General features: G+C 40.5%; 2 protein-coding genes and 2 pseudogenes across 4 annotated transcripts; 2 read left to right on the top strand and 2 right to left on the bottom strand.

Annotated features, from left to right (window-relative positions):
* Positions 1 to 42,690: 42,690 nt before the first annotated feature.
* On the bottom strand, positions 42,691 to 44,447 carry LOC134372542 (tigger transposable element-derived protein 1-like; annotated as a pseudogene).
* A 23,870-nt stretch (positions 44,448 to 68,317) lies between these two features.
* Positions 68,318 to 78,194, top strand: ARPIN (actin related protein 2/3 complex inhibitor). Of its 2 annotated transcripts, XM_063089216.1 has the most exons (7): positions 68,318 to 68,530; positions 70,230 to 70,305; positions 72,412 to 72,544; positions 72,961 to 73,011; positions 75,714 to 75,920; positions 76,337 to 76,500; positions 77,442 to 78,194. In XM_063089216.1, exons 1-7 carry the CDS (start codon positions 68,439 to 68,441, stop codon positions 77,448 to 77,450), a joined length of 732 nt encoding a protein of 243 aa, XP_062945286.1. In that variant the 5' UTR covers positions 68,318 to 68,438; the 3' UTR covers positions 77,451 to 78,194. The 2 variants fall into 2 exon arrangements, with proteins under 2 accessions (XP_062945286.1, XP_062945287.1); XM_063089217.1 differs by lacking the exon at positions 72,961 to 73,011.
* A 5,568-nt stretch (positions 78,195 to 83,762) lies between these two features.
* AP3S2 (adaptor related protein complex 3 subunit sigma 2) lies at positions 83,763 to 138,904 on the top strand. Of its 2 annotated transcripts, XM_063089218.1 has the most exons (6): positions 83,763 to 83,883; positions 87,070 to 87,161; positions 87,579 to 87,690; positions 100,224 to 100,295; positions 132,989 to 133,096; positions 134,778 to 138,904. In XM_063089218.1, exons 1-6 carry the CDS (start codon positions 83,815 to 83,817, stop codon positions 134,904 to 134,906), a joined length of 582 nt encoding a protein of 193 aa, XP_062945288.1. In that variant the 5' UTR covers positions 83,763 to 83,814; the 3' UTR covers positions 134,907 to 138,904. The 2 variants fall into 2 exon arrangements, with proteins under 2 accessions (XP_062945288.1, XP_062945289.1); XM_063089219.1 differs by lacking the exon at positions 100,224 to 100,295.
* On the bottom strand, positions 97,403 to 99,860 carry LOC134371704 (arginine/serine-rich coiled-coil protein 2-like; annotated as a pseudogene).
* Positions 138,905 to 144,179: the final 5,275 nt, after the last annotated feature.

The raw sequence follows: 144,179 nt of genomic DNA, 5'->3' as shown, positions 1-144,179 counted from the left end.
AATCATGGTGGGGTTGCAAAGACTCACGTCTTCTTTGTATACCTGTAAAAAGAAGATATAAGAGGAGTCTTCTCCTGGATACTCCTATATCAAGAAAAAGGAAAACCATAACACATGAAGGAAAACTAAGCATGACAGAGAGTACTGCCGTCAACCTGCTGAGCCCTTGGAAATACTCAGAAGCCCCCTTCAAATCCCCACTGGAGTCTTTATCTGCAGCTCATTCTCATTAATTGAACCTGCTTTTTGTTTAGCATCAGCACTCATACCAAATAAAGACAAGGTTTCAATCCAACATGTCTCCTATTCATCATCCATGGTTGCAAGTTTTGCTTCCTGTTTTTCATTGCAAATATCGAGCATTTCTACTGTATTACGGATTAAATTAAAAAGTTTTAGCCTAACCTGGGAACTTTGCAATTAAAAATTCCCCCTCAGAGCACGATGTTGTAACACTGAGGTCAAGGGTTTGGATACACTTACCAGCCAGCTGCAAAAAAAAAAAATTCTCCCTCAGTAGCGGATTGAATTATGTCCCCCGCAAACTCACTGAAGCTTAATTGTGTCCCCCAAGTTTTATGTATTAGAAACTTGGTCCCCACTGTGAATGTTAAGAGGGTGGGAAATCCTATTATGGTAATTGAAAGGTGGAGTCTTGAAGAGGTGATTAAATTGTAGGACCATGCAGTAGTGAATGGATTAAAAATGGTGGTCAGGGCGTGGTTCTGAGGGCTTTAAAAGAAAAGGAGAGTCTGTTTTCTCTCTCTGCTCTCTCTGCTTCCACCATCTTGTAATGTGAGACCCCTGGGTCACTGTCACCACCACCAGATGGACTTTGGACTCTCCAGCTTCAGAAACTGTAAGCAATAAATTTTGTTTTCTTTATAAATCACCCAGTTGCAGGTATTTTGTAATAAGCAACATAAATGGACTAATACACACTCTCCTCTTCCCGCATGGGTGAAAATGTGCCCTGGGTTCTAAACTCATCTACAAATGAACTTTTGGAGCATAACCTGTGTATAAGTTATTCGGCATATCTCTGTGTAACCATGTAATTTTGTATCTGTATGTGAATTTGTTTATCCCAAGTGGGCTTTTTGACTGTCTTCCTTCCTTCCTCCTTTTTTCCCCTTTCTTTCACATCCAACATCCACTCATCCTGCTTCTTACAATGCATCCCAATATTGGTTTGTGGGCACTACCCATCCCTCACTCTAAGTCTATGCAGTTGGGTGGTGTTGACCCACCCACAAGGGTGGCAAGTGCCCAGGTTCAGCTGATCAAGGCATCACATTTTCCTGTGTCAGTTTTGAGCCGAGTCAGGCCAGCTAGAACCAGGGAGACTCAATTCATTGTTTGACTTACTGGACTTCCCTTTTCCCTTTCCTGAGAGGTATAAGGTTTGGAGCTATGGCACCATTTTTCCATAACCAGAAAGTGAGCCAACATGGAGGAGAACAGAGCTGAGAAGCTGGGGCTTGACTCCCTGATCAAGGTGCAGGTGAAGATTGACCTACCCTTGGGCTTTTCTGCTCAATAAGCCAACAAATCCACTTTTTGCTTTAACTGGTTTGGGTTGGGTTTTCTGTTGCTTGCAAACCAAAAGAGCTCTCACTGGTTCTCCATCTCTCTATCTAACATCCATCTACTTCTGCATTAGTGAGTCCCATGGCTGACTCATGGATACCCTGCTGCTGATCTGACGCCCTGTTCTTCTCCTCCCCTTTGGAGAATGAGCACTGCACACACATCTCTCTGAAAGAAAAGGAACAGTTTTTAAACAGTTTGAGCTCCGGTTCCCTCTGTACCTCCAAATAGGCAAGTCACATATGTTCTCAGTGTTCCAGCAGACACTCTAGCTGTTATCTGGCTTCTGTCCTGAAAACCAGAGCAGTTCTCCTGCAGGGAAAGGCAGCCAGCCTAAGGCAGAACCAAAGTGACAGGGAATTCAGGGCATTCTGAGTCTCCTGATGGCGAGACTGACCAGATGTGCCTCTCCTGGCCCATCTCCAGAGGCAGAGAGAATTCATGTCATGTATAAAAGAACAGTACACCTGGCAGGCAAGGTGGGGAGAGAAGTGGTTAAAGGCGAGGTATCAGGCGTCAGCCAGATCTAGTTCCAAATCCTCATCTCACCACTCATAAGCTGTGCAGGTGGCAAGTTATAAGCCTCAGTTATTTCATCTGTAAAATGGGAATAGCAGTATCCCCTCACAGAGCACTTGTGGGGACTGAATAACATATTGGAGTAAAGCACAATGCCTGGAGTAATCACTCTATGTGGCAAAAATAATAATAGTAATAATAATAATTGCTATTATTAGTAGTAGATATCTCCAAACCTGGCCTCATTTATAAGCATGATAAAGTGTCTTGGTAACTGGAAGTGTTCTAAAACAGAGAGGGCAAAAGCTAGCTATGATTTGGCTGCCCCTCAATAGGAACCACGGGGTGAAGAATGTGGGCTTTAGCTTTAGGTCAAGTCTGACTCTGTTACTTTTGAGCTGTGTGACTTGAACAAGCCATGGATGAACTTCTGAGCCTTTATCATCTCATCGGTAAAATGGGCAAATGGAAGCCTACCTCAGTGACTTGGGGCGAGGAAGCAAAGAACTAGTGCATGCACCTGCTTGGTACATTGCTGGAAGCTCAGTAAGTGATGGGTACGCCTCGGGTGTGTCCATGGGCTGGCTATGCAAGTGACAGTCCATATTGGATGAGCATGGGAATGAGGCTGCTATTATTTTCATTTAAGCATAGTTAATGTATTTCTTAGACAAGGGATGTAATTTATGGTGAGAGAAGAGGAAGAGGAAGAAAAAAAGAGGAAGAATAGCGAGAAAACAGCATGTGCTATGGGGGAAGAGCAATGTGGAGTGATGTTGTCTTGAGATCTTTATGCCCAGGCTGTCTGCCACTCTCTGGGAGCTGTGGGATACGAAGGCAGAGCACTGGCGCTGGTGTCAGAAGAGCTGGGTTCCAGCCAGTACCTCTGAGCCACCCAGAGCTCCTGTCTCTTTAGTTCTGGCTGAGGCACTTTCTTTACCTGTGTGACCTTGGGCTGGTCACAGCTTTTCTGAGCATCCTATCTTATTTGTAAAATGGAGCTATTAACACTGTCTCTTTCGCAGGATGGACGTGAGGATTAAATGAAATGTGGAATGTGGTAACTGTCTAGACTCCTCTTATGACCCCAGATGGCCTTAATATTCTATGGTTTGTATCCTGCCATTTTTCTTTTTTCTTTTTCTTTTTTTTTTTTTGATGACTGGTCAGAGGATCTTAACCTTGACTTGGTGTTATCAGCACCACACTTTCCCTAGTGATCCACAGGCTGGCCCTCTGCCATTTTTCAATGTACATTAAACATTTCAGCATACTTGTTCTGTATCTGTTTCATGCCCTGGAGGATGGATAGGGTGGGGACAGGGTGGGGAGATCAGCAACACAGAATTGGCTGTGGGCTGGGTTCCCTAACCGAGGAGGTAGTTGGGGTGGGGCTGATAAATGGGGCAGAGCTGGGGTGGTGGTAAGGCAGGCAGGCTAGCCAACTTGGGTGTCAGACAGACCTGGACCTGAATCCAGGCCTCTAGTGGGAGGCCTTGGGCAGGTCACTTATGAACGCTCCAGCCTCCCTTTATTCCTGGAGTGTTATTGTGAAGACTAAAAGAGAAATGCGTTTAAAGCACTTAGAGCATGGTTTCTGGTGGGTTTTTGGTCTCCTTGAGTTTTATTTCATTACCAAAAGAGGAGAAACAAGTAAGAAACTCAGGAATCCCTGAATCCAGCCTGGGTCAATTCAGAAGTGAACATTTGACCCACCAAGGGAATGTCTGATTTTCACATGTACTATCTCACTTCATTTAAAAATATTTAATTGGCCTAGAATGGCAGTGTATGGACTCTTCATGGTTGGGAGGGACATTGGCCAAGGCTTGTAGCTGTGGCCCCAGAAATCCTGGGCTTGGCAGAGCTGCCTCAGTGCCACGAAGACCCAGTGGGCAGGGTTCCAGAGATTTGCTGCTAAAAGAAGTTTGAAAACCCCACAGCTCAATGCATGAATCCATTATGGTGCTCCTGGTATGAGGCTGAGGCCCTTCTTTGCACAATCCTGTAACAGTAGACGTTGCTACCTTTTTTTTATTGGAACAGGAATCAACTGCCCTGTCATGGCCATCTGTTTCCAGTGTCGAGATCTAATTTCTAGAATTCTTCATTCTTAAGAAGCAGCCTTCAGCATGGTCCACCGGGAGCTCTTGGGTTCTGCCTGCTTGGCCTTCCTGAGGGGTGAGCTGCGGGGCTGAAGGCTCATGCAGAGCCTCGGAAGGAGGAGGGATTCCCGAATCCTTGAGGACTCAATTTTTGGGGGGCATCTCAGCGGCCAGAAGCCTTTGGGACAGTGATCATGGTCCTCTATGAAAGTGTAGGTTGTTACACAACAGGATGTAATTAATATCACCGAGGATTGGAACAACACCGCATCATTCTAATAAAAAATGAAAGCCAGCTGGGCCCAGTGCCCAGAGCCCAGAGCCTGCAGACACATGCCAGGCCAGGAGCTTCCAGCAGAGGGCACTCACAGGGACTGGAGGTGCCCCCACACCAACCAAGACCCATAGTGCCAGCCACCAAATTGCAGGGAAACACAGCCCTGCCTGATCTGGACTTGCTCAGCCAGAGCAGGGCAGGTACCAGGAGACCTGCTGCCCCAGAGTGTGAGTCAGAGTGTGAGTTCAGAGGAGAGGCCTGGGAGTGCTAGGGGTGGGGGAGATGAAGAGTGAGGCACCTGCTTTAGGAGCTGATTTCATTTGATCCCCAACTTGCACATCTCTTTGTAACCCAATTTGTACTGATTTGGCTTCCACCTTGGTGCAGGGCACACTGGTTCAGCCAGGAATTTCCCACACACTGCTCCAGATTCACCCACTGAAAACACCTCTCAAATCACATCATGCATCTGTTCAAGAACCCATCTTGACTCCCCACGTCCATGGCATTGTGTGGATGTTTCTGCATGGTGTCAAGTCCTTTGAGGATTTGCCCCCTCTGTTCCAGTCTGCCTCATCTCTGCATACAGTTTGTTTCAGGCAGACTGGTCCCCTCTCTGGCTGCTCATTCTCTCATGTAAAACGGCACTAGTAGTGCCCACCTCATAGAGTTGCTGTTGTGTTGAGAGAACACATGTAAACCACATGCCTGGCACATAATAGGCACTTATAACAAATGCCTGCGATGCTGCTGCCACCGCTGCTGAACTAATTCCTTCCTTTGTGACTTCTCCCTTCTCCTCCCCTAACCAAAACGTTTCTGCCCTTTACAGCCCAGCTCAGAGCTACTCTTCCTCCTGGAAGCCATCCAGAATCACTTGGGCCGGTAGTTTCCTAACTAGGGCACTTCAGAATCACCTGAGAAGGTTTTGGATTTCTTTCCTTCTTCTTTCTTATTTATTTATTTGTATGTTTTTGTGTACGTTACAAAGCACATAACATAAAATTTACCATTTTACCATTTTTAAGTGTACAGTTCAGTAATGTTATGTATATTGACATTTTTGTGCAACCAATCTCCAGAAGCTTATCTTGCAAATTAGAAACTCTTATCTATTACACAGTAACTCCCATTTCTCCTCCCATCCCCGAACCCCTGGCAACCACCATCCCACTTTCTGTCTCTATGAATTTGACCACTCTATGTACCTCATATAAGTGGACTCCTACAGTATTTGTCTTTTTGTGACGGTTTATCTCACTTAGCATAGTGTTCTCAAGGTTCATCCATGTTGTCACAACTGACAGAATTTCCTTCTTTTTTAATTTTAATTTACTTTTATTTTTATTTTTTATTTATTTTTATTTTTTTTAAAGATGACCGGTAAGGGGATCTTAACCCTTGACTTGGTGTTGTCAGCACCACACTCAGCCAGTGAGCTAACCGGCCATCCCTATATGGGATCCGAACCCGTGGCCTTGGTGTTATCAGCACCGCACTCTCCCGAGTGAGCCACAGGCCGGCCCTTTAATTTACTTTTAATTAAACACATTATAGTGTGTTGTTTCAATACATGCACATATTGTACAATGATTCACTTGGGTAGATAGAATATCTATCACCTAAACATTAACATTTATCTTTCCATTGTGGTGATTATGGTCAAGATCCTCTTTTCTAGCTATTTAGAAATATACAATATAATATTATTAGCTCTAGTTAGCCTAGAAAAGAAGAAATTGTTCTTCCTGTCTATCCCTAACTTTGTACCCATTAATCCACCTCTTCCCCTCCCACTTCTCCTTCCAGCCTCTGGTAACCATTATTCTACTCTCTACTTCTATAAGAACCACACTTTAAAAAATTTGTTTATTTTTTAATTTATTTCTACCACGTTGTATTTTTTTTATTCCATAGATGAGTGACATCATGCAGTATTTGTCTTTCTGTGCTTGGATTACTTCACTTAACGTGATGGCCTCCAGTTCTATGCATAGATATCTCCAGTTCTATCCATATTGCTGCCAATGACAGGATTTCATTCTTTTTTATATAGGCGAATAGTATTCCATCGTGTATATCTACCACAGATTTTTTATCCATTCATTTGTTGATGGGCATTTAGGTTGATTCCATCTCGTGGCTGTTGTGAATAGTGCTGCAGTAAACATGGGAGTGCAGGTGTCTCTTTGATGTATTGATTTCATTTCCTTTGGGTATATACCCAGTAATGAGATTGCTGGGTCATAAGGTAGTACTATTTTTAGTTTTTTGAGGAACCTCCATATTGTTTTCCGTAATGGCGTTTTTTTTTTTTTTTTTTTTTTTTTTTTTAAAAGATGACCGGTAAGGGGATCTTAACCCTTGACTTGGTGTTGTGAGCACCACGCTCAGCCAGTGAGCGAACCGGCCATCCGTATATGGGACCCGAACCCGGGGCCTTGGCGCTATCAGCACCGCACTCTACCGAGTGAGCCACGGGCCGGCCCGTAATGGCTTTTTTAATATACATCCCCACCAACAGTGTACGAGAGTTCCCTTTTCTCTGCATCCTCGCCAGCGTTTGTTATTTTCTGTCTTTTTGATAATAGCCATTCTAACTGGAGTGAGAAGATATCTCATTGTGATTTTAATTTGCATTTCCCTGATTATTAGCAATATCGAACATTTTTTCACATGCCTGAATAATTTCATTGTGTGTATACTACACACTAGTCCCTCCCTTGTCCACGGAGGGATATGTTCTAAGGCCTCCAGCGGATGTCTGAAACTGTGAATAGTACTGAACCCTATATACTCCATGGTTTTTCCTATACACACATAACTATAATAAAGTTTAATTTATAAATTAGGCACAGTAAGAGATTAACAACAACTAATAATAAAAGAGAACAATTATAATAATATATTATAACAAAAGTTATGTGAATGCAGTCTCTCTCTCTCAAAATATCTTAACATTTTTGAAACTTGGTTGACCACGGGTAACCAAAACTGTGCAAAGTGAGATCGTGGATGAGGGGGGACAACTGTATCACACGTTGTTATTCCATTCATCCGTCAGCGGGCATTTGTGTTGCTTCCACCTCTTGGCTATTGTGAATAATGTTGCTATAAACATGACTGTGCAAATATCTACTCAAGTTCCTGCTTTCAATTCTTTTGGGTATTTACCCAGAAGTGGGATTGCTGTATCACATGGTAGTGCTATGTTTAATTTTTTGAGGAACCTTTATACTGTTTTCCATAGCAGTTGCACCATTTTACAATCTCATCAACAGTGCACAAGGGTTCCAATTTCTCTACATCCTTGGCAGTATTTGTTATTTTCTGGGGTTTTTTTTTTTTGTAGAAGCCATTTTAATGGGTGTGAGGTAATATCTCACTGTGATTTTGATTCACATTTCTCTAATGATTAGTAATGCTGAGCATCTTTTCATGTGCTTATTGGCCATTTTTATATCATCTTTGGAAAAACGTCTATTCAGGTCCTTTGCCCATTTAAATAAATTTTTATTTACTTATATTATCATTATTATTATTATTATTTTACATTCTAAGACGTTGTTGCAAAGCAGTTGCAGGGGAGGGAGAAAGGGGAATGGAGAAGGAAATAGGATGGGAGGAGTAGGAGGGAGGGGGGGCTTGGTTGAGGCCTGTGGCACCCCCTCATTCCAGCAGGGGAGACCAGGTCTTCCCAGCAGTGGCTTGGTGGTTGTCTCTGGGCTGGTTGCAGATGTTGGGGGTGTGTAGCTGAGGCCATCAGTGTCCCACTGCCCAGCTCAGGAGCCTGGGGTCCTTCCTGCGGTGGCTTGGTGGTCATGGCTGGGCTGTTTGCAGATGTCAGGGGGGTGCTTCCTGTGGCCCTTTGCCCATTTTTTAACTGGATTATTTCTGTTGTTGTTGAGATGTAGGAGTTCTTTATGTATTCTGGATGTTAACTCCTTATTAAATATATCATTTGCAAATACTGTATTTTCTCCCAAAAGGTTGCCTTTTGGGGCTGTTGACTGTGTCCTTTGATGCATACACATTTTTAAGTTTGATGTAGTCCCATTTTTCTATTTTTGCTTTTGCTGCCTGTGCTGTTGGTGTCATATCCAAGAATACATTGTCAAATCCAACGTCATGAAGCTTTCCCCTTATTTTCTTCTGAGAGTTTTGTAGTTTGTGGTCTTACATTTATGTCTTTAATCCATTTTGAATCAATTTTTGTATATGGTGTGTGGATATCCAGTTTTCCTCTCACCATTTTCAAAGACATTGTCCTTTCCTCTTTGAGTGGTCTTGGCACCCTTGTTGAAGATCATTTGACCATGTGTGGAAGGGTTTATTTCTGATGTCTCTATTCTATTTCATTGGCCTATGTCTGTCTTTCTGCCAGTACCACACTGTTTTGATTACTGTATCTTTGTAGTAAGTTTTGAAATCAGGCAGTGTGAGACCTCCAACTTTGTTCTTCTTTTTCAAGTTCACTTTGGCTATTTGGGGTCCCTTGATATTCCACGTGAATTTTAGGATAGATTTTTTTCTGCAAAAAATGCCACTGGAATTTTGATAGGGATTGCATTGAATATGTAGGTCACTTTGGGTAGTATTGACTTCTTGACAATATTAGGTACATGAACACAGGATGTCTTTCCATTTCTTTAGGTCATCTTTAATTTCCTTTAGCAATGTTTTATAGTTTTCAGTGTACATGAAAACTACATAGTTTTCAGTCTTTCATCTCCTTAGTTATTTTCCTAAGTACAGTTGACCCTTGAACATGCAGGGTTTTGGGGAGCCAACCCCCAAGCAGTTGAAAATTTGCTAAAACTTTTCTCCCAGATTGTGGTCATGCTGCTTGTGTTCCCTGAGCCCTGTGGAGAGCAGTGGTGGGAGTGGGGGTGGGGGGATGGAGCCTTAACTACTTTACTAATAGCTTACTTTTAGGTATGCTACTTAACTGTTTGGTTAGGTATGAATGCATGATATACCTAACCAAAATTTTTCCAATATATTTATTTATTTATTTATTTATTTATTTATTATTTTTTTTTTTGTCGTTTTTCCGTGACCGGCACTCAGCCAGTGAGTGCACTGGTCAGTCCTATATAGGATCCGAACCCGCGGCGGGAGCGTTGCCGCGCTCCCAGCGCAGCACTCTACCAAGTGCGCCACGGGCTCGGCCCCAATATATTTATTGAATAAAATGCTCAGTTCTAACCTCGGTTGTTCAAGGGTTTGATGTATTTTACTCTTTTTGATGCTATAATAAGTGGAATTTTTTTTTTAACTTCCTTTTTGGATTATTCTCTGTTAGTGCATAGAAACACAAGTGATTTTTTTTTTTTTAAAGATGACCGGTAAGGGGATCTTAACCCTTGACTTGGTGTTGTCAGCACCACGCTCACCCAGTGAGCTAACCGGCTGTCCCTATGTGGGATCTGAACCCATGGCCTTGGTGTTATCAGCACCACACTCTCCCGAGTGAGCCACGGGCTGGCCCCAAAACACAAGTGATTTTCATGTGTTGATTTTATATCTTGCAAGTTTGCTGAATTGGTTTACTAGTTCTTAAGGTTTTTTGTGCATAGAATCTTTTTTTTTTTTGGCAGCTGGCCAGTATGGAGATCTGAACCCTTGACCTTGCTGTTATAACACCACACTCTAACCAACTGAACTAACCTGCCAGCACTTTGTGTGGAATATTTAGGGCTTTCTGCATAGAAGATCATGTCATCTGTGAACACAGAAATTTTACTTCTTCCTTTCCAATCTGGATGCCTTTTCTTTCTTTCTCTTTTTTTCCCCCTAATTGCTCTAGTTAGGACTTCCATTACTATGATGAATAGAAGTGGTGAGAATGGGCATCCTTGTCTTGTTCCTGATCTTAGAAGATAAGCTTTCAGTTTTACACAAATGGAGTATGATGTTATCTATAGGCTTTTCTTGCATGACCTGGATTCTGTTGAGGTAACTTATAGTCCCTGTTTATTTAGTGTTTCTATTATGAAAGAGTATTGATTTTTGTCAAATGCTTTTCCTGCATCAATTGAGGTTTTTATGTGCTTTTGTCCTTCATGCTGTTAATGTGGTGCATTACACTGATTGATGTTTGTATGTTGAACCATCCTTGCATTCCAGGAATAAATCCTGTTTGGTTATGATGTATAATCTTTTAGTGTGCTGTTGAATTCAGCTTGCAAATTTTGTTGAGAATATTTCCAGCAGTATTCATCAGGATATTGGTTTGTGGTTTTCTTATAGTGTCTTTGTCTGGTTTTGTTACTAGGGTAATGCTGGCCTCATAAAATGAGTTCATGAGTGCTCTCTCCTCTTAAACTTTTTGGAAGAGTTGGAGGAGGATTGGTGTTAATTCTTCTTTAAATGTTTAGTAGAATTCTCCATTGAAGCCATCTTCTCCTGGACTTTTCTTTGTTGGGAGGTTTTTGGTTACTGATTTACTCTTCTTACTACTTATTGGTCTATTCATATTTTCTGTTTCTTCATGATCCAGTCTTGGTAGTTTGTGTGTTTCTAGGTGTTCAATTCATTTCTTCTAGGTTATCCAATTTGTTGGCATACGTTTGTTCATAGTATTCTCTTATAATTCTTTATATTTTTGTAAAATTTGCTGTAATGTCTCTTCTTTCATTTCTTTTTTATTTTTTAAATAACTTTTGTTTCATATATTTGAGGTTTACAACATGATGTTATAGGATACATGTAGATAGTGAAATGGTTACAATAGTGGAGCAGATTAACATATTTTCATCTCACATAGTTACTTTTTTGTGTAACAAGGGCAGCTAAAGTCTACTTCTGAACTAAAATTCCTAATATGATACAATTTTATTAATTTTAGTTTTCATGTTGTATATTATATCTCTAAACTTGTTCATTCTACATATATGCTATTTTGTATCCTTTGACCTAAGTCTCCCATTTCCTTTCATCTTCCCCCTACCCATGGTAAACACTGTTTTATTCTCTGCGTATTTGAGCACTCTCTCTCTCTCTCTTTTTTAATATTCCACATATCAGTGAGATCATGAAATATTTTTATTTTTGTGTCTGGCTTATTTCACATAGCATAATGTCCTTCAGGTCCATCCATGTTGTGGCAAAATGGTGGGATCTCCTTTTTTAAGGCTCAATAATATTCCATTGTGTATATACATGTATCACATTTTCTTTATCCATTCATCCTTTGACAGACATTTAAGTTTCTTCCAGATCTTGGCTATTGTGAACAATGCTGCAATGAACATGGGAGCGCAGATATCTCTTATGAGGTAGTGATTTCATTGGGGGGGACCACACTGCTGACTTCAAATGTGGAAAGAGAGTTTGATGAAGATGGTAAGGGCCATTCAAGATCTTTGAGGGCCAGATACACACTTGCTTTTGGAGGTACCACCCTGGGTCTCATGAAGTGTACTAAAATGCACCTGTATTCACAACTAAATACAATTTATATCTAACTAGGTAAGAGTCCCATTGCCTTTGCCTCTTTGACACATGTTACATTTTGCAGACAGTTAGACATTTATTAATTGTGATTGTCTATTTTTATTTTTTGGAGTCAATCTTTTTGTTTTCTTGTTGTTTGTGCTTTAGGTTGCAAACATTTTGCTAGGCCTTGGCACAGTGCCATAGTGCCTGATGGGTGAAGCCGCACAGGGATGCCAAAGCCAGTGGGTGGCAGTTTCAGGGAGCCTGTGCTGGCTCAACAGAAGGCGCTTTCTAACCATGAGAGAGCTGCCTCCACCAGAAGAGCTTCCTCTTCCCGGAAATAATTGTATTTCAGGCCAACTAACATCTATTTAGCACCTGGTACATGCCAGGCACTGTCCTGCCATCAGAAATGCTACAAGAAGAATTACTGTCCTCAGTGGGAAGCAGGAAAACATGGTCTCTGGAGCTGCTTCCAGTCTAATGATTTCATGGACATGAGGACACTGTCTACCAGCCTGCCACTCATAGTGTGATTCCTGGAAGCAGCAGCAGCAACTGGGAGCTTGTCAGAAATGCGAATCTTGGGCCCCACCCAGAACTACAGAATCACAGTCTGAATTTTCACAAGGTCCCCCACAATCGTGGGCACTCTACAGTTTGAGAAACACTCCTCTCATTCCCAGACAAATTCCATTGATCTCACCAGCATCGCCAGTCCTGGGCTGAACACTGCTATGTGTTTAAGGGCTTTTTTGTAATTTAGGGAGGAGCATCACCCTAATATTAACTGATAACCACAAATACGTCCATCGTGGGCAGCTCAGGGTCCCAGTGGAGCCAGCTGAAGGCTCTGGGCTGTACAGAGGCTTACGGGATACTGTTCAGGCTGCGGGACCGCAGTCTGGGATCTGGGGTCTGGGTGGGGAGGGGACCTGCTGAGGATTCACTGCTGGTCTTCGGGTGCACTTTGTGCCCACAGAACTCCATTCTCTCCTGCACAAGACTTCCTGTCTAGCCTGGGGTTAGCATGGGGCAGCTTGGGCTTCTTTGTTCTGCTGGCCAAGGGAAGCTGCTGCTATGAGGGGTCTGTCGTGGGAGGGCAGAGCGGTGGCCATGTGGAGCCTGGGCCAGCTGGAATTCTGAATTTCTGTGCTACAACCTGTGGAATGGGATGCCACTGCAGTCACTTCCTCCCTAGACATTTGTTAACTGCCCTACTGTGTGCTGGGCTCTTTGCCAACATCATCTGACTGATCTGTGCAACGATATCTCCCTAAAGTGGGGTGCGAGCTGAGGCTCTGACTGGTGAGGTGACTTACCCAGCTTGTCCAGTAGCCTGGACTGCAGGCCTGATGTGAGAATGCTCAGGTGTGGAGCCTGGAAGGCCTCAGGATCGTCCAGAGGCAGGCAACAGGGAAGGTATGGATGTAGCAGGGACTTAAGCATGTGGCAGCCCAGCACAGGCCCTCAGGGAATTTGCAGGCCTAGGAGGGTTAGACAAATGCCCCTGTGACTCTGAAATGAGATGGAGGAACCCAGAAGGTGAAGCCTTGGCTGCTGGGTGGCCACAGAGTTGCCATAGGGCCTGTGGTCTCCCCCTTGGGGAGCTCCATGAAGAGCCCTGCCCTTGCAAGGGTGCTCCTGGGTGCTCCTGGATCTCAGCTTCAGTCTCCCACCTGCAAGACCTGGGTAAGGACTCACCACTGTCTGCTTTTTAGTGGTTTCTTTTAAATTTTTCTGGATATTGACTTTTTAATATCTTAAATTGTTCTTTTATATCATTATAGCATATATTGTCGCTCTAATTTGAACTGTTCCCAATTGTTTTTCATTTCTAAATCGTTTCATTTTTGCATGTATCCTTCCAAACCTATTAAGCTTTCTGCTTTCCTTTTACTTCTTCTCTTTAATTATGCTTTTATTGTTATATTTCCCTTTAATTTAAAAAAAAGTCATATTTTTCTGGCTAGAAAAGTATAATGCATTATAATTGCTAAATGTTTGGAAAGGGTAAAGAAGAAAATTAAAATATGCCATTAAGCTCTCCTCTGGGGATAACCACGGTTGCTGTTTTATTTCATTCTCTTCAAATATTTTTTTTTTTGTACTCATAAACTGGGTGCGAGAGGAAGGGGCAGAGAGGCCCTCCCTGCAGGTGGAAGTATATACACAGCTAATGCATTCTTTTAAACCTTTTTTTAACTCAGAAGGATTAATCTACCCATGAACATTTAGGTTCTCTTTCTCTCTTTCTTTTTTGTTTTTTTAATTTTATTTTTTAAATATAAGCAAAGTTGCAGCGAGCAAATCCCACTACCCTCTACCAATCCCTCCATTTTTCCAGGTCTTTTATGTCTTCCAGTATATATATATATATTTTTCATCATATAGGCATTCTACAGTTCCTGTTAAATTTATTCCTGAGTATTTTATAGCAGTTATTATTGTAAACTTGTTGCATGTAAATATCTTTACATTTTTATATTATCATATCTGCCAGCCTTTTCCTTGTGCTTGCCAGCTTTGTTACTGGGCTTAGAAAGGCCTTTTCCACTCCAAGATTTTTGGAACTATTTGCTTGCATTTTCTTCTAAAACTTTCATGTTTTTACTTTAAAAACATAAAAGCTACGAGTTTTTTGTTTGCTTTAAAATAATGTAGGGGTTTGTTCAGCATCTGGTATGAGGTAGAGCTCGACTTTATCTCCAAACTGTTAGCAGTTGAGCCAACGGAATGTATTGAACAACCCATCTTTCCCCCATTGATTCGAAATCCTACCTTTATCACATATCAAATTCTTTTATCTATTGAATCTCTTTCTTAGTTTTCTATTCTGTTCTATCGATCTGTTGGCTTATTCCCTGGTCAATACTACAAAATGACTTTATGTCTTATTAGAAAAGCAATAAAGGCTTATTACAGAAAGATCAGAAAATACACAGACACAAAAAACAAACAAAAGACACTAGTGATTGCACCCAGGGATAACTACCATTTTACCTTGGTGTATATATCACTCCAGATCATTCCTTTATATAAACATGTGTTAATATATACTCATAAAGTACAATTAAGACCGTGCCATCTAAACAGTTTTGTAAACTTTTTTTCACTTTGTGATACTTCAGGAGTATATTTTCCTGCCAGTAAATAGTTTTCTTTTTAAAACTTTGTAATTGTAAAATACAACACGCATGCAGAAAAGTACACAAAATAAACACCTTCAGCTCAGTGATTTATCACAAAGTAAACACCACGTAGCCATGATTCAAGTCAGAAAGTGCAGCACTGTCAGCACCCTATGCCCATCTTGTGAGCTCTGTTAATCACCGCTTCCTCCCCGCAGAGATAACTTCCTTGCTTTTCTTTAAGGATTTTACCATCTAAGCTTTTATCCCTAAATGATTTAGTTTAGTCATGCCTAATTTTTTTTTTTTTTTTTTTTTTTTTTTAGATGACCGGTAAGGGGATCTTAACCCTTGGCCTGGTGTTGTCAGCACCACGCTCATGCAGTGAGCTAACCGGCCATCCATATAAAGGGATCCGGACCTGTGGCCTTGGTGTTATCAGCACCACACTCTCCCGAGTGAGCCACAGGCTGGCCCCGTAATTTTTTAACATTCTATAAATGGAATTATACAATTTATAAATTCTTCTGTGACTGGCTTCTTTCACTCAACATTATATTTATGGCAGTCCTCCATGTTATTGTGAGTAGCAGTAGTTCATTCATTTTTATGATTGTATTGTATTCTGCTATGGGACTACACACAATTTATTTATAAATTCTATTTTCTATAAACATTTGAATTGTTTCCAGTTTTGAACTTTTAGGAATAGTGCTGCTAGAAATTTTCCTGTAGATAGCCTTCGGTGTGCATGTATACATATTTCTACTGGTTGTGTACCTGGGAGTGGAAGAGCTGGGGTTTGCATGTGGTCAGCTTTCACGGATACCAAAACTGTTTTCCAAAATGATTGGACCCTCCCGCCAGCTGAATATAACAATTCCAGTTGCTTCATGACCTTGTTAATTCTTGATATTACCAATAATATTTTACTTTAGCCATTCTGATGGATAATGTAGTGATATTTCGTTGTGGTTTTAGTACACATTTCCATCACGACTATCGAAGGTGAGTGCTTTTCATATGCTTAATGACCATTTCTTTCTTTCTTTCTTTCTTTATTATTATTTTTTTTTAAAGATGACCGGTAAGGGGATCTTAACCCTTGACTTGGTGTGGTCAGCACCACGCTCACCCAGTGAGCTAACCGGCCATCCGTATATGGGATCCGAACCCGGGGCCTTGGTGTTATTAGCACCGCACTCTCCCGAGTGAGCCACGGGCCGGCCCTTAATGACCATTTAGATATTCTCTTTTATGAAGTACTCGTTCAAATCTTTTGTGTTTTTTTCTAGTGGGTCCTCTTTATTTATCTTTTATTGACTTCTGAAGTTCCTTATGTTTTCTGAATATGAGTTCTATGTCAATTACAGGTATTGCAGATACCTTCTCCTACTCTATGTTTTGTCTTCATACTTTTTTTTTAAAAAAAACAGCTTTATTAAGCTATAATTCAGATGCCATACAACTCACCCATTTAGAGTGTACAGTCCAATGGCTTTTAGTATGTTCACGTTTATGCTACTGTCTTGCTCAGTTTTCTGTTGCTTTTAACAGAATACCTGAAATTGGGTAATTTATAAAGAAAAGAAATTTATTTCTTACAGTTTTGAAGGCTGGGAAGGCCAAGGTTGAGGAGGCATATCTGGTGAGGGCCTTCTTCAGGACTGTCTGCACAGTCCGGAGGCAATGCAGGGCACTACATGGGAGAGGGCAAGAGTGGGCTAACATGCTGCCTTCCTCGTCGTATAAAAGCCACAGGCTGCTGGTTAGCCCACTTTGTTAGAGCACGGCCTTATAACACCAATGTCGCGGGTTCGGATCCTCATCAGCCAGCCACCAAAAAAAAATAAAAAAGGAAGAAGCCACCAGTCTACTCCTATGACAACCCATTTAATCCATCAATGGATTAATCTATTCATGAGGACATAGCTCTCATAATCCAGTGACTTCTTAAAGGCCCCGACCTGTATGCCACAGACAGATTTCCCACCCTCTTAATACTGTTAAAATGAGGACTAAGTTTCAAAATGAAATTTGGAGGGGACATTCAAACCACAGCAGCAACCATTACCATGATCAATTTTAGAACATTTTCATCACCCCAAAAAGAAGCCTTGCACCCCTTAGCTGTTACCTCCCAATCCACTCATTACCCCCAGTCCAAGGCAATCACTAATTTACTTTGTATCTCTACAGATTTGTTTATTCTTTTTTTTTTTTTTAAAGATGACTGGTAAGGGGATCTTAACCCTTGACTTGGTGGTGTCAGCACCACACTCTCCCAAGTGAGCCACGGGCCAGCCCTCAGATTTGCTTATTCTTGACATTTCATATACATGGAATCATACAACATGTGGTTCTCTTTTGTCTGGCTTCTTTCACTCAGCAGGTTTTCAAGGTTCATCCATGTTGTAGCATGAATCAGTATATTCATTTATTTTTATTACCAAGTAATATTCCATTGCCTGGATACACCATATTTTATTTGTTCATTCATCAACCGATGGACATTTGGGTTGTTCTACTTTTGGGCTCCTGTGAATAATGCTGCAGTAAACATTCCTATGCAGGGCTGGCCAGTTGGCTTACTTAGGTAGAGCATGGTACTGGTAGCACCAAGGTCAAGTGTTCTGATCCCCAGACTGGCCATCAACCAAACCAAACCAAACCAAACCAAAACAAACAAACAAAAAAACCCCCAATTCCTGTACAAGTTTTTGTGTGGATATATGTTTTCATTTCTCTTGAGTATATATACAGGAGGAGAATTTCTGGGCCATATGGTAACACTATGTTTAAGCTTTTGAGGAATTGCCAGACTTTTCCAAAGTGGCTGCACCATTTTACATTCCCAGCAGCAGTGTATGAGGGTTCCAATGCCCACAGATTCTCACCAACACTTTTTATTATCCGTCTTTCTGATGATAGTCACCCTAGTGGTGTGAAGTGGTATCTCATTGTGGTTTTGATTTGCATTTCCCTGATGGCTAGCGATGTTGAGCTTCTTTTTAAGAGCTTATTGGACATTTGTATAGCTTGTTTGGATAAATGCCTATTCAGATCCTTTGCCCATTTTTATATTGAATTATTTGTCTTTCTATTGTTGAATTGTAAGAATTCTTCATACTCATGTATTCTGGATACTAGCCCTTATCAGATTTGCAAATTGGCAAAAATTTTCTCCCATTATGTGGGCTGTCTTTTCTCTTTCCTGATGGTGTCCTTAAAAGCACGAAAGTTTTTAGTTTTGATGCTTCTCAATCTCTTAATGGCATCTTTTGATAAACTTCATATTCATGAAGCCCATCTTACTAATTGCTTCATTTATAGTTAGTGCTTTTTGTGTCCTCTAAGAAATCTTTACTTATCCTGAGGTTATAAATATGTTTTCCTAGGTTATCTTCTAGTACATAATTGTCGAATAATAGAAATTTAATGTGAGCCACAAATGCAAGTCATGTACGTAATTTGAAATTTTCTAGTAGTCACATTTTGAAAAACAGAAACAAGTGAAATTAGAATAATATAGTTTATTTAACCCAATTATAAAACATATTATTTCAATGTATAATCAATATAAAATTATTGAGATATTTTATATTTTTGTTATTAAGTCTTTGAAATATTGTGTGTATTTTACTTATAGAGTACATCTGAAATCAGACAAGCCACTTTTCTAGTGCTCAATTAACTGCTGGCTAAAAGCTTTTTTGCCTTGCCTTCCACATTTAGATCTATAATCCATTTGAAATAATTTGTATGTATTTTATGAGGTAGGAGTCAAGTTTTCTTTTATTTTCCACTTAGGTATCTAATTTGTTCAGTGCCTTTTATTGAGAAGACCATATTTTCCCCACTGATCTGCAGTGTCATATTCATCATATATTTATTTGTCTATTTCTGGATTTCTTTTTTTTTTAATTGAATCATATTTGATTATACATATTTTAGAGGTTCAATGTTGACATATGTTGATCAAGTCAATGTTACTAGCATATATTTTGTTACAAATTGTACTTATTCTTTATGCCCCTTGTCCAATCTCTCCCCATCACCACCCCCCACCACTGATAACCCTAGATTTCTCTCCTTCTGAAAGAGTAATGGTTACTTTGTTGATTTGTTGCCTAGATGATCTGCCCAATGCTGAGAGGTGTGTTCAGGTCCCCCAGTATTACGTAGAGCAGATGCATCTTCTGTCACTCTGGAATGGGCTTTGTGGAGAGAGACATCCTCTTCTTTTCTTTGGTCTCTGGTTACTCTCCTTGTGTGAATGTACTCCAGTGGCTGGCAGGCCATCTGTGTGGTGGCTGTGGCATCTAGCTGCTTTTGTTGCAGCTGTGGTTATTGTGGTGGCTGTGGTGGGGCCACCCACATGGAGGTGATGTTTTTGGCATGCTCCTTGGTGCTGGTGGTGTGCTTGGTTGTGGGAGGGGTTCTGGTCCCAGGCTTCATGCCTCAGGTCCCCGGGTGGGCCCCAAGGTGCTGGTGGTGTGCCTGGTTGTGGGGGGGGGGGGTCCAGTCCCCTGCTGCATGCCTCAGGACCTCAGGCAGGCTAGAACTAATTTTTTGTCCTTTGCTTACTTCTAAAATGGGGGATCTTCCTGTGGGGACCAGTACTTGAGCTATGTGGTTTAGCTAAATTGCTGCTTTGCTGCTGACTCCCTAGGGAAAGTTTTTTGTGCAGCTCAGGTTTTAATGGTTGACTTTATAGGTACTTCTAGCTCTCCAGAGACCCAGTGCACCTGGATTGTGTAGAAACTCTGATCTGGGCCTGAGTCTTTTCATCAACCTACACCCCATGCAATTCTATATTCCTGACCAGTCTCCTCTGAGTGGTCCTTTGCTGATTGGGGTGCCAGTCAGTTGACCTTGCTGTGCCCCAGTGTTCTTTTGGTGGGCCCATCCCCCCACTGCCCATGCTGCAAACACTTCCCATGGGATGGGCTGTGCACCAGTCCCTCGTGATAACTCACCGGCCTCTGAGTGGCTCCTTTTTTTCAGTTGTTGTGCCTCCTTGCTCCTATGTGGGTCCATGGGAACCCTATTAGTGGTCTTGCTGGTCTGGAGGTCACCAAGGCCTTCTCCTCCCCTGCTGCCTCCAAGCAACTTCATCCAAAGGGCACGACTGCATCTTTTGCCAGCTCTTGCTCCATGTGCTCAGCAACTCCATCCTTAAAGCAGCCATGGCACAAAATGATCAGAGTGGGTTTTTCTTTCTGTCATTGTGGCTTCTCCCACCTTCATGCACTCTGTAGGTCTCTCCTTTCTTCCCCTGAGCTCTAGTGGCCCCAGCTTGGCTGTTGTTGCTTTTTTATAGTTGTAAATTGGTTGATATGTGGGAGAGAGTGTTGCTGGGGACTGTCTATTCCACCATCTTGACTGGAAGCCTGGATTTCTTATTCTGTTACATTAGCCTGTTTTTTATTTCTAGTGTCAATACCACCTGTCTTGTTACTATAGCTCTATCATAAGTCTTGATACCTGGGATTATTGCTCCAACTTTGTTTTTCTTCATGTTTGCCTTGACTATACATTGTACTTTGACATTTTCCATATAAAATTTAGGATCAGTTTGTCACATTTTGTAAAAAAAAAAAAAAAAAAATCTTGTCAAGAGTTTGACTGGCATCACATTGAACCTTTAGATCAATTTGGGGAGAACTGACGTTTTGTAATTCTTTGCTACTAGTACAGAAAGCATAATTGATTTTGCATTTTGACCTTATATCCAGTAAAATTGCTAAACTTACTTGTTATTTCTAAAACTTTATCAGTAGCTTTTCCTGGATTTTCTACATACTCATTTTGTCTGTGAATAATGACAATTTTATTATTTTTTCCCAATTCTTATAACTTTCTTTTTCTTGCTTTATTTCTTTGGTTGGACCACTGGTACAAACTGAATAGGAGTGGTAATCATAGTCGATTTTTCCTGGTCTCAGGAAGAGAGCTTTCAATATTTTACTACTTAAAAGTTGCCAGAGCTTTATCCAATTAAAGAAATTACCTTATATTCCTAGTTTGCTAAGAGTTTTAAATCATGAATCTGTTGAATTTTATCAAATGCTTTTTCTTTATCTATTGAGATAATCATATAATTTTCTCCTTTATTCTGTTAATGTGAGTTATACTGATTGATTTTCAAATATTAAATCAACATTGTATTTCTGAAATTGGGGATATATTATCCTTTTTGCATATTGCTAATTAGATCCAATAATATTTTATTTTAGATTTTATTTAGAATTTTGCATCTACAGTCATGAGAGAGATTTACCTGTAATTTTTCTTTCAGGTAATTCCTCTTGGTGTTAAGTCTATAAAGACCTCATAAAATGAGCTATAAAAATATTCTTTCTTTTTCTATTCTCTGGAAGAGTTTGTGTAATATTGGAATGATTTCTTTCATAAATATTTGGTGGTATTTAACATAAGATTCAATTCCTACATTAGTCATAAGACTATCTGGATTTTCTATTTCTTCTTTGAAGCTGCCTAAGATGGCTTCATTCTCATGCCAAGAGCCTGAAGGACATGATCCCCTCAATGAAGCATGTCTCCTGTTATTCCTGCCGTTTTATATTCCTCTCCCTGTAAGTCTGAGCTGTGACTATGACTTACTTGTAACCAATAGATTGTGGCAACAGCGAAATTGTAGGACTTCCAAGGTTAGTTCAGAAGAAGTCTTGCAGTTTCGGTTTTGCTCTTAAAACACTCTCTGGGAGCCCAGAACTGCCATATGAGAAATCTGGCTACCCTGCTGGGAAGATTATGTGGAGGGGCCCTGAGACTACATTAGGGGGAGAAAGGTCAATCTGAGCCCAGTCTTTTAGCTGTTCTCCTTAAGGCTGTAGGCATGAGATAGAAGCCCTCTTAGACCTTCCAGTCCAACCCGGCTGCCAGCTGAATACCACCCAGTGACCCTTGTCAGTGTCATGTGGAAGCAGAAGAATCAGCCTTGCTCAAATTCCTGACCCACAAAGTGGTGAAATGACAATAAAAGAGTTGGGGTTTTTTTAAGCCATTAAGTTTTCGAGTAGTTTGTTATGCAGTAATAGCTGGCTGGAATAGTATCAGCATATGCTGGACACCCTCATTCTGCTTGTTTTGTTTGTTTTATTTTAGGTGCACGAAATTGAGATCTTTCTCCTCAGTTGGTCTGTGCAAAGTTTCTTTTACTTTAATTTATTTAATATATTTATTCTTCTAGTCCTCTGTCTTTCTAGGTATCACTCCAGTATACTTAATATATATGCTTTCAATCTACCATCTATAATTATTTTTAAGTCAATTCTTGAAAATATATGATGTTCTATTTTTGGTCCATACTTTAAATAATTGGTATTGTATTTAAATTTACATAATTGGAATTGTAATATAAATCACATTCTTGTTTTTTACTTTTTTTCACTCAACTTGTAAGTTTCTGAGATCTCACCATGTTGATTCATGAAATGTGGGTGGTTTTTCCTGAGTGCGCATAACATTCCTTTGAATATATACTTCACATTTTACTCATTCATTCCACTGGTGACGAATTTAGCTGGCTTCCAGCTCCTTGTTGTGACACACATGGTGGATGTAAACGTTCTGAACCTTACAAGACAGTTTTTTGGGAGATGGGGAGAGAGGGTGTATCCTCAAGAGAGGGATTGGTATTCTGTACTTTATTAATTTCATCAATTACTGACAGAGACTGCTTACCAGACAGCTGCACCACTTAAAGGACACCAGCAGGGCCTGAGGGCTCCTTCCTCCTCTACTCCCCCACATTTGCCAGAGCTTGATAACATCTGACTTCCTGATTTTAGTAAAGTGGTACCAGTTGTTTTAATTTGCATTTTCCTCATTATTAGTGAGATCAAACATCCCTTCATACCAGCCGGTGTGTTTCCCCTTCAGTGAGTTATCTATGAAATCCTTTGCCCATTTAAAAGTGGGTCTTCCTTCCGGCCGGCCTGTGGCTCACTTGGGAGAGGGCAGTGCTGACGACACCAAGTCAAGGGTTAAGATCCCCTTACCAGTTATCTTTAAAAAAAAAAAAAAAAAAAAAAAAAAGTGGGTCTTCCTGTCTTTTTCTTGCTGATTTGCAGGAGTTCTTGAATGTTCTAGCTATGATTCTTTTCAGCTTTGCACTAATTTCTCCCAGACTGTGACTATCTGCTCACCTTGTCTGTGGGACTCTCTATTGAACCAAAGTCTTTAAATGTCAAATCCATTGATATATATATATATATATATATATATTCTTATATATATATTATAATATATATATATTAGCTCTTATGCATTTTAGAAAATCTTGTTTAAGAGATCCTGTCTGCCCCGAGGTTATAATGCTAAACTTCTACATTTTCTTCTGATAGCTTTTACTCCTGAGTTTGCCAGCGTGCTTTCTGGAACACAAGGTCTCTCATCAGCAGACTCCCCTGCATCATCAACCCTTTCTCTGAATGATCTCTTCACGTTCACCTTCTCGCTCTACAAGAATCCTGGCTGTCCCTGGGAATGCTGCTCCGGTGGCAGTTCTCTCAAGTGCTCACTGCCTTTTCTGTCACCCCTTGAACCCAGGGCTACTGACTAGACTCTAGAGCACCTTGGGGTAAATTAGAGAAGGCATCTCCTCTGGGGAACAGACCCCCAGACACAAGGGTGGCACAGGCACGTGGGCTCGATCTCTCTCTCTGGGCACCCCAGTGCAAGGCACGTCCCTGCCCACAGCCCCACCCACGCCTCTGATCTGACGGCCTGGAGGACACCCTGCTCCTCTTTGCTGCCTCCAGACACAGTTCCTTCCACTCCCCCCACACCCAATGCACAAACTACTCATGGCTCCTCCTTGTTATCATCATCTACCATCCTCAGAGTCACTTGTGCTTATTCATTAAAAGTTTCAGTGCCTGGTGCTTCATCTCTCTTTTTCCATCACTTCTCATGTGCTAGTTCTTGGTAATTTCACCACCCACGTAGATAAAACATGCAACATGCTGGCCTCTTGGTTCTTTGTCTTCCTCACTTCCAGTGATTCCTTCCTCCACTTGGGCTTTAGACATTTTTCTCTGCGATTTTATCCTGCCCTTGTCATCTTTTGCCTTAAAAAGCTCTATTCTTAAGCACTCTCTGGTCACCTCGTTCCATAATTTCAGCTCACTATTTACACTCCATCAATGCCTCAACGTGAAGGACCCTCCAGTCCATTGATGGCCACTTTCTCAGTGTCCATCCACCTTTCCTTCTCCGGCCCCTTCTTACCTAACTATGCTCTTGCACAGTTTCGCTTCCACTGTCACATCATTCATTATAACTGCTCCCCTGCACCCTCAGCTCGCCAGGTTAAACTCCAACCCAGGTTAACTCCAGCTTTCCACTAACTCTGTAACTGCACATGAACAAGCAGCTGAAAATTCATGTTTATGCTAAATTGTCTCACTTTTAATTCATGACCAAACACCCTAACATATATGTCACCTCCTAACATAACACTTGTTGATGCGCTTGTTTTCTGTCTTCCCCTTTCCTCACTTGAATGGAAGCTCAGTAAAAACTGTTTGCCTATTCTGTTCCATGCTACTTAGTCCAGCAACTAAAACAGTCTTGTCACATAGGAGACACTCAGTAAAGCAGTCGAAATGATTGAATGATAATGGGCTCCAGAATGGCTGTTGCCAAAGTATTAACATTTTTTTGAATATATTACCTGACATGTTTGATAGTATTGAGAGGAGTTTTGGAATTCTGGGAGAGAATTTGGGTATGCCTTAGTGATAGGTATATAGAAAACCAAGCAAATTTAAAAAATAAAGGAACTATTAATTCCAGAAAAACAAAAAGTTATTTCCAGAAAGGAAATGAAATTATAGAACACTACCTGAATCAACTATGAATGCTTATTCAGTCACAATAATGTAAGCATTTAATAAGAATTTAACCAAAAATTGTTACCTAACTATATTGGCTCAGTGGTGGGTAGGGAGAGAAGAGGAGGGAAGGGTGTTTGCACGTGGTGATGGTGGGGGCAGGTGCGTGGGGTTTGTGTGTGTGCATGACAGCTAATCCCAGTCTTCTGTAGTGAGAAGTCAGATGATAATGCCTGAAATGGAAAAATCAAGAAATCGTTGTTTATGTGTACTATTAGAAACGGAGGAAATACCAGGCAGAAAAATGAAAGAAGTTAAAAATAGGTGCAGTTCAGCAGTAAGACTGGTAGGATGGAAGTGGAGAGACAGGGGACTGCTGTTCTCTATTATAAGCTTTTTAGTACTATTTGCCTTCAAAAAGAGCTACTTAATTGGATTACTGTAATAAAAGATGAAAAATTCAAAACATGAAAAAAATTAACTTCTATGCTGCTAAGAACTGAGACCATTTTGAAAAATAATAAGAGATAATAAGATGCTAGGATAAAAATACAGCAACATGTTTCTCCACAGAAGATATATAAATGGCCAATAAGCACATGAAAAGATGCCGAACATCACTAATCATTAGGGAAATGCAAATCAAAAGTACAATGAGATACCATCTCATACGATTAGGATGGCTACAATAAAAAGCTCAGAAACTAGCAAGTGCTAGCCAGGAGGTGGAGAAATTGAAAATCTTGTATACTGTTGGTGGGAATGTAAAATGATACAGTCACTGTGGAAAACAGTATAGTGGTTCCTTAAAAAATTAGAAATAGAATTACCATATGATCCAGCAATTCCACTTCTGGGTATATACCCAAAAGAATTGAAAGAAGGGTCTTGAAGAGATATTTGTACACCCATGTTCATAGCAGCGTTTAATAACTAAAACTTGGAAGTAACCCAAGTGTCCATCATCAAATGAATGGAGAAGTAAAATGTGGCAAATAAATACAACAGGGTATTTACTCAGCCTTAAAAAGAAAGGAAATTCTGACACATGCTACAATGTGGACGAACCTTTAGGACATTATGCTAAGTGAAATAAGCCAGACACAAAAAGACAAATTCTCTATGACCACATATACAAGGTATCTAAATTAGTCAAGTTCATAGAGACAGAAAGTAGAACGGTGGTAGCCCGGGGCTGGGAGGATGAGCGAATGAGAAGTTAGGGTTATAGATGTTTCATATAATGGGTATAGAGTTTCAGTTTTGCAAGATGAAACGAGTTATGGAGATGGACGGTAGTGATGGTTGCACAACAATGTGAAGGTTTTTTTTTTTTTTTTTTTTTTTTTTAAAGATGACCGGTAAGGGGATCTTAACCCTTGACTTGGTGTTGTCAGCACCACGCTCAGCCAGCGAGCTAACCGGCCATCCGTATATGGGATCCGAACCCAGGGCCTTGGTGTTATCAGCACCGCACTCACCCGAGTGAGCCACGGGCCGGCCCCAATGTGAAGGTATTTAATACCATTGAACCGTACACTTAAAAATGATTAAGATTGGGGCTGGCCTGTGGCTCACTTGGGAGAGTGTAGTGTTGATAACACCAACGCCACGGGTTCAGATCCCTATATAGGGATGGCCGATTAGCTCACTGGGTGAGCGTGGTGCTGACAACACCAAGTCAAGAGTTAAGATCCCTTTACCAGTTATCTTTAAAAAAAAAAAAAAAGTAAAGATAGTAAATTATATATGTGTATTTTACTACAGTAAAAAAATTGGGAAAAATATAGTAACATGCACAATTCCTCTACAGCTACAGTTTTGGAAGAAAAAGAAAAGTGGGGGAATGGGTCCCTTTAATGATGGTCTAAGAAATCATGGTTTCTGAACCAAGGAAAGAGGGACTGACACTTCTCTTTCTCCTTTCAGGAAAAACAGTATTGTATACGAGTTATTTTTCTAAAAGATACATTATTTCAAATTTGGGAATAAAATATATTGTGTAATAAAATGGGAAAATTTAGCAATTCTTTGGGAATTTGCTTAATACTGCCAATTGCAATTAAAGAAGAATATTCATTGATACATTCAGACTTTTGGGGGGGACTGTGAATGTTAATTCTTTTAAAGTGAGATCATTTTATTAGTGTTAAATGGTATACAGTTTCAGTTTTGCAAGATGAAACATCCTAGAGATCTATTGCATGACAATGCAAATATACTTTACTGAACTGTACACTTAGAAATGGTTAAGAGGATAAATCTAATGCAGCTTGTAATGTAGTTTTTACCACAATTTAAAAAGAGGTCATTATAAATAAATATGGACTTAAATAAGTTGTGTTTAAAACATTTTTATTTATTTATTTTTTTAAATTTTATTTTGTCGATATACAATGTGGTTGATTATTGTGGACCATTACCGATACCTCCCTCCCTCCTCTCTCTCCTCCCTCCCTCACAACAATGTCCTTTCTGTTTTCTTGTTGTATCAACTTCAAGGAATTGTAGTTGTTATATCTTCTTCCCCCCCCCCGTTTTTTTTTTTTGTGTGTGTGTGAGTGTGTATTTATTTATTTTTAGCTCCCACCAATAAGTGAGAACATGCGGTATTTCTCTTTTTGTGCCTGACTCGTTTCACTTAATATAATTCTCTCAAGGTCCATCCATGTTGTTGCAAATGGCAGTATTTCATTCGTTTTTATAGCAGACTAGTATTCCATTGTGTAGATATACCACATTTTCTGTATCCACTCATCCGATGATGGACATTTGGGCTGGTTCCAACTCTTGGCTATTGTAAAGAGTGCTGCGATGAACATTGGGGAACAGGTATACCTTCAACTTGATGATTTCCATTCCTCTGGGTATATTCCCAGCAGTGGGATAGCTGGGTCATATGGTAGATCTATCTGCAATTGTTTGAGGAACCTCCATACCATTTTCCATAGAGGTTGCACCATTTTGCAGTCCCACCAACAATGTATGAAAGTTCCTTTTTCTCCGCAACCTCGCCAGCATTTATCGTTCAGAGTCTTTTGGATTTTAGCCATCCTAACTGGGATGAGATGGTATCTCAGTGCAGTTTTGATTTGCATTTGCCGGATGCTGAGTGATGTTGAGCATTTTTTTCATGTCTGTTGGCCATTTGTATATCTTCCTTAGAGAAATGCCTACTTAGCTCTTTTGCCCATTTTTTAATTGGGTTGCTTGTTTTTTCTTGTAAAGTTGTTTGAGTTCCTAGTATATTCTGGATATTAATCCTTTGTCAGATGTATATTTTGCAAATATTTTCTCCCACTCTGTTGGTTGTCTTTTAACTCTGTTAATTGTTTCTTTTGCTGTGCAGAAGCTTTTGAGTTTGATATAATCCCATTTGTTTATTTTTCCTTTGGTTGCCTGCGCTTTCGGGGTTGTATTCATGAAGTCTGTGTCCAGTCCTATTTCCTGAAGTGTTTCTCCTATGTTTTCTTTAAGAAGTTTTATTGTTTCAGGGTGTATATTTAAATCCTTAATCCATTTTGAATTGATTTTAGTATATGGTGAGAGGTATGGGTCTAGTTTCATTCTTCTGCATATGGATATCCAGTTATCCCAGCACCATTTGCTGAAGAGGCAGTCCCTTCCCCAGTGAATAAGCCTTTATCAAAGATCAGATGGCAGTAAGTGTGTGGGTTGATTTCTGGATTCTCTATTCTATTCTTGATCAATGTGTCTGTTTTTATGCCAGTACCATACTGTTTTGGTTATTATAGCTTTGTAGTATAGTTTAAAGTCAGGTAGTGGACCAGATGGATTCACAGCAGAATGTTACCAAACATTCAAAGAGGAATTGACACCGATTCTTTACAAACTATTCCAAAAGATGGAAACAGACACAAATCTCCCAAACTTATTCTATGAAAGAAACATCATCCTGATACCAAAACCAGGTAAAGATATAACCAAAAAAGAAAACTACAGGCCGATATCCTTGATGAATATAGATGCAAAAATCCTCACTAAAATACTAGCAAGCAGAATACAGCAACACATACGTAAAATTATTCACCACGATCAAGTGGGATTCATCCCAGGGATGCAAGGTTGGTTCAACATATGCAAATCAATAAATGTGATACACCATATTAATAAAGTCAAACATAAGGACCATATTATCCTCTCTATAGATGCTGAAAAAGCATTTGATAAAGTTCAGCACTCATTCATGACAAAGACCCTCTATAAGTTAGGTATAGAGGGAAAGTATCTCAACATAATTAAAGCCATATATGATAAACCCACTGCCAATATCATCCTGAATGGGGAAAAGCTGAAAGCTTTTCCTTTAAGAACAGGAACTAGACAAGGATGACCACTCTCACCACTCCTATTCAACATAGTGTTGGAAGTACTAGCCAGAGCAATCAGAGAAGAGAAGGAAATAAAGGGCATCCAGATTGGAAAAGAAGAAGTCAAACTGTCCATGTTTTCAGATGACACAATCCTATATATCGAACAGCCTAAAGCCTCTACAAAAAAACTCTTGGAGGTGATAAATGATTTCAGCACAGTAGCAGGATACAAAATCAACACACAAAAATCAGTAGCATTTCTTTTCTCCAATAGTGAACATGCAGAAAGAGAAATCAAGAAAGCCTGCTCATTTACAATAGCCACCAAAAAAATAAAATACTTAGGAATTGAGTTAACCAAGGATGTGAAAAATCTCTATAATGAGAACTACAAACCACTGCTGAGAGAAATTAGAGAGGATACAAGAAGATGGAAAGATATCCTATGCTCTTGGATTGGAAGAATCAACATATTGAAAAGTCCATACTACCCAAAGTGATATACAAATTCAATGCAATCCCCATCAAAATTCCAATGACATTTTTCTCAGAAATGGAAAGAACTATCCAGACATTTATATGGAATAATAAAAGACCACGCATAGCCAAAGCAATGCTGAGCAAAAAAATAAAGCTGGAGGCATAACACTACCTGACTTTAAAACATTTTTAAATGAAATAAAAATTGTGTTGTAGTGATGTCAACAAAATGGCATAATAGATGGTTTCCAACATCACTCTCCCCCACAACCAACCAATTTTACAACTATTAAAAAGCAAAAGGGCACTCAGCTGGTTAGAGTGCAGTGTTATAACACCAAGGTCAAGGTTGAGGGTTGGGATCACTGTACCAGCCAACCGCCAAAAAAAAAAAAAAAAAAAAAAGCAAAGACTGCCAACCTGTGACTGCTAGATCTTTGGGGAAGAGGTGAGACCTGTGGAGCCCCTGAAGGCAGGAGAAGCTGTGGTGAGAATAAGAAACTGCTCTGATCTTTTCACGCCCCCGGCTGCTTCAGGCCTCCTCTGGTGAGGGGCAGAAAGAAGCTGCAGCACCGGGAGCAGGAACCAGCAAAAGCTGCAGCAGAGCCCTTTGCTCAGTGAGGTTGCTGGGAGTCTGCAGGGGAGAAGAGGAACTCAGAGCATACCATACCAGCCCCCAGGCCAGTGAGACCACTGACAGGGTTCCCGTGGAACCACACAGGGGTGAGAGGCCTCTGCCGACCTAAGAAAGGAACCATCCAGAAGCTGGTGAGTCATTGCAAGGGGCCCATGCATGACCTGTCCCATGGAAAGTGTTTGGTGTGTTGTGGGAGACTGGCTCTCCAGGAGAACATTGGGGCACAGCATGCACAGCTGATCTGCCCGCCATCAGCACAGGCCCACTCAGTGGAGACTGGTGAGGGTGACAGAACTGCAGGGGGTGCAGTTTGCTGTAAAGACTCAGTCCTGAGCCAGAATTTCCACATAATACCTGACCTCACAAGACCTGGAAGTGATTAAAAGGCCAACAATTAAAATCCAATCCACACATAAAGCCTTCCCCAGAGAATCAGCAGAAAAGCAGCGATTTAGCTCAACCACAGAGCTCAAGTATTGGTCCCCACAGGAAGTTCCACCAATTTTGGAATTAACCAAACAGCAATGAATTAGTTCCAGTGCAGAGTTTAAGTGGTGATGGGAGTTGCTAATCCAACATGAAACTTGAAACAAACAATCAAACAAACAAAACACAAAAAACCAAAAAGTCCCACAGACCAGAGACAAAGCTTTGACTTTTTTTTTTTTTCCTGTGGCTGGCCTGTACAGGGATCCAAACCCTTGACCTTGGTGTTATCAGCATCGTGCTCTAACCAACTGAGCTAACTGGCCAGCCTCTGAAGCTCTGATATTTACCAGTAAAGATCTAACACCACCAAAGAACACCTATAAAAGTTAGGAGAGGTAGCAATCTCCTCAAATGCCCAGACATCAATGTAAAGACAGAAAGGTAGAGAAAGAACAGAGAAATATGACACCATCAAAGGAAACAAATAAAGCATGAGTAATGGACCTAGAGAACAGCATAGTTATGAAATGTCTGATGGAGAATTCAGAATAACCCTCTTAAGGATGTTCAGGGAGTCACAAGAAAATACAGATAGAAAATGAAATGATATTTGGAAAACAATCCAGGAGCAGAATGAGAAACTTGACAAAGAAACTAAATCAATTTTTAAAAAACCAAACAAATTCTAGAAATAAAGAATATATTATCTGAACTGAAAAAACTCAGTAGAAAGTTCCAACAGCAGACTTAATCATAGGACAGAATCAGTGAGCTCGAGTACAGAACATATTAAATTATCAAATCAGAGGAGCGATAAGAAAAAATGAAACAGAAATACAGTAAATATGGGACTCCCTCAAGCAAAATAACCTTCATATAATTGGCACACCCAAAGGAGGGGAAAAAAAAAAGAGATGTAGAAAGTATATTCAAGAAAATAATGGCTGAAAATTTCCCAACTATGGACAAAGATGACAGCATCCAGGTACAGGAAGCTCAGAGGTTGCCAATCAAATTTAATCCAAGGAGGAACACCCCAAGACACATCATAATCAAATGATCAGAAACCAAAGACAAAGAGAGAATACCAAAAGCGGCAAGAGAAAAGGAACACCTAACATTCAATGGAGCCCCAATATGTCTCTGAGCGGATTTCTCAGTAGAAATCCTACAGACCAGAAGAGAGTGGGATGATATATTCAGAGTGCTCAAGGAAAAAGAATGTCTGCCCAAAATTCTGTATCCAGCAAAATTAACCTTCAAATATGAAGGAGAAAAAAAGTCCCAGACAAACGAAAACTAAGGGAATTCATCAACACTAGACCTGCCTTACAAGAAATGCTAAAGGGAGCTCTTCAATCTGAAAGAAGATGACACTAAGGAGCAGCAAGAAAACATTTGAAGGTACATAACTCATTAGTAAAGTAAGTTCACAGACGACCACAGAATACTCCGGTGTCATAAAGGTGGTGACATCCACGGCTTACATCCTTAGTATGAAGACTAAAGGACAAACCTAACAAGACAGTAACATACAACAACCATGTAAGAGATAGGCAATATTAAAAGACGTAACTTGAAACAACAAAATCTCAAAAAGTTGGGGAGAATGATGCCAAAGTGTAGTGTTGGTTTTGTTTTTTTCTTTTTTCTTAGATATCAAAGTTAGGTTGTCATTAGTCTAAAATAATCTGTTATAACATTTTTTTGTAAGCCTCATGGTAACCATAACATAAAAACTTATAAGAGACATACTAACAATAAATAGTGAGAAATCAAAACACACTGCTAGAGAAAACCACTTAATCACAAAGGAAGACAGTAAGGTTGGAGAAAAGGATCAACAAACCAACCAGAAAAATGTAACAAAATAGCAGTAACAAGTCCCTATATATCAATAATAACTCTAAATATAAATAGATTAAATGCCCCAATTAAAAGACACAGAGTGGCTCAATGGATTATAAAACAAGAATCAACAATGTGCTGTCTACAAGAAATTTACTTCACCTGTAAAGGTACACACTGTCTAAAAGTGAAGGGATGGAAAAAGATTCATGCAGACGGAAACCAAAAAAGAGCAAAAGTATCTATACTTATATTAGATAAAATAGACGTAAAGCCAAAGAAAATGTTTAAAAAAGATAAGGAAGGTCATTATATAATAATAAAGGGATAAATTCAACAGGAGTATATAACAATTCTAAATATATATGCACCCAACTCTGGAGCACCCACTTATATAAAACAATTTACTATTAGACATAACAGGAGAAATAGGCTCCAACACAATAATAGTTAGGGACTTTAATACCCCACTTTCAGCAAAGGACAGATCATCCAGACAGAAAATTAATCAGGAATCAGAATTAATCTCTACTCCAGGCAGTTTGGACCTAACGTACATATAAAGAACATCTCATCCAACAGCTGCAGAATACACATTCTTCTTAGCAGCACAAGGAACACTCTCTAGAATAGGCCATATGTTAGATAAAAAACCAAGTCTCAACAAATTTAAAAATATTGAAATCGTATCAGCTACCTCATTTGACCACAATGGAATATAACTAGAAATCAACAACAAAAGGGACACTGTAAACCATGCAAGTACACAGAAATTAAATAACATGCTCCTAAACAACAAATGGGCCAAAGAAGAAATCAGACAGGAAATTTAAAAATTCCTGGAGACAAATGAAAATGAAGACACAACATACCAGAACCTATGGGATACAGCAAAAGCAGTTCTAAGAGGGAAGTTTATAGCAATAAATGCCTACATCAAAAAAGAAGAAAGACTTCAAATAAACAACCTAACATGACACCTCAAGGAATTAGTGAAACAAGAGCAAACCAAACCCCAAATCAGTAGGACAGAAATAAAAAAGATCAGAGCAGAAATAAATGATTTACAGATTTTAAAAAAATATAGAAGATCGATGGAAAAAAAGTTGGTTTTTCAAAAAGGTAAACAAAATTGATAAACCTTTAGCTAGACTAATGAAGATAAAGAGTAAAGACTCAAATAAAATCAGAAATGAAAAAGAGGACATTACAACTGATACCACAGAAATACAAAGGATCATAAGAGACTACTATGAACAACTATATGTGAACAAACTGGAAAACCTAGAAGAAATGGATAATTACTGGACACATACAACTTACCACGGTTGAATCATGAAGAATTAGAAAACCTAAACAGACTGATAATGAGTAATGAAATTAAAGCAGTAATAAAAAGTCTCCCAACAAAGAAAACCCCAGGACCAGATGGCTTTACTGACAAATTCTTCCAAACATTTAAAGAACTAATTCTTCTCAAATTCTTCCAAAATTCTATGAGGCCAATATTAACCTCATACCAAAACCAGAAAAAAAAAAAAAAAAAAAAAATCCCTAAACGAGCACAGGTGCAAAGATCCTCAACAAAATATTAGCAAACAGAATCCAATAACACATTAAAAAGATCATTCATTGTATTAGTCAGTTTTTGTTGCTTATAACAAAATGCCTGAGACTGGGTGATTTATAAAGAAAAACAAAATTTATTGCTTACACTTTCTGAGGCTGGGAAGTCCAAAGTCCATCTGGTGGTGGCAACAGTGAACCAGAGGTTCACTGTTCCACCATCTTGCAAGGTCTCACATTGCAAGATGGTGGATCCAGAGAGAGCAAAGAGAGAGAGAAAGACAGAATCTCCTCTTCTTTTAAAGCCCTCAGAACCACGCTTCTGACCACCAATTTTAATCTATTCACTACAGCACGGTTTTACAATCTAATTGCCTGTTTAAGGCTCTACCTTTCAATTACCATAATAGGATTTCCCACCCTCTTAACAGTTGGGGCTAAGTTTCTAATACATAAAGCTTGGGAGATAATTCAAGCTTCAGGGAGTTTTGGAGGGACATCATTCAATCCACCACATTCACCATGATCAAGTGGGATTCATCCCAGGGATGCAAAGATGGTTCAACATGCAAATCAATAAATGGGATGAATCGCATCAACAGAATGAAGGAAAAAAAAATACTATCATTTCAATAGACGCAGGAAACCATTTGATAAAATCCAACACTGCTTCATGATAAAAACAGTCAAAGTAGTTATATAAGGAATGTACCTCAAACACAATAAAAGCCATATGTGACAAACCCACAGCTAACATCATACTGAATGGACAAAAATTGGAGGCTTTTCCTCTAAGATCTTGAACAAGACAAAGATGCCCGCTTTCCCCACTCTTATTCAACACAGTAATGGAAGTTCTAGCCAGCACAGAAAGGCAAAAGAAAGCAATAAAGAGCATCCAAATAGGAAATGAGGAAGTCAAACTATTCCTATCAGCAGATGATATGAGCCTATACATAAAAAGCCCTGAAGACTCCATTAAAAAATTACTAGAATTAATGAATGAATTCAGTATAATGGCGGGATACAAATCAACACACAAAAATCATTAGCCTTCCTATATGCCAATAAAGAAATAGCCAAAGAAGAAATCAAGAATGTGATCCCCATTCATGATAGCTACAATAAATAAATAAATAAATAAATAAATAAATAAAATACCCAGGAGTAAATTTAACCGAGGAGGTCAAAAACCTCTACAATGAAAACTATAAAACATTGGTGAAAAAAGCTGAAGAGGGCACAAATAAATGGAAAGATACCCCATGTTCATGGGTTAGAAGAATTAACATTATCAAAATGTCTATATTGCCCAAAGCAATCTACACATTCAGTGCAATCTCTATCAAAATACCAATCACATTCTTCACAGAAATAGAAAAAAAAGAAATCATAAAATTTGTATGGAACCACAAAAGACCCTGTATAGCTAAAGCAATCTTTTTTTTTTTTTTTTTAAAAGATGACTGGTAAGGGGATCTTAACCCTTGACTTGGTGTTGTTAGCACCACACTCAGCCAGTGAGCGAACCGGCCATCCATATATGGGATCCGAACCTGGGGCCTTGGTGTTATCAGCACCGCACTCTCCCGAGTGAGCCACGGGCCGGCCCTAAAGCAATCTTGAACAAAAAGAACAAAGTTGGAGGCATCACAGTTCCTGACTTCAAAATATACTATAAAGCTATTGTAACCAAAACTGCAGGATATCAGCATAAAAATAGACAAATAGACTAATGTAACAGAATAGAGAACCAGAAATAAACCCATAAACTTACAGCCAACTGATATTTGATAAAAGTGCCAAGAATATACAGTGGGGAAAGGACAGCCTCTTTAACAAATGGTGCTGGGAATACTGGCTATCCACATGCAGAAGATTGAGACTAGACCCCTATCTCTCACCATACACAATATCAACTCAAAGTGGGTTAAAGGCCTAAATTTAAGACCTGAAACTATGAAACTATTAGGAGAAAACATAGGGGAAACGCTACAGGAAATGGGAGTGAGCAGCACTTTTTTGAGCAAGACTACAAAGGCACAGGCAACTAAAGCAAAAATACACAAATGGGACTACATCAAACTCAAAAGCTTCTGGATAGCAAGGGGCATTATCAACAAAGTGAAGAGACAATCTACAGAATGGGAGAAAGTGTTTATAAGCTACACATCAGACAAGAGGCTAATATCCAGAATCTATAAGGAACTCAAACAATTAAACAACAAAAAACCAAATAACCCAATTAAAAAATGGGCAAAGAAGGCTGGCTGGTCAGCTCAGGTAGTTAAGCACTACCTTGTAACACCAAGGTCAAGGGTTCAGCTCCCCATGCCGGCTAGCCACACATACACACACTACACACACACACACCAGGGCAAAGGGCCTTTTGAGAAATCACAGAGATTTCTCAGAAGAAGACACATACAAATGGAAAACAAGCACATGAAAAAATGCTCTACATCACTATTCATCAGGGAAATGCAAATTAAAACCACAATGAGATATCATCTCACCCCAGTTAGAATGGCTATTATCAACAAGACAGAAAATAAAAAATGCTGGAGGAGGATGCGGTGAAAAGGGAACCTTCCTACGTTGTTGGTGGGAATGTAAATTGGTACACCCATTGTGGAAAACAGTATGGAGGTTCCTCAGAGAACTAAAAATAGATCTGCCTTGTGACCCAGCTATCCCACTACTGGGTATATACCCAAAGGAAATGAAATCAATACATCAAAAAGACACCTTAACTCCCATCGCAACATTACTTGCAATAGCCATAAGATGGAATCAACCTGCATGCCCATCAATGGATGAATGGATTAAATAAAAAGCTGTGGTATATATACGTAGTGGAATACTATTCAGCTGTAAAGAGAAATGATATCCTGTCATTTGCAGCAATATGGATTGAACTGAAAACCATCATGTTAAATGAAGTCAGGCACAGAAAGACAAATACTGCATGATCTCACTCATATGTGGAATCTAAATAAATAGAAAAATGGTTCTCATAGAAGTAGAGAGTAGATTAATGGTTTCCAGAGACCGGGAGGGGAGGGGTGGTGGACAAACAGGGACAAAACTACGCTACCCTAAGTGAATCATTGTGCAGTATATGCATGTATTGAAGCAACACACTGTACCTCACAAATATATACAAGTAAATATTAAAATAAAAATTTTAAAAATTGTGTTGTAATTCATTGTGCTTTTAATACATAGGTCCCTGTAAAACTCAAATAGTGCTGTAAATTTACATAAAAATTTATCGATATAGAAATTTTGTACCTAAACTTTCTAGGTAAGATTTTAAAAGTGTAACTTTTCTCTATTATTGACTAATATTAACATATTATATGCTTGGAGATTTTGGATAAAACAACACTGAATTTAAAAATACCTCTATTTATGCAAAGACTTGTGAATAATCACATTCATCAGAATATTGTCTGTGATAAAAGATAAAAATTTCATAGATCGATTAAATTTATACATTAAACTTAAAAAAAAAAAAACGAACCTGTATCTAGCTACACAACCTAAAAAGCAAAAATGGAATTTTGTCTAGACCTCAAAAGTGTGTATTTCTCTATCTTCCAATCTCTATTACTCATATAAAACTCTATCTACAGATAGGTATTCTCCCTTATGTGTCCCTAAGGGAATATTAAGATTCCGTTTCTTTTTAAAATAACCAGTATTGTGTTACATGATGCTAACAATGAAAATTACCTAGACCTATACACTGTAAATCAGTTCCAAGATATTTGAGCCCAAAAGAAAAGGAAAAAGAATTCATGGCCACAGCAAAATCCCTTCATGAACTCTAACTCTGTATATTTGTTTGATTGTAAAATACACTGATTCTTTCTCTAAAAGAATTTAAGCTCTAAATAAGGTATCAATTTAATATGGTTTGATATAACAATCTCACTCTCATACATATGTATATTCATATATATCTGAGAGTGTTTTATGTAATAGAGAGAATAAACTTACTTTACATTTATCTTTTCCAATTTCCTGAACTATTCATTTTTCAATTTGTCATAAACCACATTCATTTACAAAGTGTAATATCCCATGTTATACATGTATGATTGTACACACACACAGTATGTGGATTAGTACTAAAAACGAACAAAAACCAAACAAACAACCCTGATAGTTCAGAAAGTGGAGCAGGAGATAAATATAATGTTTACTGTAAAAGATAAATGGAGATTGTCTAACAAGAATTCTTAGGTATGAACTTTGCACCTGCATCCAGCATTGAAGCAGAGAAAGGTGATCCAAATTCTTGTCCATGACTCTTATACAGAATAGCCCATGTTTTCTACCAGTCTCATAAAGGAAAGCAAGTAAATGTGTTTACCAAGTAAGGACTAGTGGCCAAAATCCTCCACCCGCCAATTATAAATTATAAGTTATTGATGTCGAAGGATTGGGTCTGGGAGCCCTGATAGCTGGTCTCAACCCATCCCATCCTTTTACCAGGTTCTCCACTCTGCCACAGGAAAGAATTCAAGAGCAGTCATGATAGAAAGTAAGAAAAGATTTAATGTAATAAATAAGAGATACAGACTTCAAAGAGAAAGTCTGGTCTAGCTCCAGAGACTGAGCAGGACCCACTTCAAGCTTAAAACAAAAGTAAGAAATACACCCTTAAAAGTTTAACAGAGTGCAGGCTGGCTCAAGAGAGTGAGCAGCCTCTTGCTAAAAGTAAACTTAACCTAAAAGTAAAGCATACACACCTCAGCTGACAACACATGGGTTGGCCCCAGGAAAGAGAAACAACCCTGCCTTCTGCTGGGATTCAGCCTTTTTTTTTTTTTTTTTCTTACCGGTAAGGGGATTGCAACCGTTGGCATGGTGTGGCCTGCACTACACTCAGCCAGTGAGCTCACCGGCCGTCCCTATATAGGATCCGAACCCAAGGCTTTGGCGCTACCAGTGCCGCACTCTCCCAAGTGAGCCACGGGGTGGCCCATGGGATTCGGCCTTTATAGTTTTACTATCTGATACATATTCATGTTGTCTAATGAATATTCAATTAAGGGAGCGGTTCCCTGTTATGTAACATAGCCTTGCACATGGTCAGTTGGCCTCCTTTTAGGGCATGTCGACTGGTCCAATTCCATCACAGTGAAGCACATATTCAAGGATATTCTGTGCTCTTTGGCGGCTTCAGTGGAAGGTCATTCAAAGGATAAACTCCCTTCTACTGTGCATGCTTGGTCACTGGGGTCACGTAAGCCTGTATAAATTCCTTTCACCGAGCTTGCTCAGCTACTGGATTTGTGTAAGTCTGCCCCTTGTGGTCTCAGTCGCCCTGTTTTGGTGCCAAAAATAGGTCCAACAGGCGACAGTAACTCTCCTCTAGGGGAAGGCCTAGGGGAGGGGCTTGAGACCTTGGGGAGTGACTTGAAACCCAGAGGTGTGTCCTGAACCTGAACCCAGGGAAACTGAGCACTTCCTATCTCATTATCAGAACGCTATCACCTTCAAACTGAAAATGAGCCAGGTAGAGATATTCACCATGTGGCTACTGAGAATGGCTGTACTATTAAATTTCATTATGAACTCATAATGAAAATTCATAGTTATAGTATCAGTGCTAATGTTATATTTTGTGTCAGGATAAAACAAACAAGTAAATATAATTCTAATCAAGATATTTAGTTAAGGCTCATCACTTTATAAAAGTGAAAGGGGAACAAAATTAGACACCATCGACAAAAACTTTTGAAAAATTTCACCCCCCCACTCAGGATGCACTTGTCTTTTGATGGTATCAGGGCCACAAACTTTGCTGTCCAAATTATGAAGGGAATCTGCATCAGCAGGACCTTTGGAATACAGAATAGGATTTTGAAAGATAAACTGGACAAATTTTGCACAGAGAGCTAATTTAGATTGCCAGATGCTTTGTCACTCACAGTCAACAAGAAGATGGAACTCTCTTTCTGCAGAGTTAGGGTAAACCCTTTAAAATATCTGTATTCTCTGCAGATATTTATTGAATATAACCATATTCATTGAGCACACTCTTGCATGAGTTTTTGAACACACTGAAAGGTTTTTGTTTGGATAGACTTACTGTATTTGAATATGACTATATTCACAAGAATCTTAAACCACCCCATGAGAACCTCATCAGAGAGATACAACATTTCTTAAAACAACACTGCCAAAATATTACTATACATGTATTTTTTAATGCTAAAAATGAAAGGACAAACCACAAATAAGTAATAAAATGATTGCCTACAGGAGAGGAAGGAGACAGAATGGAAGGGATGGGATAGAAACTATATTTCTCTGAATATAGCTTGTTTTGCAGATTTAAAATCTAGAATTATGCGAGTAGTTTAACATAAGAGTAGAACAAACTTAAATCAACATGTACTGGCAATTTGCATCTTCCTTTCTTTTTTCCTGATCAGTGTACCTAGGGGTTTATCAATTTTATTGATCTTTTCAGAGAACCAGCTTTTGGATTCATTGACTTTTCTCTAATGCTTGTCTGTTTCCTATTTTATTGAACTCCTCTCTTATCTTGTTTCCTTCCCCCACCTAGTTTGAGTTTAATTTGCTCTTCTTTTTTAATTACTTAAGGTGGAAGATGATTTTAGAAATATCTCCTTTTCTAATACAAATATTTGCACATCTATACATTTCCCTCAAAGAATAGTGTCTATGTGTGTGTGTGTGTGCCTGCGTGTGTGTGTGTGTGTATGTGTGAAGGTTCTGTTTTTTGTTTTTAAATTACAAATTCAATTTCTTTAATAAATACAGGGATATTCAGATTGCCTATTTCTTCTTAGTCCAGTTTTGGTAATGTGTGTTTTTCAGTGACTTTTCAAATAATGCCCTGGCTGTTCAATGAGATCCCTCCACTCAGGTTACCGAGGACTCAGTCATCTCTGAGCTCTGTGGGAGCTGTGGGAATTGTTCAGCCTACAGCTTTCTGATAGCTGTTCTTTGCCTGCCCTGCCTGTCTGGACACTATGTGCGTACATAGCTTTGGGAGTGTTGCATCTCCCAGGCTCTCTCAGTGTGGACAAAGCTAGGGAATCTAAGTGTGTACCTGTACACATATTTATATCTATATGAGTATTTCTATTTGTGTCTATATGGAAAACCATGAGTTCACATGACACCTTCAATTTCAATCCAACTCCATAATGTACATGGTAGCTTTTCCCATTTCCACATTTGTAACTCCTCTCTCTGACAGTGAGAAACTTGACTCCTATTGTCTTTGATATACTAGATGATTTGATTAATGGCCTGTGTGGAACCAATCTTCTATTCTTGCTGCCACCCCCTCCCCATCCATATGTCTCCTCACCCTTGTTGGGCTCTGTATCCCCACGAAGGGTGACCACCCCCATGTAAAACCCTTCTTGCCCCTCACCTCATGCCGGGTGGTACCTCCGTGGGGCAGTCCTCTGACCCTGTTCAGACTCCGCTGCCCCACACCAGGCTGCCCCTTGGTGGGGACCCCCTCCTCACCCTGCTTGTGCTTTGATCCCTGCCCTGCCCCCCAGTGGAGACACTTCTCACCTCACTCAGACTCTGACTCTCCAAGCCAACCAGCCCCTCCATGTCCACCTAGCTCTGCCCATCCAAGCTTTAGCACTGAATTTTTTTGGAAAGGAAGGCTGTTCTATATGTTTGATATTGCTGGATATAAGATGTTTATTCTATTTTCTAGTTTGTTATTTCCAATTAGGAGTAATTTTTCTATCTTGATCTTGTATCCAGTGACATTGCCAAACTCATGCTATTAGTTCTGGTACTTTCTTTTTTTTTTTTTTTCTTTTTAGTACATTTTATCAGTGGTTGCTGGTGGTATAGAGAACACTATTCATTTTTTTAGTATATGATCCTGTATCTAGCCTAGCCACATTGCTAATTTTACTTATTACAGAGTTTTAAAGTTGTTTCTCTTGGAGTGATGCAAATGATGACGGCTGTATCTCTTCCTTTCTAATATTTATAGTTTTAAAAATTCTTGTTTTATTGAATTAACTAGAACTTCCAGTACCATGGTTGCTTTTTTTCACTGCTGTATCCTCAACATATGGAACAGTGTATGTCATATAGTAAATGCTCGGTGAATACTTACTGAATGAACAAAAAGTTAGATTTAGCTCAATCTTATTGTGCTATTCAAATCCTCATTTATATCGGATTGAGAGTTCTCCTGACTAAGTTCTTCCTCGCAGCTGGCATTCACCCTTCAGGTTATACAGGAGTACCTTGGAGATATTGCAGGTCTAATTCCAGACCACCACAATAAAGCAAATATTGCAATAAAGCAAGTCATGGGAATTTTTTGGTTTCCCAGTGCATATAAAAGTTATGTTTACATTACACGGTAGACTATTCAGTATGCAAGAGCATTATGTCTAAAAACGTACATTCCCTAATTAAAAACACTTTATTAGTAAAAAATGCTAATGACTACCTGAGCCTTCAGTGAATCATAATCTTTGAACTGGTGGAAGGTCTTGACCTTAAGTGGATGGCTGCTGACTGATCAGTGTGGTGGTGGCTGCTAAGGTTTGGGTGGCTGTGGCAATTTCTTAAAATAAGACAACAATGAAGTTTGCTGGATCAATTGACTCTTCCTTTTATGAAAGGTTTCTCTGTAGCATGTGATGCTGTTTGATAGCATTTTACCCACAGTAGAACTTCTTTCAAAATTGGAGTCAGTCCTCTCAAACCCTGATGCTGCTTTATCAATGAAGTGTATGTAGTATTACAAATGCTTTGTTGTCATTTCAACGGTGTTCACAGCATCTTCCCCAGGAGTATATTCCACCTCAAGAAACCACTTTCTTTGCTCATGCCTAAGAAGCAACTCTCATCTGTTCAAATTTTATCATGAGATTGCAGCAATTCAGTCACATCCTCAGGCTCCACTTGTGATTCTAGTTCTCTTGCTATTTACACCACATCTGCAATTACTTCCTCCACTGAAATCTTGAACCCCTCAAAGTCATCCATGAGGGTTGGAATCAACTTCTTCTAAACTCCTATTAATGTTGATATGTTTATTTCCTCCGACAAATCATAAATGTTCTTAATGGCATCTAGAATGGTGAATCCTTTTTAGAAGGTTTTTAATTTACTTTGTCTAGATCCAGAGGAATCAGAATCTATGGCAGCTATAGCTTTATGAAATGTATTTCTTAAATAATAAGACTTGAAAGTCCAAATGACTCTTTGATCCATGGGCCGCAGAATGGATGTTGTGTTAGCAGGCAGGAAAATGACATTAATCTGCTTGTACATCTCTACCAGAGCTCTTGGGCAGCCAGGTACATTGCCAATGAGCAGTCATATTTGAAAGGAATCTTTTTTTTCTGAGCAGTAGGTCTCAAAAGTGGGCTTAAAATATTCAATAAACCATGCTATAAACAGAAGTGCTGTCATGCAGGCTTTGTTTTTCCATTTATAGAGCGTAAGCAGAGTAGATTTAGCATAATTTCTCAGGGCCGTAGGATTTTCAGAACGGTAAAGCACTGGCTTCAATTTAAAGTAACCAGCTGCATTAGCCCCTGATAAGAGAATCAGCCTGTCCTTTGAAGCTTTGAAGCCAGACATTGACTTCTCCTTTTTATCTCTGAAAATCCTAGATGGCATCTTCATCCAATATAAGGCTTTTTAATCTGTATTGAAAACCTATTGTGTAGTGTAGCCACCTTCATCAGTGATCTTACCTAGGTCTTCTGGATCAGTTGCTGCAGCTTCTGCATTAGCACCTGCTGCTTCACCTTGCACTTTCCTTCAACCTCATGAACTGACCTCTGCGAGCTTCACACTTTGCTTCTGCAGCTTCTTTGCTTCTCTCAGTCTTCACAGAATTGAATAGAGCTAGAGCCTCACTCTGGATTAGGCTTTGGCTTAAAGGAATATTGTGGCTGGTTTGATCTTCTCTCCAGACCACGAAAACTTTCTTCATATCAGCAATTAGGCTGTTTCACTTTCTTATCATTTATGTGCTCACTGGAGTAGCACTTTCAGTTTCCTTCAGGAACTTTTCCTTTGCATTCACAACTTGCCTAACTGGTGCAAGAGGCCTAGTTTTCAGCTTATATTGGATTTTAACATGGCTTCTTCACTAAGTTTAGTGAGGGAATCACTTCTAGCTTTTGATTTAATGTGAGAGAGTGTGACTCTTCCTTTCACTTGAACACTTAGAGGCCATTGTAGGGTTATTGATTGGCCTAATATCAATATTTTAAAAATATACTTATTTCTTCTTATTATTATTTACATTCTAAGATGTTGCTGTGCTCGGGGACCTAGGGTACTTCCAACAGTAGTAAGCTGGTCATTGCTGAGCTGGATGCAGACATAGGGGGGCATGGCTGAGACCGTTGGCCCCCAACCACCCCAGCTTGGGGACCCGGGGCACTTCCAGTGGTGGCCTGGTGGTCATCACTGGGCTGGATGTGGATGTCAGAGGGATGTGACTGAGGCCCTCAGCCCCCTGCCACCCCGGCTTGGAAGCCCAGGGCACTTCTGGTGGCAGCCTGGTAATTTCAATATTTCTGTATCTCAGGGAATAGGGAGGCCCGAGGAGAAGGAGAGAATTGGGGGAACGATCAGTCAGTGGCACAGTGAGAACACACACAACAGTTGTTAAGTTTGCCATCTTATATGGGCATGGTTCATGGTGCCCCCAAACAATTCCAATAGTAACATCAAAGATCACTGATCACAGATCACCATAACAGCTACAATAATAATGAGAAAGTTTGAAGTATTGCAAGAATTACAAAAATGTGATACAGAGACAAAGTGTGAGCTTATGCTGCTGGATAAATGGTGTTAGTAGACTTGTTCCAGGCAGGGTTGCCACAAACCTTCAATTTGTAAAAAACACAGTATCTGTGAAGTGTGATAAAGCAAAGAGCAATAAAACAGGTATGTCTGTAGATCTAAGGGCATAAATCCCCCACTGTGGAGATGCCCTTTCCTTCACTTCCAAACTACGGTGTCTCTGCCTACAAGCTTCATGCCTTATTCAAAAGTACTGGAAAAGGGAGGATAAAGGGTGACTTTTATTGGAGACTTCCTTGTGCTCAGGGGCCTTGGGTCAGAGAATGGGCTTCAATAGAGCAGGAAGTGCTGTATGCAAATAGAAAACACTTTCACTGCATAAGGGATCAAAATATGACACTTTGGCATAAGGATTACTTTGAGCTGGAGGCAAATGAGAATCAGCAGATGCAGAAAGAAACCTTCATGGAGCTTCCCTTATCTGACTAAATCCCTTCTCCCAGGGAAGTGAAAAAGAGAGAAAGTTGGTGCCAAGATGGACCTGTACGAATAACTTAACTCCTATTTTCCCCCATATATTTACCTTCTCATAGTTTGCTGCTCTTGGAAGCCTAAAACCCTTTTCTTTTATCTTGTCACTTCTCTACAAATTTATTGTTCTTAGCTCAGATGTCATATAAGCTCAAGTTCTAACCACCCCTTTGAGTTACTCATCACTGAGGTTCTCCAGCATGATGTGCTCTGTATAAGTTAAGAAACTTCTATTTGTTTTTCTCTTGTTAATCTGTCTTTTGTCAGTCTACTTTGCAGGGCCCCAGCTGGAGGATCTAGGAGGGTAAAGGGAAAAGGCTTCACCTTCCCCTACAACTGTAACAACGCAAAGTTTTTTCTTAGGTGTTGAATTCAACAGCTTATGTACCACTGCAAGACTCTGGCTGCGTTGCTGAGGGGCAACCTTTAGCCACAGGCAGTGGGGAATCATTAAAATATATAAAAGCCCCAAGAGTGGGACATTTTCAGGGACTCCGGGTATATCAGGGGAAACATTTACCTTGAACTTGAGAAGAACTTTTAATAAAATGCTTATTTTTTGTATTTTGGTCTGATAATTTCTAAGAGTCTCCCACTATGATGACAGCTTTATGCACTGATTATTAAATTTCTCAGTTTTTCATGTTTATATATTGATTGTACCTTTTATTGATGTAAAATATCTTTTTATCCTTTAATCTTTTTTTTCACTTAAATTCTATTATTGGCTGCAGTTAAACTTGCTTCATTTTGTTTATTTTATTACCATTTGCCTGGTATAGCTTTTATATCTCTTGTCAATGGATTTTTTTAAGCCAATATGTCAGTTTCTGTTTTAAATAGGTGAATTTATTTCATTCATATTTATTGTGATTGAGACTTTGTTTGAACTCATTTCATTCATCTTATATTTTTCCCAGTGAACCTCAAGTATATGTATTTGGATTAATTTTTATCTTTGATTCATAATACACTCTCCAAATAGGGCCTGGTTACCTTTAATAATATGGTAAGTATCCATTAACCCATCACCTAAAATAAAAGCAAGAATCATGACAATAATTTAGATCTAGCTATATGTTTCCCACCTCTATATCTCTCTTTCAGATTTCTCCCTAGATAAGCATTGTCCTGAATTCTGTGTTCATAATTTCCTTCATATAATTTTACTGCAATTATATGTATACCTTAAAAGTATATGTTTTTGTTCTACTTTATAAAAAGGGTACATGCTGCATGTAATCTTTTGGACTGTACTTTTTCACTTTATATTTTACTTCTTCTTTTTTTTTTTTTTTAAAGATGACCGGTAAGGGGATCTTAACCCTTGACTTGGTGTTGTCAGCACCACACTCTCCCAAGTGAGCTAACTGGCCATCCCTATATAGGGATCCGAACCCATGGCCTTGGTGTTATCAGCACCACACTCTCCTGAGTGTGCCACAGGCCGGCCCTTATATTTTACTTCTAATTTTTCTTTTTTTCTTGGTCTTTGGAAGTTTCTTCAGGATATAACTTTTTTTTTTTTCAGAAAAATTCTCAGTACCTGGGGAATTCTTTCAAACTTAACCCTTTTAATTTTTTTTTTCAGTCTATAGGCCCCATCATGATTATTTTCAGGTTTTTGATATTTTGAATAATGCTGCTATGAACATTCTTATGTATTTCTGGGTATGCATGTGCAAGAGTTTCTCGTGTGTGTGTGTGTGTGTGTGTGTGTGTGTGTGTGTGTGTGTGTGTGTATTTATATGAGCAGACTTGCTGGGCCGCAAAGATTGTGTGTTTTCTAAAGTGGTTGCATCAATTTATATTCTCACCAATGATGTTTAAGAGATATTATGCATTCATATACTCTCTAATGCTTGATTATGTCAGCGTTTTAAATTTTTGCCCATCAAATTTATGTAAAATAATATCTTTTTGGTCTTGATTTGCATTTACCTAATCATTAATAATTTTGAATAACTCTTTATATATTTACTTATATAGGTGGCTCCCTTTTTATAAAATGCTTATTCATGTCTTTTGCCCATTTTTTAATTGGACTGTTTATCCTTTTACATTAATTATTTAAAGTTCTTTATTCATTCTTTTCTTTTTTTTTAAAGGTGACCGGTAAGGGGATCTTAATCCTTGACTTGGTGTTGTCAGCACCATGCTCTCCCAAGTGAGCCACAGGCCAGCCCTTCTTTATCCATTTTTGAGCTGAATTCTTTGTCAGTATATTTGCTTTCTTTAAATTTTCCTTTAAATTGCTTTCCTTAAGTTTTCCTTGAACTTTCTTAATTTTAATGTAGTTATATTGTCAATCTTATATTTTATTGTTAATGGGTTTTTTTGTTTGTTAGGTTGGTTTTTTGTATCTGTTTCAATGTTTTTTGTAGCTTGATTCAGAAATCTTTCCTTATTCTATGTTCTAAAGGACAGTTCTTTAAGTTTCCTGCTAAAAAATTTTCCAGTTTTGTTTTGACACCTAAGGTCTTAATTCTTCTGGAGTTAATTTTTGTATGTGATGTGAGGTAGGGATCCTGTCTTTTCCTACACAAATAGTCATTTTTTCAGCTCCTTTCCCACTGATTTGATGGAGTATCTCTGTCATTTAGAGCACTAAATGTCTACATCAAAGAAGATCTCAAATAAACAATGTCATGTTTATTTATGTTATGTTAATGTTATGTTACACTAATGTTATGCCTCCAGGAAATAGAAAAGAAAGAACAAACTAAGCCCAAAGTTAGCAGAAGGAAAGAAATAATAAAGATCAGAGCAGAAACAAATGAAATAGAGACTAGTCATTATGGAAATTTAAGATAAATAGAACAGAATCATATTAAAACAATGTGTCCATGATGACTTCTTTAATCCATGAGTTATTTAGCAGTATGTTTTAAAGTTTCCAAACATGTGGGGATTTTTAAATTATTTTTTTGTAATAATTTTTAATTTAACTATGTTTTGCTCAGAGATTATGACCTATATAATACCCATGCATTGAAAAAATGGGAAAGAGAAATTGTATTCTCTCAGTGTTGGATGCAGAACTCTCTCTATATTTATTAGGTAAAACTTGCTATTTGTGCTGTTCAAACATTCTATATCCTTGCTGAGTTTTTTTTCTGCTTGACCTATTTAAGAGAGTTGTAATGGAATCTTCCACTTTGATGGTACCTTAAGAATTTATCCCTACATTTTTATCAATTTTTGCTTAATGTACTTTATTAGGTGCATACAAGTTTAAAATTGCTATAACTTCTTGGAGAATTGTGTCATTTATCATAATACAATGATCCTCTCCTAAAAATCATTTTATCTAATATTAATATGATTACACCATCTTTCTTTTAGTTTATATTTGCCCAATATGTCTTTTTTCATCCTTTTACTTTCAACACTTGTATGTCCTTACTGTTTGGGTAGGTTTCACATAAATAGTATATAACTGAATTTTTAAAAGTCCAATATTTGCCTCATTATCTTTTATTTATTTATTAAAATTTGTTTATTATTATTATTATTATTTTACATTCTAAGATGTTGTTGAGGACCAGTTGGCTGGGGGAGTAGGAGAGGGGGATTGGGTGGGAGGAAGAGGAAAGAGGGAGGAATCTCATTATCTTTTAAAGGAGCAGTTTTTACCTTTAAAAATTATTTAAGGGGCCGGCCTGTGGCTCACTTGGGAGAGTGCGGTGCTGACAACACCAAGGCCACGGGTTCGGATCCCTATATAGGGATGGCTGGTTAACTCACTTGGGAGAGCGTGGTGCTGACAACACCAAGTCAAGGGTTAAGATCCCCTTACCAGTCATCTTTTTAAAAAATTTTTTAAAAATTATTTATGTAATTGGAAGTGTTCCTACCAACTTATTTTAATTTTTCCTTATTTTTTAAAAAACTGATATCTGTATTTCCCTTTAAGGTGACAATTGCCCCATCATATCAATATTATGAGTATGTTTGCCTTTTGCTTTCATCTTAATTTTTTTAAGACAAATTTGAGAGGAACAGGTAAAAGGGTATGAAAATCAACTACAATGTATATTGAGAAGAAAAAAAAAAACCAGATTGCACAGTAGCATGAGTTAGGTATGTCATTCCATGAATAAAACATTTTTCATGTGAAAAGGTAAAAAAAAAAGATGACCAGTAAGGGGATCTTAACCCTTGACTTGGTGTTGTCAGCACCATGCTCTCCCAAGTGAGCCACGGGCTGGCTTCAAGTTTGATCACTTTTAACTCTTTTTTTTTTGCAGCTGGCGGGTACAGGGATCAAACCCTTGACCTTGACCTTGGTGTTATCATGTTTTAACTCTTATAACTCTTATAGCACCTACTGGATTTGTCTCTCCTAATATTTAAATACTTTATTTAAAAGTATTTCCAGTGTAGATCTTTCTATGATGATCCTTCTCAGGCCTGGCACGTCTGATAATGTTTTTTATCATGCCCTCATACTTGAGTAAAAGTTTGGCTGCATGTCAAATTTTAGGTTTCTAAATTCTTTTCTTTCAGTAGTTTGAAAATAAGGCTCCATTATTGTCTTTTTGCATCCAGTACTGGTGTTGAAGAATTGATGTAAATCTGATTTTTGTTCCTCTGATGCAATCTATTCTTTCTCTCACAAACTTTAAAAAGTCTCTCTGTCATTGATGTTCTTAAATTTCACTGTTGTTTCTGTAGGTGTGGGCTTTCCTTATCTCTCTTCTTTGACCTTCATTGTCCATTTCAGTCTGAAATCATTCATCTTAGCTTAATTCCGATTAATTTATCTCCATTATTTTTTTCAATTATTACCTTCTCTGAAATTTTTTCTCTTTTTCTTCTGGATTTTTATCTATTTTTCCCGTTTAACTATGTTTTCTATTAGCAATACTTTTTTGTGGTAGGCAGAATAATGTCCTCACAAAGATGTCCACGCCCTAATCCCCAGAACCTGTGAATATGTTATTTCACATGCCAAAGGGGAATTAAGGAAGCAGATGAAATGAAGTTTGCTAACTAGCTGACTTTAAAATAAGGAGCTCACCCTGAATTATCCTGGTGGGCCAGTATAACAATGAGGGTCCTTAAATGCGGAAGAGGACAGTGGAAGTGTCATGTCAGACTGATATGGTGTGAGAAAGACGATCACAGTGGTTTAGAAGAAGAGGGAAGGCAACACAAGCCCAGGAACACGAGCAGCCTCTAGAAGCTGGAAAAGGCAAGAAAATGGATTCTCCCCTACAGTTTCCAAAAAGAATGCAGCCCTGCCCACACCTTGAGTTAGTCCAGCAAGACCTATTTTGGATGTTTAACTTCTGGAACTGTAAGATATTTTTTGTGTTGCTTTAAGCCACAAAGTATGTGGTAATTAGTGATAGCAGCAATAGGAAAACACTTTTTTTCTTAATGAATTTTCTTTTAAGAATTGTTTTTCTTGTTTCTTTCTCTATCGTTTGTTGAACTGATCACATTTTCTTCGTTCCATTTTTTTCTCACTAAGGGTTTGTAAGCTATATATCCTATTTCTCTTATTCTGGTAGTTACCCTTAATTTTTTCACCTTTTATCAATGTTATACATGCACTTAGTGTAAGAGTCAAATCACTGTATAAGTTTTGTTATGAGGAACAGCAATCTCCTTCTCCCCCTCATCATTTCCTCCTCCTCAGAGGAAACCACTTTTATTCCTTTAGCTGATTTTTTTCATATTTACTTCTTTATTTCTAAATAATATGTATGTATTGCTACTTCTTGATTTTTCAGTTTTAGTCATCATCTGTTGATTTACCACCATAGAGGATGAAGATTGAACTCTATCACTATCAGTACACACACACACACACACACACACACACACACACACACACACACACACACACACACACACACACACACACACCCCTTCCAGGTTCTTGCAAGCTGATAGGAGTAGGAATGAATAATTTTAGTACGTTCACACAGTGGAATATTATAAAGCTCTGAAAATGAATAACTACAGAGCCAGTCAACAACAGGTATGAATCTGGACAGTATGAGTATTATAATGAGTGAAAAAAGCACATCTCAGATGACCACACAGAGTGGTACCCTTTTTATAAGATTCTAAATGAAGTAAAAGAAAACAATACATTTCCCGCATATGTGGTAAAACTATTTTTAAAAAGCAAATAAGTTATCAACACAAAATTCAGGATGGTGCCTGCCTTTAGTTGGGGGAGGCTGGGGAATGGGAAAAACAAGGATTCCATAGATAGTTATTGGCTAGACGGGTGGTTGATTCACAGGTTCATTACATAAAAAAAAAAAAAAAAAAAAAAAAAAAAAAAACATAAATGCACACATGAGCAAATCAAAGTAAACAAAATGAAAGTGATAATGCATGGGTTAAACAATGATAGTGTGTTCTTAACTATATAAAAGTATGTAGTTTTAGGGCTGGCCCTGGCTCACTTGGGAGAGTGTGGTGCTGATAACACCAAGGCCACGGGTTCGGATCCCAATAGGGATGGCCGGTTAGCTCACTTGGGAGATCGTGGTGCTGACAACACCAAGTCAAGGGTTAAGACCCCCTTACCGGTCATCTTAAAAAATAATAATAATAAATAAGTAAAAGTATGTAGTTTTTTAAATCATATATAGTTTTTTTTTGTTGTTTTTTTTTTTACCATATATAGTTTTTTTTTTACCATGCATCATGGTAAAATTTTTGAAAAGTTTCATCAAATTAAATTGTTTTGTAAATAATTTCCTCTCTATTTTCTCTGTTTCCTCTTTCTGGACTAATGAAAGCTCCTGGATTGATTCTATTTTCTGTTTTCTTTTCTATTTTCCATCTCTTTGTCTCTGCTCTATTTTCTTTCTTTTTTTTTAAATTGAAACATAATTAATTGTGGGGTACAGCTTGAATATCAATACCTGTGTTCTTTGCTCTATTTACTGGGAGATTTCCTCCACTTTAAGTTTCCAACCTTTAATTTACTGTAATGTTTTTAATTTCCAAAAGCTCATTTTTTAATTCCATGAATGTTTCTTTTCTGTGGTATCTTTCTTTGCAGTATATCCATGTCCAACTTCTGCTCTAGGATTCAGATTTCTTGGGTCTGCTGCATTATCTGCCACTTGTCAATCTATTGTCTTGCTATTGTCGTCTCTACTGCTCTCCACTTCTTTGTGGGTATAAGGCTCTTAAACAATACTTTGTTATAATTTAATTGGGTTTTTTTTTCCAGGATGTTCTCTACCCTGGAAATTTTGACATAAATATTTAAAACTATATTTATATATAAATCTCTATTTTTTAATATGAATATATGTCATACCTTCAAATAAAGCAAGAAATCTTTTTCTTCCCTCCCTCATCCCTTCCTCTCTTCCCACCTCCCAAGTTGAATAATCAGAGATTCTTATTCAAGAGGTTTTTTTTTTTTAAATTAACACCTTTGACATATTAAAAAGTTTTCCTGCTTCTTTGCCCAACACTCCATCTTATATCTCACACTTCCCCTTTGGATTTTGTAATAATTATCTTTTGCTGCATAAAACATCTCCCCACATTTAGTGATTTAAAACAAAAAGCATATATTATTTCATAGTTTCTGTACATCAGGATACAGGCATGGCTTATCTGCTCCAGGGTCTCTCATGGGCTTGCAGTCAAGGACTGGGATCTCATCTGAAGGTCTGATTGGCGAAGGATCCAGAATTTAGTTCCTTTTGGGCTGTTGGACTGAGGGTCTCAGTTCCTAGCTCGATGTTGGCTGGAGGCCTCCCTCAAGTCCTTGCCATGTGGGCCTCTCCATAGAGCAGCTCACATGTTGGCTGGCTTCCTCTGAGCTAGCGAAGAGAGAATCTGCTAGCAAAACGGAAGTCAGAACCTTTACTGTGTTCTGTTGGCTAGAATCAAGGCAAATGTCCCATCCACACTCATGGGGAAGGGACTACACAAGGGAGTGAACACCAAGAAGCAGGGATCACTGGGGGCCACCTCAGTGTCTGTCTGCCACAGATTTCTGTTTTTTCTTGTTGAAGTACATCCTCTAATACTTTGTTCATATGTGGTTCTTAGGTTGAAAATGGACTTGCCTTGTTCTCCCACAGGTAGTATGGATAGGGATAGAATTCTAGACTCAGTGTTTTTGCCCTTCAGAACTTTGCTATTATCTTCTCATATCCAATGTTGACAAAAGAAAGGCTGATGTCTATCTAATTTTTTGTCCCTTTTTAGTTGATCTGTTTTCCCTCTTTAGGCTTTCTCTTTTATCTTTGGTGTTATGAAATGTCACCACACTGTCTCCAAGTGTAGATCATTTGTTTATTTTTCTCTTTTAGTTTTTGATTGACAAATAAAAATTGTATATATTTATGTGTACATGTGTTCTGAAATATATATTCATTGTGGAATAGCTAATTAACATATGCATTACCTCACATACTTATTATTCATGTGAGAACACTTAAAACTACTCTCAGCAATTTTCCAGTATATAATACATTGTTATCAACCTTAGTCACCGCGTTGTACAATAGATCTCTTGAACTTATGCCTCCCGTCTAACTGAAATTTTGTATCCTTTGACCAATATCTTCCCAGCCCCCGCACCACTCCAGCTTCTGTTAACCACCATTGTACTCTCCGCTTCTACAAGTGTGACTTTTTTAGAGTCCACACATAAGTGAGATCAGGCAGTATTTGTCTTTCTGTGCCCGGCTTATTTCACTTAACATAATGTCCTCCAGGTTCATCCATGTTGTTTCAAATGACAGGATTTCCTTCTTTTTTAAGGTTGAATAGTATTCCACTGTGTGTATATATACCATATTTCCTTTACCCATTTATCCATTGATGGACACATAGGTTGATTCCATGTCTTGGCTATTGTGAGTAATGTTGCAATGAACAGGAGAGTGCAGACATCTCTTCAACATACTGATTTCATTTCTTTGGTTATACACCCAGTAGTGGGATTGCTGAATCATGCGGTAGTTTTATTTTTAGTTTCCTGAGGAATCTCTATACTGTTTTCCATAATGGCTATGCGAATTTACATTTCCACCAACAGTGGACAAAATACTCGTCATCTTTCATCTTTTTGATAGATCTTATTTTTTCCTTTTTTTGTTGGTTGGTTTATCTTTCATCTCAATGGTTTGTATTTTAATTCTGTCCATTCTGTTTTGAGTTTTTGTTTTGGGGTTTTTTTTCAACATCTGATTGTCTATTAGCCAAAATCTCCAATTAATTATTATTTTTGAATGCAAACTTTACTTTTATCTATCTGAGGGTATTTTATGTAATTAATCTAAAGTCTTGTTGCTTCCTCTGTTAAATTTGGTATCTCTCTTTCAAGGTGGTGTTTTTCCTCAAATATTTTTTGACTTTTGGATGTGTGATTATCTTTGTATTTGAATGTTCCCGTTAGCTTTTATAGAAGACTCTGGCAATGGGCTAGAGATAGGTTATTCCTCACTTCTTGCTTCCTAAAAGAACTCTTTTTGAGTTCAGGTTGTCGTGTGCCCAGCCAGCTCAGGTGACAAATAATGATTGTACTAAGCCAATTCTTGTAATTCCAATCCCTTTCTTTCCAGCCTTCCTTGCACCTAGGGCTGGTGTGTGACCAAGTTCTGGCCAATGAGATATAAGTGGAAGCCTACTCATGAATTTCTGGGAAAGCATTTACTTTATTATAAAAGGGACACTTTCATTAGGAAAAATTCAATGATGCTGCCTCTTTCTCATCCTTTTTCCTTTGATATGATGTGATATCTGGAGTGCAGCAGCCATCATGTGACCGTGAGGCAGTTATATATGAAGGATGATGAAGTGAAAGGGAGGAAATCTGTTTTCTAGATAGCTTCATTGAGTCAAAAGCACCAAACCTGAAGCCATATATCTCTAAACATCTTGTGATGTGATTTAATTAAATGTCTTTTAAAGCTGCCATTAGTCAGATTTGTTATTATTTGTTAAGCATTCCTAACTAATGTGGCCAGTGTGTGAACATTATAACTGTTTGCTACATCCTGAATCCAATTATTATGGCGAGGGATGGGAACTCTGCTGAGTGGATTGAACTGGTAGCTTATGTTTTTAGCTCCTTCTTGCTCCTAAGTGTTGGTGGTCTTCCAGGACACCACTCTACTTTTTGAATTCAAGTGCCAAACCTACTACTCCTCACTGTGGGCAAATGCATCTGCTATCCTATTTGGTACAAGAAGGGGAAGAAAACAGGGAGTAAGTCCTTTGTTCCTACTATGATGCCTTAACTAACCACCTTCAAGATGCCCCAGAGCTTCCTTCTGTTCCCATATCTACCATCTCTGAGCCTAGAGCCCCAAGATGCTGCTGACTTTTAGAGCAGTTGTCTCTTGAATGGGGTTCATGCTGTGGTTTCCTCCTTCAGTCTAGCTGTCATTCAGGGGTTCCTGATCATTTCTGGTCTATTGAGAACATTCCTTGTTTTCCAGTGCTACCATAGTGTGTGTGTGTGTGTGTGTGTGTGTGTGTGTGTGTGTGTGTGAGTGTGTGTGTGTGCACGTGTGTGTGTGTGCACGCGTGTGTGCGCACATGCACTCTTACTTCACATCTGATCGAATAACTATGATTTATATTCATGGAAAGAATAGTCGGCATTATTTTTAAGTATCTAAACTGCCTTCTAGGACTCTATCTAAAGAAATAGCAAAATTTTAGTCAAAATTTTATATTCAAAGATTTTCTTTCCAGCAGTATTTATGTAATAGGATTAATATCTTAGTATCAAAGAGTCTTTCCAAGTACATGACCTTCTCCCTGTGTGCTTGAAGCATCCACCTGCCTAGAGGCAGAAGAGGTGCAAAAAGGAGAAATATTAAGGTTTACTAGAATTCATCATTTCTAAGGCTTACATTTTTAAAAAATTAGGATGTGTCCTCCAATCAATGTTGGCTGACCATAGCTGTTGGCCAGGCAGCAGATATGATATGATATTGTTGTCATCTACACATATGGAAACTTGGCCTAAAAATCTTCTATTAATATCTTCTATGAGATTTAAAAAAAAAAAGTGGCTGGCACCATGCAGCTGCACAGCCTTTGTCTTGGGCCACTGGGCCCATGGAGGCAGGCCACACGGGTACTGCGGAGGCAGAGAGATGGGCAGTGATGGAGATAGGAGAGGAGCCAGCTGAGCATCACCATTACTGCCATCACCGTCACCACCATCACCATCACCATCCCCGACTGTCACCCATCCTGGCTCCCCCAGTCTCACCTCCCATCTCATTACCCTGTGCAGGGACAACTTTAACAGATGATTTCCTTTTCTGAAAAAGCCACCAAGTAGGCCAAATTAGGAATAAGTACATCTGCCATGGACATTCATCTTCTGGTGGCCAGTTAGCTACCTCAGTTTTCCCATCAGAAAAAGGGACACAGTGATGCTTCATTCCTCAGTCAGGCAGAGATGGCTAGGTTGCTTCCAGTTTTTCTAATCCTGGTGCTGGAAGGGTTATATATATTATAAATACATTTTTTTCTCTCACTTGGTAATGATGATGATAATATCATCATTAAATACATAATTAGGGAGAAAAAAAGGCCAGGAGATGCTACATAAAAATTTGCAAAATGGGTGTCAAAAGCTTGGAAGAAAATCCCAGAGGCAGTGGTGGAGCATTGGGTTAACAGATCAGCAACGCTGTATCAATGCACAGGCAGCAATAGACAGGGTCATTACCACCTCTGAGTTGAAAAGGGATTCAGTAGAATCAGCTCTACATCAGTCTTTTCTGTAAAGATGTTTTAGAAATATCTTCCAATTTATTTCACTAAGATTTTCCTTTTTACATATGCACGAGATATGATATATGATTAAAAACATATGTTTAAATAAGTCCAAAAAGAACTTTTTTGATAAGTATAAACCAAAAAGAAAGCATTTCTAAATAAGAAAGCATTGTTCATAATTTAATTGGCAGCTTGTTTTTCTTTCTTTGGAGTACCTAAAATAACAGTGCATCTTACTATTCATGGCACTAGTTTCAGTGAAATGCAAAATTGTAGAAAGAATGCAGAGAGAAGGAATTGATATTCTGACATTCAAAATAGAATTATACAGCAAGCCTTGCAAAATTGGTGTTTGTTTTAAGAGAAGTTGTAAATTCTTTTGTTCTTATCCCAGGCACACATACAACCTCTCCCCTTTAACACTGCAGCCACCGAGCCCTGAGGACTCAGTCTATAAGCTTTAGAGGGCAGGCCACTGGGCTTGCTGCCTTATCTGGAGGGATATGTGAGAGAGCAAGGTGGAAGCCTGCCTGTTCCAGGACCTAAGGAAGTTGGAAGATGAAAGCCATGGGGGAGGAGAGCAAGTCAGACAGATATGCAACTGGAGTTAGGGAAGTCAGGAACTCAGTGAACACCACGACAAGGGCCTTTGCCTCTCTTCCTGCTTGGAGCTACAAGGAAAGCCTCAAAGAAAGCCCTATAATGCTCCGAGATATGGTCACATCAAATTAAAGCACAGTTTGGGCAGGTGGAGGAAGTCCCTGAGCTTCAGTCTTCCTGAATCTCAGTAGAGCCTCCATTTGGTGGATGGGATTCTGATGTAGCTGGAGTGGAAGGTGAAGTTGCCGGAGGGGATCAGCCTGGAATCAGAAGGGGTCTGAGTAAACCCACTCTCAGAGACCGGAGCCACACTCCTACCAGACATCAGCCTGGACAGCAGCGGAAGACCGACTATTTTCCTTAGGGAAATTGAACCTTGTGTATAAATAAGAATTATTAGATAGGACTAAGTTTGAAAGGTAACTATTTTTTTTCCTTTTCTCATACCAGCCAGAGAATAGGTCTTGGGAAGACCAGAAAAAATAAAAGAGCTACAATTTTTATTCACATCTCAGACATAGTTGCATTGCACTTTGAGTCCTGCTGCATTTATAAAAATGAAAGCTTAGAAACAACTTAAATGTATTGTAATATGAGTTAGCAAGTTATTACACATGCATAAAATATAATTTTATGCAGTTATTAAAATTGTTTTATTTTATTTTTTAAATTTAAAAAGTTTAAATTTTAAAACAAAAATTTTAATTTATTTTAAGAGCTGGCTAGTTAGCTCACTTAGTTAGAGTGTGGTGTTGATAACACCAAGGGCAAGGATTTGGATCACTGTACCAGCCAGCCACCAAAAAAAAAAAAAAAAAATCATTAAAAAATTTTAAATTTTATTTAGAAAATAAATTTAAGATCAAATAAATAACATGAAACAAAAATAAAATAAATTTTTAAATAAATTTATTTTTAATTTAAAATTATAGTTTAATTATACAGCAAGCTGAAGTCAGGAAATGAATGGGAGATCTCAATTATACATAAAAAATAGTGTGGAGGCAATTCACCAAAATGTCAACAGTTACTTTGAATAGAGGAGTATGGGTGATTTTAATTCTTTATATTTCTTTATATTTTCTAAATTTTCTATAATAAGCATGTAGAGCTAAAAAAATATTAAAAATTTAAAACAAAATCTCATATAGCAAATGTCACAAATGGATTTCTGAAGGACCTTGCTGTTCCCAAATCAACATAACCCAAGTACAGCAGGATGTGGATGACTTGGCTGAGGAACAGAGTGTGGGAAATGATCACTTTTCCCTGTTCCCCAATATCCAGTCCCAGTATGACAATTTGCAAGGAAATGTTGACAGGCCACCTCTCTAGGTGTTCTTAGCCTTCAAAGCAGAAATATAGCAGTAGAATTTCTCCAAGATTGTTCCCAAATGTTACCATTTGGCACCACCCATTTCCTTATGAAAACATCAGGAGGAATTTTCCATTCAGATTGACATCTGTGCTGGCAACTCCAGGAGAAACCCCTGATTCTAGCATTCTAATCCTCAGAGATAACTTACTTCTCCGTGGGGCACATAAGACAAATAAAAATTTAAATACAAGCAAAATGTGACCAGATTTCCGAGCAGACAGCCTGTCTGTCTGATCAGGCAGAATGGTATCCAGTGGTTAGAACAGGGCAGCCAGGCAGAGCCCGTGAATCGACTCACACAGAAATCACACTGCTCACCCTGGTCTTTCCTACCTCTGTTCTGTTAAAACTTTTCCCTTACAGCATTAAAACATTTACAACTTGGTATATGAGAACACTTAAGGCACCTTTGAAACCACAGCTATCCCTTGGCAGACCTATTTCTAGTGTGGAGGCTTCTAGTCTAAGAAAAAAAGTAAGTTTAATTCATTCCTAGAAACAAATTTTAGGTGCTCTGGACAAAGCAACCACATTGAAGTGACCAGCAGTGGACGATCAATTGAAAGAGGATACTCATATCCTGGGGAAAGTGAGTCTGGCAATAAATGGAAATACCCTTAGGGATTCCTTGCTTCAAATGGTTGAATGTGAATTACTGTCATTCGGGTTGTGCCTTACCATGGAGGTTCCTGCTGGGCAGAGAGAGACCTGCTTGGGATGCCCAGCCTCATTATATCCTAAGCCCTGAAGATAGATTGTCACTCCAGGGGCTCTAATTGGTCCAGAATAGATACACCTAGAAAAAGAAGTCAGAAGGAAAATTTAAGATCAAATTGACAGACTGGAGTCACAAAGGGGATCTTGACCTATTGGTTATTGGAATATCTCATAGAACTAGAAAAATTAAAACAGTATGGTACCACACAGAGAGATTACTTGATGAGAACAAAAAGCCAAGGAATATTTGCAAGTAGAGTATCTATTTATTTTTTAAGGATATGACAAAGATGGCATTTAAAATAACATTTTAGAGATGTATTTAGTTTTTTGTTTTTTTTTTTTTCAAAAGATGACCAGTAAGGAAGATCTTAACCCTTGACTTGGTGTTGTCAGCACCATACTCTCCCAAGTGAGCTAACCAGCCATCCCTATATTGGGATCCAAACCCATGGCCTTGGTGTTAACTACACCACACTCTCCCGAGTGAGCCACGGGCCAGCCACTCAGAGATGTATTTAGTTTTGAATACAACGACAAATTGGTGAGAACTATGAGGAGCTGTTATGGATTAATAAGGAAAAGATCAACACGTCAGTACAAAAAAGGTTTTGCAGTTACCCACGAGCACTTTGTGTTGTGCTGGGCCATGGTGAACAGCCACAGGCTGATGGGGGCCCTGAAGTCCTGGCCCCTCTGGCCCTGCCGCTCCATCCCTCTGCCAGCCTTCTTCCTCACATGTGACAATTTTCTTCCAGAGCTTCATTCTCTTTCCTGTTTGTGCTGCCTCCTTTGGGAAACTCCAGTCCATCAGACATATATATCAGTCTTCTTGTTTGGATGTGGAAAAATGGGAACTTTTGTGCACTGTTGGTGGGAATGTAAAATGGAGCAGCTGCTGTAGAAAACAGTATGGTGGTTCCTCAAAAAACTTAAAAAAAATTATCACATGATCCAGCAATTCCATTTCTGGTTACATACAGACAGTCCCCAACTAACGACGGTTTGACTTGTGATTTTCAACCTTACGATGGTGAGAAAGTGATATGCATTCAGTAGAAACCATACCTTGAGTACCCATACACCCATTCTGTTTCTCACTTTCAGTACAATATTCAATAAATTGCAGGAGATATTCAACACTTTCTTATAAAATAGGCCTTGTGTTAGATAATTTTGCCCAACTCTAACCTAATGTAAGTGTTCAGAGCACGTTTAAGGTAGTCTAGGCTAAGCTATGATGTTTGGTAGGTTATGTGTATTTAAATTCATTTTTGACTTATAATTCCATTTATGATGAGTGTATCAGGATGCAACCCCACTGTAAGTCAAGAAGCACCTCTACTCTTGGGCCGTCCGGTTAGCTCAGTTGGTTAGAGTGTGGAGCTGATAACACTAAGATCCAGAGTTCAATCCCTGTACCGACTAGCCTTTAAAAACAAAGAAAATAAATAAATAACAAATAAAGAAAAAAAAAAGAAGCATCTGTACTGAAAAGAATTGAATGCAGGAAATGCTGGCGAGGTTGCGGAGAAAAAGGAACTCTCATACATTGTTGGTGGGACTGCAAAATGGTGCAGACCTCTATGGAAAATGGTATGGAGGTTCCTCAAACAATTGCAGATAGATCTACCATATGACCCAGCTATCCCACTGCTGGGAATATACCCAGAGGAATGGAAATCATCAAGTCGAAGGTATACCTGTTCCCCAATGTTCATCGCAGCACTCTTTACAATAGCCAAGAGTTGGAACCAGCCCAAATGTCCATCATCAGATGAGTGGATACGGAAAATGTGGTACATCTACACAATGGAATACTACTCAGCTATAAAAACGAATGAAATACTGCCATTTGCAACAACATGGATGGACCTCGAGAGAATTATATTAAGTTAAACAAGTCAGGCACAGAAAGAGAAATACCACATGTTCTCACTTATTGGTGGGAGCTAAAAATTAATATATAAATTCACACACACACACACACAACCGGGGGGGGGGAGAAGATATAACAACCACAATTACTTGAAGTTGATACGACAAGCAAACAGAAAGGACATTGTTGGGGGGGAAGGGGGGAGGGAGAAGGGAGGGAGATTTTGGTGATGGGGAGCAATAATCAGCCACAATGTATATCGACAAAATAAAATTTAAAAAATAAAATAAAAAATAAAATTAAATTAAAAAAAAAAAGAATTGAATGAAGGGACTCGAAGAGATATTTGTGTATCCATGTTCATGGCAGCATTATTTGCAATAGCCAAAAGGTAGAAGCAACCGACATATCCATAGATGAACGAATGGATAGACAAAATGTGGTATATACATACAATGCAATATTATTCAGCCTTAACAAGGAAGGAAATTCCAGCACATGCTACAATATGGATGAATTTTGAGGACGTTATAATAAATGAAATATGCCAGTCACAAAAGGACAAATACTGTATGATTTCACTTATATGAGGTACCTAGAGAAGTCAAACTCATAGAGACAGAAAGTAGAATGTTGGTTGCCAGGGTGGGGTGGGAGAAGGGGAGGGATGGGATGTTATTGTTTAGTAAGTACAGAGTTTCACTTTTATGATATGAAAGAGTTCTGTGGATGGAGGGTGATGATGGTTGCACAATACTGTGAATGTACTTAATGTTACTGAACTGTACACTTAAAAATGGGTAGGATGGGCTGGCTGGTTAGCTCAGTTGGTTAGAGTGCAGTATTATAACATCAAGTTCAAAGGTTCAGATCCCCATATTGGCAAGCTGAAAGAAAAAGTGCAGGGGATAGGATGATAAATTTTGTTATGTGTATTTTATCACAATTGAAAAAAATTAAAATTTTAAAAAGCAAGGGAATAATAAACATAAAATTCAGGATTATGGTTATTTTTAGTTGGGGGAGAATGGGGATGGGAAAGGTGAGGAGCCATGGATATTTATTAGCAATGTTCTAGCTGGGTGGTGGAGTCGTGAGAGTTCATTATAGGAATAAATACATACTCAAATGCATACATAACCAAATCAAAGTAAATAAAATGAAAGCAACCATGCATGGGCTAAACAATGATAGTGTGCTCTTAACCAAGAATTTCTATCTGTGTAATTACATGCACTTGAGGTCCCAAAAGTAAAAATCATTTTTAAAGTGCACTATAAAGAAAGAGACTATAGGGTCAGCCTGTAGCTCACTTGGGAGAGTGTGGTGCTGATAACACCAAGGCCATGGGTTCGGATCCCCATATAGGGATGGCTGGTTAGCTCATTTGGGAGAGCGTGGTGCTGACAACACCAAGTCAAGGGTTAAGATTCCCTTACCAGTCATCTTAAAAAAAACAAAGAGAGAGAGAGACTATAAATCACCAATGATTTATTAACTATTGTTAACATTTTTGCAGATTTCATATATGTGTGTGTATGTGCTGCAGCTGGAATATGGAAACTTCTTTTTAGTGACTTTGTTTTTCAGCTAATGTTAAATTGATAACGATTTTGCATGTCGTTAAATATTCTCTAACAGCATTTAAAGTATAGTCATACAATTTTATTGTATGAATATATGTAGTTATTTTTAAAGAATGACTATTGTTAGAATTTAAATTGTTTCTATAGTTTTTCTATTATTATGTTGGGATGAATATTCTTGTAACTTAATCTTTGCACCTGTCCTTGATTCTTTCCTTTGGGGAAATTCATGAACATGGAACAGTTGAGGCAAGGATATACTAAAAAAGTGAAGGCCTTTGATACCAAAACAGTCAAATGGTCCCCAGGAAGGGTTTACCAATGCTCATTCCAACAAATAAAATATGCAAACAATACATGACTCTATTTTCTCACATCCTCATCAACTATGAGCTTTATGAGTTTTAAATCCTTCCTTTAAAAACTCTTATTTCCCTGATGTTTTAATTTGCATTTCTCTGATTAAAACTGAGATTGAATATTAAGATGTTTTCACATTTTAAAAAATTGACTAGTTTTTAATTGAAAAAGTAATTCATGTACATGGTAAAAATATCAAATAGCATAAAAAACTACACTATGAACATAAGTCTCCTTCCTACCCCAGAGGCCAGTCCCCTTGAGGCAGCCACTATGATCAATTTCTTGTTTCTCTTTCCAGAAATAATATGTAACAAACAAGCACACATGCAAGAAGAAATGCACTTATGCACAAATATATCCCTTGTGTTTTATACATCAAGAACATGTTTTTAGAATTAAATACAAATTCTGAGCCTTGCCTACCACTCAGACCGCATCCATACTGCCCTCCCCACCAGTCACTGCACTCCAACATGATGGCCACACCACAATGCCCTTCAACACTAGGCTCATTCCTGCCTGTGGACCTCTGTTCTTGCATACCCTGCTGCCTCAACTCACATGACACCTCTTAGAGAAGTCTTCCATGACCACCTGTTCATTGGGTACAGCCCAATCTGTAACATCCTTTGTAGAGTTTCCTTCAGAGCACCTACCACTCTCTGTAATTCACTCATTTCTGGGTTGTTTTATTTGCTCATTGCTTCTCTCCTCTACCGGATGTCAGTTTCATGGCAGATTGGATCTAGTGTTTCATTCACCTGTATATCTCCAGCACCTGGGACAGTTCCTGGCAGAGAGGAAGTGCTCAATTAATATTTAAGTGACTGCTGGGTACACTGTACTGTACTTACTGTTTTCACTCAACAATACTGTCTTCATTTAATAACAAGTGAAACAGTTCAGTATTGTACATACGTATGAACACATACACATATATATGTGTATGTTTTGTATATATATGTTTTATTCTTTTTTTTAAGGCTACATATCATTTTCTTGAATTGAAATTTCAAAATTTATTTAGCCAGTCCCCCATTGATGAACACTTAGGATATTTCTAGTATTCTGCTATTTCAAGCAATGCTCACATACATCATTTCACACACAAATATTTCTACTCCTAGAAGTAGAATTGCTGAGTCAAAAGCCATGCGTGTTTGTAATTTTAACAGATCTTGTCAAATGTCCTTTCAAAAAAGTTGCACCAATTCACACACACACTTTACCCAGAAATGTACATAGGTGTACGTTTATCCATGCTGTAGCCAAATATTTATTAGACAAATAGTTATTATTATGTTTTGATCCTTACCAAACTGGAGGTGAGAGGAGGGATATGGGTGAAAGGAATGATCAGCTCTCATAGAAAAAATAAATGGTTTATAGAACATGTTAAAAGATGCTCCACCTCATTCATAATTCAAGAAATGCAAATGAAAACAATGGAATGAGGTTGAGATATTTTAACATGTCTACAAGCCATTTATCAGTCTAAAATAGTGCTCCCTGTCCTTATTGATGTATCAGTGCAGAAATTCTAAAACTTATGGAGCCAAATTTGTCAGTGTTTTCTTTTACGGCTGAGACTTTAAGTTTTCTAAAGAAAAGCCATCCCATACCGAGATTATTAAACTTTTTTTAAAAAATGTTTTCTTCTTGTATTTTTACTAGGCTCTGATGTGGCATTAAGAGATGTCTGATCCAAAGGCATATCATAGATTTTCTTTCCAAAGGAGGCTCACTCTATTTGCATTTATTGACGTAGTGTGATGGATGGGTTTGGTCCTCACTCCGGCATCTTATTTTATGTTATGCTTTCTCTCTTGAGTGCTTCCTTTGTTTTGTATCTTTTGCTCTGTAGTGTGTATGTGTTTTCTTCAGGCTATCTCAACCCAATAGCAATTTGGCATGCTATTTCTTCTAGAACCACCAGACTTTGCCAGGACAAGATGTGTCAGATATGCTAAGATGTATTCACATGCATAAAACCTATGACTCCACACATTAATGCACTCCTTATGTTTTGCTGCTACACATTTGTGTCCTATGCAGTAATCCTGATAAATTCTATTTTGCTCAGTGTCCATCAAAAGAAAAGGAAAAAATTTTGGTGCATTTGTAATTATATGCACAGTTTTAGCAAGAAGATTCCTGAGAGAACTTTGGTTTTGACTAGGGTTATTGAACACCAAATCCTGCACTTATGACTTTACCTGTCTGATGACTGGAAGAATTCTCTACACACCAACTTCTGGTTCTGTATGTGATACACCTTGTTCTTTCTGCATTACCACAACTCAGCACCAGACATTGTAGGGCACGTTTCTACTGTGATGTGACTCTGGCCCTGCTCCTTCATGTTGTCAGCACAGAGGGTGGGAGGGTATTCCTACACCGGGATGGCAGGCAGTAACTTAATTATTGGTGGAAAAGACTAGAACACGTAAGTCTATTCCACTAAACCCAAACTAAATGTATACCATGCCAATTTCCCTGCACCCATATCCCACTCCACCATCACTTGACATGAGGCAAAGGAGAATTCTGGGCAAAAAGAGATAGTGGTCTTAACTGACTGAAGCAAAATTGCCTTACCTATGAAAACCTTAGAAAACCATATGCCCATGTGAACACATTGCAAGGTCCCTCTAATGCCATTCTTAAAAGAGGCCCATGGAACTGAGGGGCCCAAAGCTTAAGCTTCTATAGCTATAAATCTGCCTCTACTAACAATTAAACCCCCAAATTTAGCTGATAACACCAATGTCCAGGATTTGATCCGTGTACTGGCCAGCCATCAAGAAACAAAACAAAATAAGACAAAACAAACAAAACAACAATAATAATAACAAAATTTAAAAAGAAAGTTTGAGAATGATGAAATCAGAGCAAGGGGAGTTGGTTGCTGGATTCAAATGTTGAATGGTGTTAATCTAAGATGATGAAACTGTCTCTGTGGTGTACTTTGTGGTTTATAATTTAGTATAGAGACATTAATAAACTGCAAAATAGGTGTAAGAAAGTCCAACAAAATTCTGGTTTTCTCCCCCATGATGATTGACGCTTTTTAGGAAATAAATGTGAAAACGTTAAAAAAACCCAACACCTTTTTTCTTGTTCTTTTAGGTTCCCCTGCCTTTCTGGTGGCTGCTCTGCAGATTGTGCTGATGGGGTGAAGTTGCAGATTCTAACAGGCAGGAGATGACTGTTCCTACGAGAAGATTTAGAGCAGCCCTGTCCAATAGAACTTTCTATAATGATGAAAATGTTCTGTGTCTGCACTATCCAAAATGGTATCCATTAAGTACATTTGGCTATTGAGCACTTTAAATGTGATGGGTGAGACTGAAGAATTGAATTTTAAATGTTATTTATGTTTAATTAATTAAAATTTAAATATAAATAGCCATATATGGCTAGTGGCTACCATAGAGAGCAGTGCAAACTTGGAGCCACAGTAAGGGGGACATGCCAGCCAGGTGGCTGTGAGCAGCCTGGGAGTTTTGAGGAGAGAGCCAAAGGACAGTTCTGCCCAGAGGGGCTTCCCAGTAGGGCTTTTCTATATCCTTCCTTCTAGGACATGTACTGAGCAGCCAGGTAGGCCAGATAGGGGATGGGGTAGACTAATCCATTAGGCACAATGCCTACGGCCCATAATACTTTTAGCGGCCCTTGAAAATGTTTTAACTTCTTTTAAAATCAGAAGAAAAATTTTAGGCTGAAGAAAATGTTTTGATATATAATATTAAGTATTAATCTTTATTCCAACCCAGTGGTAAAATATAAGAAAAAAATTTTTTTGATGGAGGAAGTGCCTAGGACCCACCAAAATCATAATGTGCGTGTATGGGGGAGGGTGCTTTCTCCAACACTGACAGTTCATCCTGGACTCCCGGGTCACCTGGACTCCCTGGCCACCTCCCTTTTGAAAGTCCTCCCAAAGGGCACACCTGGCCTCCAGGAATGCATCCAACTGCCGGGCACAAAGGGCTCAGAGAGGCTGAGGAACTCACCAAGCTCACACAGCTGGGATTCAAACTTTGGTATGTTGTTGATCTGTCATCTAAGCCCAGAGTCTGTCATCACAGATCCCTGAGACACCTCCCTCAGCCACTGTGGGACCGCAGGCGGGGCATAACGGGCAGCTTCTGTGCTGACCACATCCCTAAGGACTGTTTCCTCTTCTCCATTCCTGCTCTCTGGAAACCTTTCCTTCCAGAGCTGATCCTAAGACGGATCCTCTAGGATGTCTGGGCCTCAGTTTCCTCTTTGTGCATGTGTTGGGGCAGGGCGCTCTCTCTAGTAACAAGGAAGCAGGGAGAGAGCGAGAAGAGAACAAGCCCCCTCCCTCCCCGCCCCCCGCGCCGAGCCCCCAGCGGCGGATCCTCCCGGAAGCCCACCCCGCGCCGCGCACGGTCCGGCGGGCAGGAATGAGGCTCGGCCCCTTTAAGTCCCGCCCGGGAACGCCTGGAGCCCGGCCGCGCCATTCCGGGATCTGTCTGCTGAGAGTTGCCGGTGTCGGCGCGTCCGTCAGGCGCTGCCCCGCGCGGTGGCTCCCATCCCGCCCGCCGGCTCTAGGCGCCGGGCCTCGCGGGCCCCTGGGCGGTCGGGATAATGAGCCGTATCTACCACGACAGCGCCCTCCGGAACAAGGCGGTGCAGAGCGTGCGGCTGCCCGGGTCCTGGGACCCCGCCGCCCACCAGGGGTAGGCTCCGCCGCGGCCCCCAGCGGGCCTGGGCTCGCCGGCCTCGGTCGGCCTCCCCCGCCCCAGCTCTGAACCCAGCCGCAAGATTGGGGCGGCGCGGGGGAAGGGGGACGCGGGTGGGAAGCAAAACCGGGGTTGCCAAAGCCGACTCTCCGGCCTCCAGTCCGCTCCTCCCTGCGCCCCCGGCCGCCGCGCACCCCTAAGACACAGATCTGCTTTAAAGTCCCCGTCTGCCGGCGTACCCCCGGGAGAAGATCCCGACTCCCAAATGGTTCTCTGAGGGTCGTGCCTCGGTTCACGCCACCTTCTATTCCTACCCCACCCCGGTGACTAAAAACCCCACTCATCAGGCTGTGGTGCCTCCCGGCCTTTGCACAGGCTTGTGCCCTGCCCCAGGAAGGACGGTGGCCATAACAGCGGCTGGGAGTTGGCTTGATCGGGCTGGGCGAGGGCAGGGCCTGCCTGGGGCCGGTGTGGAAGATCCAGAGGATCAGGCCCTGCTGTCACAAGATTATGAGAACGAACAGACCATCCATTTGCAATTGCAAACAGTAAAGAATTTTGTGAAGTGAAATAAGCCAGGCACAGAGAGACAAATACTGTATGATCTCACTTATATGTGGAACCTGCAAAAATCAAACTCAGAAACAGAGTAGAATGGTGCTTGCCAAGGGATGAAGGCTGTGGCGATGGGGGAAATGGGGAGATGGTCAATGGGCACAAACTTTAAGTTGTAAGAAGAACAAGTCCTGGGGATCTAATTTACCACTTGGGTGGTGTTGGATGTGTTAACCTGATTATGATAATCCTTATGCAATATATACGTATATCAACTCATCTCGTTGTATACCTAGAATATATACAATCTTCATTTGTCAGTTAAATTTTTTTAAACACAGAATTTGGGGGAGGGGGTGGATAGAAGCTCGTAAGGTCGGGGGAGGTGTCAAGTTTTTGCCCCCTGCCCCAGCAGGCCACTTCCACTGTCATCTTCAGCTGTCCCCACCTCTCTCCCATTTCTGCAGTTCCTATAAAGGAGGCCCCCAGGTTCTGCTTTTATGAAAACTTGAATCAGGTAGCTGGGGGTCCAGTTCCTCCATGATCAGACCCGGTGATCTTGGGTTAGTCACAAAACTTCTGAGTGTCAGTTTCTCTACCTCTAAACTGGCAAATAATCATTTCCTTGGGTTGATGACCACATGGTTATGAATGAGAACAGTAATATAAAAGTGTTTTGAAACAGGTGAAAGGAGAAGATAATTTATAGCAGTTTACATCCCCCACCCTGTTTGGTTAAATAGAAAAGTAAAATTTTTTAGTAAACACTTAATAATTTACAAAACTCCTTCACATACATGATCTTACATCATCATCCGAGGAACAGATAATGGCGGCTATATTTCTCTCCATTTTGTAGATAAGAAGACGTAGGCTCTAGTTACAGTAACTCCCAGTGGCTCTGCAGAAGGGGGTCATAGCTTGGTCTTAGGGCAGCCTGACAAGGTTCCTCCCACCCTCTGGGCAGTGCCCCAGCCTTGGGGGCCATTGGAGGGATGGATGTTCTGACATGGGAAGCACAGAGAAGCTGCTCAGGGCCAGGCGAATAGGAGGAACGGGTGGGACTTCCTTCTCTCTAAGTGCTGACTCTTTCCTGAGGACTGACAGATCCAGCCATCCCTTCTTTCCCTCTCATCCGCAGGGGAAATGGCATCCTGCTGGAGGGAGAACTGGTCGATGTGTCTCGGCACAGCATCCTGGACGCCCATGGCAGGAAGGTGATGATACTTTCTCAGTGGTACTCACAGGGAGGGTACTGGCTTTACAGTCCTTACCCACCAAGGCATCTCCTTGTGCTGGGCTCTGCCAGTGCCCAGACTCGGGATCCAGCTCCTTCCTTGATGGGCTCACAGACCAGGTGGGAAGTGGGCCGGGAGATGAGCAGCCACATGGGACCACTGAGTGGAAAGGGAACAGTTGGGGCTGTGCTGGGTAGCACAGGTGGGAGGGCCTGGGCTCTTGCCAGAAGAGCCTGAGTCATAGCTGAGAGATGACCAGGCCCTAAACCCAACGTAGCCTGCATGTGAAGTCTATGTTGCTGACATTGTCTGGGGCTTCATTTCCTGTGTCCAGCCTCCTGGGGTCATGCTCTTTATTACCACCCCATCTCAGGTGTTCTCAGACACACCTGGCCTTCACCATCCTATACTAGCCTGAGTCTCTTTTGAGCACTAGCGTTGAATTTCCACCCCCCTTTCAAATAGGCCCACCTAGATGTGCTGACCGCCTTATCTCTTTGGTCTCTGAAACTGAACTTATCAAAATGCCCTCTTGAGGGGGTAGCCAGAGGCCTGGTGCTACATGGAGCCTACACCCCATGGGAACAGCCTCAGTCCCCAGCTCACTATTTTCATGCCAAGAGATGCTTTGCTGCATCCTCCCCTCCTTAGTACTCAAGTCAGCGGGTGGGTACAGCAATCCTGAGCCCCGAGAAGTATCCCCATGCTGATGGGAGGCTGGCCTGCCTTGGTTGTGCTCGGACAGGCAGAGTGTTCTCCCAGCTGCTCTCCAAACTTGCCTCCTCTGAGTTCCTTATTCCTGGTTGTAGTGCAGTGTTCTTCCCAGCCACCCACTTGCAAACCCCTGCTATCTCCTCCTCCTGCCCTCCCCGCCGCAGGTAAGTAATGCCAGTCCTGCTGGACTCCTACCTCGGCTGGTCTTTCCCTTCCCTCCCTTCCTTTCCTGTTTCCATGTCCACTCACCTCAGAGGGGCCCCCAGTCTGTCCTGATAAAACCTTGCACTTACCCCCGTGCCTTCTGGCTGCCCTCAAAGCTCATCTGTGGCCTGCTGCCAACTTGTTTCTGGAAAGACATCTCTGAGGGTCTCACTGTTATTCAGAAACCTTTCCGGATTCCTTCTCATCTACCACGTAAAATCCAAACTCCAAACACCAATTTAAGGCCTGTCCCAAATTGATCCCACTTGCTTTTCCAGCCTGGGCTCCCACAAGGTCTCCATGTGCCCCGAGTTGATCAAATGTGCTCCTGGGCCTCTTGGCTTTTATTTTATGTACCTGTCCCAGGCTTTTTTTTGGCAGCTGGCAGATATGGGGATCTGAACACTTGACCTTGATGTTATAATACCACGTGCTCTAAGCAACTGATATAACCGGCCATCCTACCTGTCTCAGGATTTTAATATTCTTCCTACACCTTTATTCCCACAGTTTCAGGTTTGCCTTCCTGTTGTCTTCTCTTCTGCAATCCCTGGGAGCCATTGTCGCCTGCTTTATCAGAATAGCTGGCGAAGAGCGTTTACAGCACGCTTCGTGCTTTGTACCACGCTTGCTCCTCCAGTACCTCATTGAATCCTTATAGCATTCCTGAGAATAGTCATCATCACATTGTCCCTGTGTGACAGGGGAACAAAAGGCTCAAAAGGCTAGGAGTGATTTGCTCCAGGTCCTACATCTGATGGAAGGAGCAGATTGGCTGCCTTCACTCGGGGCTCCCTTTTGGTGCCTTTTCCATGGCACCTTGGCAGCGTCCACTCCTGCTTTATGGGATTTAGGGTCCTCAGTGCTTGGTTTACAGTTTTCTGTGCATGCTTGCTGCCTCTGGCTATGCAGAAGCCTTGGGGTTCGGCCTGTGCTTGCCCCATCATGGACTTCTAGCGCAGCTCATCACGTGTGGCAGGTGCTCTAGTGAACACATGAGAGAATGGATATTTGAGTGGGGGCATCTACTCAGCTTGAACATCTTTCAGAGCTGGGGTGGGGTTCCTGGGTAGAGGGTGAGGTTGGCGAGGACTGCAGCCAGAGCCCAGAGTGTGTGTGTTGGGGGGCAGTGAAGCAGCCTATCACTCTCTCTCTGCCTGGCCCCAGGAACGCTACTACGTGCTGTATATCCAACCCAGTCGTATCCATTGCCGCAAATTCGACCCCAAGGGAAATGAAGTTGAGCCCAACTTCAGCACCACCAGGAAAGTGAACACGGGCTTCCTCATGTCATCCTACAGTAGGTATCCTCTGACTTCCTTCCTCAGGGCCCTCTACAGTGTGGCCTGCTTTTATTTCCCACGCTTCTTGTCCCCTAGAAAGTGTCTTCTCAGCATGGTCTGCCTTGAAGGCGGCATGTGGCCTGAGAGCCTCCCAATGGGAATCCTTCCTGCCCTCATTTGCTCAGAGGATCTCCGTTGCTTCACCCCAGTCCCAGGGGCTATGCTGGCCTTACCAACCCCTGCTGTTTCCTGCATCTGGCAAATTGTTCACAGACTTGGTTTTGGGTTCTACTGCCTTTGTGCAGAGCCCAGGCCAGGCCCCCAGCCTGCCAAAATCCTCACTTGGTTCATGGGCCCTGTCTTTGTTTGTGCTGCTGTAATGTAATACCTTAGACTGGTTAATTTATAAATAACAGAAATTTATTGCTCACAGTTCCAGAGACTGAGGAGGCCAAGATCAAGGTGCTGGCAGATTCAGAGTCTGGTGAGGGATTGCTCTTTTCTTCAAAGAGGTGCCTTCTTGCTGTGTCCTCACAAGGCAGCTCCCTTCAACCTTTTATATAAGGGCACTAATCCCATTAGCCCTTATGACTTAATCCCCTCTTAAAGGCCCCACTTCTTAATACTATCACATTGGTGATTAAGTTTCAACATGTGAATTTTGGGGGGACATATTCAGACCACAGCAGGCCCTCCATGACCTCGTTCCTCTTCCTGATTTTGGCTGTAGAAGGGTCTCTTTGCTGTCTGCCCCTGTGTGAGAAGTTTGAGGTTGAGTGGGAATCTCATTTTATTCATTCATGCTTTCAGTTGCTCATTTAATTCTCTGAACATTTAGTGAGCATCTACCATGTACCGGGCCTGTGCCACATGCTGAGGGTCCAGGGACGAACAAGACTTGGCCCTGCACTTGGGAAATTCTCAGTCTGGAAGAAGAGATGACAGGCCCATGGCTGGATCCCAGGGAGGGACCCTGAGGCCAGACAGCCATGGTTGGGGCACCCTTGAGGAGGGAGCACGGGTACTGAATGCTGAAAGATAAGCCGGAATCAGCCGGTGCCTGGGCTTGGAAGGGTGTTTTGTAGAGAGGGGACAGTGTGCCAAAGGCATGGGGACTACAGGGCTCCTGATCTGGTGACAAGAAACTGTGTGGGGTGAGTGGCAGGGATGGAGCTGAACTTTAACCGAGATGCAGGGGAGGCCTTTAGCAAGTGGCTTTAAATAGATGAGTGATATGATTAGATTTGTTTTTAAAAATCCTTGGGGAAGTGAATAGACTGGAGACCAGGGAAGCCTGTTGGGAGGCTGTTCTGGTAACCTAGGATGGAGATAAGAGGCCAGGATTAAGGACCAGTCAGTGGAGATGGAGAGACTTGACCAATCCAAGGTAGAAGAGGCGGCCCCAGTGTTAGATTGGATGGCAGAGAAAGAGGAAGGAATCAGGAATGACCCCTGGGGCTGGGCATGAGCTCCAGGCTTGGGGGAATGGAGGTGCAAGAGGAGAGGTTTGAGGAGAAGAACTCTGGTTTGGGACACACTGAGTTAGAGTTGCCAGTGGCATTTCCATTGGGGACTTGGAGGTACAGTTCTAGAACGTGGGGAGATGGCTGGGCTGGCAGCACACATTTGGAAACAATCAGCCCATTGAGAGTATTGAAGCCATGCAAACAGAGGAAGTTACTACCCAGGAGGAGAAAAGAAGTGGGCCCAGGAGGTTATCTTGGGCAACAGCAATAATAAGAGGTAGGTGGGGAAGGAGTCCCAGCAGGAGCAGGAGCAGGAACCATTGGAGGTCTGAGGGAGATGGGGAGCCCAGTGAAGCCAAGGGGAACAGGAGTGAGGAACTAGCAGTGGGGCCGGGTGCTGAAGAAGAGCTTACTGGTGACTTGGGGTGTGGGGGGAGGGGATCTGGAGTAGTGGGTGTCAAAGGCAGAATGCAGGAAGGCTTTGAAGAAGACCAGGGAGTGGGGAGGGAGAGACAGGCCCTCCAGGAGGGTCTGGAGCCCAGATGGAGAAACTGGCTTGAGGCAGGAGGAGGGACATCTCATCCTTTGAGACAGAAGGGAAGGAGGAGAGGTTCTGTGTGGTTAGAGGTAAGTTGACAGGTAGGTGGTGTCAGGGAAGAGAGAGAGCCCCACCTGATGATTTCTGTTATCTTGCTAAGCAGGTAAGATGGTTTGTCTGGGGAACACTGGTCTGGGCACAGGGTTGAGGTTATGGAGCAGTCCTCTGTGTGAGCAAGGTGTCATGGGAATTCCAGAAGGTGTCCCTGACAGAGCTTGTTTGAGGTTATCCACCACTAATGGAATGTGGCCAGGTGTTTGTGGGTTGGCTGGGATGTTCTCCAGCAGAGTGCGGCCACCTGGGGGTTGGTGTGGAGAAGGCAGCCTGTCGGACAAGCTCCAGTTTGCCATGCAGGGGTGTGGCCACTCACACCTTCGTGAGGTCTTGCGGCACCCCCAACCTGTGAGGCTGGGCCTCACTTCTTAGTCTGGAACTTCCTGGCCTCTGCAGATTTAGGACTTGGGTTTCTCTCTGAGCCCATGAGCTCTGCCAGGGCCAGGATGAGCAGGCCAGGAGAGAGTATGCGGACTACCAAAGTTTGCTCCTGGTTCCAGCAGACCCCACCCCAGCCAGGAAGACCCTGAGGGCCTGGAGAGAACCCTGCCTGATAACTCGGGTCTCAGTAAGATGGCAGAATTGTGGGGAAGTGGGGCTGCCACCTCCACCGCTGTGCGTCCTTGAGCTAATTATTTAACCTCACTAAGCCTTGGTTTTCCCATCTGTAAAATGGGGATACTAAAAACACATTCACAGTCACTGAGGATTTACTATGTGCCAGGCATTGTGCTAAGTGCTTTACATACTTTATTTCATTTGCACCTCATGTCAGTCATATTGGGTAGGTCCAATTTTACCCTATTTTTCAGGTACAGAGAGGTTAAGTAACTTGCCCAAGTTACAGGAGAGCCTAGACTTGCCCCAGCAGTCTGGCTCCGGAACCCATGCCCATGACTTCTCTGCTGTGGGGTTCCTTGATGAGTACTTGCAGAATGGGTCCTGAGAGGCCTACCCTACGGGCATGGTGGGCATGTAAAACACTCAGCCCTCACCTGGCTCCTAAAGGGCCCTCCATAAGTGCTTGTTGTTATGGGGTGATAACCCTCCTGCACTGTGTGCCTGCAGAGCTGGAAGCCAAGGGGGACAGCGACACGCTCACGCCCGAGGCGCTGAAGGGGCTAGTGAATAAGCCAGAGCTGTTGGCGTTGACAGACAGCCTCACCCCCAAGCACACGGTGGCATTCTGGATGCCTGAGGCGGAAATGGAAGCAATGGAGCTCAAGCTGGGGACTGGTGTACGGCTGAAAACTCGGGGTGATGGCCCCTTCCTAGGTGAGCAGTGTGGCCCTCATGCTGGCCCGGTGTTCCTGTGTGGCCTGCGGGGGCTCCTGTCCTCCCTTTCGAGGCTTTCCACCCCTCCTGCTAAGAGCTCATGGAAGCAGGCCACTCTGGCCTCTGTGGGGACATGACCAACCCCTTGAGATTTATTCCTAAAACCCTGGACAAGTGTCCTGGGACTATTAGACTGAACATCCTGGATCCAGGGTGACACCCAAACCCATAGTTCCTATGGATGACCTCTCCTGTCTAGTGCCTTGGTAGTACCACCCAGGGCTTCAATGACCCCCCCAAACCTGGAGAGAAAAACGGCTTGACCCAGGCCTTGGGGACCCCACCAGCAGGGGCTTAGCCTCCACTATATTTCTGCCACAGGGAGAGAGGACATTCAACTTCTTCTCTTCTTTCAGATTCAATAGCCAAACTTGAGGCTGGAACAGTGACCAAGTGTAATTTTGCTGGTGATGGAAAGACAGGGGCATCCTGGACAGACAACATCATGGCCCAAAAATCTTCAGAGGGAGCCACAGTGGAGCTCCGAGAGCAGGGGGATGGGGCAGCTGATGAGGAGTGGGTAGGTCAAGGGGACAACTGTGTACCTAGCCTTGGTGTGGTTGTACATACTGGTTGTGGTTGGGGGTAGGACGAGGAGACTGCAGGATAAATCTTACCCCCAGCTTTGGTGGAATTCTGTGGAATTCTTGAGAGTATGTTAGCATGAGGAAAATTCCCTCAAGGTATGAAAGGTGACAACCTGGGGCCTTACCTGTTGATGGGTGTAAACTATGCTAACCTACATGAAGCCCAAAGATTTATAAAAACAAGTGATGGGAAGGAGGGGTGCAGAGGGATCCAGAAGTGGTCATTAAGTCTCAAAATGTTTCTATATCGAGTGTTTCTCCTTTGGTCTGGGCTCCCTGCCCAAGATGGCAGGAAAGTGGCTGACTTGGTCCTTACTAGTGGTCGTTTGCTGAGGTCGAGCCCCCAAGTTGATCCTCAACCTATTCACAGTTGTATTTCTGAAGTGTATTTCACCTGAGGATTTGCACTGATGTCAAAAGGCACCAAATCAGACATTTAAAGCAAAGAAGTCACAGAAAGATGGGCTATTTATCTAGGTGATGAAGATGATGGCTTTTGCCAGAGAAGGTAGGAACAGGTAGCATAGAATGTCTGGATTCTCTTTTGTCTTAATAATGTGAGTCTTGGACTGAACAGATGGAGCTGCCAGGCCAGTTCCCAGGGCCAGCTCTGATGAGGTGCGGTCAGGCAGGTGGCTGAGGGCCCACCAGTACCACCTGGTTGAAGCCTTGTTGGTCCAATGACTTGTTGAAGACTTTCATGTTTTCTGTTTTTGTTTGTTTCTGGCGGCTGGCTGGTACAGGGTTCGAACCCTGGACCTTGATGTTATCAGAACCATGCTCTAACCAAGTGAGTTTAATGGGCCAGCCAAGAAGACTTATATGAAATGTGCTCTATTCACATCTCTTTTCTTTACCCCTTGGATTTCTCCAGGATGACTGAGGTTAGAGGGATGAGGATGCCTCCAGGCCTGCCAGCACCTTCCGTGCACAGTTGGGAATTTCTTCCACTGACTTCCACTCTGGAGCTGGAGAGAGCAGTCCACCAAGCCTTACCTGCTTCTTCCCTACAGCTGCTATGAATACTCTTTGCACAAGATCTGCTAAAACCAGATCAAAGACCACAACGGTGGCGGTAGGGCTCCATGCTGTGGCTCATGGAGACCACTCCCTGGATGCAAATCTAGTCCTCCTAGACATTTTCATGACACCCTGTGCCCTGGATGGCAGCCTGTTTCTTGTCCCAGAGACAGGTGGTGGGCAAGTCCCTCAGGGCACTTGGTCTTGGTGCAGAATTGGGAACTATCCATTGTCTAAATGCAGAGTGGCTCAGAGGAGAAGTTAGCAGGGCTCCTTCCTCTGTTCCGTTTCCCGCTTTCCTCCCACACCCACCACCCTCCCCAGCACACTGACTTTTAGCCTCTGCTCTCCTACTTCAAGCCTCCTTGGTCCCTGTATCTCCCCTCCCCAGTTGCCAGTTCTTTATTCCTCCTCCGGCCCCGTGCTGTGTGGGGGTTTCCTGTCTTCCACCCTCCCTGGCTGCTTTCCTGGTGGATGCTGACCCCAGGGAGGCCAACCGTGTTGACAGGTGTGGCTGGCTGCTCCACATCTCTCAGACGCACTCTGCCAGGCCACATTATTGAAAACACCTTTTTCGTTGTTGTTTTGTACCTTGAGAACTTTTTATGAATGAGTAAATCATCAGAAAAGAATTCCTCCACACTGACTGGTTTCTTGTCAGGGGTAAATGATCTTTCAGCTGAGCAACATTCCTATAAGAAGGAAGCCGTTTCTCTTGGGTCATGAACATCGCCGTGTTGGGTAGTGTGCCCCCATGTAGACCTGTGATGAGATCTGAGTTGAAATCTTCATGTCCTAAAGACTTGGTGGCATATCGATCCTGCTTCACTTGGGGAAAAGAGGAAGTAGTGGTGAAGTAATTATTGAGTCCCCCTAATGTGTCAAACACAGTGCCACATGCTTTCCATAGTAGTAATTACAGCCACTGACTGCTTCCTGCTAGCACTTGTGCTAAGCACTTGCAATATGAGGGTACTTCAAAAAGTTCATGGAAAAACAGAATTAAAAGATAATGTGAATCTCTCCATGAACTTTTTGAAGTACCCTTGTATCTTCACAACATGGAAGGTACATATGGTTATTATCCCTATGTTTTCCATATGAGACTGAAGCTCATATGAGAGGCTTCACGGATAGTATATAGAGGAGAGAGGAATTTAAATCCGCGCAGTCAGATTTCAAAGCCCACATTTTTAACTACTGCGCTATTGTGTCTCTATCTGCATGTTATAAAGGAGGAAAAGGGGCTCAGAGAGGTTAAGCAACCTGCTGAGTTACGCAGCTAATAAGTGGTAGAACCAGGATTCAAAACCAGAACTGTCAAAGGCAAAGCTTATGCTCCTTCCACTATCCCCTGCTACAGAAGGGTCTTGGCCTACAGAAGGATCTTGGATACAGGGTCCAGAGGATGTAGTGGCCACCTCACTGGTGTCGTGTGTCTGAAGGGGACTGGCTCAGCAGCAGGTCATGTTGGGACCTCAACCATGGGGGTGGTAAGGGAGGTGAGCAGGAGGGGAACTGTGGTCACTGACTGGAGTTACAGGCACCCAGTGGGGGCATCCTGCTGTCCAAAGCACTATGGCCAAGGGTATGGCAAACTCATATGGGCAGACCACCATTCCAAACAAGGAGGCCTGGTGTGTCAATGTGTCAATGGGGGAAGTTCTGAGGCAACGAAAAGGGCTTGGGATCTTGGAGGGGCCTCAGAAAGGGAAAGGCCATTGTGGCTGGAGCTCAGAGAATGGGTGGGGAGGAGGCGTGTTTGAGATGAGGCTGGAGACTGGGCATGGCATCTTCAGGCACATTAAGAATTTGAAGACTTTATCCATAATATGCTGGAGCTAGTGATCCCATGGAGAGTAATGAGATCTGATCTGTATGTTTCAAAGATCACTTGACTGCCAAGAAACTGGAAGCAATGAGCTCATTTAGGAGATTGTTGCAATTGTCTGGATTAGAGGCTGGAGTGGTTTGGTCTGCAGCAGTGGCAGGGGAGATGGGAAGAAGATAGTGGTTTGAGGGGCATTCAGCAGGCAGAATCAACAGGACCTGGGAGAGGGAAGGGGTCAAGAATGTGCCCAGATTCTGGGTGAATGGAGGTGCCATGCTGTGTAAGCAGTGGTGTTATGGTTCTGGGTGACCTGCTCGCCTGTGCCTATGGAGTGTAGGGAGCTGAAACCAGACCCCTGAGGAAGGAAAAACCAAGTGGATAGAGGATAAGGACAGGGTTCCAGGCTCAGCAGGCAGGGAAACTGAGACAAAATCCTCTTATCTTGGACTAGGAAGGGAGAGACTGGAAAGCTGCTATGGCTCAGGCTGCATGGGCACACAGGGCTCATCCTGGCACCCTGGATAGAACACCCCATGATAGCAAAACTGTCACAGACTCCCCAGCAGATGATGAAGCCCAAAGCTCCTGATTTCGCTGTACCTCCTGCCCTGATCAGGACTGGCTCAGGCATTAGGACAGGCCTAGCCAACGAGTAGGAACTTTGGTAGATACATCTGTGGGGAGCTGAGGAAGGAGCAGGTCAGAGAAATGAGGCAGGGGCTGAAACCCTGCTTCCAGGGTTCCCCAGGGTCTCCCATGTGGCTGCCAAGGGCAGCTTTCTGAAACCACACTGGGGTCCATTACTCCCCAAATGAAAAGTTCAAGTTCTTTAACACAACTCAGAGCTCATCACAGTGTCACAGCCCTCCTTTCTCTGCTCCCTTCATCTTTATGAGCTCTGGGCTGTATTCCAGAGCAGCCTGAAGCATCTCCCCCAGGTTGAAATAAAAAAAAGTGGTGGTGGTGTTTCTACGGTCCAATTTGTTGGTGCAACTTTAGATGAAATAAACGCAAACATTTCTTTCCTGTAGGATTTCTCAGAGCTTTTAATATGTTAATATTTATTGTAACTCTTCAAGACAGGGTATGATTACATATTTCCCATATTTATTTGACCATAGAACACTTTCTTCTGTTTTTCATGTGAGCGTCTCATGAAATAGCTATTCTGAGAAACATAGTTTTGGAAACAGGCTGTCTTGGTCTGGTGGAGGGGCTCGCCATTCCTGGAGCAAGCCACCCTCCACCTCCATTGCTTTGCTGGGGCTCTTACTGGGAGGTCCTTTTCCTCCTCTGTCCATCTGAATTTCTGTATTTCCTCTAATGGCCAGCTTGGTTCCTGTCCCTGGGCCTAATGATGGAAAAGGACGGTTATTTTATATCCCCAGATTGACCCAAGCAGATCCTCTGAGCTTCCATTCATACGTGAAAAATTTTTGAGGGATTAAACTAATCTCCATAAATAGCAACTCATTTGGAACATATAGGAGGGTATTTCAAAAGGTTCATGGGAAAATGGAATTAAAAGATAATATGAATCTTTTCATGAATTTTTTGAAGACCCCTCATATTTAAATGGAAAAAAAGAACTATAATTTCACTAGTCATGTTTATAATTTTTAGTGTTTTGGTTTTTTAACATCCCATTTATATACATAGTTATTGTAACACTATGCCTACACATAAAATTTGCTATTACTTTTTCAATTAATGTTACATAATCACTTTCCATGTTGCTACTCAGTCTTTATAACCATCTTTTTTTAAGATTGACTATCATTGGATAGTTCTATCATGGTCCAATTTTTGAATATTTAAGTTGATCGTTATTTAGATAATATTTAGCAAATATTTAGATAATATTTAGCGAGTATAAGCAAATGTTCAGAAAATGTTGAAAATCATGATTCCCTCAACTCTCCCCCTGCCACACTATATTTTTGAGTTATTTCTTTAGGAACAGATTCCCAGGAGTCAGATTATTGGGAATCTAGGAATTTTTTGTAAAGTTCTTGTTATATTGCCAAATTGTTTCCCAAAAGGATCGTTCTACACTATAAGTTCACCAGCAATGTAGGAGACAACCATTTTCATCCTACCCTTGCCAGAATTAGGTATGAAAACATTTTTTAAAGTGATATTTGAGGGCCGGCCTGTGGCTCACTCGGTAGAGTGCGGTGCTGATAAAGTGATATTTGATAAGGTGAAAATAATACTTTAATATATTTTAATTTGCCTTTTCCCCCTTTTATAAAAGTGAGCTTAAAGGTTTTTTTCACTTTCTAGACGTATTTCCTTTTTTGTTACTCAGTTCCTTTGCCCATTTATCTATTGGGGGTCTTATCTTTTTTTATCAGAATTATTTATATTTTAAATATAACCATTTTCCATATTTTAACAACTGTTTTTCCATTTAAAAAATTATTTTTACAAGCAAATTAAAATCTTTATATAGACATATCTGTTGACTTTTTATGGTTTTTATTGCTTTTAAGCCAATACGTATTCTCTTTTCAGGTATTAGATATTTAATTTTGTTTTCCATTTTGGTTATTATCTGGTTTTATACTTAACTGCTTATTTTCAAATTGCTAACCAGTTATCCTAACAGTATGTACTGAGTTCCTTTCCACTGTCGTGTTATGATGTTTCCTACATCACATTAAAATTATTTTATGCCCAAATTATCTAATATTTCAATAAGTCTTCCTATAATTACTTTGAACCATCATAGTAGGCTTTAGTGGTTGGTAGTGCTAGTTCCTCCTTATTATTCTGTTTTAGAATTTTCCTTGATATTCTTAACATTTGAAACATTCTGTCAAGTTTCAGTGCAATTGCCTTTGGATTTTTATTTATTAAAAAATTGTCTACAAAATAAATTTCTTCCAATTTATTTGGGAAAAAAAATCTATAATCCCACCATCCAAAGATGTTCAAAATCACTTATGCAATGATTTGATTTATTTCACTCAATTATGTGCCATGCCGTGTTCCTAGCACTTACAAATATTAAATCCTTTAGTGTTTATTAGCAACTGTCTGGGGTAAGTAGAATCATTTTCCAGTTTTACAGTTAAGGAAACTGATACTATGCTTGTTCTACAGATCAGGAAACTCGCCTAAAGTGACCAAGCAGTTGACAGAGCCAGGATTTGAATTAGGGTAATGTTCCAGGGCCCTGTGCTAAACAAACACTCTGACACTGACATTCCATCAGATACAGTTATAATTCATATTTTGGTGTATTTACTTGCAATCTTGCTCAAAGAGGGTTGTCCCTGTACATACTTTGTGTAATCTTTTCATTTAACAGCTATGCCATGAACATTTCCTTGTGAGTCTTTCACAGCATGCTTTTTAATAGCTGTTTAATATTTCTCATATGCATGTAGAACGATGCATTTCACCAATTTCTCATTTTGGAATTATTAGATTGCTTCCCGTTTTTCCCTGTGATAGCACTGCTGAGATGTACTTTTTTGAGGCTAAATCTTTTTACACATCACAATCATTTTGTTACAAATTCTGGGGCTGGAAACGCTGAGGCTGTACATATGTAAAGGCTTTTAATACTATTGGCAAACAGTCCTCTGGATAGATTTGCAGCTCCATCCACAGCTCCCTCCGCAGGGTACGGACGTGCTCCACCTTACTCACACTAGGTCATTAAGAAAAAACAAAAACAAGAACGTTACCAATTTGGGATCGCCGGTAACTTTTAAATGGAATTGCATTAAAGGTCCCTTAATTCCACCATTCACCACCATCTATCATGGAGAAACAGCCCACCAGCAAGAGGAGACATCTGTATAATTCACTGCAGCATTGTCTGTAATACTGAAAAATAAAAATGAGCTAAATATTCCCTAACCGAGGAATGGCTAAATAAACTGGCGTCTCCACACCAAGAAACGTTCTGCGAGCGTTAAGGGGAAAGCAAGATTGTGTGTTTGGGTGCGAACATCGAGCGGTGAGAAAAAGACCAGCCCCCGCTGCCTCTGACTTGGCAGCGTGGCTGCTGGTGGGAGTTTCTGCTTCTGGACCTGCTTTTCCGACAAGCTCGGCTTTGCGCCAGGCCCGGGATTCTGGGGCCAGCAGTCGGTCAGGGCGAGGGACACAGCTCCGGATTTGCGTCCTGGCCAGGCTGACTGGCAACCGACGCTGGCCGAGGTGACGACGCTCTTTGGTATCTGCACCTGCCCTCCGCAGGCGATCCCGCCGCCCTCTCCAGGTCATCAGAGAGTCCGGACCCTTTGGTGCTCGGGCCCCTGGGCGCCGGGGCAAGTTTCCGAGTGCCGCTCTCAGCCGCGCACCCACCGGAAGTGCCCGTGCTGTGGCGGAAGGAGATGCTTTCTGGGAACTGCCTGTTCGGAGAGAAGCGTGGCAGGCTAAGATGATTCAGGCGATACTGGTTTTCAACAACCATGGGAAGCCGCGGCTGGTCCGCTTCTACCAGCGTTTCGTGAGTGCGGCCCGGCTTCGCCACACCCGCGCCCTCTTCCCTCCCCCGACCCCTCGGGTTCGCGGGCGCAGTTCGCTGACGACCTCGGGCTCGTGAACCGTGCATGACCCTCACACTACTTAACCTCTTTCCCTGAACGAGGGCTGGTGTTAGTCCTTCTGTCCCACGCCCCCTTTCCGCGCTCTCTCTGATCCCTTTCTGGATCCCAACATTTCTGAGACATTTTGTGACAGTTTCCTTTGGGTCTCAGGGTACCAGGTATGAGCGACGGTGGGGGAGTGTACCTCATCGAGAACTTGAATGATTGAAGTCACTTTCTCTTATCTTTTTGGTTGTTGACTGCAGTTTCGCGAGGAGGAAGAAACATCTAGCTTCTTAGAGTTTTTGTTTTACCAGTGGGTCTGGAAAGTTTTTTATTGGAATTATTTTGCTTCGGTGTTGGCTGGGACTGCCCAGAGACTAGATACCCTTCACTGTAACGTTGAAGAAAGTTTAAAAGTGGAATAATGTTGAGAAGTTATAAATGCTGCCGCGTGAGGGCTCAATAAATGACCATGTGAATTTGCATTTTCCAAAACTGTTTCTCCGGAAAAACACGAAAACATTATTTGACTCCTACCCCCCAATATTTTATTTCTTCGTGGCTAGCTTTCAGAATGTTACGTAACTGAGGGGACTGGTGAAATCGAAGAGGGGAAAGAGTCAGAAAACTTACGTTCAGGTCTCAGGTCTTCCTTTTCTAGCCTTGTGTCTATTGACAAGTTAATAAACCTTTTTCAGACTTTTATTTCCTCTTGTCAAATAGAAATGAAAAAATAATTTTACTCTTTTCATGGGGTTTTTAAAGCTAGATTACATTTTATTAAATAGATTACATCGAGGTAAAAAAAACATGAGCATTCAGTATAACTATTCTATTTGTATTTGTGTTTGTGTGTGTGTGAATTTTCTCCCCATTTTTTTCTAACAGGGTTATGGAGATATAAGTCACATACCATTTAAGTAACATAATTAAGTGGATTTTAGTGTGTTCATAGAGCTGTACATCCATCACCACAGTCAGTTTTAGAATATTTTCATCATCCCAAAAAGAAACCTTTACCCATTAGCAATCACTCCCTATTTCTCCCTCAACTACCCAGCCCTAGGTAACCAATTACCTGATTTCTTTCTCTCTGAGTTTCCCTGTTCTGGACGTTGCATATAAATGGAATTATACAATATGTGGTCTTTTGTGTTACCTTTCACTTAGTGTAATGGTTTCGAGATTCACCTATGTTGTAGCATGTATCAGTTCTTCATTCCTTTTTATTGCCCAATAATATTCCATTGTATGGACATACTATATTTTGATTGTCCACTCATAAGTTGATGTTTCTACTTTTCAGCTCTAGTGAATAATGCTGCTATGAATATTCATGTGCAAGTTTTTGTGTGGATGTATGTTTTCGTTTCTCTTGGTTGTATACCTAGGAGTAGAATTGCTGGGTCATATGGTAAATCTATGGTGAACATTTTGACGAACTGCCAAACTGTTTTCCAGGTGGCTGCACCATTTTACATTTCCATCAGTGGTGTATAAGGATTCCAATTTCTCCACATTCCCACCAACTTTGGTTATCTGTCTTTTTTTATTAAAGGCATTTTAGTGGTATCTCATTGTGGTTTTGATTTCTATTTCTATGATGACTAATGATGTTGAACATTTTTTCCATGTACTTATTGACCATTTGTATATCTTTGGAGATCATAGGATTTTTATAAGAACCTCATGAGCTTATGAGTACCTTGTAAACTGCAGAGAACCAAAAGATGTAAAGGTTATTAAGATACCAGAGGCATGTAAATAAGTTTATCTTTTGGTTAACTAGAAATTAGGTAGACTCACCATTTCATACCACTTCCCCCTAGGGTCAGATAAAAGGCTTTAGTTCAAAAGATGTTTTTGTCAGTTTAAAGAAGTGCTGATGCTTAGCATGTTTTGTATTTCAGAATACAGCACACAGAGTTAATTCTTTACAGCATTCTGGCATCTGTGAGCTTTGTGTGTTCTTTAAATGGAAACCAGAAAAATAATGATCAATTTACTCGAATTTATAGTGACCTGTTACTAGCAAGTTTTCATTCATCCATTTAGCTGAGTCAAAGTAATTTCCCCACAATGATATTTTCCCTGTTTTTTTTTTTTCTCTCTCTCTATTTCAAACCTAAATGCAGTACTGTAGAAAGAAAGGGATTAAAATTACTTGAATCTATTTTCTGACTCTAGGCAAGTCCAATCTGAGGGTTTTCTTATGCTTTGCTGCTCAAGGTGTGATCCCCAGACCAGCAGCATTGGTATCACTTGGGAACTTGTTAGAACTGCAGTCTCAGGACTTAACTCAGACCTATTAAAAGTTGCATTTTACCAAAATTCCTGCCTGACTCACTGCACATTAAGATCTGCAAAGTGCTGGTTTAGAGCTTTTAATTACATTCTGCCTTAATGACTGACTGGTTCTCCCTCCCATCATCCTTTTTTATCATACTTATTATGAAACTCATGTATAAGAAATCTAATGTGAGTTATCAAGTGATTCTGTCACAGTTGAGCGTTCTCATGTGTGTAGTAAGTGAGAAAAGAAATTTTATTTGTGGCTGTGTGATTGTTCAGATTCTAATGTGTAAAGAGAACTTTTTCAATAATACCTTGTTGGTGAGTAACACAGCATCTTATATGTAGCACCTAATTATTACCAGTGCAAAAGATGGCAAGTTCAGTTTTTTAAAACATGTACATGATTATATCTTGACCTTTTTAAAGTGGTAGACCTGTTGGGATTTGTTATTTATTTGGCATAGATGTTTTCCAGGGGAAGACATAATATTTCAGGATCAGGCCTTGTAATTATTCTTTGACTTTGAGAGTTTATCAATTCTTTTTTTGTTTAAATATCAGCTTACCTATAGGACAGTAATAGTGACATAGATATCTTGGTTAATATACCAAGATAGCAGAGACTCGTCCATTTTTCCATACATTTACTCTATTTTTTCTACTTATCATTTTTATCTTTCCTGGAAACTAGTATTAAGTGTTCAGCTCTTTCCCAGGTTGGAAGCACTTTTCTCCCTGTCCATTCCCATTGATGGGGGGTAATTTTTCAGACTTGTCCACTGAGTTGCTTTATTTTTTTTGTTCCATAGCCAGAAGAAATTCAACAGCAGATTGTTCGGGAGACTTTCCATCTAGTCCTCAAGCGGGATGACAACATCTGTAACTTCTTGGAGGGTGGAAGGTAAACTGTCAGCTTTAGTTTTCTCCCCATATATTCCCTTTTGGGTGGCCTTCATCATTATTGTTTCTTCTGGCAGTACTCAAGTGTCAGGTGGGTACCCAGTGCAACTTGAACTGGTCTTAGCATGATCTGCTCAGGGAGAGATCCAGTTCTCTTCGGGAAGCAGTTGAATTATTGTGCTTCAGATATTGCTCCTTTATGTTTGGTTCCTGGGCGGATAGGCAGGAGAAAGGGTGAGGTAAAGTGGCTTTAGATACCTGTACCAAATTGGTTGCCATTCACCTGGTAGAAATGGCCTGCTTCTAGGCATTTGGTTTCCCCGTTTCTATTGGGCCCTTTCTCATTCCTTAGCACAGGGGTTCTTTTTGATGTGTTTAATTAAGACATAGGTATTTAAATGTTTCTCATCTTTCACAGTTTGATTGGAGGCTCTGACTACAAACTGATTTATCGGCACTATGCTACCCTCTACTTTGTATTTTGTGTGGATTCATCAGAGAGTGAACTTGGGATCTTGGACCTCATCCAGGTATGTGTATCAGCTAATGATGGCAGCTACTTTAGAGAGATGGCATGGAATTTTTTTTTTTTTTTTTTTTTTTTTTAAAGATGAACCGGTAAGGGGATCTTAACCCTTGACTTGGTGTTGTCAGCACCACACTCTCCAAGTGAGCTCACTGGCCATCCGTATATAGGGATCCGAACCTGTGGCCTTGGTGTTATCAGCACCACACTGTCCTAAGTGAGCCATGGGCTGGCCCTGGCATGGAATTTTTGAGTAACTAACCTGTAGATAATTTTGTCAGTCTCTTTATTGGCATTGGTAAAAGTTGCCAGATGTCCACCAGATGGTGCTCTGGGAAAGTTCTTGAGCAACCCTCAAAGACTCAGAGCTTTTGGATTTACTGGTTTCTACCCAGACCTTGCACTATCCTTGGTTTTCACGTTTTGATTTTTTTCTTCCAACTATCAAACAAAGTGACATTTTAAAAATTTATACTTTTTATTTTCACTTATAATTCTAGCCTAAAGCAAAGAAACTTGATGCTTTAGTCAAAACAATCTTAGTGTAGGTAAACATGATTTTTGTTAGGCTTTTTAAAAATTAGAAGTTTCTTACAGATTGTTTTCATTACTGTCACGAAAACTGAAATGTGTAGGGACCCTAGCTTGGGAACCATTAATTTAGTACAGTTTCTTCATTTTATATATGAGGTTCTAGGTGGGCTTCTTTTAAGTGTCTTAAATAAGCCCCATAGGTAGAAAGCACTCAAATAGAAGCTTACATTGAAAACCTAATTAACAACAATTATGGAAAAGAAAATTCTCTAGCTATAAAATATAAACTTTAAATGCTTATAACTATATATGTTTTGTTAAGATAAAGAAGCCAAATTTAATATACCCAGGGACAAATAAATGGAAATTTTGAGTACATATTTTTGTTTCAAGTACACCAGACTCTTTTATAAAAAAGTGGTGTTCTACTTGACATATCAAGTTTAAAATTTTATTTTATGTATTTATAATCATTTACATTTGGAAAATTATTTAAGATTATTAAAAATCTCATACATCATATTGACTTATAATACATAAAAGTATAAATAAATATGTGAATAATGAAAACATCTAAAAAAAGAGTTATCTCTAAGATAATTTTTAAAATCTTTCTAAACACCTGAGTGAGATTGGATTGAGAGTCAGCATGGCATAATAGAAAGAGCTCAAGATCTCGCATCAGAAAACCTAAGTTTAAGTCATTAATTTACCATCTGAAAATAGAGGTATTAGGTTGTAGAACTGAAATGTAACAATGTACTTTATAGCATTATAAACTGTAGCAGGCTGTAGAAATGTGCATATAATAAGAATGTCTTTGAAAATAAACTAAATGTAGTGATAATACATTTTAAACATTGGGATGTAGTTAGTGGGAATGGACTTTAGATATTTATATTAACAAGACAAAAAGAAATGTAACTTTATAATTTAGTGGACATTTATTAAATATTTAGTGTGCATTGGATTTGGGAAGATCAGATAAGTAAAATGTAAAAATAATAGGAACTAAGAGATTTGATTTTTGAAAAGACAATAAAAATCAGTAAATTGTCTAATTGATATAAAGAAGATAAAAGTCAGAAATAGAAAACGTCATTTTTAGGGGATGATATACATAGTTATATTACCAATATATCTGAAATAGCTGAGTACGAAAAATAAGTGCCCAAATGAGATCAACACAAAGGCACTTAAGTAATATAATATTAGGATGAAGTAAGAAATGTTTTAAAAAAAAGAAGAAAAAGGAAAAAGAACTGACTTGCTAGTGGGCTCACAATAGAATTTTTTTAAAAATGTTGAAGTACAATAAATCTTCTGTATTACATTATTTTTTAAACTTAGAACAAAAAATTATACTATTTAAGTGTGTTTTATGGAGTTAATTGGTTATCATCCAAAAACCCTATTCTAAAAAAGAAAATGTTACTCAAATATTGCATATTAGTATTGATGCAAACTTACTAAATAAACTTTTAGCCAATGATCAGTTGAACCAGGGGGTCATGAGACATGGCCTTTTTTTTTTTTAAGCTCTCCCATTGATAGGCAGTGTGCCCTTAAACAAATCATTTAAGATTTATTGTTGGTTTTAAGGGTTTTTGTTCGTCTTTTGGCTCCTCTGTGCATTTGGGTTTTTTTTGATCTACAAAGATACTGGATATTCTTTTTTAGCTCTAAAATTCTTCCTCTATCAGGGGTATTACATACTAGACGAATTGTTTATTGTGCCTAAATAGTATTTATCTCAAGAATGCAAATCAATTTAACAAAGAAAAATTCTTAGTCTGTTACAGCAGTGAGAAAAGATTAATATGATTGCATCAGTAGATGATGAGAGAAGTGATGATCCAAATTATATTCCTGATAAAAATGCTTCTTATTTGATTAAAAGTGCTCATTTACTTATTTAGTGTAAACTGTGTATTTTTTAAAGAAATTACATTTATATAGTTCAGAATTCAAAAAGCACACTACGAGTATACAGTGAAAAATATTCTACTTCTCCCCTCCCCCAGTCACCTAGTTTACTTTCCTAGAAGCAACCAATTTTAATTTTAAAACCAAGAGCCAGAGTGAGTTCACGAAAACAAAGGTATCTCTTACTCCTTACTCTAATTTTAACAAATATTTGGAATAAATGATAAAAAAAAAAAAGTAAATGAAGTAACATAGTAGAGGAAGAGAGAGAGAAGTTATCACTGTAAGATGGCCTGATTATGTACCTAGAAAATCTTTAAAAAAATAAATAATTGTAAGTAATAAATGATAAGAACAAAATGGCAGAATACGAGATAAATCCATCAAAATTGAATTTTCTATTTATGTGAAAACAGCTAGAAAATTCGTGATTAATGAAATCTCATTTACAGTAGTGATAAAAGATAGTGTTTGGAAATTAACTTAGTATGGAATACTTGACATTGATCCCAATAAAATTGTAGAATCTTAAAGGAAAAATGTAAAGGAAGACTTGGAACAAATGGAGCTGCAAGCTCTCCCATTGTTGGGAAGAGTCAAGTAGAGATGACAGTAGTCCCAAAGGTTATAATCAATACATCAATTGGGAAACCAAGTATAATTCCATCCAGAGATCTTATAGAACTCAGTAAAGGGAAAATTTATCAGGAAAAATGAGTGGCCAAGAAATGCAAAAGTATTTTGAGAGAGAAAGGGTAGTAATGGGGGATTGGCTTTACTAGGCTTCACAATATGTAAAAGTTATAGATTAATTGATTATCTAGAAAATCCAAATCAACTGGGAACAATTGGGACTAATAATAGAGTTCAGTAAGGTAGCCGGATACAATTTAACATATACAAATTAGTAGCTTTCCCTTAGCAATAATAAATTAGAAAATGTAATATGAAGTGTGGCCCATTCACAGTAGCAAAAAGGTCCTTAAGATAAGCATGAATAAGTGTGCAAGATCTATATGAAGAAGACTTAAAATTCCGCTAAAAACATGAAAAAAGAGCAAAATGAATAGAATGCTCTTTTCCTGTTGAGAAAACATTAAAATGTCAGTACTTCTAGATTACTGTATTAGTTAGTAACAACCCAATCAGATCCTAGCAAGATTATCATTTTTTAAAATTATTTTTATTGTGAAATGTATATATAAAAAATATACATAAAGTATGCCTATACAGTTTAAAGAATGCCATTAAAATGAACACCCATGCACTGATGTATCCGTTACCCAGAACATTACTAGTATCTTAGAAGCTCCTAAGTGCCCCTCCTCAATTCCATCCCCCTCCCTCATTGTGTCCTTCCTGAAACATCTGGGTTGATCATTGCTTTGCTTTATAGCTTTACTATGTGATATATATCCCTAAATGATATTTTTGCCAGGTGTGGAAAAACTGAGTGACAAGCACAAACTTAACTGTATAAGGAAAGGGTAATTTGCCACTTTTAGACGAAGCCTCCCAAAAGAAGATATGCTGAACAGTTTCTGGGTCATGGTCTGGCTTCAGTGTCCCTGAGAGTTTACAAGAGCCCCTCTGGGGAGGTCAGAGGGCAAGGGCATGTGACTGAGTCCCTGGAAACCTAGAGCTCACCACAGTTGGACTCTGGCTGTCTAGTAGGAACATGGAATCTGCATTTTCTGCTTCTGAGCTTGCTGTGACCTACTTCTATATTTCAAGAGTAGGTCAAAGCAGAACATTTCAATGGAGGTAAAATGAGTGTTCTCATCTGATCTACGCAGCAGAGCACCTACCTGGGAGAACAGACACTAGATACTTTGATTGTTCCTGTTTTCTTTTTTTTTTAAATTAATATGAATAAAGTTACTGTAAATCTTTATGCACTTTGTGCAGATTATTGTGCCTGTTCATATCCTGCTGAAAACAATGCTTGGGTCAAAGGGAATTAATATTTCTAATTATAATGCATATTGCTAGATAGATATTCCAAAAGATGATATTAATTTATAATGCCTCCAGTACCATATATGTTTATGTTTCCTCCTAGCTCCAACACTGGAATATGTCATTTTAAATTTCTTTTCAGAAGTAGAGGTCCCTTGCAAATGGCTGAATTTTTATTAATCATGCCTACTTTTTTCGTGTGGATATACAATGTTCTCTTCCATGTCAGCCTTCTGTAATATAATAGAACCACTTGTCCAGTGAAGCCTAGTTCCTGGTTTATAATATTTTATCCGTTTCAAGATGCACATTTTATTACACTTTAATAACTCTAAAACCAGGATGTATTTTACAATAGATGACCTTTTACAGTTATAATTGACAGCATTTTTTCTTCGTTAGCACATAAAATAATGGTTTGCCTTGTAATCAATTAAAAAGTAATTCTGTGTATTTTGAGTTTGTTTTAAAACTAACTTTTTCCAAGCTAATTTTTTCTAAACTATTATATTAAATGTGAATAATACATTTTTACCTCCCCTTGTTGAGGAAACTTTAATGTATAATAAGTTTAGACTGAAATCCAAATTCCCTATCATAGCCTACAAGGCCCAACATGATCTGGCTGCTTTCTGTCTCAGTCTGACCTACACTCTCATCTTCACTGTACTCCAGCCTTCTAGCTGTTCTTCAAACACAGCTACATTTTTGCCTCAGGGCTTTTCCACTTGTTCTGTCCACTGGAATACTCTCTTCTAGGTTTTTCCACTCTTCAGCTCTTTGAATGACTGACTTCATCATTCATGTCTCAGCTCAAATGTTTGTTTTTTTCTATTTGTTTTTTTGTCAGCTGGCTGGTGAGGGGATCCCATGACCTTGGTGTTATAAGGCTGTGCTCTAATCAACTGTCAGCTCAAATGTTAATCCTTAGAGAGGCTTTCCTGGCACTCTGAAGTAAACCCCTGTTACATCCTGTTTACTTCCTTTAGAGAACTTATGACAATAGAAAAGATCATATTTATTTGCCTCCTTGTTCTTCCCACAACTGGAATATAAGCTGGATGAGAACATGACTTGTTGACTGTGGCATCCCCAGAGTAGAATGGTATGTGCCTAGCATGTAGTAATCACTCACTAAACATTGGCAGAATAAACATTCAATACATAGTTGGATTTAGTTTTTGCTCTTCATTTTGTTCTACTGAGTTACGTTCTTTCTACATTAGTTTCACACTATTTTATTTATTATTGTTTTATTTTTATTTTTATTTTTTTTTAAAAGATGACCGGTAAGGGGATCTCAACCCTTGGCTTGGTGTTGTCAGCACCACGCTCAGCCAGTGAGCAAACCGGCCATCCCTATGTAGTATCCGAACCCGTGGCCTTGGTGTTATCAGCACCGCACTCTACCGAGTGAACCACAGGCCGGCCTAGTTTATTTATTGTTTTAATATAGGCTCACGTATCTAGTAAGACCAGTTAGTCCCTTTGGGTACAGTTCTTTTTCAGTATATTCTCTGATATTTATAACCATTTTTTTATCCATACACATTCTTGAATAATTTGTAAAGGTCCCAAAAGTCTGTTTATTCATTTTTTCTTTCAAATCTTACATTAAACTTTTATTGTTTTTATTCAAAAAAGGCCTAATAACTCATGGTTATTCTGAAGTTTTAGAATAGTAAGCTTTTATTCATCATTATTTTCACAAATATTTCTTCACCATTATATAACCTTCCTTTTAAATCTTAATTTGTTAATTTATAACATTCACTATTTGCATTTCAGTATAGTTGAAACTATCTACTTTATACATAGCTCTTCTGCTTTGCTAGTCATAAGTTTATCTTCCTGTCACAATTGGGACAAAATTCTAAACCATTTGTTTGCAATTTTAAAAAATAGATATTTTAAGCTTTTTAACAAAAATCAGATTTATTTCAATATATGCTTAGACACGGAACTGAGTTACTTTTTATCCACATTATTCACTTTCTCCAATAATAGATGTAAATTATTCAATATCCTATTGTTTTGCTACTCCTACTTTACTTAGACTTCTATATAAATTTAAGCCTATTTTTGGAATTTCAAGTATATTATTTTGGTTTTGTTTTAGGTTTTTGAAATTATACAAGTAGTGCATGAATACATTCTTGAGATGTAAAAAATTCAAACTGTGAATTTATTAAGTAGGATGGAAAAGTTCTCCCCCTCAGCATTCATCCCTCTCTGTCTCATAACCTGTCTCCTACACTACACTCCTTTGTAGTGGTAACCACTTTTAAGTCTTTTAATGCAGGCAGACACACACACACACGCACACGCACACGCACATACATGTATATACACAGACATGTGTATGTGCATTTTTTAAACAAAATGTAATCATACTATATATATAGTTCTGTAGCTTGCTTTTTTTATCACTTAGTAATACGTCTTGGAGCTTTTTTCACATTCATACTTTCTTTTTAAAGGTGTGTGGTTTTCCATAATATGGATATATCATCATATTTTATTCAATATCCTACTTGTGGGCTTCTAAGTTTTCCCCAGTTTCTTACTATTGCAAATAATGCTGTAATGACATCCTTGCACATACATCTGTATGCATATATGTTAATTTCCTTAGGATGGATTTTAGGAAGATTTTTATACTTTGAAAGCTATGAGGAAAAAGATTGCAGATTTAACTACATAAAGTTAAAAGACCAGTGAACTAGGAGAAAACATTTGCAATAAATATAACAAAAAAGATTACTATCCATAAAGTTAGAAAAAAAACTCAACACTCACAAATGAACAAAACAAATGAGCCGTTAGACAAGTGGACAAATGCTGTGGTTACATATTTCCAAATACCTAAATTAGATTCCTAAAATTAGAATCCATGCTTTTAATAAGGGTGTGTGCTTTTTAAATTGATAGATATTGCCTCCAAAAAAAGACTTTATCTTTGATACTCCTACTAACAGAGTAGAAGAATGTGTTTTTTTCCCCCATAACCTCACCAACTTTTGAATATTAAGAATTGTTTTTAAATATTTGCCAATCTGATGGATGAAAAAATGGAAAGTCATTGTTTTCTCCAGAGCTTCTCTGAATACTAGCGAAGTTGCTTATCTTTTTATGTTTAGTGGCCACTGGTATTATGTATTGGCTGAAGCCCTCACCCCCCACTGCCTCAGCTCAGGGAGCCTGGGGTGTTTCTTGCAGTGGCTTGGTGGTCATCGCCGGGCGGGTTGCGGGTGTCGGGGGTTTGTGACTGAGGCCCTCAGACCCCCATTGCCCTGGCTTGAGAGCCCGGGGTGCTTCCTGCAGTAGCTCAGTGGTCATTGCTGGGCTGGGTGCGGGAGTCAGGGGGCATGGCTGAAGCCCCCAGCCCTCCCCGCTCCCTGGCTTGGTAGCCCAGGGGTCTTCTGGTCCTTCTAGGTTTTATAGGTGTTCTTTGGTGATGTGAGACCTTTACTAGTTAATAATCAGACTTTGTTTCTGGTCTGTAGGTATTTTGTTTTTTCTTTCAGTTCTGTGTTGGATTATTTGCTGTTCCTACCACTTAAACTCTGCACTGGAACTAATTTGTTGTCCTTTACTTACTTCTAAAATGGGGGAACTTCCTGTGGGGACCAGTACTTGAACTCTGTGGTTGAGCTAAATTGCTGTTTTGCTACTGATTTCCTGGGGAAGGCTTTTTGTGTAGCTCGGGTTTTAATGGTTGACTTTATAGGTACTTCCAGGTCTCATGAGATCTGGTACACCTGGTAGTGTAGTCTGACCTGAGTCTTTGCAGCAAATTGCACCCCCTGCAGTTCTGTATTCCTGACCAGTTTCCACTGAGTGGTCCTGTACTGCTTGGGGACATATCAGCTGTTCTTGCTGTGCCCCAGGGTTCTCCAGGTGGGCCTGTCTTCCCTATCGCCTGTGTTCCAAACACTTCCCATGGGATGGGCTGTGCACCAGTCCCTTGTGATGACTCACCAGCCTCTGAGTGGCTCCCTTTTTCCAATTGTTGTGTCTCCTTGCTTCTATGTGGGTCCATGGGAACCCTATTAGTGGTCTTGCTGGCCTGGGGGCCACCAAGGCCCTCTTCTCCTCCAAGCAGCTTCATCCAAAGGGCACAGCTGTGGCCTTTGCCAGCTCCTGCTCCATGTGCTCACCAGTTCCATCCTTGAAGCTGCCAGGGCTCCAAACAGTTGGAGCAGTTCTTTCTTTCTGTCATTGTGGCTTCTCTCATCTCCATGCACTCTGTAGGTCTCTCCTCCTATTCCCGTGATCTCTAGCAGCCCCAACTTGGCTGTCATTGCTTTTTAATAGTTGTAAATTGGTTAATTTGTGAGAGAGTGACGCTGGGAACTGTCTATTCTCCCATCTTGACTGGAAGCCCTTAATCCTTTTTTTTTGTTATATTTATTGCAAGTGTCTTCTCCTGGTTCATTGGTCTTTTAATTTTATGTAGTCAAATCTGCTGATCATTTTCCTCATAGCTCCCAAGGCATAAAAATCTTCTCCAACAGTATTGCTATTATTATTATTATTATTTTTTTTTTTTTTTTGAGAAAACAATTATTATCATCACATAGCTTATTTGTGCTGGATTATGTACCAAATGGCCAGATTTTCCAAAGAATATCTACATAATATTTCTTTCATGTTTCAAGAAATGAAAATAACTGTACAAGTTTAAGTACAGAAGTACACAATATAGACATAAAAAAATCTATATTTGAAATTTTATCTTACCTGCAGCTTTTATATGTTTGAAAAGTAGAATTCATGAACTGAAAAGTATTGTCCTGTAGTCTTATCAAGTTTAATGGAAGTGAGTTTAACCTGGTTATAACACTAACACCTGTATCACTGATCTGATATTTATGAAAAAAATCTTATTTTTCAATAAATTAAAGTCAGTGTAAATGGGCATAGAGTTTCAGCTTTACAAGATGAAAAGAGTTACAGACTTGGATGGTGGTGATGGTTGTACATTATGAATGTATTGAATTCTACTGAACTGTACACCTAAAAATTGTTAAGATAGTAAATTTTATGTTATGTCTATTTTATCACAATTTAAATAATTGTGAGAAAAAAAGTCAGTGCAACACCCATGCAAGCTCTAATACTAGCTGTCTGGAAGATAAGAACCTGACATCAGAAGAAGTCATCTATTAATAAGGTTTCATACTTTGCAAGTATGATCTTTTTCAGATTGTACCCATTCCTTACATTGAAGATGTGAAATCCAATCCCATTCCTCTTTGTGTGTGTGTCTACTCCCATTCCTCCTTGGATTGTGATCATGTCATTTCATACTGAGCATCTAGATTTCTGAACACTTCTTCCTGTTGTTTCTTTATCAGCTGAGCTAAATTCAGCTTCATCTTCACTTTTAATTACACACTGATTTCCTATATATAACACTTTGGGTTTTTGTTTTCCATTTATTCCATATTTCAGCAGATAGGGATTTGCCTCCTCTTTCTTCTCTTGCGAAAGCATTTTCCTTTCTTCTCTTGTTCATCAGATTTCATTGGGTTTACAGCTGCTGTGTTATAATAGCTAGGTTCAGCTATTCCGATCTCTGCCAGAGCTGTAGCTTGCAGGGCTGCCATTTGAGCTGCCATTCCTGAGGAGTCACTTACATTCCTGATGCTAACAGGGTGGCAGAATTGAGAACACAACCTCCAGGAAGTGCTGCTATTTCTTCTTGTTTTTATTCTTCAGCCATATCTTTTTTTTTTTTTTTTTTTGCTTCTCTTGTAATTTGTTTGCCCTTTCCAAACTCCAAGCTAAAGCTTCTTGTGCATCCATTGCTATGTTTCTGCCTTCAAGGGGAGTTGGCTAGAAATCCATCTTAAACTTCTGCTAAATCTTCTTAGTTTTTCAGTGCTCTTCTTTCTATCTCAATTTCTACTCTTTGTATTACTCCTGCTTCTATTTCTATGCCTATCTCCTGATCTTGAGTTGGAGCAAGATCTGATATGCAGTTTTCTTCTCCTGCTGCTAGATCATGATTCTTCCTCTTTCTGCTTCTGGACTGAGTCCTCCACTTGCTGTTTCTGATTTGATGATGTCTTTCATGAGATTGGTATCTTGAGCGACTTCTGCTTCTTGATGACTTACTTTCTGTGTGTTTGTCCTTATCATTTTCAGATGAGTTGAGTCTCTGTCTTCCTTTATCAGAAGGATGTTCTTTTTCATTATGTTCTTCAGTCTTGTGTTTCTTAGAGGATATTATTTTTGGATAGGCTTATTATTTTCCTATCTGAGTCTGCAACATCTTCAGTTCAGTCTCTTTGCTCATTAGCATGCTTTTGCTTCTTCTCTAGCTCCTGTGCTTTCTCCCTTCATTATCTGATTCTTGTTTTCTTTCTCTTGACCTTGATCATGATCTTGAATAATAATGTTTTGAGGCTGCAGGAGAAACAGGTACACCTGACTGCTCTTTTTTCTTACCTCTATCTGGGGATGTCTTTTCTAGGACTAGTCCATCTTATTGTATCACTATCCTGAAAAATCAGTCTTAATTTTATTAACCCTCTTTAAATGAAAACAGCCCTTTGGCACAATGCTACTGCAAAATATGGTCTGACTCTCCTCACATGTGTTATGGGTGCCATAGCTGAGTCCAGGCCACTAGGGTGGTGCTGCTTTTAACAGTGCTAGCCAGCCCAAAGCTTTGCCACAGACTAACTACATCATTGGTAATTTATATTCTGTCTCACTGATCTATACTTTTATTCCTATCTTAATATTATACTATTATAATTACCAAAGCTTTACAACAAATTTTAGAATCTAGTAAGACAAGTTATTCCTTATTATCAGTGTTTTTCCAAATTTTCTACTCTTTCACAGTTTACTTTTTGTAAGAACTTTAGACTTTGTCAAGTTTCATGAAGAAAAATGCCATTGGAGACTTCCACACTTCTAAATTCATTTTCTTTCTTTAAAATTATAGAAAGTGAATTCAAAAACACCCACATATACAAACACACAAGGACAGAGAGAATAGGAAAAGGGACAATAGCAATGAATTTTTTGAAAGCAGTAAAGAAGAGGAATGCCCGCTAGTTGAAAAGCCCATAGAGTATTAATACCTAATGTCAAATAGTTTTCTAATGTAGGTGGTGTCTAGCAGAGCACTATGTACCAGTTACCAATTCCAGGGGAGGACTCCAAACACTTCTGCCCATTGCATTTTGGTTTCAGAGTTACCAAGGAAAAGCAGAACATAGTCAATCACCAGATGGAACAATGCTTTACTTATGCAGAGAAGAGACAGAGCAAGATCAACCCCAATAATGTGTGTTGGTCCCTCATGGCTGGTGGGTCTCCCCAGCAGCTGCCACAGGGTAGTGTGCCTGTGTGCATCCACCTCATACCATAGCAGAAGGGTGTGTCCTGTCCACGTCACTTACAGGCCTCAAGTAAGATATCATTTTCATGCAGCACTAAACAACTGATAACACTGCTGACAACAAGACTGTTGAAATGAAGTCATTCTCTGAAGGAGAAATAAGAACGTTAAGAACAAATATCTGGATAGGAGTTACATAGTATGTTCCTTCTAAAAATTCATTGAGCTGTACCTTTACCATTTGTACACTTTTCTGTTATATTCAAAAGTTAAAATTGTAAATGTGTAAATTACTTTGATTCATGGAAAGGTGTTTTGAAGTTAATGTTAATTGAAGTTAATAAGACAAAACTGTTAACACTATAATAATGAAAAATTTTTTTACATGTATACATTGAGGCTTGGGGATAGGACGTAGTATTATGAGTAGTTGGTATTTTAATTTGTTATTTTATGTAAATTACCATCTTATAAAGGAAGAAAGAAAGCCACCTATGTCTCCTGGCTGTGTCGCTATACTAAAAATAAGGTTTTCCTGTCCTAGATTACCCCTTCTAAGTTGGGATAAGTAAGTAGGGTGATCAGCTGATGATGGAAACAAAAAGTGGCATGGTTTTTTGTTTGGTTTTTTTTGTTTGTTTTTGAGATGTATCATAAGGTAAATAGTATCATGACTGTCCTCTTTACTTCCAAATGTGACATTTATGAAGCTGTGAATATGTTCCTTTTTCTGTTCTTTATTTCTCCTTGTTTCCTAGGTTTTTGTGGAGACTCTGGATAAGTGTTTTGAAAATGTGTGTGAATTGGACTTGATCTTCCATATGGATAAGGTACATTTTCTCCCAAAGCAGGTTACTAGAAAATGAAGAGGTTGGGGCATCTTTAGTTATCTGTATACCTTCATGCTCTTTCTTTTGTGTTTTTGCCCTGAGATAGTCTAGAACCTTTTTATTTAATAATTTAAGTGTAGTAGTCTTTGTTTGTTTGTTTGCTAAGATCTATTAACATTTTTAACATGCACAAGTTATTCTGGGCTTATATCATGATTCATTTGTTCACAGACAAACTTCTTCATATAGGGTAGTGGTGTCACTAGAATAACTGGCTGCCCAGCCAAAGGTGAGATGAATAGTTTTATTATGATTATAAAATGAGTTTCCTAGGCATAGGCCAATGGCAGTAAAACTTTGGAATAATCATGACACAGGAGCTTTGACTTAGCTAGTAAAGTATTTCTCTTTCCCGAAGAGTAATATAGTGACTAAGTCATCTATAACGTAATTGGAGATCAGGTGATATTCTGTAGGAAAGCAGACATCAGAGGCAGAATTGAAATGGTCCCAAGTACGCATTATTTTGCTAGCATAACTGTGACATGGTCTATGTGCTCATTTGCCAAATTAAATATGGGAGATAGCCAGCAAGGGGAAAGAAACTGACACATTTATTTTATCCAACTGGGCACAGACTGTGCCTAGTGCTGTTCACTGTTGCAGACTGGTGCTAAGATTTCCTTGGTCCTGGTTTATCTTCAACTGATTGTTGTCACTATAATCCATGGCTCTTGGAGGGAGATATGATTTTTAGGAAGCTACTGTTCATCGCTAAGCCATGATCTTTTATTAATCTGTTTTCATTATGACAAGGTAGGGGTGTTTAGATCCATTGTTTCTATCATTGTCATCTGGAGGACTTTCTTGTAGTTTTCTAGCAGGATCAGTCTCAGTTGACTCTTTCAGGGTTTGCAGATGCCAATTTCTGGGCTAATGCAGTGAGTGCATTCTTAAGTTTGGACGTTGGAATGGAGTCATTTTCTCTCTCAACATCTGGCTTGGCTCTTTAGCTCAATCACCAGCCTAGTTTCTTCTTCACATATTTGACTTGGGACTCCCTGGCAGCCCTACAAGCCTTCCAAAGCATACTGATGCTTTTGAGGTGATTACTCTCCCTTTCATATGAAATGTTCTTGGAAACTTCAGAGATCTCTTAGTGCTCTCTCTTTGCAAGCACTTAGAGAGTTGTTTTGTGCTTGTCAGTTGTTAAAGGTGCTGCTATCTTGTAATTTCTGTCAGGGCATGCCATAGTTCAAATCTAGTTTTCTTCTGTACTAGTGGGAAAAAAAGGTTAATATTAAAGAGACTTGAGGATATGGGGGGAATGGAGGAGTGTCAGTATTACCTTTGGGGTTACCACCTGGTGTGCAAAGTGAGTTCCATTGCAGATGCCATACATTGCTTACCAGGCCAGAGATGAATTTCTCAACATTACAGAGTATAAATTAAGGGATAGATTTGACTGGGAAAAAGGAGAATTTTCCAAGTAAGGGAAGAGAAGGCACACAGATCCTTCATCTTCCCATTGTCCTTATGGAGAGGTGTGTTGGGGCCAGTCTCTGCTGGGGTAATTCCCCCCTCCCCCTAGTGCTCCCAGTGCTCTCCCCCAGTGCTCTCTCTTTTTATCAGGCAACTGTGAGAGTAGCCTTACCAGAGAAGAGACACAATGTGCTTGAACACCATGCAATCAGTATTAGAGTGCCAGCTGTCTATAGAAGTTGTTTGGGAATACCAACTGCCCAATACCTGAAAACTTTGGGGCTGTGGGATGATATACCTAGAAGAGACAGTTGTTAAGTCCTGTGGGAAGTTGAGCTCGGGTTCAGTCCCTCTTATCTGAGGAAGGGGGAACCTCCTCAGTCCAAACTAGATCTTCGTTAGGCAACCCAGAGTATACTTTCAAGGTGACTTTCAGAATCATAACATGTATTATTTTGTGTTCTACCTTCTTTGCTTGTATTGTTTGTAAGAATCATCTGTTTTGTTGCATGTAGCCTTGGGTTGTTTAGTTTCATTGCTGAATAGGATTTCATTATATGAATGTACCATAATTTATTTATCCATTCTATGATTAATGGATTGGGATTGTTTTGAGTTTGGGGCTGTTATGATACATGCTGCCATGAATATTCTTGAAAATAAATGCTATTGTACATTTTTGTACATTTCTCTTGGAACATCTATTTCTCTTAACAGTGGAATTGCTGGGTCATAGATGGGGCCTCTAGGAGGAAGAAGAGAAAGCACAAGGCACCAGCAAGTCAATGGCACTGCCAAAACAAGTCTGAGGCTTGGAACCTGGTGCAGATTCTCACTGCAGTTCACAGTATCTGCCACTTCATTAGAAAATGCTAAGCTTTTCCAGAGTGGTTGTATCAATTTATACTCCCATCACTGGGGTGAGTGATCTCATTGCTCCATATCCTTACCAAAAGTTGATGATCATTTCTGTTATCTAAGTATTTCCAGTTTTTTCTCCTTTCAGAACACATTGTAAAATTATACTTTTATGCTCTCTTGGAGTTAGGTGTAGCTGTGTGACTTGTAACCAATGTAGTGTGAATTTAGACAATGAAATGTGAGTAGGAAGTGATATGTCAGTTTTAGGTGAAATTTTAAGAGCCAGTGCACAAATCTTTTTTTCTGCTTTGGCAGTTGGGAAGCATGGACACAGAGCCTACCTCAGCCTGGGTCCCTAGTGCAGATGACATAGAGCAAGGTCCTCAAGTAGACCCACAGGGAATGTGTATGTAGCCTGAGAAAGAAATAGACTTTCAGGGGCTTCCTGGTTAGCTCAGTTGGTTATAGCGCAGCCTTGTAACACCAAGGTCACAGGTCCAGATCTGCATACTAGCCAGCCAGCAAAAAAAAAAAAAAAAAAAGAATAAAGAAATAGACCTTCGTTGCTTGAAGCCATTGAGATATTGAAGTTGTTACTGCAGCTTAATCACACCTGTCCTGACTGATGTGGAACTAAATTTTTATCAGTCTAGTAGGTATGTAGTGATATTTCATTGTGATTCTAATTGGCATTTCTCTGATTACTATGAAGATGTGCATCTCTTATGTTTATTGGCCATTAGGAGGTACTCTTTTGCGAAGTACTTTATGCAAGGCCTTTGTTCCTTTTTCTATTATTAGGGTAGTCTGCCTGTGTTTTAAAAATTTATTTGTAGAATTTATATATTTTCAGAACAAATCCTTTGTTGCAAATATCTTCTGCCATTCTTGTAATTTCATTCTCCTTATGTTATCTTTTTTTATTTTACTTTTTTTGGCAGCTGGCTGGTACAGGGATCAAACCCTGGACCTTGGTGTTGTCAGCACCATGCTCTAACAACTAAGCTAACTGGCCAGCCCCTCCTTATGTTATCTTTTGATAAACAGAAATTCTTATTTTTAATTTGGGAAAAACTTATCAGTCTTTTCCTTTATAGTTACAGCTTTTTATGTCTTATTCAAGAAATCTTTTCCTTCCCTGAGGTTATAAAGATATTCTTCTATATTATCCTCTGAAAGCTGTAAGTCTGTAAACTCACCTGGAGTATATTTATTATATGGTAAGATCCAATTTGTCTTTTTTTCCCAGTCTAGATATTCAAGATTTCTAGCACCATTTATTAAAAAGACCAAGCCAAAGGTGAATTTCTCTGCCCATCTGCTGCTCTTCAGTGCCACCTCTGTCATAAGTTAAAAATCCATATATGCATGGATTATTTCTATACTCTGTCCTATTTTTCTAGTTTTTTATCCCCAGACCACACTATCTTAATTATTATAGCTTTTAAAGAAATTTTTATAACTGTTAGAAAATCCACCCACTTTCTTCTTTAAGAATGGCTTGGCTGATTAGCATTGGTGTATAGTGGTGAACATAGCTACCTTTCAAGAATAGCTTGGCTGTTTTTGGTCCTTTCCATTTTAGTACACAATTTAGAGTCAGCTGATAAATTACATACACACACCTGTTAGGATTTTGATTAGAATTGCATCAAATCTGTAGAACATTTTTTTACAATATTGAGTTATATCCATAGTAAGGTGTATTTCTCCATTCTTTAGATCTTCTTTGAGGTTTCTCAATGAACATTTATAATTTTTTTTCCATAGAGGTTCTACATATATTAAATTTTGCCTTAGATATCTTTTTAATGTATATGGTATTTTATTTTATTTTATTATTTATTATTTATTTATATACATATTTTTGGGTTCAACATTGAGATATGTTGATCAAATCAATATTACTAACATATATATTGTTACAAATCATAATTATTCTTTATGCCCCTTGTCCAATCTCTCCCCAACCCCCTCTCCCCCCCCAAGTTACCCTAGATTTCTTTTCTCCTTCTGAAAGAATAATGGTTACTCTGTTGACTTGTTGCCCAGATGATCTGTCCAATGCCGAAAGGTGTGATCAGATCCCCCAATATTATCATAGAGCAGATGCTTCTTCTGTCACTCTGAAATGGGCTCTGTGAAGAGAGACATCCTCTTCTTTATCTCTGCTGGTGACTCTCCTTGTATCAATGCACTTCAGTGGCTGGCGGACCATCTGTGTGGTGGTTGTGATATCTAGCCGCTTTCGTGGCAGCCACGGTTATTGTGGTGGCTGTGGTGGGCCACCCACATGGAGGTGATGTTTTTGGCATGCTCCTTTATTCTGATGGCATGCCTGGTTGTGGGGAGTGTCTGGTTCCCCACTCCATGCCTCGGGTCCCCAGGTGGGCACCAAGGCGCTGGCGTGGTGTGACTGCTTATGGGAGAGGGGTCCGGTCCCTGGCTCCAAGCCTTGTGTTCCCAGGCAGGCCCTGAGGCTCTGGCGGTGTGAGTGGTTGTGGGCAGGGGTCCATTCCCCATCTCCATGCCTCATGTCCCCTGGCAGGCCCCAAGGCACTGGTGGTGTGCCTGGGCTGGAACTAATTTTTTCTCCTTTGCTTACTTCTAGAACGGGGGAACTTCCTGTGGGAACCTGTACTTGAGCTGTGTGGTTGAGCTAAGTTGCTGCTTTGCTGCTGTTTCCCTAGGGAAGACTTTTTGTGCAGCTCAGGGTTTAACGGTTGACCTTATAGGTACTTCCAGCTCTCTAGAGACCCTCTGCACCTGGGTTGTGTTGAAACTCTGATCTTGGCCTGAGTTTTTTGGTTTTTTTTTATTTTAAAAGATGACCGGTAAGGGGATCTTAACCGTTGACTTGGTGGTGTCAGCACCATGCTCACCCAGTGAGCTAACCGGCCATCCCTATATGGGATCCGAACCCGTGGCCTTGGTGTTATCGGTACCGCACTCTCCCGAGTGAGCCACGGGCCCGCCCTGGGCCCGAGTTTTTTCATCCACCTGCACCCCATGCAGTTCTGCATTCCTGACTAGTTTCCTCTGAATGGTCCTGCACTGATTGGGGGGTGGATCTGCTATCCCTGATGTGTCCCAGTGTTCTATCAGTGGGCCTGTCTCCCCCACCACCTGTGCTCCAAACACTTCCCATGAGTTGGGCCCTGCACGGTCCCTTGTGATGACTCACCAGCCTCTGAATGGCTCCCCTTTTTCAGCTGTTCTGGCTCCTCACTCCTGTGTGGGTCCACAGGAACCCTGTTAGTATTCTTGCTGTCCTGGGGGCCACCAAAGCCATGTTCTCCCATGCTGCCTCCAAGTAACTCCATCTGAAGGGCACAGCTGCGGCTTCTGCCAGCTCCTGCTTCATGCGCTTAACAGCTCGAGCCTTGGGCCGAGCCCGTGGCGCACTTGGTAGAGTGCTGCGCTGGCAGCGCGGCGACGCTCCCGCCGCGGGTTCGGATCCTATATAGGACTGACCGGTGCACTCACTGGCTGAGTGCCGGTCACGAAAAAAACGACAAAAAAAAAAAAAAAAAAAAACAGCTCGAGCCTTGAAGCAGCCGTGGCCTGAAATGCTCAGAGCAGTTTTTTCTTTCTCTCATTATGGTTTCTCCCACCTTCATGAACTCTACAGGTCTCTCCTCCTCTTCCCCTGAGCTCCAGAGGCCCCCAGCTTGGCTGATGTTACATTTTTATAGTTGTAAATTGGTTGATTTGTGGGAGAGAGTGATGCTGGGGACCATCTATTCTGCCATCTTGACTGGAACTCTCTGTGTATGGTATTTTAAATATTCTTTTTGTTTATTGCTGTCATATAGAAATCACTTTATTTTTATGTGTTTATATTGAAACCAGAGATTGTGCTAAACTCTTATTAATTCTGATGCTTTATCTGTTGATGTTTTTGCTCATTTCTTTTCAATATTTGTACCTTTTGTGTTTTCTTCTTACCTTACTCTGTTGACTAGGACCTCCAATGTCATGTTAAATAGAAGTAGGGACAGTGGCATCTGGTTTTGTTACTGGATTCAAAAGGAGCTTTCATCCTGTCACCTTGAAGTTAAGTATTTGCTGTAGCGTTTTTTGTAAATATTCTTTATCAGGTTAAGGAGGTTTCTTCTTTTCCTAGTGGCTAAGGGTTTCTAATCATGAAAGGATGTTAACATTTATCAAAAGCTTTTTCTCCTTCTCTTGGGGTAATCATGATCTTTTCCCTCATCATTCAAGTGTTGCTTTTTATTTTTTTATTTTTATTTATTTATTTATTATTTTTTTTTTTTTAAAAGATGACCGGTAAGGGGATCTTAACCCTTGACTTGGTGTTGTCAGCACCACGCTCACCCAGTGAGCTAACCGGCCATCCCTATATGGGATCCGAACCCGTGGCCTTAGTGTTATCAGCACCGCACTCACCCGAGTGAGCCACGGCCCGGCCCCGAGTGTTGCTTTTTAAACATTTGTGAGGATGCCTGCTAAAGCAGTAAAGTAATTTCAGTTCCAACTATTTTATTAGATATGGCTTTTAAAAGGAAATGAAAAACCATAAAAATGTGGCTCTTTCTCACTGTTGTGTCTTATCTTCGAATGAGTTTCATAAAGTATTTTACTGCCGCTGCAAATTTTTCACAGTTTTTAAAATTGTTTATTTTTAGTTGTTCACATGGCATTAGGAAACGACTATCCGTGTCTCGGGGGGTTTTTGAAAGCAATGATGCAAAGAGTTAGAATCCCACCCTACTCACCTTTAGAGAGTGTCTGAAGGTGTCTTCCAGCAGATGACTTCCTTTCTGTGGGATTTCAAGCTTATCTTCACCCTCATATAGAGCAGTTGCTAATTCAGAAAATGGTCTTTTTACTTAGGTAGGCAAAAGACCTGTTATAAGACAATAGGAATATCACCTTGAACTCCATCCTTCTTAATTAAAGAATCTCTCATCTTGAGGTCAGAAGCTCCCAACAGTCCCTAGACCTTTAAGATCTGCATTAGATAGTCATGGATAGCTGCCCTGTCACCTTAAGCATTTGGCTGGAGAAGGAGGCCTATGTAAAGACCAGATGTGACTGAATTTCTGCTGCCCTGGCATGTTATTTCTAATCTTGCAATTTCTTTTTCTGATTCCTAAATTGTTTTTATTAGTATTCTCTTTTTATCACTACTTCTCTCTTCTTTACCTCTTCTCTCTCCTTTTCTTCAAGTCTTAAAGGCAGGTTTGTTCTATTTTATTTCTAGAGCTAAGTCCTCTTCCTGTCTGTCCCCAACATGGACCATAATCTCGCTTCTTCAACCCATCTCCAAGGTGTGTATATTTATTCGTTTTTCTGTATCTGCAAATCCCCAGATTACCCCAGTCTCTCACAGAGTACAGCTCTTCCCATGCTTCTACAGTCCCCTCTAACTTTAGTTCCATTTGCATTGTTTCATTCAAGGTAAACTTCTTGAATGAGTGAGTGATTTATACTGTCATTCAGTTCTACTTTATCTGTTCCTTTTCTAGAGCCCTATTACCTAGTTTTCATGCCTACCCAAAACTTACTGATGATTTCCTAATCTCTAAACCCTGTGGACATTTCCCAGTCATCACCTTTTTTAATGTTCCTGCAGTATTTGATGCTATTCATCTCTTTGGTGGAGCACCCTCTTAATCCTTTTCCACCTTTGTTCCTGTTACATAGGACCCTCCTGAGTTTTCTTCTGTTCTTTTCCCATTCTCTACTAGTGAGTTATGTTGTCAGTCATCTCTCACCTTTCTCTTCTCCCTCTCAAATTTCTATCATGGATATCATCCATTTTTTATACTTAAACTATCATCTATGTAGGTAATTCCCAAATTGGTAATTCTAGCTCTGCTGTGCGGCCTGAATCCTATTCCTGTATTTCCAACTGTCTGAAGACATTTCTTCCTAATGTCATTCTAGCATCTAAATTTTTTCTTGCCACTTCTTATCTAGACTCAACTTCAGCATCTGTCTCCTTTATCTCCTTTATAGCTGCAGCTTCCCTCTTCCAGCAGTACTACCACCATTTTCTGTCACATACACTCAAAACCTTTCCTTCTTCCTTGCCCCCAACATCCAGTCAGTCACTAAACCTGTTGCTTCTTCTTGAAGAGTCCTTCTTATATCTTGTTCTTAGATTCACCAATTACTAACATTTGGCACACTTGCTTTTATCTCTCTATGTAGTTTTTTCCCTGTACCATTTTGAGAGTAGTTGCAAGCATCATAAAATTTCATCCCTACTTCAATAGGCATCTCCTAAGATAAAGAACATTCTCATATAATACGTTGTCTATAATTCTCTAATTATTCACAACATAATTAACATATTCAGGACATTTAACATTAATAAATACTGTTTTCCAATATATAGTTCATATTTAAATTTCCCCAATTGTCCCAGTAATGTCATATATATGTCATAAATATATATAATGTCATAAATTTCATAATGTCATAAAAAAATATATATATATATGTATAGTTTTTTAATCCTAGTTTTGATTATGGGTCAAGAATTGTCTTAATCATGTCTGTTAATTTCACTTATGTCTGTGAGGTTTTCTAACCTTACTCTCTCTTTTTTTATTGATCCTGAACACTAGAATTAGATTAGCTTTCCTAAAGCAGTTCTTGGACTAGCTTTTACCCCTCGGCCAGACATTCAAGGCTCTCCACCGTTTGTCCCCATCCTATCTTGGCTTTACTTACTATTACTTCTTGCCAGATAATCTTCTGCTCTAGCCAGAGTAGACTACTCTAACTTTGTAATTCCTGCCTCGGCACTCTGCCTGAATTGTCTTTTCACATCTTTTCATATACTGAATCCTGCATGTCACTAAAGCTTAGCTCAAATCCTACCACTCTAAAGCTCGTCCTCATCACCTAGCCTATTGTGATCTCTTCAGACCATGTACAGTACTATATCTGTCCTCCTGTGACCTTAGTTTATATAAGTTTGTATGTTTTCCCTGCTTGATTAGACTGTCCTTATCTTTGTGTTTGCCCTTGTACCCCTCACTGAATCTAGTGGTGCCTTTTATCGACTTGAGTAGTCTTCAGGTGAGTGTCACTGAAGAGTTCCCAGGACTCTAGCCACATAAGATTGTTCATGATTTAAACTGTTGGAGGCTGGTGTAAGGTCTAATTTCATAGTCTCAGTGGTAGCCATCAACTGTCCAGACTGCCATTTGGAGCTTATCTTGACTGGGGCAACTAGTTTCCTTTTGCTTTCAGAAATCCCTAAACACAACTCAACGGAATAAGGTGCTGGTGTTAAAAATAGTGAATTGAATGTTGTTCAAAGAACAATGTGTGGGTGACCTAATATTCTGATCTACAAGTGTCTCAACATCAAGCTAGGTTTGGAACTCAATTGGGCTTACAAGATTTGGTCATCAGAATCACAATTCAGTGGCTATGTCAAGGGAATTTATCTAGCCTTTTTATAGATTTCAACCTAGCATGGGCTCTCTCAGGAGAGTTGGAACATATGTTTCTGGGTGGGTCTGAGCCAAAAAAAACCTTCATAGTATGGAATTTAAAATCTCTGCTGAATATAGGCTGCTAAAATGGGAAAATGCTGAGGCTTCAAAATTGAACTGGTGAGCACTAAGATGAAAGGGGTCATGAACAGTAATAAAAGATTATGGTTGTCAAATGTCCCTTCTGGGAACAGAGCTTATGATAACAAAGCTCATTAATGCCCTCCACACCCTTGTAATGTGGAAGCAGATATCCTGATTGCTAATCTCCAGGAATGGAGGGAAGAATGAGGGACACGTATTTTGTGTGTTTTTGATGATGGAGGAGGAGTTGTTTTGGCCTAGAAGCATAAGACATTCTGTTTGAGTTTTAGTTGTTGTAAAAGGTGCTAATTGGCATATCTGATCATCTTTGGCCACCTCTTATCTAAATGTGCCTAAGAAAGAAGAGGGGAACTGAGACTAGCCTTGTGTTCCATTCATATCCCCATCCCTTCTTTGTTGATGCTTGATAGATAAGAATTAGTGGCAGATTTTTCTTTTCTTTTTTTGCTTAAGCAATAAAGACATTTATTATCTCATATACATGAAGGCCAGCTATAGGGAAGAGTCAAAGGGTGGTTGAGACAATAGTTTGATAATATCTTTAAGGACCCAGGTACTTTCGATCTGTTATCCACACTTTCAAATCTTACTGTTGGCTGTAGAATGTTTCTCAGAGGTCAGTATCTTATTCCCTCAGGACAACTGACAGAGACTAGCAATAATGATTTCTTAAATTTCTAGTATCTCCATAGTTTATATAAAGAAAAAGAAAAGCTAAGATTTCTCCAAACTACAGTTAATATGTGCTACGGTGCACACTCTCGCTTTCCTTACTTGAACTTTGCACTGCCTCATTGCACAATCTCATTGATACCTGCTACTTAAAATTACAGAGAACCTCCTTGGTTTGTTTAATCATTCTTTATTATTGGCTAAGGGCAGTAGGACAATAGTGTACACAAAACAGCAAAATTTGACCTTTAGAGCTATCTGTTTGATATCTGGCCTTTTCAATAAAACCTGGTGTTTGTCAAGATTATTACCAACGGTATTACTTGGATGTGTTGCAGATAAAATAAATTGTATATCACTTTGGTTGCTGATGTGTAGACACCCTAAAAAGCTGGAATTGAGATTCGATTCTACCATTCTTACTATTATTCCTTATGTTGCAGAAGAGGATTGGTCCCCTCTGAGATAAGCAGCAGAATTTCTTGATCTCTAGCTGAGAACACTTTGCCAGGCTTGATGTTTGTATCAATCAGGGTAGTCTAGGTAATACATTACTGCAGAATCCCAATTGCTTATAACAGGTTTATTTCTTACTCACGCTATGTGGCCATTGTGGTTGGTTTCTGTACACACTGTAGTTACTTGGGGGTCCAGGCTGATGGAAATCCTTCTTTTTTGTTTTTTTTTTTAAAAATTTTATTTTGTTGATATACAATGTGGTTGATTATTGTGGCCCATTACCGAAACCTCCCTCCCTCCTCCCTCTCCCCCCTCCCACCCAACAATGTCCTTTCTGTATGCTTGTCATGTCAACTTCAAGGAATTGTAATTGTTCTGTCTTCTTCTCCCCCAAACCCGGTTTTTTTTTTTGTGTGTGTGTGTGTGTGTATTTATTTATTTTTAGCTCCCACCAATAAGTGAGAACATGTGGTATTTCTCTTTCTGTGCCTGACTTGTTTCACTTAATATAGTTCTCTCTAGGTCCATCCATGTCGTTGCAAATGGCAGTATTTCATTCGTTTTTATAGCTGAGTGGTATTCCATTGTGTAGATATACCACATTTTCCGTATCCACTCATCCGATGATGGACATTTGGGCTGGTTCCAACTCTTGGCTATTGTAAAGAGTGCTGCGATGAACATTGGGGAACAGGTATACCTTCGACTTGATGATTTCCATTCCTCTGGGTATATATTCCCAGCAGTGGGATAGCTGGGTCATATGGTAGATCTATCTGCAATTGTTTGAGGAACCTCCATACCATTTTCCATAGAGGCTGCACCGTTTTGCAGTCCCAGCAACAATGTATGAGAGTTACTTTTTCTCTGCAACCTCACCAGCATTTATCGTTCAGAGTATTTTGGATTTTAGCCATCCTCACTGGGGTTAGATGGTATCTCAATGTGGTTTTGATTTGCATTTGCCGGATGCTGAGTGATGTTGAGCATTTTTTCATGTATCTGTTGGCCATTCGTATATCTTCCTTAGAGAAATGCCTATTTAACTCTTTTGCCCATTTTTTAATTGGGTTGCTTGTTTTTTTCTTGTAAAGTTGTTGGAGTTCCTTGTATATTCTGGATATTAATCCTTTGTCGGATGTATATTTTGCAAATATTTTCTCCCACTCTGTTGGTTGTCTTTTAACTCTGTTAATTGTTTCTTTTGCTGTGCAGAAGCTCTTTAGTTTGATATAATCCCATTTATTTATTTTTCCTTTGGTTGCCTGTGCTTTTGGGGTCATATTCATGAAGTCTGTGTCCAGTTCTACTTCCTGAAGTGTTTCTCCTATGTTTTCTTTAAGAAGTTTTATTGTTTCAGGGTGTATATTTAATTCTTTAATCCATTTTTAGTTGGCTTTAGTGTATGGTGAAAGGTATGGGTCTAGTTTCATTCTCCTGCATATTGATATACAGTTCTCCCAGCACCATTTGCTAAAGAGGCAGTTTCTTCCCCAGTGTATAGGCTTGGTGCCTCTGTCAAAGATCAGATGGCTGTAGGTGTGTGGGTTGATTTCTGGATTCTCTATTCTAATCCATTGATCAGTGTGTCTGTTTTTTTTTTTTTTTTTTTTTTTAAATAGGATCCCCATTTTATTTATTTATTTATTTATTTATTTATTTTTGGTCGTTTTTTCGTGACCGGCACTCAGCCAGTGAGTGCACCAGTCATTCTTATATAGGATCCGAACCCGCAGCGGGAGCGTTGCCGCGCTCCCAGCGCAGCACTCTACCAAGTGCGCCACAGGCTCGGCCCAGTGTGTCTGTTTTTATGCCATTACCATACTGTTTTAGTTATTATAGCTTTGTAGTATAGTTTAAAGCCAGGTAGTGTTATGCCTCCAGCTTTATTTTTTTTGCTCAGCATTGCTTTGGCTATGTGTGGTCTTTTGTTATTCCATATAAATGTCTGGATAGTTCTTTCCATTTCTGAGAAAAATGTCATTGGAATTTTGATGGGGATTGCATTGAATTTGTAGATCACTTTGGGTAGTATGGACATTTTCACTATGTTGATTCTTCCAATCCAAGAGCATGGGATATCTTTCCATCTCTTGTATCCTCTCTAATTTCTCTCAGCAGTGGTTTGTAGTTCTCATTATAGAGATTTTTCACATCCTTGGTTAACTCAATTCCTAAGTATTTTATTTTTTTGGTGGCTATTGTAAATGGGCAAGCTTTCTTGAGTTCCCTTTCTGCATGTTCACTATTGGAGAATAGAAATGCTACTGATTTTTGTGTGTTGATTTTGTATCCTGCTACTGTGCTGAAATCATTTATCAACTCCAAGAGTTTTTTTGTAGAGGCTTTAGGCTGTTCGATATATAGGATCATGTCATCTGCATACAGGGACAGCTTGACTTCATCTTTTCCAATCTGGATGCCCTTTATTTCCTTCTCTTCTCTGATTGCTCTGGCTAGTACTTCCAACACTATGTTGAATAGGAGTGGTGAGAGTGGGCATCCTTGTCTAGTTCCTGTTCTTAAAGGAAAAGCTTTCAGCTTTTCCCCATTCAGGATGATATTGGCAGTGGGTTTGTCATATATGGCTTTAATTATGTTGAGATACTTTCCCTCTATACCTAACTTATAGAGGGTCTTTGTCATGAATGAATGTTGAGTTTTATCAAATGCTTTTCAGCATCTATAGAGATGATCATATGGTCCTTGTGTTTGACTTTATTAATATGGTGTATCACATTTATTGATTTGCATATGTTGAACCAAGCTTGCATTCCTGGGATGAATCCCACTTGATTGTGGTGAATAATTTTATGTATGTGTTGCTGTATTCTGTTTGCTAGTATTTTAGTGAGGATTTTTGCATCTATATTCATCAAGGATATCGGCCTGTAGTTTTCTTTTTTGGTTATATCTTTACCTGGTTTTGGTATCAGGATGATGTTTGCTTCGTAGAATGAGTTTGGGAGATTTGCTTCTGTTTCAGTCTTTTGGAATAATTTGTAAAGAATCGGTGTCAATTCCTCTTTGAATGTTTGGTAAAATTCTGCTATGAATCCATCTGGTCCTGGGCTTTTCTTTGTTGGGAGCGTTCTGATAACAACTTCAATCTCCTTTATTGTTATTGGTCTGTTCAGATTTTCTAAGTCTTCATGGCTCAGTTTTGGGAGCTTGTGTGTGTCCAGAAATTTATCCATTTCCTCCAGATTTTCAAATTTGTTGGCGTATAGTTGTTTATAGTAGTCTGGAATGATTCCTTGTATTTCAGATGAATCAGTTGTAATATCACCTTTTTCATTTCTAATTTTTGTTATTTGAATCTTCTCTCTTCTATTTTTTGTTAGCCATGCTAATGGTTTGTCAGTTTTATTTATCTTTTCAAAAAACCAACTTTTTGATTCATTGATCTTTTGTGTTGTTTTTTGGGTTTCAATTTCATTGAGCTCTGCTCTGATCTTAATGATTTCTTTCCGTCTGCTAACTTTAGGTTTAGATTGTTCCTGTTTTTCTAGTTCTTTAAGGTGAAGTGTTAGGTTGTTCACTTGCCCTCTTTCCATTCTTCTGAGGTGAGCGTTTAATGCAATAAATTTCCCCCTTAGTACTGCTTTTGCTGTATCCCATAGGTTTTGGTATGATGTATCATTATTTTCATTAGTTTCAATAAATTTTTTGATTTCCTGCTTGATTTCTTCTTGGACCCATATGTCATTAAGTAGAATGCTGTTTAATTTCCAGGTGTTTGTATAGTTTCCAGAATTTCGTTTGTTATTGATTTCTAATTTTAATCCATTGTGGTCTGAGAAAATACATGGGATAATTCCAATTTTTTTGGATTTGTTGAGACTTGATTTGTGACCTAATATGTGATCTATCCTGGAGAATGATCCATGTGCTGATGAGAAGAATGAATATTCTGAGGTTGTTGGATGGAATGTTCTGTAGATATCTACCAAGTCCAATTGGTCTAGAGTATTGTTTAGATCTTGTGTTTCTCTGCTGATTCTTTGCCTAGATGATCTGTCCAATATTGACAGTGGGGTGTTCAGGTCCCCTGCTGTTATGGTATTAGTGTCTATTTCCTTCTTTAGGTCTAATAGAGTTTGTTTTATAAATCTGGCTGTTCCCACATTGGGTGCATATATATTTATGATTGTTATGTCTTCTTGATGGATCAGTCCTTTTATCATTACGTAGTGTCCCTCATTGTCTCTTCTTGGAAATCCTTCTTAACCTGTGCTTCTACCTGGGCATTTGTGTGTTGGCTCTTAAGGTAACACATCTCATCACACTCACATTTCATTGGTTAAAATAAGTCATATGCCCACACCCAAGGGGCTGGGGAAGTGCAGTCCAGTAGGTATACCCAGGAAGGAGAACCTGAAATAGTTTTGAATATTACTAATGACTATCACAGTTTTTTCATTTATTTTCTTAGAGTAAAAGCAGATATTTGATTTTCTATCACTTTATAGGAGCGAACCTAGAAATTTTAGTTAGAAAAATAGAGGAATGCTCTTGTAAGAAGGAAACATCATTGAATCTTGTGTAGCACTTTTTCAGTTTCTCTGATAGAATATTTGGGATTTATATCTTACATACTTCTCAAATGAATTTAAGTTGGCTTTTTAAGAAATTAAAATTCCCTAACAGAGTAAATTGCTTCCATATCTGGGAGTTAATTGCCTTCCTCCTTACAGAGGCTTTCTGGAAAAATAGTCTGTTCTTATTATGTTTCTCTGACTTTGGTGGAGTACTGATGTCTGTTGTGAGTGTGTTTGTCTTTTTTTCTCTGATTATCAGACAAACAACAAACATTTATTAAGCATTCACTTTGAGAAGGACATTGTGCTAAATATGGAGATACAAAGGTATAAAAGACAAATCCCCTACTCTCAAGAAGCTCATAGTCCACCTGGAAACATTCTTTGGTCTTGGAGTAAGCAACATTTTTGGAAAAGGTGCTGTGAGTTGAGTGCAATTTTTCAGTAGGTGTTATGTTGTATGAGAGAGCTCTCATATCGCACTCCTTTGTATAGAAGTGATCACAAGCAGCACTGCTTTACTCAAATATACATAGTATATCTGCATATTGCCTCTCATAAAACTGAAGTGCATGTAAATTACTTCTACAGAATAATATTGTACCTAATCACAATTTCTTTTATTTAATGATATTTGATCAGAAGTAGAGAAAGAAGAATGAAACTTTGAAAAAAATAGCTATTTCTGAGGCTAGACCCTGAAATGAAAGTAGGCAGGGTAGATGGTGGCCCGTCTGCAGCTTTTGGCTGAGGGTCTGTGGTTCTAGATACGGGAGTATGTCAGGAAGCCTCTTGACCGAGTGCAGAGGCCCATTTTCTGCCCGTGAGCTGTGTAGAGTGTGTAACAACATAGTCAAGGCTGGCTGAGCACCACAGATATGACCTGCCGTAAGTCAGATAGTTGGGGAAAAAACACTGGCAATTTAAGGTAGAATATCAGTGCCAAGTGGGAAGAGCAATTGAGGGCTGTATAAATTTCTGAGTAGAAAAATAATCAAGGGAGTGGTAATCATAAGAAGGGAAATTAATGTTGATAAGGTAGCTGCCAAGTGCCAGGCATCATGCTAGGTACTTTACTCCTAGTAATCTTTTATAAGATAGGCAGTAGTATTCCTGTGTAACAGATGAGGAAGCTGAGGCTTAGGCTAAAGTGCCTTAGCCTTTAAAACCCATGTTCTTCCACTAAACCACAGAAGATAAGAATTTTAAAGCATGAATATTATGGTAGATATATATGTAAAATTTTACATAATTTGTCAGTTTCTATTTCCAAAACCAGAATTCTAGGAGACAAAATAGTAGGAACAAAAGCTCAAAGTATGGCTGCCAATGGGGAGGAATATGTGAATGTCAAGGATGAGGGCCACAGGAGATTTGGAATTATGTGTAAACTCCAGCTAGACAAAGGGTCTCCCAGTGGAGGTGCTGTTGGCATTTTGGACGGTGCAATTTTTTATTAAATTGGTGATAGAGTATTTAATATCTCTGGCCCTTTCTACAAAATAGGGCCCCTTCCTGATACATTTCCAAAGGCCTTTTGTGGTGGGAACAGTACTGTCCTAGATTAAGATCACAGCGTTTAAGTACTGGGTGTGTGTATGGGATTAGTCAAAGTGAAGTTAGAAGAAGTAGACAGTGATCCGATCGTGTACAATAAGTTGGAAGTATCCTCTGTGTTGCTGAATGCAGTGGACATTTTCCAGTGCCCTATTCACCAAGCAGTTTTGACACTTCCCCATTCTTTCTGGCCTTTTGGACTTCCTACTTCTTAAATGGTCCATCTTCTCTTTTCTTTTAGGCACTCTCTTCTTAGGAAATCTCACATAATCTCATGACTTCATTTATCTTTCTGCTGGTGACTACTCAATTGCCATTCGAACTCATTGCTCTTCAAACTTAGTATGTCCAAAACAGAATCTCCAGCCCCTGCATCTCCAGACTGACAATTCTGACTCACCCTTCAAGGAAGTTAGTTCACAAAAAGCCTTTCCTGGCACTCCCCTCCCATCCATAGACCAAAATAAGTATATTTGTCTTGTTCCCCCAGCACCCTTGACTACTTTTGCCATTGCGTCTAACACAGGGTTTGTTTTCTGCCTATTTACATTAATAAGAGTACAGACCCTAGAGCCTGCATGACTGGACTTGAATCCTGGCTCTGCACTTACAAATTGTATGACTTGTGCCTTAGGAACTTATGTGTGAGAGCGCATAGCTTATATGGTGGCCGTGAGGATTAAATATGTGTAACGTGCCTAGAACAGTGCCTACACATAGTATTTCATTGTTTTGTTTGTTTGTTTCCCTTGCCAGATAGTATTGTGAAGGTAGGGATCAGATTGTCTTATTCACTGTATTTCCAATTTTTAGCACAATAGTTAGCACACCTGGGTTGAATTCGTACATTCACCCACTATTCTAGGTGCTAAGGACACAGTTAATAAAACATTCCTGTCTTCATGAATCTTACATCTACTAGGGTGAGACAAAATAAAATATATATTTGGTAGTGATAAGTGCAGGGGAGAAGATACAGCATGGTAAATGTTGGGTAGGTATGGCTTGATACTTTCTATAGGGTAGTCAGGAAAGGCATCTGATAAGGTGGCATTTGAGCAGAAACCTGAAGGAAGTAAGAGAAGGAAGAGAGATATGGCTCTCTGAAGAAGAATATTCCAGGCAGATGGAACAGCAAGTACGAAGACCTTGAGGTAGGAGAATGTTTGATATGTTTGAGGGACAGCAGGCAAGTCGTAGGCCGGATTGCAGTGAGCAAGGTAGGAAGGAATAGATGAGTAGAGGTGGGGAGGAAGGTTGGATAGATCATTGTAGGTCATTGTTACAGAAGAAACTGGTAAGATTCATTGCCTCTGGGGAGGGGAACTAGGGACATGGGGGGACTAACTTTTCAAAAATGTTGTACCATGTGTAGGGGCTGGCCCGTGGCTCACTTGGGAGAGTGTGGTGCTGATAACACCAAGGCCACAGGTTTGGATCCCTACGTAGGGATGGCCAGTTAGCTCACTTGGGAGAGCCTGGTGCTGACACCAAGCCAAGGGTTAAGATCTCCTTACTGGTCACTTAAAAAAAAAAAAGAACAGTTGTACCATGTGCACATATTGCCTGTGTATCACCTTGGATCTTTTAGGCCCAATACACTGAAGAGTATAGGCAGTCTTCTCTCTATATAAACTTTATTGCCTATCACAGTAAACAGTTAAATTCCTCTCTACTGCTCTAAGGCAAAGTCTGAGATTAAAGCTAGATAAATTGTTAGATTGTCTGCAAATTGTCTCTTCACCTGGCCTAGGATTGTGATTAGCTCCTAGAGCACAAGTGCCGGAGGGCCAAGGGAGTGTTTGCACAACAAAGTTAATGGCCCAGAGTGTGCCTTAGGATACATTTTTGAGTCTGAAAGTAGAAGAATGTACATGCTTGGGGAAAACAATACACTACATTTATGTCTTGGATATCGCTTAATCTTTATGACCTTATCTGCTTATGACTTCAAGAATTGAGGTTCACGTTCTGTAGAGAACAAGTTGTTGAACCTGTTTCTGAAGTCAGCCAGGTCTGTACCAGTAGCTCGTGGCAAAGGGATGCCCAGGTCCATCCTTCCCTGGCTCAAAGGCTGATAGCACTGAAGGGAAATCATCCTGTCATAGCCTGGAGCTGCGCATTTCCTGGGTTTTGCCTAGTCACTACATAAATGCATCCTTTGGGATTTTCAGAATCCATGTACCTGAATTTACTCTATTCTATAGGTATCATGTTTAATATTGGTTATAAAAGTCTCAGGGAAGGAGTGGAAGATTCCCTGCCAACTGGGCCCAACCCCTTGAGCTTTAATACTGCCACTCATTTCCTACCTACAGAGTGAGTGGGGAAATGGGCACATTCCTCACAGCTCTGTCCCTGGCACCCTGCTAGCTCTTCTCTGTATGCATTCACCTTTGAGCACTCATCCACTTTGATACAGATGGCTCATAAATCTACATCTCATTCTGACCCAAGCTAAAAGGCTTGTGTTTCCAGGAGTGTGCAGCACCTCTCCATCTAGATGATCTGCCACCACTTAACTTAGTAAATACCAAAGCACTCACGGTCTCCTCCCAGCTTCCCCTCCTTTCCTACCTACCCCTTTACTCATTTGCCCCCTGTTAAGGTTTGAATGTAGTTTGTCCCCGCCAAAACTCATGTTGCAATTTATTGCCAGTGTAATGGTGTTGAAGCTGGTGGGACCTTTTAAGAGGTGTTTGGGTCATGAGGGCTTGCCTACATGAAGGGGCTGATGCCATCTCAAGTGGGAGTGGATTAGTTACTGCAAGAGTGAGTTGTTATGAAGTGAGGCTGCCTCTCGTGTTGTCTTGTTTTGCTCTCACTCCCCTGTCTGCCTGTCCACAATGTTATAATGCAGCACAAAGGCCTCACCAGAAGCTGACCAGATGCAGCCGCCTGATCTTGGACTTGCCAGCCTCCAGAACAGTGAGCTAAATAAACCTCTTTTCTTTATAAATTACCCATTCTCAGGTATTCTGTTATAGCAACACAAAGTGGACTAAGACAGCCCTTTACCCATCTTCTTCTCTTCTTTACTTTCCTAGTTCTCAGTGATACCATCTTCATTTAAGACATGAAATCTTATGGATGCTTGCCTACTTCACCTTCCACTTCCAGGCAGTCACCAGATGGCATTCTTTCTCTCAATATTTTCTTCAGGTCCACCTCTTCCTTTTCTTTTCTTTCTTTTTTATTTCTTCCTCCCATTCCCCGAGTCCAGGCACCTAACACTTCAGCTAACACATCAGCCCTAGGTGACTACAGCAGCCGTCTTCAGTCTTTCTCCCAGCCTGCTTCACACAGTCTAATCTTCTACAGAAAACATTTCTCCCACCTTCCCTCCAACTTGCATTCTTTCCTTTGGCTTCCAAAGATCTCTGGAATGTGGACCCTCTTGGCCCTCAGGCTCTCTATTCTGGGCCCTCTGAACCCTCAGGCCCATCGGAGTTGTCTTCCTCTGTCTTCCATACATATCATGCCAAGTCCCACCTCTTTGCCTTTGCCTGTGCCACTTCTCCTCCCTGAAATGCTCTCACACCCCCCATCAAGCTTTCCAAACTTTAAGACCCAGCTCAAATTTTGCTTTTCACAAAGCCTTCTCTGAACTCCAGTATTATAGTTCTCTAAACTATTTGTCTTCTTGCTCCTACTCTAATGTTTTTAATCCTAGTTGTTTTCAGTAGATTAATACTTGTTTGTTATCCAAACAGTACAAGGCATTCAGATATAGTTAACTGGTTGACAAATAATAGATTTGTGTCCTAATTCTGTGTTTTAATTTTTTTTTGTTTTCAAAGTACTTTTCAGGTATGCTATCTGATTAGCATAGCTAGAGGCCTGCTTCTAAAAACTGCCCTGTGCATACTTGCTAGTTTCAGGGTGTGACTCACTCACTTTGCCTTTGCTCCCTTGGGAGATACCCTCTGGTGGACTCAGCAGGAGCATGAAGTGGCTTTGTGGCCTTCCAGCTTTACCAGATTCTAACTGTGTGACTTAGGCAACCCTCCTGAAGACCTCTTTGTGCCTCAGTTTTCTTCAGTTGTAAAACAGGGATGATATCATATTTTACTAATTCTTAGACTCACTTTTTTGGTAACATTTATGATTTTAACATTTCAAATCAAGATGTGTCTTATAATCAGTGGTATGTCATAGTTTAATTTGCAACATTTTTTCTTTTTTGTGGTACGTGAAATAATGGTGTGTTTTACAATCAATGAAGTCTTGGATTTGATGAAATACAGTAATATCTGCCATTCACAGTTATTTTGAGGATTGGAGTTAGTAATTGCTTAGCTCAATAAATGGTGAATTTGTTTTTATTTTTACTTTTTTCCTTCTAGTCTCTCTGCCTCCAGTATTACCCCCTTAAATCCATCCTTTTCACACTGCCAAATGATATATTTAAAAATGTTTTTGACTGTCTAACTCCCTTGTTTAAATGATTCAGTGGCTTCATACCCCAGTAGTGATTCCTTTTAAAAAAAATATTTGCATATTCATTATTACAAATCATGCCAATTCTTTATGTCCTTTATCTAATCTCTCTCCTTCCCCCTCCTCCCTCTAATAACCATAAATTTGTTCTTTCCTTCTGATACATTAACTGTTTTTCTGTTGATTTGTGGCCTAGATGATCTGTCCAGTGCTGAGAGGTGTGTTTAGGTCCCCCCATATTATCGTTTAGCAGATGCTTCTTCTATTACTGTGGAGTATACTTTGTGGAGAGAAAGGTCCTCTTCATTTTTTTTTTTTTTAGTCTCCACTGGTGACTCTCCTTATGTCAATGCAATCAAGTGTCTGGTGGGTCATCTGCACAGTGGTTGTGACTACTGCTATAGCGACAAGACTTTTTTGTGGTAGCCGTGACAATTGTGGTGGCTCTGGTTGGCTACCCACATGGAAATGGTGTTTTTGGTATGATCTTTACCTGGTTGCAGCTGGGCTCTACTTTTCCTGGCTCCATGCTTCAGGACTCTGGTGGGGCCCTGTGGTGGCCTGATCTGTGTTTTTTTGTGTTTTTTTTTTTTCATTTCTGTGTTAGATTATTCACTATTCCCACCACTTAAACTCTGCACTGGAACTAATTTGTTGTCTTTTACTTAATTCTAAAATGGGGGAACTTCCTGTGGGAACCAGCACTTGAGCCCTGTGGTTGAGCTAAATTGCTGTTTTGCTGCTCATTCTCTGGGGAAGGCTTTTTGTGCAGCTCAGGGTTTAATTGTTGATCTTGTAAGCACTTCCAGGTCTTGTGAGGTCCGATACACCTGGGTTGTGTGGAAACTCTGGTCTGGGTCTGAGTCTTTTCAGCAAACTACACCCCTTGCAGTTCTGTATTCTTGACCAGTCTCCACTGAGTGGGCCTGTGCTGATAGGAGGGCATTTCAGCTGTCCATGCTATGCCCCAGTGTTCCCCCAGTGGGCCTGTCTCCACCGCTGCCTACACTCCAAACATTTCCCATGGGGTGGGCCGTGCGCTGGTCCCATGAGTTGACTCACTGGCCTCTGGGTAGTTCCTTTTTCCCGTTGTCTGTGGCCCCTCGCTCCTGTGTGGGTCCATGGGAACCCTGTCAGTGGGCTTGCTGGCCTGGGGACCACCAAGGCCCCCCTTTCTCCTGCAATCTCCAAGTAGCTTCACACAACGGGCATAGCTGCAGTTTTTGCCAGCTCTTGCACCGTGTGCTCACCAGGGCCAGCCTTGAAATGGTTGGGGCCCAAAACTGTTGGAGCTGACCCTTCTTTTTCTCATCATGGCTTCTCCCTCCTTCATGTACTTTGTAGGTCTCTCCTCCTCTTCCTCTGAGCTCTAGTGGCCCCAGTTTGGCAGTCTTTGCTTTTTTAATAGTTGTAAATTGGTTGATTGTGGGAGAAAATGACACTGGGGACCATCTATTCTGCCATCTTGATTCTCTCTCCTACCCCAGCAGTGATTCTTAAAGAGTTAAGGAGGACATGCCTCACTCTTCCCTTCTGCCACCTTCCTCAAAACCTGTATGAATGTTAAATGACACTGAGTGATTGAGGGAAATGTGTTATGCAAGTGAATTTTTGTGAGTGTAGAAAAAATATTGGGGATCACTGCCAAAAGGAGGATGCTGAAGCCTCTTAACTTCATATACAAAGACCTCCACGAGCTCTCCCAGCCTGCCTTTCTAGCCTCAACTTTTGCCATTTCTTGCTTTGAACTTTTTGTTCCAGTGACACTGAACTATTTGTGTAACTTGACCTTAGGGATGTTATAACTTTGTAAGTTTGTGACCCAGCATGTAAAAGGAGATCAGGTGGAATGAGGCCCAAGGCCACTCCATGGCCACGTGAACAGTAACAGCAACTGTGGGAATGAAAGGAACAGGCCACAGGAACAGGAACTTTGGGAATGGAGATCATCTCCTTAGAAACAGATTTGTAGATCCAGGAATGGCATTTGGAATTTTTTTTGATGGTCAAATAAATTGTGCTTTGTATCTGCCTGCCTGCCATTTGGCCAGATTAGGCAGAGTTATTGAATCCCAGGGTAGAAGGCAGGGACTTGTTCTTTGTTGCTCCAGAGGACACAGGTAGGGCCAGGGGATGGAAATGGTTTGATGCATATTGTGGCTCAATACACATAAGAACTTTCCAACAGTTATTGCTGCTCAGCAGTAGACCGGGCAGCTCAGGAACGGTGTGAGCTTTTTTTACTGAGGTGAAAGAGCCAAAGAATAGATTCCAGCAATGGGAAGGAAATTGGACAAGGTGACTTTGATTATAACTACCAATTTAACTAACATCCATAAAGTACTTACTGTCAGGCACATAATAGCTAAATGCTTTACATACAGTGTCTCATTTATTTTCTGCATCATCCTTTTTTTAGTCTTAGAATAGGCCTGGCAGCTAAGAGTTCTGGTTCTCATTTTACAGGTGAAGAAACTGAGGTTTAGAGATAGGAAGCCCAGTTTCTCTGAGGTCACACAGCTAGCAAGTGGCAGAGCCAGAATTCAGATCCTGGACTTGCTGATTCTAGGCCTGTAGTCTCTATACTGCTATGTTGCCTGTTTAGTTCCCTCCTGCTTTAGCATCCTAGATGTGGAAAAAGATGTATTTGGGTCATGTTTTGTTAGTAGATAACCAACCAGGGAGAAGATAAAATTCAAGAGCACAAGGCCTGGATTGTTTTCTGTACTCAGTACTGATCTTGGCATTTGGAACCAGTACTGCAAAGAGGTAGGAGATGAGGGAGGATAAAACAGTAGACTTGGGCCGCCCCGTGGCTCACTCGGGAGAGTGCGGTGCTGATAACACCAAGGCCACAGGTTCGGATCCCATATTGGGATGGCCGGTTGGCTCACTGGTTGAGCGTGGTGCTGACAACACCAAGCCAAGGGTTGAGATCCCCGTACCGGTCATCTTTATATGGGAATAAAAAAACAAAAAACAAAAAAAACAGTAGACTAGAAAGAAAAAGTTCTGCTAGAACATTTTTAACATTTAAAAAAAAGTTGTTTCACAGAGAACCCTGACTCATAATAGGAATTAGTTTTTAAAAACAGGAAGTGATAACATGCAGTGAGTATACTTTGCTACAGTCAACTATACACACAACTCAAAGAGCATAAAACATGAAGCCAGTGAGTGAGTGATCCTTTTATTTAAAAAAAGATGAATTAGTAGAGCATGGAGAATAATTGATGAGTTACTAGGTAATTTGCCATTCCCTTTCCCTGAATGTCTTCTCCTCCATTTACCAGTTAAATGCCCTCCCTCCTCTGAACTAACATAGCATTTTGTACTTGCGTCACGATACTTATCACAGTCTTCCTTTTATTATAGTTAATTCTGTACATGTTTTATCTTCCTCTCTTGATTTCTAAGCCCTTTGAGGACAGGGTCCACTATCTTATCTTTATTTCCTCCTTGCAGTTCTTAACATCCTATGACGTTAAGCATATTTGAAAATAGACATTATTAAAGATTATATTCTTTTGGTGAAAATAAGTGAATGCATTAAACCTAACACATTTCCTTGTGTGCAGTAGGTACAGTGGGGTCACATACAGACATTTAACTTACTCAACTCTATCCATTTGTTCCCCTGAGAAAAAAGTCTAAATACAGGATGATTCTGCCCTCGATTCTACTCAGTTAGTGTCTGCCTGGAATGAGTGTGAGATGGAAGATTCAGATCTGCTCTTCTTTACCTGTCATGTCCCTGTCATAAGCATCTTAAGGTGCTTAGTGTGATTCTAATGCTTAAAACAAATTTTCAATCTGTGTGGTCCCTAAACAAGCCAGCCACTTCATCTTGAACTCAACTAAAGAAAAACCAAAACAAAACACAACAGTAATCGCTTCTATTGCTGGAGAAAAAATTAGCTGTGTTGTACTACATAGGTGATTTAAGGGATTTGGCTATGTATAGTTTCCATCTTACTTGGTGACTTTACTACTTATATATACCTTATGTTAGATGAGATTCCACTAGATTCTTTCATTGCTAATTGAAAAAATGTACGATCATGTGAACGAAAGAAAAAAATCAAGAAGGAAAGAAATCAAGGGCTAGGAATTGAGTCTGGTGGAATTTCATGACAAGAAGACATCTGGAAAAAACTGTGGAAATGTCTAGTCTGAAGACCAAAGAAGATCATAAAAGTGGCGCAGGAGACTCTAATAGCAGGTGAAAGAGAAAAGCATAACTTTACAAAGCAGATTGCTTTCTTGGCCTGTTTTCTTTACTTTAGCAGAGCTGCTTAGGACGAGACAACTCTGTGTGCCTGAGAGTTCCTGAAGGTATCTCAGTATTATGATACAGTTCATTAGTTGATATTAACAATGAGTGGCAAAAACCAAATTATGTTCAGAATATTCTAAGTCACAGGAGTGTGTAATACACTTTTGAAGGTTTCCATTGAAATGATTTAATGGTGTTTTAATGTCTCCCTGGCTAGAAAGTGAACTTCTCAGTGGAGCCAAGTATGCGTAGTACTTCTTGGTGTGCTCCATATTGTTCATTGTAGTTATACCAACATAAACATCCAACCAACAGTTGTTGAATCTAATCACCATATGATCATTTTTAGGCAAAAAAGATGCAAGTCAAGCCACAGGGAATGGGGATGGATAGTTTTTTGTATGTCTTAAAACACTCATAAAACATTGGACTTTGGAATGAAAGTAGGGGTAAGAGAAAAAGCCGTAAGTTACGGGTCTCTAGAAGGCATTTTTATGCCTTCCTCTTTTCATTTCTTTCTAAAAGGATAATAGAGGAACTAGAGACTGACTCTGGGGCAAGATGACTCTCAAGTGATTTTCTCTTTACCTATCACTGCTGAGTCCGCTCAGTGTCTTTGTACCCTTTGGCTCATTAAGAGCCTCCACACCCTCTAGCATAGACAGGAAAATGATACATACCGCATCTCTCAGGAATCTCTTCTGTACTTATTCTCTGAAGGCCTTTCCTAGGAATTAATGAAATCAACCAAGCCAAGAAGGGGTACAAAAAATTATCAGCATTCAACTCTTACATAGTAGACTAGATATCTTGTCAGTGATTAATAATTCTTTTTTAAAACTGAGGCATTGCAATATTGGCACCCTCACATTCTAACACAAGCACTGTGACCATGCTTTTCTATATTTGATGAATGTTTTATTGTCTTCTGTGTGGTAACAGTTACTTTAAGAAAGATGTAAGTAAGAAAAAAAAAAAAAAAGAAAGATGTAAGAGTATGAATGGGCAGTAGAAATGTGAGCCCCTGTTGTTTGTGGTACAATGAGCCTTTGTTCCTACAATGCAAAACACCTGGGAAGAGGTTGATCTAGGTTGAGGTTTCTGTGGATGTGATTAAACTTACCAAAGGTCGGTTGTGATATTTTCAGATCTGTTTATAGCAGTATACTGGTATTGTAATTATGTAATTTAATTGAATAATATAGAGATAAACCAGAAGTGAGAAAAAAGAATCATTTTATGAAAACTATAACTGATTTGGAAGGATAATTTACTTAAAAAAAGAAGTGAAATTGAATTAGGTTTGAGTAAGATAACTGTAGAGGCTGGAGGTGGAGGGATCCTAAAAAACGTAGAAGGATTCTGGGCTTACTGCTTCATAGGAGTCTTGAGTTCTCCTTTAGGAAACCTAGAAATTGTAGATGATGCATTCTGGGTGAGTTTCATGCAATAATGGCATAGAATTGCAATCAGCAGTAAAGATCTTCTTGGCCTAAATCAGAAGTTGGTTTATAGTGTGGTAGGCTTGGACATTGGGGGAGAAAGTCACAATAAAAGTCATAACTGTATCTTTGTATTACTTGAGTTGCCAGTTTTGAATGCTGTCCATGGCTCTCAGTTATTGAAGGTGAGGAAATCAGGATTCTTATTCTGCCTTCCTCCTTTTTTTCCCCTTTCTCTTGCTAATTTTTGCTAGTTGTAGTTTTCTACATTGTCAAGGCATATAGCATAGATGTTCTGTTGTCACCCTAATCCCATTTTAATCCTACCATTAAGTAGCTTTGGTGCTCACCATGTCTTTCTGCCATAGTTTTTCCAGTCACCCCTTGGTTGGCACAAGTGTTTCCTTTGGTAGATTCCTCAAGATGGACTCAGGAGAGCAATATTCTCCATTCTATTAATCTTGCTTGACAATTGACTGGGTAGAAAACCCTGGAGCCATACTTTCTCTCCTTGAGAATTTTGTAGGTATTGCTCCTTTTTCTGCTAGCATTGAATTTTAATGTGGAAATTTTCCAGATTTTTTCCCTCTTTTAAGTAATTTGGTCTTTTTGCCTGGTTGCGGAAATCCAGGTGTATATAAAAGGTGTATCTTGGCACTAAGTGTTCGGGGTCCATTTTCCCTGGGATATAGTGCACCCTGTTTTGATATGTAGATCCCAGTCCTCTTTTAGTTCAGAAACATCTTGAATTCTATTTTTATATGATCTTTTTTTTTTTTTTTCATGGCTGGTTGGTGTGGGGATCAGAACCATGACCTTGGTGTTATAAGGCTGTGCTCTAACCAACTGAGCTAACTGGCCAGCCCCTCTTTATGTAATCTTTATGAACAAATCTTTACATGTTTTTCCCATTCATGTTACAATTTTCTTTTATAAATATGTTGCATCTCCTTTGCTGTCTTCTATAACTGTTTTCTCTCTTCCTTTTAGCTCTTTTTTTGTTTCATTTACTTTTTTCCATTTCCCTCCTTTTGTTTCTTTTTACGTTTTAAGCAGTTTCTCCCTTTTGTTCCTTCCAGTTTCACCTTCATTTCTGTGAAAGTTTTTTTTCTTTCCACTTCTTTTCGCTCTGCAAGTGTATGTCTTCTCTTCTTGTTGTATCCCTATCTCTGCCATAAGTTCCTTCATTTCTGCTTTGAGCTCTTGCTTCATAGAGACAACCGTTTCATTCATTAAGTTTTCTTTTTTTTAATTTTGCAAAATATTTTATTACAATTTTATTTGCTCCATGGCAGCATTCATTTTTCCAGCGTGTGGTCTTAGTCTACCCTTTGGTTTTCCTGTTTCTTTCCTAATTTTTTCTTCTTACATCTTTATATAGATCCTGTGCAAATTCCTTTTTTATACTCATCTTTAAATAGGTGAGTTTTTTAGGGACAGCTATTTGTAGGATGCTTGTTTGGGGGAAGTGCAAGGAGTGTGTTCCAGGCTGGCTGCAATTGTTCTCATGATTTAGGGTTCTGGATAAGTTCATTTATCCTTTATTTCTATCCAGATAATAGAGATAGACATCTGTAAGTATTTCCACAGTGCAAAGGCCATCTTCTTGGCTGACACAGCGACCAGTTCTGTGAGGCAGCTATAGTTTGTCTATGTGGCTTCTCATTTAGCCCTAACTTCAGTACAAGGAAGTTATTGCCTTCCAAAAATAAGGAATGGTACCAGGGAGTGTGTCCTTTAACCTACAGGAAGTATAATTTTGCAGGATTTTCTGAGATCTTCAGCTCCCATGTCCTCTCTGTAACATCCTTTCTTCTTTTTCTTCTGTGAAACAGAGGAGTTCTTGCCTAACATCCCTGGTTTTTGACAGCTTTTCCACCTATTTTGGAGTCTGTAATTTTGGTTATCTTTTAGTTTTATTGAAAATGGAGTTTGCAGGGCCGGCCTGTGGCTCACTCGGGAGAGTGCGGTGCTGATAACACCAAGGCCACGGGTTCGGATCCTATATAGGGATGGCCGGTTAGCTCACTGGCTGAGCGTGGTGCTGACGACACCAAGCCAAGGGTCGAGATCCCCTTACCGGTCATCTTTTAAAAAAAAAAAAAAATGGAGTTTTGCATTTTTTAATTATTTCTCCTTTTTGCATTTGGAACACATTTTGGATAGCATTTCAAAATGCTGACTTTATGATGCAATGTTCAAATCAGAGTCTTAAATGACTTTTTCTATTAACCAACCACTAGTTCCTACAACATCATATATTAGACGTTCTACTATACCTTCTTCATAAAGCCTCCACCACCACACTGTCATCATCTTCTGAGCCCCTAAATTATAAGGAATATGCTACTCAGATATATGAAAAGACTTTTATTAATTCAGTATGCCTACTCTGCACTGGGCATTGTTCTAAGTTTGGAGATAAAGCATGGAAGAATTCATGTAAGGTCTCTGACGCACCAAAGGCGAGTTCTAAAATGATACCATATGGACTAGGGGTAAGGGATGAATAGAGTGGAAGACAGAGTTTGGGATTCTGAGGAAGTGTGGTGTGAAGGATAGAACATGAACTCTGGAGTCAGGCAAGTCTATATTCAGTGCTCAGTTCTGCTACTAATATATATACATAACATCAGGATTGTTTTATTGACTTCTGTTCATATATAAAATGTACCCGTTTTCTTATATATAATATGAAGATTACATTACCTCCCTCAGATAAATGTTGTAAAATTAGAATAGGTTACACAAAGTACTTGGCACATAGTAGTTACTCAGCAACTATTGCTTTCTACCTGTAAAGAAGGGGTTGGTTAAACAAAAGAAGTAAATACTAGAAGTACTGGTATAGAGGCCTATTTTTTTTTCTTTCTTTTTTAAAATTGTAGTAAGATATATATAACATAAAATTTACCAGCTTCTCTATTTTTAAGTGTACAGTTCTTACTGTGGCATTAAGTGCATTCATGTTGTGCAACCATCCATCTCCAGACCTCTTCATCTTGCAAAACTGAATCTCTGTGCACATTAAACAACAATTCATCATTTCCTGTCTCCCCCCAGCCCCTGGCAACCACTATTCTACTTTCTGTTTCTATGAATTTGACTACCCTAGGTACCTCATATAAGTGGAGTTATACAATATTCGTCCTGGATTTCACTTAGTGTAATGCTGCCAGGTTTTATCCATGTTGTAGCATGTGTCAGAATTTCTTTTCTTTTTAAGGCTGAATAATATTCCATTGTATACATATACCACATGTTGTTTATCAGTTCATCCTTCAATGGACACTTGGGTTGCTTCCACCTTTTGGCTATTGCAAACAATGCTGCCATGAATATGGGTGTACAAATATCTCTTCGAGTCTCTGCTTTCAATTCTTTTGGGTAGTTGCCTTGAAGTGGAATTGCTGGGTCATATGGTAACTCTGTTTTGAATTTTTTGAGGAACCAATATAATATTTCAAAAGGCCTGTTTGTAGATAGGGGAAGTGTAAACAGTGGAGTTCCCCAGAGAATAACTTTAAAACCAGTTTTGTTTAACATTTTGTACATTATTTAAATATGACACTTTCACCATTAAATTTCCATTTACATATAGATAATGAGTAATTCATATTGTATAAAATTTAAGAGCACCTCATGAGAGTGTGTAGGTATAGAAAAGTGGATAATAAGGCTGAGTGTGGGCACATGTAAGGGAATACACCTTTTGCATTATACTTCCTGCCCAAGATCAAACGAAATATCCCTAGTTTCATCTGTTAGTGCATTCCCTCTACTTACTGTGCGCAAAATATGGAAAATTGATGTGCCAAAGAACTTTATGCATCAAAAATGAACAAATGTACAGACATGAAGAGCAGATGCATCTTTCTTCTGGACTCTTTATTGTCTAGAGTAAACTGGCACTTGACTCTAGACTCTAGACCAGTGCTTCTCAACTGGAGTAATTTTTGCCCCCAGCAGACATTTAACAATGTCAAGAGACATTTTTGGTCATCTCAGCTGGAAGGGTGCTGCTGGCATCTTGTGGGTAGAAGCCAGGGATGCTGCTGAACATGGCAGTGCACAGAACAGCCCCACAGCAGAGAATCCAGCCTAAATGTCACTAGTACCCAGGCTGAGATACCCTGCTCAAAACCTAAACTACCTTCTCAGCCTTATCTTTAGCCTCTCTCTTGCATAAAGCTGCCATCCCAGATAGGCCTAGGAGCTCCTCATACCTGTCCATACACTAGCCTTCCTCCAGTGTCTTCTGCCTGAAATTCTTTTTCTGCGTCTCTGATGTCAGAGCCCAACTGCAGTCCTCCCTCTGTCTGTGTGAAGCTCACTGGTATCTCCAGCCACTGTTCTCTTCCTTCTTTGACCTCCTCCTACAGGACTATTCCAATAATTTGGCTCTTAGTTAATAATACAAGGTGATACTTGCTGTCTTCCCAACTTAGCACCTCGAATGCCATGTTGAAATGGTTAGATTTGAAATACGAATCGCCACCCCATATAGACCCTAGTGGGCACTTCTGACTTGACCCATCAAGGCTTTCCATGGCAGCTTTCCTGCCACTGTGGAGTACACTGGTTGGGTCAGCTTTGTTCTGTCACAGCAGTTGAGTATACTGGGATTCAGCTTTGTTTTGAAAACTACTAGCTAAGTCGAAACTGAGCTCAAATGTCAGCCTCATGCTTAGAAAAGTATTTATGCTGAACCCGCTTTTTTATCTAATATGAAATGAAGGTGTGTACAAAGGAATGTATTATATTTTGTTCTGATCACTTCCCTCCAATGGAGCACAGGCTGGAAGATCTATCTTAAGGTGCCTGGGAGACATTCCATTTCAGCTGCTTGGATAGGGATTGTTCTGTCATAGCTGTACCTACTTAATGCCAGCTAGTATTGATGATGATAATATTAGTAATGAAAACCATCATTACTTATTTAGAACCCAGTATGTGCCAGGCACCAACCAGGCTGGGTGCTTTATACATGTTATCTCATCCAACCTTCACTGCAATCCTGGAAGGAAGCTGAAGCACTAAAAGGATAATTTGCCCAAGGTTACCCAGCTAGCAAATAGCAGAGCTGGAACATAAACAAGATCTGTCTGACTTCAAAACTGTGCTCTCAGCCACCACCTCACTGCCTTGAGTGTAGCCAGGCACCTCTACCACTGTTGATGGAAGAGATTTGTGTTGTGACATGCTGAGGCATGGAAGAGACCCCGTGTGGTCTCACTGGAGACGTGGATGTGCCAGGGGCTTGGTGTCTGAGTTGTGAATCAGGACCTGGTATTATGTCTGACAACAAAAGGAAACCTCAAGGGCTATATCCGAATATCTCAGAGTGCTCTGACCCTTCTTATTTTTGCTTCCCCTTTAGGTGCACTATATCCTCCAGGAGGTGGTAATGGGTGGGATGGTGCTGGAGACAAACATGAATGAAATTGTGGCTCAGATAGAAGCTCAAAACAGGCTGGAAAAATCCGAGGTAAGTAAATAGCTGTGCTCTTGCCCTGGCTGGATGGAGAAGATCTGGGCAGAGAGAGGAGGAATATGTACATGAGTTAGTGTTAGTTTGTGTTGCTGTGGAACCTTAGGAAATGTTTTGTACTCATCTTCTTTCTTTGTTGAGTCCATCCAAACTGATTGATTTAAAGGTCAGCTCTGAAAAATAGGTAATGAGGTTTAAAATCTCAGACTCTCAGGCTAGAATTGTGAATGGGAAGGCCAGATGGCAGAAGGCGGCAAACATCTCTGGCTTAGGGGATTATGGCCCACGTTTGTGGTTTGTAATTTCTCTTTTCATAGCCATGGTTTCCTTGGAGGGACCCATAATCTCCTTCCCCAATTCCAATGTGATTTCCTAGTTTGTGTGCCATATGAGTCTTAACCCCCCGCAGCCATTTCTTGTGGTATCTTTCAGACCTCAGAGTTGCCAATTTCCTTATTTCCAGTTAGCCTTATAAAAAGCTAGAGTAGAGTTTAGGCTGGGTTTGAAAATAACATGCCCCAGTCCACCCCCACACGGTGCTGGGCGTGATACAGATGCTAACAGTAAATTCTGTCCTATCCTCCTGAGGTCTCTCCATCCCCTTTCTCAGCCTTCCTAGGATGCACAGGTTACAGGCATACACCTTCACGTGTGGCAGAAATAGCAGAACAAATTACTTCTTTAATTGTCTGAGTGTCTTAAAGATTTTCTTTGCATTGTGTAATGGAACTTGATCTTGCGAAACCAGGAATTCTTTCTCTGAGGACTGGCAGTCCTGCTGAAGAAGCTTTTCCAGACCACAGCTCTTGTGGCAGCTATAGTTCTTTTGGAAATGCAGGCTGGGATGCTTCCAGGAATAGTAAGTGAGTCAGAGGCAAGGGGTCTGGACACCAGAAGAACTGGAGACTTGCTGGGTGAGGGTGGAATTGGAGTCAGCATCCTGAAAGTAGTCAGTAGGGAAAAAATGATTTTGAGAGAATCTTTGTCAACTTCTCCCCTTCTCGCCTCACTGGGAGTAAGCTTGGAGGGTGGGGGTTTACTGTAGATGTCTTCACTCTGTGTTTTGTTACCAGTCCTTCTGTGTTGGTGGTACACCCCACCTCCTAAGTATCAGTGCCTCCCAGCTTGTTGCCACATGACATTTCCAAAGCCAGCTGTTTTTTATCTCACAATATTAGTTGGCAAGCAGTTGCTGTAGAGCTGTGACATTCTCTTTGCTTTTAAGAGTTTCCCTATGACTTTGCAGTTGGCTGTAAGAGTCTTCAGTCTCTTGAAGGGATTTTGTTTTGTTTTGTTCGTGATCAGAAATGTGCCCCCGATACTTACTATGACTTGGGTAAAACATCTCCGATAATTTCAACAAACATTTATTGAGCACCTGCCATGTACCAGGCACTTTTAGATGCTGGAGCCATAAAACTGCATAAGACACTCTGCCTTTGAGGAGCTTGTAGTCTACTAGGAGCACAGGCTTTGGATCTCTATACCAAATCTCATCCAACCTAAAGATTGTTTTGTTAGCAACCTTTGAGGAATAAGGAGGAAAAATTAAAACTTCTCTGTGTGTGCTCAGTTTGGAATTTTTCTTGGTTTCTTTCACCTGTTGTTGTTTTTGTTTTAAGCATTAAGCAGATGATACTAAGAATTTGTCTCATATCCTCCTCTCATTTCTCCTCAGGGTGGCCTTTCAGCAGCCCCTGCACGGGCTGTGTCTGCAGTGAAAAACATCAATCTGCCTGAGATTCCTCGGAACATCAACATTGGTGATCTCAACATCAAAGTCCCCAACCTGTCCCAGTTTGTCTGAGGGTTGAGGATTGGGCTTGAACTGGAATCTAAAACAAGCAAAACCAAGCAAGTCCAGAAACAGAACCATTTTGAGCCTTCGAAGAGTCAGGCCTCAGGATCCTGACCTTTGTGTCTGGGGAAAGCCATTTGGCGTGCAGTGGGGAAGAGATTCATATTTACACTGCTCGAGTGTGCTCAGTTCTCACATGTGCTGCCATGCCATCCTCTGATACACATGCTACTGCAGCTGTGAGGGCCCCCTGCCTTCTTCACTGGGGACTTGGCATGCCCAAGCCACTCACACCTTTACCTCATGCACATGGCTTCTCCCAGGGGTTGGGGACTGTATTGAGAGGCCCACCTGCTTCCCAGAACCCCACCACTAGGACTGAGCATATTCTCTGACTATAGTCTTCATGCTTAGTACCACAGGCATCTGAGGCCCTGTAGCATTTACTTGCTGGCAAGGCGCCGTAGGTAGAAAAGGTTTGGCCCTTCTGGTTTGGGGGTGTGGTGAATGGCAAGTAAGGACGGGATTTCATGAGAACCATAGTCACCTGCTAGCTCTACTAGGGTTATTATACCTAGAATCCTTTTGCATAGCCGAGCTTTTTGGTTACCACCTCCTGCAGAATACGTTTCCCCCGTGGCATAGTCCTCGTTCTTTTCCCACACGTGTTCATGTGCAGGACATAATCCAAATCACAAACCTTATGCATGCCCACCACATGAATGCTGATAGGGAGAACACACACACACACTGGGGAGGTCTCTCCTTACAGAGGAGAGGCCCTATGTCCAATGACAACATGTGGAACATCCCAGAGTTATGACTCTCCAGGTTTAAAATACATTATCTTCATGGGAACAGAAGGTTCAGTTGCTGTATGATGAATGATGAGTCACCTCCATAAGAAACCCACTGTCACCTGTACCAGCTTCTGGAGCATGAGAGCCTGAGCTGGGGCACCCATTCAGGGACTGGACACGGGAAGTGTGCTAGCTGAGACTGGTGGCAGTGCTGCATCTTCTTGCCAGTGGGAAAGGGGCCTGCCTCTCCCTGAGCTCTGCTTGAAGGCATGTCCTGGTCCCTCAGATGACATTCCCCTAGAGCTCTGGAGACCCATAAATGTTTACATGTGATAGGAGTCTGTCTTCCTGTGGTTAATTTAGAGCTAAAACTGCTTGGAGTAGAGCCTCTTGCTTCTCCACTGTCTTGTAGGCCAGCTCTCAGGTACCAGTGTTGAGCTTCCTCGAGATGAGGGAGTTGACTACACCTTTCCTTACGGTAAAGTTTCCCAGCCTAGGGACCTCTGGGGTCCGGGACCCAGACTGTTTCCTCATGCCTGCTGACACTGGTGCAGAGCAGGTCTGGAAGTGCCCAGCAGCACCATGTGTCAGGGTTGATCAGTGCTTCCTGTGTTTCATGCCCATTGTCCCCTGCAGCATCTTGTTCTCACTCTTTCAGGACCTCTAGATAACCTCGGAGATGGGCAGTGTTGATCAGAAGGTCCCTCTTGTCTTGGAAGAGGGAAATGTTGATGAATAGATCTGATGTCAAAATCCCTGATATTCTTTTGAAGGGTTTGATATATTTTTTTTCTTTTTGGCAGACATTTCAGCACATTACATTGTTTTCCACATTTGCCAAATGTGAAACGGGAATAAAGGAAGGAAACCAATATTTATTTTGCAACCTATAGTAAGATGGCATGAGCAAGACCTTTGACAGTCCTTACAACAGACATTCTTATCCCCATTTTTCAGATGAAGAAAGTAGACTCAGAGAGATTAAGTAACTTACTTGCTTTTAGGTCACACAGGGCTGAGATTTTAGACTATCTGCTCATTTGACTCCAAAGTCCTTTTATTCCTCATTGCTTAAGGTGGCTTCTCCCAATTTTTTCATCTTTTTTATAGAAAAGGAGACTGAGTCTCAAAGAGATTGAATAACTTCTCACAAACTGATAAAAACAGACTTAGTTTTCTAGGGTAGCCAGTGACCACATCATAGACTGTAAGAGCTGAAGGGGCCTCTGCGTTCCTCCATTAAACTGATGAGGAAGCTGAAGCCCAGAGTTACGTGTTGTGTTGAGGGTCACAAAACTAGAAGGAAGTCGTTTTTCTTGGTTTCATTTGCTATGTGGTTTAATGAATTACTGCAGAACAGCCACATGTACTAAATTTCCTGGGACAGTCTTGATTTCCAAAGTTTTGCCTGCCAGAAACCAATGGTTCTCCCAAAACATTGACTGGTCCTGTAGATTCAAAAGTTAGCATCCAGGCGACATCCCACACACCACTTCTTAACACGGAATACAGCCTCAGCCTGGATTTTTATTTGATTGTCAATCCCTTTGGTCAATCCACAGATGTTCATTAACTAATCGAGGTTGCTTGCAAATCCAGCTAGCTTTCTTTTCTATTATCAGCAAAGCCATAAACAACTTTTTATTTTTAGTAGGTAAAGAGGAAATCCTCATTGGCCTTTTTTTTGGAGAAGGGTACAGAGTTGCTGCTGAGAGATGTCAGTTATGAAAATAGGGGCTAGGTTTGAATTTATTTTAGGAGCCTTGCATGGTTTATACTGAGGACTTTGTGAGATTGTATAGAATACTGGGTTTTCAGTGCTCACTGCCACAAATTAAAATCTAAAGTTCTTCCATTATGCAATTTCTGTGTGCCTGGTGTGGGCCAATCTTAGTTCTAGGCTCTGAAGATTGAGAGAGAGAGGAGGCTCTGCTTCCTACTGTTGTCTCTGTGAGGATCTTTGACAGAGTGCTCCAATTGTTGGGATATGGGGAGTCTCACTGGCAGCTGAATTTGTGGAGACTGGAGTCAGTGACTTTGTGATATATGGAATGTTTAAAGGACAGTACCTATTTCCCAATCCTAGCTGACCATATCATGCCCTGCTGGGTTATGCCCTGAACAGCCCTTCTTCCTCTAGCCCTGACCATGACCCTGTGCTTTTCACATTGAGGATTAAGTCAAGATATGTTGAATCCTCTCAAATTCCCATTATTCAGACTTCTGCGACACAGAAAGCCAGCCCTGTCTGACCCCAGCTTCACTGGAAAAGAAACCAGGGAAACATGACTAAAACCAGGTTGCTGGCTAAATCTTGTCTTGTGGACCAATACTTAGTAGGGGGGTTTAGTGTGGCCCTACGTCCATGGCTTTCCAAATAGGATACAGCAGTGATTTGGACATGAAAACAAAGATCAGGAGCAGGGCCTAGTCCAAGTTTTAGCAACAGTCAAGATGGTGAGCCACTGAAGTATGAAAGAGACACAGATTTGTCAGCTCTAGCAAATGTCCTGATTTTCAACCTCCCAATTCTTCCCCACCACCAAGAGGGTGCATGTCTCACTGTGTGCTAATTGTTAGCCTAGTGTCCATCAGCACTCGTACACCAGCACATGGTTGGTGCTCAGGTTGGTGGATGTCTGTCCTCAGAGCTAAGACTGTTCACCCTCTTGGGAGCACTGGAAGGTACTACAGCCTCGCGTTCTGGCAGATACAGAAACAGGCCCCTTTTAGGGAAGTAGTTCCATGAAAATGATTAATCCTTTCCAAAAGACTTAAAATTCTTTCCTATTTCAATTTTTCCTTTCAAAAAAGGAAGTACATTTATATAGTTGCTACTCTGGTGCAACAAGTTGTTTCCAGTTTAAAGGATTGGATTTTTATTACCAAAACTGAGGGTATATCTTCCTGAAAGTGTGTGTTCCATTTGACCTTGGTGGTTGACCTCAGCCATCCTCTTCAGGGAGGAGAGGCCATCACCCCTATAAATAGCACACACACACCCCTTAGCACTACCTATCCTTGCCCAGCCTTACCTTTTTCCATGCCACTCTGACACACTGTATGTTTGGTTTTTTAAGTTATTGTTTCCCCCTACTAGGATGTAAGTCTCTCAAGGACAGGGGTTTGTTTCTCCTGTTTAATGCTGTATCCCGTCTGCTATGAACAGTGCCTGGTCCATACTGCTCAATAAATAACTGGAATGAGTGAATGGTTGAGGCAAATGGTAATTCGTTTTTACAGTCTCATGCTTATGCTCTCCATGGCCTTGTGCTCAGCACTTTGGGAAGGAGAGCCAGGGTAATAGCATTGAGGGCAGGAAGAGGGGAGGAGTGGGTGATGGCCTACAAAGGATGAGGGAGAAAAGCAAAGCTGATGTTGGGAGGTAGAGCCCACATTACTGGTGGGAATGGTGCTCGAGAGGGGAGGAGGTGGTTTGGGAGAGGAAGTGATCAAGAATTTGGCCGTGGACATGTTAGGTTGGAGTTGCCTGAGAGTATTTCCAGCCAGCCAGTTGGATAACAGTAGACAGGAAAGGAAACGCGTGTCCATCCCAGAAATGGTAGTTGGGACCCAGGGGGGCAAGTGCCATGGCCAAGGGATGAGAGGGTTGGGGACTGAGCCTGTTGGCAGAGAAAAGGAGCATCTAGACAGTGGAGTGACTTCAAGTCCCGGGAGGACTTTCAGTGGGGAAGATCACTAAGAACAGGTGACCTTTTGGGCCTGCAGCTGCCCCAGTCAAGCCCACCAGGTAAGCCAGCGAAGCCAGAGAACTTTGAAGGGGTGGCTGTAGTGTAGGGGTGGGGCAGGGTCCAAACCATAAGGTGGTTGTGTGAGAGTGTGGGTCACAGTCCAGTTCTGCATTGTACAATCAGAACCTTTGGAAGATTCGGTTTTCTCATCCATAAGGGGGGTGGGGTAATGATAATTTCTGCCTCCTGGGGTTGTTGTGAGGATTAACCAAGTTAACTGGTGGAGACCTCGAAGGGCTCAGTAATCTCTGGCTGCTGTCACCATTGGGACTTTTGCAGAAGGAGTGGGAGTTGAGGAAGTAGATGGAGTAAGAAGTTTTGTGGTGCTGGGAAGGAGAGAGCCATCAGTATCTTGTGCCCAAGTCCTGGCAGAAGGGGGAGGGGAAACGAGGGCAGTAGAAACCAAGGTGACCTCAAAGATGGTTGCTGCTGAAGGCCCATCAGTGGGCTCCCACGCCCATATCCAAAGGCACCACTAGACAAAGCTCTAGGGGAGGCGTGAGTCTGCAGGGAGTGAAGCTTTTAAGATGAGGAAGGTTTGAAGGTGTAGAAGAGCAAACCTGTATTGGTAGGACCAAAGGGAAGAGGAGCCCAGAACCCCTTTCCCCTGGAGCCAGGAGGGACATCAGGCAATCCCAGCAAACAGTGGAAAAGAGGCCAGCGTTTGGTGAGGACCACGGTGAGCAGGCCTGGGTGAGAGTGGGGGCCGTGTATGGACTGAAAGGAAGAGTCGACACCAGTTGACATCCACCGGAGAGAGCCCGTTTATTAGGCGGCACACACACATATATATAAGGCTTCTAGGGAAGGCTGATTGGCTTAAAATACAATCCCTACTTAGAGGGCAACCAGCGCCATGATGGGGTGTGGCCAAGAAGGGCTGATGTGATCAGGGTGTGATCCCTTGGGGCATTTGGGTTCTTACATTCCTCCCTTTTTCTTGTTTTAGGAAAGGGGACGTTGAAGTCATCGAGCTACTTCCTGCTGAACTGGGGCGTTGTAGGGGGGGGCAAAGGGAGGAAGGTACATAAATACCCATTATGAAACCCCAAAGGAGGGTGAAGAAACAAGTAATTTCAAAAGGGGAAAAGTCCATAAACGTTCCTTGAAGCCACAAGTCGAATATGCACTGGTTCCATTGTTTGTAGTTGGAGACTGGAGGGAGCAGCCAGGCGTCGGTGGCAAGGGCGTGTAGGAATGCGGTTCCTCTGTAAGGTGGTGTCTCTTCAGCATCAGCTGAGGCGCTCACGAGATGAGATGGGGGGTTCATCGGTACCTAGAAGCTGGTAGTTTCTAAGCAAAAGCTGGTTAAAGGCCTGATTAGAGATTTTTCCCACTTGGGTTTGAAGAAACCTAATGATGCAGGGCAAGAAAAGGCAGGTTATGAGGATAATGATTAGAGGTCCCAAAATGGGCCAAATCCAAGTTAGGATAGGGTTTAAGATAAAAGAAGAAAAGGGGTTAGAACTGGATGTGGTTCGTAGGCTGGAAGCTAAGTCGGTGAGAGACAATTTAGTTAGTATGTCCTTTAAGGTTCTGTTAGTTCTCTCTACTTTTCCGGATGCCTGAGGTCGGTAAGGGCAATGTAAGTGCCAGGGGAGAGAGAGTGACTGGGAGAGTTTTTGTATTATCTGGGCAGTAAATTCAGGTCCATTGTCAGATTGAATGGAAGTGGGCATCCCAAATCGTGGGATGATTTGGGAAAGGAGAGTCTGGGCTATGGTGGAGGCCTTTATACTGGATGTTAGGAATGCCTCTACCCATACTTGCCAGTCGGCCGCGGGTGTGAGACCTTTGGCCTGGTGGGAGGAGTATGGCCCAGGTTTGGAGGAGGAAATTTTTTGCAAGAGGGCTTTGTCAGATGGGGTGATTGAGAAGAAGGCTTGTGAAAACTGGGATAAAGCTTGGGGGCTAGAGTGAAACAGGTCATGGAGCAAGCGAAAGAGAGAGGACTTATCATCATTAGGCGGTTGAGGCTGAGAGGGTGTCTGTGAACCTTGGGAGCCGTATGGAAGAATGGGAAGTTGGTTTTGTGTCTGTGGGTGCACTGCCGCAGTGCGTGCGGCGAGGTCAGCCTTACAATTCCCGCGAATGATTGGGGAATCGTCCCTCTGGTGGGCTCTGCAATGAATGACTCCTAATTCACAAGGTAAATGGGATGCCTCAATTAATGTGGAGATTAAAGCTGAGTTGGTGATTGTGTTACCCTTGGTGTTAAGCAGACCGCATTCTTTCCATATGGCGGCATGAGAGAGAAGTATATGAAAGACATTTTTGGAGTCAGTGTATAAGTTAAGAGTTCTTGCTTCAGCTAGAACGCAGGCTCGCGTGGCAGCGATAAGTTCAGCCTGCTGGTTGGTAGTACCCCTGGGTAAAGGTTGGGCCTCTATAACCGAATTAAGGGAGACTATGGCATAACCTGCGTAATGAGTGTTTCCTTCCTTGAATGAGGATCCATCCGTGAACCATGCGAGATCAGCGTGAGACAGGGGCCCCTCAGTGATGGAAGAGCGGTAAGGTATGAAATTCTGAAGGCTTTCTACGCAGCTGTGCAAAGGCGTGTTGGGGGAATCTGGTATAGGCAGTAGAGTAGCCGGGTTTAGGGGTGGGCAGGTATTGAAGGATAGGGCAGGATTTTCCAGAAACGAGGATAGGAGGGTTAGGATTCTGGAAGGTGGGAGGGATTGGAGAGCCTTATAGGTAAGGAGGTCTTTGAGGTGATGTGGTGAGAGAATGGTGAGAGGTGCCCCAAATGATAATTTGGATGCCTCCTTATGCAGTAACTGCCCCGCTGCTAGGGTTCTTAGACAGGGTACCCAGCCTCGTACAGTGGGGTCCAACTGTTTTGATAGGTACAAGGGGGTGAATGGGAATGACAGCGGCGTTAACAAGGCGGAGATCTTGGACGAGATGAAAGGCGCCATTAGGTTTTTTTACAGCAAGTATGGGAGTATTGAAAGGGGAGCGAGTGGGACGGAGATACCCCTTTTTTAATAGGTCCTGAATGATGGGGCTTAACCCGAGGAGGGCTGTTGTGGTTAATGGATACTGAGCCTGACAAATATATTTGGAGGGGTCTTTTAGTTTTATGTGTACAGGGGAACACTGGGCCAGAGCGGGGCTGGCAGTGTCCCAAACTGGAGGGTTAACAGGGTGCGTTAGGATGGGTAAGGACTTCTTTAGAGGGGTGGAATTAGTAGGATCTTGGGCTTGAACTAGCGCTAGGAGGAAGGAAACGGGGGAAGAGGAAGAGGACAGGGGCAAAGTAATGGAGACTTGAAGCTGTGATAGAATGTCCCGACCCAACAAGGGGACGGGGCATTGTGGCATGACTAGAAAGGAATGGGAGAAAACAGATTGAGTGCCTTGAAGGCAGCAGGTTAAAAGAGGGGTTTTTTGGGGAAAGATTTGTTTACCTCCTACCCCGACTATAGGAGAGCTGCTGGAGGTGGTGGGGCCTTTATATTCCCTTAAGACCGAAAAGGTGGCTCCAGTGTCCAGGAGGAAAGATATTGGGTGGCTGTCCACAACCATGGATACCCTGGGCTCTTGCTTTGTTATAGAGATGGTCAGGAAGGGCCCAAGGCTCCTTCAGTCCTCCTCAGCGAAGCCCACCATAGGTGGTGTCCACGGTTCGGGGGACTGTGGGGCAGTTGGTCCCTCACCCCTTCAGGCAAGGGGGCAATCAGATCCCCAATGTCCCTTCTTTTTGCATTTTGGACAAGGAGTGGTGTGTGGCCTGGGGGTGGGGCAAGCCTTTGCCCAATGCCCTTCCTTTCCACATTTAAAGCAGGCTGCAGGTGGAGGCTTAGAGGTGGAGGCTGTGGGAGGGCGCCCAGGGGGTTTGATAAGCCGGGCCAACATCTGGAAGTTGGCGTGGTCAGCCTTTTGTTTTCGACGTTCTTTTTCCTCCTCCCGATTATGAAAAACCTTGAAGGCCACTGACAGGATTTCGGTCTGAGGGGTTGCAGGACCCTGCTCTAATTTTTTAAGTTTAGTTTTAATGTCGGGGTAGGATTGGGCCAGGAAATAGGTCATGAGGACATGCCGGCCGTCTTCTGAGTTGGGATCTAAGTTAGTGTATTGTTTTTTTAAAAGATGACCAGTAAGGGGATCTCAACCCTTGGCTTGGTGTTGTCAGCACCACGCTCAGCCAGTGAGCAAACCGGCCATCCCTATATAGGATCCGAACCCGTGGCCTTGGTGTTATCAGCACCGCACTCTACCGAGTGAGCCACGGGCCGGCCCGTTAGTGTATTGTTGAAAGGCCTGAGTTAATCTATTGAGGAACTCGGAGGGAGTTTCCTCCTTTTTTTGGACAATTTCTTGAATTTTTTGGAAATTGACGACCTTGCGAGCTGATTTTTTGAGGCCAATTATTAAGCAAGAGGCAAAACGGTCTCGCGCCTGGATTCCCTGGGCTGTGTTATAATCCCAATTAGGTTCCTGTTCTGGGACTGCTTGGGGGCCTGGTGGGTGATTCGGATTGGTACAATGGGTGTCAGTGGCATGGGTTTGGGCTGTATCCCAGACCCTGCGGTGTTCCTTGGGGAGGAGGGTATTGGCTACAGCAGAGGACATCTTCATGCTCTTTCATACAGGAGCATGAAGATGTCATGATTTGTGAGGCTGTAGGCCTGCAGGATCCATTGGAATTCTTTAATGTAGGTGGTAGGGTCGGTAGAGAAAGAGCCTAGTCTTTTTTCTAATTCTGTAAGGTCAGCTAGGGA

The sequence above is a fragment of the Cynocephalus volans genome, chromosome 3 (assembly GCF_027409185.1).
Source record: "Cynocephalus volans isolate mCynVol1 chromosome 3, mCynVol1.pri, whole genome shotgun sequence".
NCBI classification, from domain to species: Eukaryota; Metazoa; Chordata; class Mammalia; order Dermoptera; family Cynocephalidae; genus Cynocephalus; species Cynocephalus volans.
This window is presented reverse-complemented; position numbering and strand designations above follow the sequence as displayed.

What these genes read in the sequence shown, in the direction of transcription:
- ARPIN (XM_063089216.1), top strand. Translation starts at nt 68,439, where the DNA reads ATGAGCCGTATCTACCACGACAGCGCCCTCCGGAACAAGGCGGTGCAG. An exon ending in GACCCCGCCGCCCACCAGGG is followed by an intron (nt 68,531 to 70,229) that starts GTAGGCTCCGCC and finishes TCTCATCCGCAG; the next exon opens with GGGAAATGGCATCCTGCTGG. An exon ending in TGGACGCCCATGGCAGGAAG is followed by an intron (nt 70,306 to 72,411) that starts GTGATGATACTT and finishes GCCTGGCCCCAG; the next exon opens with GAACGCTACTACGTGCTGTA.
- AP3S2 (XM_063089218.1), top strand. Translation starts at nt 83,815, where the DNA reads ATGATTCAGGCGATACTGGTTTTCAACAACCATGGGAAGCCGCGGCTG. An exon ending in GGATCTTGGACCTCATCCAG is followed by an intron (nt 87,691 to 100,223) that starts GTATGTGTATCA and finishes CTTGTTTCCTAG; the next exon opens with GTTTTTGTGGAGACTCTGGA. An exon ending in TGATCTTCCATATGGATAAG is followed by an intron (nt 100,296 to 132,988) that starts GTACATTTTCTC and finishes CTTCCCCTTTAG; the next exon opens with GTGCACTATATCCTCCAGGA.